Source organism: Carcharhinus amblyrhynchos, chromosome 14 (genome assembly GCF_965287045.1).
Source record: "Carcharhinus amblyrhynchos chromosome 14, sCarAmb.v2.hapA, whole genome shotgun sequence".
Classification (NCBI taxonomy): domain Eukaryota; kingdom Metazoa; phylum Chordata; class Chondrichthyes; order Carcharhiniformes; family Carcharhinidae; genus Carcharhinus; species Carcharhinus amblyrhynchos.
The window spans coordinates 74,607,645-74,718,506 of record NC_137337.1 but is presented as its reverse complement, the minus strand read 5'-3'; the positions used below and the strand labels follow the sequence as shown (position 1 = coordinate 74,718,506).

The following is a 110,862-nucleotide window of genomic DNA, read 5'->3' as shown; positions in this document are numbered from 1 at the left end:
TCAGGCAAAGGACACAAAATGAAAAATAGGCATAAAATAAATGTTGTACAGTGCAAGTCAGTTCCCCAAATCTTCCCGAGATGTCCTTACATGTCCACCAGAGGGTAGCATCCAGCTAGCGGTTCATTCTTCATTTTGTGTTGGGCAATGTATCAGGGTGACCTTCAGCTACTCTCAACAGAAGCACCAGAACTTCAGAGCGGGAAGTGTCTCGAGCACAAAATTGACTGAACACTTCAGCATCAAGTGGGGAAAGAATTGTTGAAACATCATACTGTTGCAAGTATATCTTATTACTTAACAAACACTTGTGTGAAACTGGAGTGCCACATTTTAGGTCCATCGTCAAACTCTAAATTAATGATTTGAAGACAGTCCTTGATGGATGGCAGAAATGTAGGCAAGTTCAAACAAAAATCAAATAGCGAGTGTTATTCGCATATAGGACTGCTGTCACATCGTATGTGTTCTTGTTTAGGAACATTATTAAGCTATTTCAAATGCAACAGAAAGTTTAAAGTTTATTTATTAGTCACAAGTAGGCTTACGTTAACACTGCAAATGAAATTACTATGAAAATTCCCTGTTTGCCAGATTCCTGTGCTTGTTGGGGTACACAGAGAATTTAGCACGGCCAATGCACTTAACCAGCACACCTTTTGGGCTGTGGGAGGAAACCGGAGCACCCGGAGGAAATTTATGCAGACATGGGGAGAACGTACAAACTCCGCAGAGAGTGTGACCCAAGCAGGGAATGAAACCCGGGTCGCTGGTGCTGTGAGACAGCAGTGCTAACCACTGTGCCACCTGCATTTGGTGCAATTGTAAAGTATTATGGTAATTAACAAAAGTAAAAACATGTATGAAGTACTGTTTTTAAAAGTCTAATAATATTAATGGGGTCTTGATTTGTGATGGATTTGAAGGACATGCAATGGATTTGTATCGTCACAATATGTTGTTTTCCTACTCTCACCTGCAGTCAGGTGGTCAGGTTGTGAATCAGAGAATTCCTACAGTACAGAGGAGGCCATTCAGCCCATCATATCTGCACCAACCACAATTCCACGCAGGCCTTATCCCCTGCATTTACCCCCTGACACTAAGGGGCAGTTTAGCAAAGGCCGAGCCACCTAACCTGCACATCAGTTGGAGTGTGGGAGGAAACTGAAGCAACATGAGGAAACCCACAGAGACATGGGGAGGATATGTAAACTCCACAATGATCCAAGGGCGGAATTGAACCTGGGTCCCTGACACCGTGAGGCAGCAGTGCTAACCATTGTGTCACCCTGAAAAATGATTCCCTGTAGCTCAAGTGAAGGCAAATGTTATTTATTTGCATTGTGCCATTAATGAGTCAATGTGTAATCCTTCAGTGTTGCCTCACTCTCCTAATTCAAAAATACACACAAAATCCTGGAAATGAATTAGTGATACTCCCCACAGGTTTAATGGGCCAGTTGGTTTTGTGTTCCCTCTTGCACGCGAGTAACAGAAGAAACTTAATATTCCCACAAGTAACATTTATATTAAGTTCGACTACAGACTCTTGGCCGCCCCTGCCTCCCTGACCCCAACCTCGCCTCTAGTCACTTTGTTAGGTTAACAGGACAGAGTGATCAAGAGGGCATTGCTGCTAACAGGAGTGCAAGTTTGCCTCTAGAATCTGCAGGAAGACACATCTTAGTCGCTAAAAACACTCCGACAAGTTAGAGAATGGAGAAGTCAATCAGGGATTTGCTGTGAAAAAAAATTGAGAAAGCCAGAATATTCTATTAATTTTCTTTACGTGGCTTTCATAGAGCCCTAGTCATCCATGCCGATCAGGTTTCCTAAATTGAACTAGTCCCATTTGCCTGTGTTTGGTCCGTATCCCTCTGAACCTTCCCTATCTATGTAGCTGTCTAAACATTATTTAAATGTTGTAATTGTACCCACCTCTACCACCACCTCTGACAGCTCATTCCATACACGCACCACCCTCTGTGTTAAAAAGTTGCCCCTAGAATCCCTTTTAAATCTTTTCCCTCTCACCTTCAACCTACATCCTCTAGTTTTGGATTCCCCTACCCTGGAGGAAAAGACCTCGGCTCTTCACCTTATCTCCACCCTTCATGCTTTTATAAACCTCTATAAGGTCATCAATCCTAAGCACCAGGGAAAAAAGCCCCAGCCTCTCCATATAATTCAAACTTTCAAAATTAAGTACACAGCATTGCAAAAATAAGTCAACACATGCAAACATTTTTTAAGTTCAGAGTTGAACTATTCTTGTCTCTTCAGTTGTTCTGGGTGATAGATGAACTGTGGCAAACCTGTTGCCGGATTTCTGGCAAACTAACAGGAGAGGTTTAGTTTTTTTAAAAGTTTATTAGAGCATAAGAACATAAGAAATAGGAGCAGGAGTAGGCCATCTAGCCCCTCGAGCCTGCCCCGCCATTCAATAAGATCATGGCTGATCTGTCGTGTCTCAGTTCCACATTCCCGCCCTCTCCCCATAACCCTTAATCCCCTCTCTTATCAAAAACCCATCAACCCGCGTCTTAAAAATATTTAGCGAGGCAGCCTCCACCACTTCAACAGGCAGAGAGTTCCAGAGATTCACCACCCTTTGAGTGAGGAGAAACTCCTTCAACTCCGTTCTAAACCACCCCCCCCCCCCCTTTATCTTGAGGCTGTGCCCTCTAGTCCTACTGTCCTTTCTGAGCGGGAAGAGCCTCTCCACCTCTATCCTATCCATCCCATTCATCATCTTATATGTCTCAATGAGATCTCCCCTCATTCTTCTAAACTCTAACGAGTACAAGCTTAGTTTATTCAGCCTTTCCTCATAGTTCAACCCCCTCAACTCCGGTATCAGCCTAGTAAACCTCCTCTGCACTCCCTCCAAGACCAAAATATCCTTGCGTAAGTGCGGCGACCAAAACTGCACATAGTACTCCAACTGCGGCCTCACCAATGCCCTATACAGCTGCAGCAAGACCTCCCTACTTTTATATTCAATCCCCCTCACTATGAAGGCCAGCATCCCATTAGCCTTCCTGACCATCTGCTGCACCTGCAGGCTGGGTTTTTTGCAACTCATGCACAAGGACCCCGAGGTCCCTCTGCGCCGTCGCATGCTGCAGTTTTTCACCATGTAAGTAATAGTCCTTCCTACCATTATTCCTACCAAAGTGGACAACTTCACACTTGCCAACATTAAATTCCATTTGCCAGTTCCTGGCCCATTCGCCCAGCCTATCTAGATCCTTCTGTAGGCTCTCCACACCCTCCGCACAATTTGCCATTCCACCAATCTTGGTGTCATCAGCAAATTTCAACACGATACACTCGGTTCCCTCTTCCAGATCATCTATATAAATGGTAAATAGCTGGGGCCCCAGCACCAACCCCTGGGGCACTCCACTAGTCACCAACCGCCAATCCGAATAGCACCCATTGACCCCCACTCTCTGCCTCCTATTTGACAGCCAATCCCCTATCCACGCTAACACCCTATCCCCAACTCCATGCCCCCTGACCTTCTGTAATAACCTCTTGTGAGCCACCTTATCAAACACCATCTGAAAATCAAGAAACACCACATCCACCAGCTCTCCTCTATCCACCGCCCTAGACACATCCTCATAGAACTCCAATAAATTCGTCAGACACGACTTCCCCTTAACAAAACCGTGCTGCGTCTGCTCTATCAAACAATTCTCCTCAAGATGCCTCGCTATTTTCTCCTTGATGACGCATTCTAACATTTTACCTACAACAGACGTTAAACTAACCGGCCTATAATTCCCTGCCTTTTGCCTGCCACCCTTCTTAAACAACGGCGTAACATTAGCCATTTTCCAATCTTCCGGCACTTCCCCAGAATCTAGCGACATTTGGAAAATAATCACCAAGGCATCCACTATCACCTTCGCCATTTCTTTCAGAACCCTTGGATGCATTCCATCCGGTCGTGGGGACTTGTCCACAATCAGTCCCTCCAGTCTGTCGAGCAATTAGTGTCAGAATTAGGCTTACATTAACACTGTGATGAAGTCACTGTGAAAATCCCATAGTTGCCACATTCCTGCACCTGTTCAGGTACACTAAGGGAGAATTTAGACGGCCAACGCACCTAACCAGCACATTTTTCAGACTGTGGAAGGAAACCCTCACAGACATGGTGGGGGTGAAGGGGTGGGGTAAGAGAAAAGGGGGGGAGGGGCGGTAAAAGGAAGAAAAAACATGCAAACTCTACACTGACAGTCTCCCAAGCTGGGAATCGAACCCTGGCACTATAAAGCACCAACCACTGTGCCACCAAGAGAGGCTCAGGGAAAGTGCACTTGCAACCTGAGGGAAAATGACTGATTCTCACTTGGTGACTCCAGTGAATAGAGAGGTGAGATGGTGGCAGAGAGAGGGTTGCTGGGGTTTTTGAACTGCGAAAAAAGCTCTGCGCAAAAGAAAGAAAAACAGAACCCATTGTGCATTGCAATATGTAACCTTCATCCAATAACTCATTTGTTTCCGCACGCTATCATTTTTATCAAAACACATTTAGAATTGACTTCCTCTTATTAACCATGCTGATAATTACAGCTTAATCAGTTTCCAAGTGCAATAACTTTCAAAGCACTGCCAGTCACAGCATGGGCAAACAGCTTAATTTTGACTCAAATAATTTGTTAAATTTGAAGCACTACAGGCTAATTGCGCACATTCTCAACTCCCCACATCCCGGACCAATTCCATTATCTATTGTACAAACTCATTCACAATGCTTGGATGCAATGAGATACGACCTCCCAATTCCTGCAAGCGACAATGCTTACTGATAAACGAGTGGCAACGGGCTCTTTGCACAAGACTCTGAAATAGGATTCCTTACACGAGTGCGCATTATTTTAATGATTAACTTGAAAATACTGACAGGATGGCAAAAGTGAAATGCCTTTCAGTCAGAAATCCAATCCCACTGTAATGACTTCAACGAGGCCCATGAGGTGGGCTGCTTGGAGTATGAGCTCCCTGATTGAATTAACGATTGCCTGCCCAATCGGGGAGCCTCACATGTACAAATATGGGAGTGTCAAATCTACAGGGATTGGGTGGGCTTGTTATCTGTGCAGACTCGATGGGCCGAATGGCCTCCTTCTGTATTGTAGTGTTTTGATGATCTACTTGGAACTGTTGATTCTCACAAATGGGCCTTTTTTTGGCAGAACACTGGTGAGCTCAAGAAGAATTACCAAACACAAACTACCAAATAAACCTGTTGGACTTTAACCTGGTGTTGTGAGACTTCTTACTGTGCTCCACCCCAGTCCAACACCAACATCTCCACATCAGAGCTCAGGAAGTGACAATGCAACCAGACGTCAGCCAGGGGTGATTTGTTTTATTGAAAATCTACAAATACAATTTTACAACATCGTGTGTGCAGTCAAGGCTTTGAAAATAGTTTTTCAACATGTGAATGCAGGTACATATGACAGGCTTAGACTGTACCCCTCATCGATGGATCTCTCGAGTTAAAATGGGCATCATTTACAGACACCACATCCCTGTCACATTAACTTGACTGAGGCCACAGAGGTTGCACATGCCTTTTAGCATGTCAACCCACCAATCTTTCTCCACCAATAATATCCCACTTGTCTCCCAAGTCTGCTTCACTTCAGCCTTTCATGGATGCCACTGTGCTTTAGTCCAAGCACAGAAGCAACAAAGGTGGAAAAGTTGCACCATTTGTCCAATGCCTCCGCACTGTTAGTTTAATACTGGGAAAATAAAGTGTACAAAATACAGTCTCGACAAAAATTAAAACATACATCATCCACTTGGAGACTGTTCAGCCAATTCCAGCTATGAACCGTCACAAAATTCCAGTGTTTAAAAAACTTTATTCTCCGGAAAAAAAGCACAAAAATATCATTACTAATCAAAATCGCTCGTGAAAACAGGACTTGTGCATTACCTTAAATTAAAACATTCACATTTGACGATCATTTTTTGAAAAAGGCAGCTGTTTGGGATGCCAGCTGTGCCAATTATTGCTTTACAGTAGTTATATTTAATAATTCTAGTCCAGTCTTTGATCAAACATTCTGATCGTAAGAGGCAATTTTATTAGTTTGCACAAATCAGGTCCTCACAAACGCATCTTTTAAAAATGTAAAACTATCATGCCTTCCAACTGAGCAAGCCTCTGAACTGCTCCGACGTAGTGTTTTTCCCGCTCGGAGGAATGCAAAATGTCTATTTTAATATAAAAATCTATATGGTGGAATTTGTGAATTCTATTTTCTTTCATAAAAATATACTCTGTCGTCTGCATACTTAATCCTCACGAAGCTCGAGAACAGTGCTCGTCATAAGCAGTCCTCCAGCAAGGCTGTAACCTAAAAAAAATATAAAAATTCCACACCTAAAAGTTTAAATCAGTACAACCTGGACCCAGGATTATGTACAGGGTGATTCAAAGATAGCTAATGTCAGAAGTATTTCTATATTTACATTATAAATAGTTAGCAGAATAGTAATTACATGAATATTTCTTCCGCCAAGTGCTGGTGTGAAATGGAATGTCAAATATTTTGTTAATTCTTCTCCCATTCTGTGACTTCCATCAATGATCACTTTCGGCCAAACTGCCAGCAAGCGGACTTTGCCACCCAATGGTTTATTTTTCACCGCAGCCATGTGGACGGAACCCACTGAGGCTCCGTGTCAAGTTTGTTGATCAGACGAATTAACTCCTGGTATGCCTTTTCCAAGTCCGTGTTAACCACAGCTGCGTCAAAGTAGTGGCCGTAATTTTGTTCCATTTCCCTGGCCTTTTCTATAATGTCCCGCAGATCTTCAGGCTGCAATACAAAAACGAAAATCATAAAACAGAATCCCTATAGTGCAGGAGGTGGCCATTTGGCTCATCGAGCTTGCACCAACAACAATCCCATTCAGGCCCTATACCCATAACCCCACATAAATTTCCCTGCTAATCCATCGAATTTATGCATCCTGGGACACTAAGGGGCAATTTAACATGGCCAATGTGCCTAACCTGCACACCTGTGGACTGTAGGAAGAAACCGGAGCACCCGGAGGAAATCCGCGTGGACACAGGCAGAATGTGCAAACTCCCAAACCGGGAATTGAAGCCAGGTCTCTCTAGATATGAGGCAGCAGTGCTAACCATTGTGCCACAGTGCTGTCCACTGTCCATCTACTTTCTCCATGGCTGCACAAACTGCAGACACAGTAAAAGGCCATTCTTGCTATAATAGTTTACTAAAGGGTAGGTCAGAAATTGCTAAGACACGCTTGATGGAAAATTAAATCTGTCTGCAACTACCTGAACTATCTTACACTCTCCCCCGCCAAACAGGGCTGCAAAATATCTTTCCTTTTATATACATCTTATAAACAAATGATGCATGATTTATTAAATGGACATCTTTACCAAGGAATCATTTTCTATTATCCATTTAATCTCTGCACTTACAATCGCGCTCTTGAATTTTTATTTTGCTACTTGTGGAAAATTTATGCAGAGGTACACGTACATGAGCTCTGATGAGAGTAAGTGTCATATTTAATCAGATTTGCTACAGCGGACTTTGCACGGCCATCTATTGGCAATAAGATTCCATCCCTGGCCAATACTCAAGGTTTATCACGCACAGTTTTCAGAGATGAGTCTGTTCCAATCAAATGCTCCAAACGTTACCATGCAAGACCATATTTTAAGCTCATCAGAGACCTCTGCCTTCAGAAATAAGTTTGAAGGGAAGCAGAGATCTATATTAATGACTTGGATACAGAGATAGAAGTTATTGTAGCCAAATTTGCAGATGACTCCAAAATAGTGGGATAGTAAGACAAAGGGCCTGTTCCTGTGCTGTACTGTTCTCTTTGATGTCCCAGAGGTGGACAAGGCACCATGAGATGGTGTAAAGCTTAGGTCAGAAGCTCATCTTGGGGACAAATGACACGAATTGCGGACAGTCTGGTTCAGCCTTAGATAGCCGCCAGACAGGGGGATGGGATTAGCCTAGGGAGTGAATTAGTGGCAGGAATCAAAGACTTGGTACTAACTAATATACGATCATTCAGTTTTGAACACTGAACATAGAATTTCTACAGTGCAGAAGGAAGCCATTCAGCCCACTGAGTCTGCACCAACAACAATCCCACCCAGGCCCTTTCCCATAACCCCAAAGATTTACCCTGCTAACCCCTCTAACCTACACATCCTGGGACATTAAGGGGCAATTCAACATTGTCAATCAACCCAGCCAACGCATCTTTGGAAACGCAGAGTGGAAGCTTCCAAAAGCAATGGAGGGGCTCAGCGTGATGGTGACGAGGCACAGCTGCATGCCATTGGGGAACGTGACGTCTTTGCAGAGGGTGTCGAGTTGCAGCAGGCAAATGAGAAACAGGGTGAGTTGCCTATGGCTGGATCCTTGCATAACTGCAATAATGAAGTGGATTTCCCATGGCACTCCACAGAAGGCAAAACCAAGTATGACCTTCAGTTGAAGTGTGGTGAGGGTACAAGCCTTGCTACTCCCAGTTTAAATCCTTGCAGTAGAACTATGGGCTAATGTGTGTAGTTACAGCTCGACAGAATTTAAGGTTTCCATTATAAAATATGGCTTAATTAAATTTTAAAAGTTGACAATGACAGACTCTGAAAAATTATACCTGCATATTAATTGTAGGTATTATCCCTGCCCTCAGATTTTAGTTACTGCTTGCTTGGTATCTTACTGCATCCTACCAAAGAGGGAGGGTGTGCGGAAAACAAGTACCAAGGAAGTTTTTGAACCGGAACATCAGCTGTCCTCCTGCCTGGCAAAGCGCCCAGTCTCTGCTCTGCACATTCCTCTGACAGAATAGTCAAGGACACAAATTCCAATGTGCGGAGTCAAGGTTTTATGAACTCATCAAAAGATACCCAAAGAAGTGGAGTGAAAAATAAAGCAGCATGAAAACACAGCTGTAATGCAAAGTCTAACAAGTCCCATCATCCTAAATCAAGTACTCTTAGTGTGTAACGAAACATAATAAAAATGCCAGTGTCTGAGACGTGACGATACTCCCCCTATCAAAGCAATTGCCAGATCAGCATGCACAGCATGTCTTGAGCTCCAACCTGAAGCTGATTAAAGCTTCCTCAACAGGAACAATATTAATTAATTCTCATTTTGAAGCGGTATGCAAAAAAAAGACAAATTCCTCATGGTCTACCTCAGCACTTAAACAATCTTAAGATGTTAGACATGCAGTGGAAGTTCTATAATCCACTAAAATGCTGCTGTTGGTAGTGGGGAGGGGGGGCTTCTCCTTGCTCCCAGCAATAATTCACAAATGTTTTCTTTGTCTCAGCATCCATTTCTCTCTCATTACTCTTCTAAGATCCTATTGGGCAGCATGATGGCACAGTGGTTAGCACTGCTACCTCACAGCGCCAGGGATCCAGGTTCAATTCCAGCCTCAGGTCACTGTCTATGTGGTGTTTTGCACTTACTCCCCATGTCTGCATGGGTTTCCTCCAGGTGCTTCAGTTTCACCCCACACTCCAAAGATGTGTGGGTTAGGTTAATTTGCCACTGTCAGGGGGATTAGTAAGGCAAATATGAGGGGTTACAGAAATAGGGCCTGGGTGGGATTGTGGTGGACGCAGACTTGATGGGCCAAATGGCCTCCTTCTGCACTGTAGGGATTGTATGATTCTATGAAAGGTCTTTGAATGCTCACTAGTTAAAGGTGATATTAATTGTAAGTTCTTGTCCAGGTAATGAAAGCTATTGCCAAGCTGTAAACTGATATAATCTTCACAACCTATTACTCGTAAGATAGATGTGGGCTTCAATGGGCGTTGGATTAATATATTTGACTGTTCTTCTTTGCCTTGCATGTCTCAATTTTTGTTATTGGCTTTGTAATTTTTATCGAGTGTGTTTAGAAATGGAGTATATGATTGCAGTTTGCCTATATTCACTCCTCCTGGATGTGCGGTGAATCCTCTAAATTATCTGTTCCAATTACCCACCTCCCGACTAGCTGGCAGAGCTCTTGTGGGACAACATATTTCATCGCACCGTCAATGTTACAGCCTGAGGTGGATTGAAATTCACTTCGTTAATGTTGTACCTCATTGCTGTGCAGAGGTACAGTGCTGTGCTGTGCTATTTGTCGATGTTCAAATTTGTGGATTGTTTATTATTGCTAGGGAGCAAGGAAATGCTTCCCCCATTTCAGTGGATTATAGAACTTCCACTGCACATAAGTGCTGAGATAGACCACGAGGAATCTGTCTTTTCTTTGTACATCACTGCAAGAGTGTGGAACAAAAGCAGTGAAGTGAAATGAAAACAAGGAACCAAAATACTCATTGAATGATAAAAAAAAAGGTCGAAGCGGTGAAAGATATCACTATGCAGATTAAGGTGAAAGCCTTTTGCCCAAATCTGCCAATTCCACCTGCCATGGATACATTTATTTATTAGGTTCACAAGTAGGCTTACATTAATGCTGCAGTAAAGTTACTGCAAAAATCCCCTCATCGCCGCACTCTAGCGCCTGTTCAATTATACTGAGGGAGAACTTAGCATGGCCAATGCACCTAACCAGCACATCATAGTCATGGAATCTACTGTGCAGGAGACGGCCATTTGGCCCATTCAGCCTGCACTGACAACAGTCCCACCCAGGTCCTATCCTTCTATCACCACACATTCACCCTCCTAGTCCCCCTGAAACCAAGCGGCAATTTATCACGGCCAATCAATCTAATCTGCACACCTTTGGAATGTGGGAGGAAACCGGACCACCCGGAGGAAAGCCACACAGACACAGGGAGAACATGCAGACTCCACAAAGACAGTGAACCAAGCCGGGAATCAAACTCTGGCGCCGTGAGGCAGCAGTGCTAACTGCTGTGACCCTACGTCACAGGTGGAACGGAGAATTTGACGAACAAAAGGTCTGCTGATCTTGGGTAGGAATTTTGGGATCTGGGGCAAGCAGGACAACAATATCCTGCCCTTTGTCTATGGCACGATACTGTCCTTTTTAGTAGAAAAATCAATTATACCAAACAATCTCCACCCATACATTTCTAATTCTGAATCTACGCAATTGTCTGGAAGCTCGAGATCTGTTTGAAATCACTTTTCATTATGTAGTTTTTACTGAATAATCTTCTCTAAGATCCAAAATCCAAAAAGGAATCGCTGCACGAGGAACAAGACAAAAAAAGTAATTTCTTCAGCCCTCGAATTCCAACTCACAGACCTTGAAACAACTTTTTCTGAATAATTGTACACCATGTTCTGTCTAAACTCACTTCTGTGACTTCTGAAGAGCACAAAGGTGGTACAAAAATATTACCTTAGGATTTTTCCCCTCTTTGGTCAGCATTGCACGCAGTCTCTCCTGCGAAGGCGGTGCAATGAAGATTATATAAGGCTTTAGATCTGAATTGCGCAAAATCCTCAATGACTAGAAGACAAAATAAGAGTATAAGATGAGAAAAAACATTATGAAAATCCCAAATCAGCCACTGATTTATGCTATTTCTTTCGGACAGAATAATTTAATGTGCTTTCGTATGATTTATTCCTTGATTGGCAGGAGTATGGTTCAGAGATTTTGCATTTCAATGGGACTCAAAAAATGCAAATGATGCAATAAAGCTTTGCCGTACAATCTTGTATTCAAGAGAGCTGACTGAAGGAGTGCGCTCTCCAGTTCCAAATGCATCACAGCAGTATTCCACAATAACAAGTGCTGTACTTAGCGATCATTTTATTTTTAAATACAGGAACCACAGCAGCAGCAGAGGAGCTCAAATTACTTTGGTCCAAGCTTGAGGGCTTGTGTTAATAATTGCAATCAGATTTCACTCGGAGTATAAATTTAGGTAGCGAACGGCAGATGGCTGTCTGGGGAATGCCAAGCTGCAACACATTTCAAGGCTACCCTGGAGCCATCGAAATATTCTATGTGCGTCACACAGTTGTGTCCGAGCGAATCAACGCATAGAAAAATGCAATACAAGCCATCAAATGAGAGGAACTCCCATGGGCAAACCACTCAAAGCCAATTTTCAAATCGACTGCTTAAATCTAGTGTTATTGCTTAAACTAAGTGCTCTGTTTCAGCGAGGGACTGAGCCATTGAGTCTTTGTGAGCTCCCAGGTTTAGAACCCTGTTTTAGTTGGTTACGAAGGATCTGGAATGCACTGCCTGAGTGTCTGGTGGAGGCAGATTCAATCCTGGCTTTCAACAAGATATATGAAAATTATCTGAAGAAAAGAAACTATGCAGGAAAAGTTGGGGGAATACAACTAGCTCTGTTGCCCTTGCAGGGAGCCAAACATGATGGGCCAAATGGTCTCCCTCCTGTACTGTCACCATTCTATCCCATTAACAAATATCAAACTCCTGTGTTTCAACCTTGAATAAGCGGAGGCAGTGACATAGTGAATTTATCACTGAGTGTGTTATCCAGAGACCCAGGGTAATGTTCTGTGGATCCAGGCTTGAATCCCACCACAGAAGATCGGAAAATTTGAATTTAATAGAAAAGCTGGAAATTAAAGTCTAAAGGTGACCAGGAAACCATCGTTGATTGTTGTAAAAACCCGACTAGTTCTTTACAGAAAGAAATCTGCCATCCATAGATGGTCTGGCCTACGTCTGACCCTAGACCCACAGCCAGATGCGTGGTTGACTCTTAAAAATGCCCTCTGTTATAGCCTAGCCAGCCACTCAGTTTAAGGGCAATTAGGGGTGGACAATAAATGCTGGCCTAGCCAGTGACACCCACATCCTCAGAATGAATAGAAAATAAACTGGCTACTTTGGTTGTTTTTGTAACATCCACGGTGATAGCAGAATGAGTGATAGCAGATTAATGACACTCAGTAATCTGCTATCACTCATTTTTCTCTATTATTGCCATCCAGTTTTGGTGTAAGCTTCATGAGCAGGAAGTTATATAAGAAACTGCAGCTTTATAGGCTTAGCTCGTAACAGGGATGTTTCTAAAAGCAGTAATTTTAAATAATTTCTTAAAAAGCAATTAAATTAGCATTTAATGACTCCAGGCCTCAACGTTCTAAAATAAAGTGCCTAATTTAATACAGCATCTTTTAGATGCCAAAATACATTAAAGCAAAATTAAACATTATACATCTGAAATAATTCATGTGAAACATTCCTATAAATCCATATGAAAGGTCTACAGATTCCATAAATATCAAAGTACCAAACATACAAATTACTTCCATGTTCAGCACTCACCATTAGTAACGATTATTTTTATATGGAATGCATTGTTTTAAGAGAACTTTACCAAAAACATGCATTCAATAATATGACGTGCAATGCAAGTTAACAAATGCAGGACAAAAACACATGGAGAATAATAGTAGGCTGTCACTTAGTTTCATTGTCTTTGTTAATACCCTCATTTTGTTTGGGCTTCAGATGATCACAAGGCACATGGATTTGAGGGAGGCAAATTCAGTCCATCTGGATGGATGTATTGAGAACAATCCAATACTCCCCACCACTACTGCATCTAATTGCTTCTTAAATGATTCAAGGATTCTTATCAGCAATCTTACTCAAGTAAATCCATTTGAAATGTTCATTAATCTCTACATGGAAGACCTCCTGCTATCCTAAAGTTACCCCTCGCAATTTTGACTTCCCTTTTGTCCCAATCCCCACCATTTAATTTGTATTCAGAATTTCCTCTTTTACACTCCACTTTAAAGTTTAAAAGTTTATTAATTAGTCTTCTATGTAGGCTTACATTAATGCTGCAATGAAGTTACTGTTAAAATTCCCTGGTTGCCACACTCTGACGTCTGTTCAGGTACACTGAGGGAGAATATAGCATGGCCAATGCACCTAACCAGCATGTTTTTCAGACTGTGGGAGGAAACTGGAGCACCCGGAGGAACACGGGGAGAACGTGCAGACTCCGCACAGACAGTAACCCAAGCCGGGAATTGAACCCGGCTCTCTAGTGTTGTGAAGCAGCAGTGCTGACCGCTGTATCACCGTGCTGCCCACTTACCAGCTTGCATAGCACAAGTGTTGCCTACCCTTCCCCAGTGACACAGACTCACACATGAAGGGTTAACTTTTGCTGAGCTTCTGCTTCCAGTTTGCTCCTAAAAGCAATTCCACTATTTCACAGAATTAAAGACACACTTCTGGGTCTATAGCTGTATCTATTTTGAATCCCCACTTTGGAAATTAAAATCTTATGACCTTGCTTGCAATGTCTGCTGTTTCCTACGATGATTATCTTCATTGCATCAATCTTCTCAGCAGCCTGGAAGCACTGGGAAATTTACCATGCAACTCTGATTTACGTCAGCTTGTCCTGGACAAATCAAAGTGTTGCCAGAAAGAACAAATAATTTGGCGATCAGCCAAATCTCAGTTCCCAGCAGCACGGTGGGAGAACCCCCAGCAGCAGGACTGGAGAATCCCAGCCACAGGCAAGGTTGGAAAATCCAGCCAATTGTTCAGAACATTTCTTAATTATATTCATCATCAGTTTCTTGCTCACTTCCATCTTTAAGATCTTGCCTCTCCTGAAATGAAGCTGCTGTCAAACTGAAAGTCTTCTTTTATTGTGACATGGTCTCTGCAGGTGCCATTTTCACTTGCTTTCTTTTAGACACTCCAATCATCTTTTCAAATATATTTAGGCCAGTGAACTCCTCCTCCTTTCTCTTGCATTTGTAGAGCTCATTTTTGCTTTATCATTTCACTTTGTTAATTCACGGTAGCAGTGGCAAGCGATGCCACTTCACAGCACATGGGGCCCAGATCTCATTCCTGGCTTGGGTGATATCTGTGTGGAATTGACATGTTCTCCCTGTGCGTGCGTGGGTTTCCTCCAGGTGCTCCGGTTTCCTCTTACATTCTAAAGGTGTGCAGATTTGATGGATTGGCCATGCTAAATAGCCCCGTAGTGTCCAAAGATGTGGATTTGCCATGTGTAGGATTACAGAGATAGGGTGGGGGAGAGGGCGTGGGTAAGATACTCTGTCAGAGCCAGTGCAGATGTAATAGGAACCTCCTTCTACATTGTAGGAATTGTATGATTTAGGTGGATAATTGTGCTGTGTTATGCCTAGCATTATACTTTTAAAGATATTCCATTTGTCCACTACTCAAATGATGACAAACTGTAGAATCACAGAATCATAGGAATCCCTACAGTACAGAAAGAGGCCATTCAGCCCATCAAGTCTACACCAACCACAATTCCACCCAGGCCCTATTCCTGTAACCCCACACATTTACCCTGCTAATCCCCCTGACACTAGGGTCAATTTAGCATGGCCAATCAACCTAACTCGCACATCTTTGAAGTGTGGGAGGCAACTGAAGCACCCGGAGGAGACTCACACAGACATGGGAAGAATGTGCAAATTCCAAACAGACAGTGATCTGAAGCCAGAGTTGAACCTGGGTCTGTGGCGCTGAGAGCCAGCAGTGCTAACCACCGTGCCACCGTTTCTTTCTCCAGTTAGCATTTCTAACTTTTCCCAGTTCTGACGAACGGTCACAGTCCTGGAACATTCAATCTCTCTCCACAAACGCTGCCCGCAGATGCTGCCAGACCTGTTAAGTATTTTCAGCCTTTTCTGTCCCCATTTTAGATTTTTGCCATAGATTAATTTTTCCTTAACTCACACTCGTAGGTGCTTACCTGGGTATGCAAATTTAAAAGGCATATCTTTCCCGAGTTGATCACCTGTCTCACTGAGTCGATACTGGTGCCATACAGATTCTTTTCATATTCGCCATGTTCAATAAACTTGTTAGTTGCCATGTCGGCTTCGAAAAATTGGCGTGATACAAAAAGGTAATCACGTCCATTCACTTCATTATCTCTCATGGACCGTGTTGTATCTACAAGTGAAAAGGTACAAGTTACATAGAAAATACACCACAACAATACAGATGAAACTAGATAGTCCAGCCTATAAAAGTCACCATAGTCCCAGATGACCAAAGGCTGCTCCTCCCTTGGGGAGGTGGGGGGGAAAGAGGGAGAGAGAGAGAGAGAGAGAGAGGGAGAGCACGCGAGCGAGTTGAATGGTGGTGATTTAACCTGAAGATCACCAACCTCAGGCAAGGGGCAAGAATCATTGAATCCCTATAGTGCCATTTGGCCCATTGAGTCTACACCAAACACAATCCCACCCAGAACTATTCCCATAATCCTTCATATTTACCCTGATAATCCTCCTGATACTAGGGTTAATTTAGCATGGCCAATCAACCTAACCCACACATCTTTGGAGTGTGGGAGGAAACCGGAGCACCCAGAGGAAACCCACGCAGACATGGGGAGAACGTGCAGACTCCACACAGACGGTGACCCAAAGCCAGAACTGAACCCTGGTCCTGTGAGGCATCAGTGCTAACCACTGTGCCAGTGTGCTGCCCCACAGTAAGGTTGTGCTGGCACACCTTCATGAATAATCTTAGCTGGTACGGGATTGAACTCTCGCTGTTGGTATCACTCTGCATCACGAGCCAGCCATCCAGCTAAAACTGAGCTAAAGTGACTCCCTGCAATCAGAGTGGAGATAGTCCAGACAACTTACGAGGCACCGCTGGGGCAAAACGATCAGCTTCTCTCTCCATCAGTTTCTGCCTCAGTTCATTCTGACCGCAGTTCGGCGGGCCGATTAGGACAATTGGCCGTTTTCTGCTTGCAGGTTGGTGATAGAGCGACATTTCTTCATAAGTCAAGATCTCATCATTGTCATAGTCTATTGGGGAAATGGCGAAAAAGTCATTTTGGATGTTAATCAGATGTGTTAGTCACACCTGCGCTAAACCAATCAATCCTCAATTTCCAGAGACAAGTCTAAAAAATAGAAAGCTAGACTTTTGCAAATTTCTAAAACAATGGTCATGTAGTTTTATTCATAAATTTACCAAAGATTTTGCTGCAGTACTCAATGACAGTTGCACTTACATAAGATAATTTTTTGGTTTGATTTATTGTCACATGTATTAGCATACAGTGAGTGTATGGTTTCTTGCACGCTATACAAACAGAGCATACCGTTCATAGAGAAAAGAGGCTGCAGAATGTAGTGTTACACTCCTAGCTAGGGTGTAGAGAAAGATCAACTTAGCGCAAGGTAGATCCATTCAAAAGTCTGATGGCAGCAGGGAAGAAGCTATTCTTGAGTTGTTTGGTACATGATCTCAGACATTTGTAATTTTTTCCCAATGGAATAAGGTGGAACAGAGAATGTCCGGGGAGCCTGGGGTCCTTAATTATGCTGGCTGCTTTGCCGAGGCAGCAGGAAGTGTAGACAGAGTCAATGGATGGGAGGCTGGTTTGCATGTCTCAGTATCTACCCTGGCAAGCTCCTTCATAATCTTGAATGCTTCAATGTGGTCACTTCTCATTCTTCTAAAGTCCAGAGAATACAGTCTCAATTTACTGAGCCTCGCGTCATAGGACAACCCCCTCCCCTCAGGGACCAAACAAATGAATCAATACAAGTTTATCGTTCCATAAATATGGAGATCAAAATTGTACAACATTTCAGGGTGTGATCTCACTAAAACTCCACACACCTGTTTGCAAGGCTCTGTATTCTTGCACTCCAATCCCTTGCAGTAATGGGTAATATGCCATTTGCTTTCCTAATTGCTTGCTGTGCCTAACATTTTACATTCCTTGTACAGGTGTACCCAAGTCTACCTGAACATCATGCCTTTTCTGCTTTTTGATTCTTACAACCCAGGTGAATAGCCTCACACTTCCCCACATTATATTCCATTCAAGTTAGAGACTTGATCTGTCTCTAACTCCGTGTGTCCTCTTCAAAGTTTGCATTCTCACCTGACCAATTGAGACCAAGCTACTAAGCAATCTATATACATCCGTAGAATTTCCATTTGCCTGATAGAATGCACACTCTGGAGGCAATCTTACCACTGCCAATGGGTCAGCGGGTGGGGTGAGCTGGTAAGAGTTTGAGAGAGCCGAGAAGTCAGGTTCGTTCCCGATTTCTCGCGATCTTATCGGTACCGGATGTCCAATTGTGATCAGCCACAGGGCCCCACAGTAGCTAGGTTTAAGTCACAGAGGTCAACTATACTTAGCAGAGGCTGTGTGACAAGTCTCTGCTGCTCTCAGAGCAGAGACCTGCACATGCACAATTGCGACCTCTGCTACTATCAGCTGGCCTTTGGACGATTTAAGTTCTGTTCCCTCCCACTACTAATGAGAAACGGAGCTCAAGATTTTTTTTTTAAAAAAACAGATCCGAAATTCTCCCGTTTTCACACTTGTTCTGGACTTAGAATATTTTTCATAAGATCACCTCCTCTGTCTCCTCACTGAATCCATCTCTATTATCCAACTTCATTCATTTCTCTGTTAAATTAAAGAACCTCAAAGGGATGTTTTCTATATCCACTTTTGTATCAACCGATAGGCGTAAAGGATCAATTTCTGATGAGAACAATATCTGATTACACTATCTAGTTCTTCTGCCCACACCTACTCCAGCAAATCAACATTAATCTCAATAATTACTCACCGTGCTGATTAAAGTATTAAAGATTAAATGATCCCAGTGATGGGTGGTGAAATATTTATCACTAACTTTGCTCCAATTGTTAACATGGATCAGATTATAAGCAGTTTGTTTTGTTCCCTGTGGCCCTGACAAATTCAGAATTGCTGTGCTTAATCCAAATTCCCATTCATAATTTGTTATTTTTTAAACTTATATCCAAGAAAAATGAAAGAATCCATACAATCCACTTCATTGTGCCAAGCTGGCATATCTACAGAGCCAACCATTTGCATCCAAAGGAAATTAGCAAAAACTGGTTAACAGACTCACAAGGTGAATCTCCAAAAAGCTGCCTTCACTATAAACATACAGCAAACAAAAAGCAGCAATGACATGGGCGTTATAATTTGGACGATATGCACATGGAGCTTCTTTCATAGGTGGGAGAAAGGTCAAACTGAAGAATAATAAAATCCCTACAGTGCATAAGGAGGTTGCTCTCTACAAGGCGATTCTGACCAATAACTTTGCAATTCAAAGTGAACAATGCTAACAGAGATATATCTCTCTGGAATATTAATGTGCTGCGGACAGATGATCTTTTCCGTGACCATTTGGACCCAGAAATAAACACCACGCATCAACTGCAGGTTACAAACAGAAACAGTGAACCCACAAAATTGTACCACTCAGTGCTGGATGATTAAATGAAGGAATACTCTCTGAGTCAATTCTTGGCAACATGGATAGCTCAGATAAAGTTGGGGAAGCAGACCATGGCCAACTGTGACAGCTCATAGCATCCGACAGTGCAGAAGGAGGCCATTCGGCCCACTGAGTCTGCACTGACCACAATCCCACCCAGGCCCTATCCCCTTAACCCCATGTATTTACTCTGCTACTCTCCTGACAGTAAGAGCAATTTAGCGTGGCCAATCCACCTAACCTGCACAGCTTTGAAGTGGGATTGGAAGTACAAGAAAGCCTCAAGGGGGTGAAGAGATACAGGAACACACTCCCTGGAATATTTTGAATTTTACATTAATGTGCTTTCTATCCTTCCGCCTTTTCATCAATTATTCGCTTCTTCCCTCTTTTTTGTTGCTGTTATGCTTTTTTGCCATTTCCCCTTTGCCACTGGTATCCCATCATTCATATCTACTGGCCCCTTCTCCTTAATTAGCCGCGCTGCCAAAAGATCGTACGGCAGCCTTCCTCCCCCAGCACTCATGAATAACTCTGGCCCTGGCATACACCAGGAAATTCCTGCCTATGGTATAGAGGTGCCAGAACCACAATCATTAGTGTGAGGAGTTGGTTGAGGGAAAAAAAAAGGGGCCTGATCTGTTCAATTAGAAGCTGTAATTAGGTAGCAGCAGGGTGCAGAGGGAGGTGAATCACACCCACTGAATTTAAATCAAACATCGGAATACTAAGCTGGTTAATTGTCATGTGAACAGAAGCTTGGCACATCCTGAGCATATTTCAGATGCAAAATCATCTAGCTTCAATTATTAAAATAATTAAACATTCAGATAAGATCTACAACACGTGGTGATTATAGTTTATTAAATCAAGACTCTTCCATTCAAACTGGCCATTTTATTTATACATACCATCATTTCTATTTGCGTTATATAACACTTTCTTTCGCTTCTTCTTATTTTTCTTAGCACACCAAAGTTTACCTGAAGTAGAAAAATGTTGGGGTGAGTGTTATTTTATGCCAAGTGCATAAACTGAAGCAAATTCCAAAGCCAACTTTTAACCAATGAGTGGCCACAGTCAGAGTCAAGAGTGGGCAAGGTTAGAATCAGAACAACCCTCTCAATGATGCTCTTTAAGAGAAGTGCCTGCATTGGTTTTCTCAAAGAGCCACCTACTCTCTGAAATGTTCCGTTGGGAGGCATTGACAAATATTTTGAACCCATCCTGGAAAGGCTGGTCTACGCCACCAATTATCCTGCGGTTACCGGTATCACTCACTTTGGCTATGGTGGACCATTGGCATGACCGCTTCTGCTTGTACTCAAGGCTGTGGGCACCAGCCAGTAGTTAGAGAGAAAGATACAATGCATTTAGCCTTCACATTTAAGAGCAAGTTACAACTGGAATCCACTTTCCGAGACATTCATAGAGTCAGAGAGGTTTACAGCATGGAAACAGGCCCTTTGGCCTAACTTGTCAATGTCACACTTTTCTTTTTACACCCCCTAAGCTAGTCCCAATTGCCTGTATTTGGTCCATATCCCTCTATACCCATCTTACCCATGTAACTGGGTAAATGCTTCTTAAAATACAAATTGTACCCGTCTCTATCATCATCTCTGGCAGCTTGTTCTAGAAATTCACCACCCTGTGTGAAAAAAACTGCCCTTCTGGACCCTTTTGTATCTTTCCCCTCTCGTTTTAGACTCCCCTACCTTTGGGAAAAGATATTGACTATCTAGCTGATCTGTGCCCCTCATTATTTTATAGATCTCTATACGATCATCCCTCAGCCTTCTGTGCTCCAGAGAAAAAAGTCCCAGTCTTTCCAGCCTCTCCTTATAACTCAAACCATCAAGTCCTGGTGGCATCCCAGTAAATCTTTTCTGCACTCTTTCTAGTTTAATAATATCCTTTCTATAATAGGGTGACCAGAACTGTACACAGTATTCCAAGTGTGGCCTTACCAATGTGGCCTTCACTACGAAAGTCCAACTGGCTACGGCTTGGAATTACTTGAGTTACATCATAATTATGCTTAGAATCATGGAAACCTACAGTGCAGGAGGCCACCATTCGGCCCATTGAGCCTGTATTGACCACAATTCCACCTAGGCGCTATCCCCATAATCTCATGCACTGGCCCTAGCTAATCCCCCTGACACTAAGGGACAATTTAGAATCATAGAATACTACCTCATCCTTATATCATTGCAAATGTTTCCCCTTCAGGTATTCATCCAATTCCCCTTTGAAAATATTTATTAAATCTACTTCCGCTACCCTCTTTAGCAGTGCATTCCAGATTATAACAATTGACTGCATTTTTAAAAAAAAAATCAGTTTGCCTCAGGTTCTTTTGCTAGTTGTCATAAATCTGTTTTCCCTTTACTGATAAAAGTATTTTTGATTGTTTGAGGATTCCCCTCTCCAACTGTCTGAAAAATCATGATCTCTCAAGCAGGATATTATGACTTCCCGAGGCTTTTGCTGCTGCCACTATCACTGCAGTCATTTTACAGATGAAAGCTCCAGGTTTGTTTGCTGCATGGATTACATTTTTATTAATCCATTCTTTGCTGATATTTGAACCTAACACGTCATCATCATACGGGCAAGGGTTGACTTTTTAAACTGAGTTACATTACAGGTCAATAATTTAACTGTTTTGTAACTAAACTGAGATACCGAATGCTGCACAATAATTAGGACATTACAATTCACTATCATGTGATGTAGCGGACACCAGTTGGGCAAATATTTCTTAGGATTTAGTGAAACAAAGACCCTATCATTTCAATACAACTCACTTGACACAACCTTGCAACTCAATGAGTTTTATGAATAAAAGTACATTTAACGACACAGTCACTTTAAGGTAGCAATAAATTGATTTTAACCAGCCTGTCAAGCTATCTTTCTGGAACTAGAAAAATGTTCTACATGCCTCACTGGTATCTACCCAATTAGTAGTCCAGGTGTACAAGATAACTTAAAAGAAAATCCACAAAGAGAAACAATTTCTAATCACTGCAGTAGCAGTTCAGTTTCACAGTCTCGTAAAATATTATACTGCATAATTCTTAATCATATAGATGGTGAGTGCTCAGAAGTTAGATTAATTCATCAAAACTGCTGAATGCCGAATGGACAAAATTCATCTGCTGCATAATGGGCAGCAGGGCAGTTTCTCAGTCATAAGTAAAGGATGAACAGTTTAATTGCGAGAAACATAAGATGGCACAATTAATCAACGACTAAATAATTGAGAGTTGCATTGGAGCATTTACCTTTCCTAAATACAGCCTAAAACTAAGGAAAATACAAATCAATTATTAAGTCTGTTACCCTGTTTCTGACACTAATTTGGATCAGAGGAACGTAGCCCTGATGAAGTTCTGAAACGTTCTGTTGGGAGGTATTGACAAATACTTTGAATCTGTCATGGAGAGGCTGATCTACTCCACCAATTATCCTGCCATTACCAGTATCACTCACTTTGGCTATGGCAGACTGTTGGCATGAATGCTTCTGCTTGTACTCAAGACTGTAGGCATCAGCCAGTAATCAGAGAAAAAGACACAACGCATTTAGCCTCTACTTTTAAGAGCAAGTTACAGCTGAAGTACACATTCTGATCTTCCCTATGAAAGTCCAACAGGCTACAGCGTGGAATTACTTGAGTTACATCAAAATTATGCTTAGAATCATGGAAACCTACAGTGCAGGAGGCCACACGGCCCATCAAGCCTGCACCAACCAAAATCCCACTTAGGCCCTATCCCCATACACTGACCCTAGCTCATCCCCTGACACTAGGGGGCAATTTAGAATCATAGAATCCTACAGTGCAGAAGGAGGCTATTCGACCCATCAAGTATGCACTGACCACAATCCCACCTAGATCCTTTCGCCGTAAACCCACATGAGCTAATCCCCCTAACACTGAAGGGCAATTGAGCAAACCAATCCACCTAACCTGTGCATCGTTGGAGGAAACCAGACCACCTGGAGAAAACTCTCAGACACAGGGAGAATGTGCAAACTCCACACAGACAGTGACCCAAGCCGGGAATCAAATCCGGGTCCCTGGCACTGTGAGGCAGCAGTGCTAACTGCTGTGCCACTCCAACGGGTGGCAAGCTTACAGAGGTGGAGATGAAAACAACCAGCTATGAACTGGACTTGTTCCAGGTACAGTATTATTGATTCTTGATCGTCTTAATTTATGGATAACGGTCCTACACAAGTCTCACAACACCAGATTAAAGTCCAACAGGTTTATTTGGTTTCATGAGCTTTGAGTGCAATTCCTTCCTTAGGTGAGTGATGATCAGATGAGGTGAGTGAGTGTCACTCACCTGATGAAGGAGCAGTGCTCCGAAAGCTCGTGATACCAAATAAACCTGTTGGACTTTAATCTGGTGTCGTGAGACTTCTTACTGTGCCTATCCCAGTCCAATGCTGGCATCTTCACCTCATATTTTATGATAATTCTATAATATTCCCAATTTATATTAAAAATTCAAAAAAATACAATGGGTTTGGTCAAGGGTTTCATGATCACCCGATGTTTCAAGGCACTCTGCAGTCAATTAAGTACTTTTTGAAATGTGGTATGGATTAGGAGACTCCTTTATTGTTATAATGTAGAAAACATGGCATCACTTTGCAGATGTTTTTGTAATATTCCCAATGTAAATTTAAATAGTTTACATTTCTAAATGTTTTAATGCTTCTGGTCCACCTAACCTGATTTCTCTGGCTCCTTGTCCTCCTCGATGGTTTGTTTCATGGCTTCTCTTTGTTGCTGGAAGCTTTTGCCTGGTTATATGTAAAGGAAAAGGGTTACTACAAAGAATAAAGTGCAAGACTGTAATATGGGTAAAAAAATTAGATTAACCATTTTTAAATGGTGTATTTGTAGAAAAAATCGTCTATGCTCTTCACCCCCTATGAAGATGTTGGAAGACTCGTACAATGCTAGTTATTTTTAATAAAGTTGTCACAATCAGAATGTGAATTTTTTGGGAGGGGTGACCTGAGCAAGTGAACAGGGGAGGGGAGGGGAGGGCCATCCCTTCCTTCTCACCCTCAATACATTTAAAAATCAGGCTTGCCGCTTTCAATTTGTTGCCCTTGCTAAACTTATTACATGGTGGTGCATTATTACTGGGTCAACTGGCTTGATAAGAAGCCTCAGTGACCCTTAACTAGTCATTTTTAATAAAGTGGGCTACCAATTTCAGTGCCACCTGCCGTCTGTACAATGGGAGGTGGGCTCTGGGCTGAACTGGACTGGAAGGTGGTGGAATAGGAACCTGGCCCACTTTGCTTGCCAAGGGCACACAGAATTTAACCCGAGACATGGCACAATCCGTTTCCAATCTGATTGCGTTAATACTGCTTAAAACAAAACCCTGGACTGCAGAACCCAGACTGTAATGTTAATATGATGTTCTATAGTTTAAAGTAGTCAGTGGGCTGATGATTTGCCTCATAAGCTAAGATGGCTTTCTGATTTCTGATTAAATTTCATATGTTGGTAGGAAATATTGTATATGTTCTGGACTGTTGGCAAGCTTTACATATGCCTACAGAAAGATATATAACCCAACAACTCATGGGAGCAGCAGAAATTAGTTTCATGGGGCATATCACTGAATAAAAAGACGTTTATTTTAAAGCTACATTATGCCATAACAATGCCAGCATTATGCAGATTTGAAGCCCCAACATTATACTGCAGAAAATGTCATGTGTCACCCTCAGACACTTAATTTTGCTTCTTGATTCACAGATGCTGAACAGGTGTGCTGAGTACTTTCAGCACTATCAGTTTTTATTTTGGATTCCTCACTCTTGAAGTTTGATTGGATTTGGAAGAGCCTACTGCAAATCAGTTCTGAAATTCAGAAGCAGCTTCAGATGTTGATCGTGGCTTGCCTAAGTATAAAAGCCACCAAACAGTTATGTTTTAGCAGCATTTCAACAAAAATAAAGAATAATGCAGAAACAAGAAAATTAATAATTTTGTACTTATTATTTTAAATCAGTCACTAATGGCAAAGTCCCAATTCACAACCAGCATACATAAGTGTACCATGCAATGAAAAATATCAACTGTATACGAACGTGGTATATTAATGCTATACCTGGAACGAGCCCAGCTAGTGGCTGGTTATCTTCATCCCCATCTCTGTAAGCTTGCCACCAGTTGGGGTCTTCTTGGCTTATTACATGCAGTACATCTCCTTTTTGGAAAGACAACCCCAGTTCGCGACAGGGGATATAAGGATCATCTGAGGGGTCGTAATCAAAATGGGCTTTCACGTGTACCTGCAGCGACAAATAGCTATACATCAAAACTCACTCCTTTTCCATTATGTTTTGGAATGTATCAGTATTCTCTGCTCCTTGCCTCATCTGTGCAGTCACAGATGAACAGGCAGAGATCTATAACCTTCTTGCATGACAATTTCTATAATTTAGTTTTTTCATTCAGGGAATTGGGGAGGTGATGGTCTCGTATTGTTGCTGGACTATTAGTCCAGAAACTCAGCTAATATTCTGGGGACACTGGTTCAAATTCTGCCATAACAGATGATGGAATTTGAATTCAATAAAAAAAATCTGGAATTCAGAATCGAATGATGACCATGAAACCACTGGTGATTGTCAGAAAATCCTATCTGGTTCACCTGTGTCCTTTAGGGAAGGAAATCTGCTGTCCTTCCCTTGTCTGGCTTGCATGAGACTCCAGAGCCACAGCAATATAGCTGATTCCCAAACTGCCCTCCAAGAGCAACTAGGGATGGGCAATAAATGCTGGCCAGCCAGCGATGCCCATATCCCACGAATGAATAGAATAAAAGAAACTTAGGGAGAAGGCCCTTGGCCTTCACACAACTATCCGTAGGGTATGATAGTATTTTGTGTGATTAACACGTCAGCACATACCAGAGTATAATTATGCCACAGGGTAGCTCACTGGTCCTTTAAAAAAGTGCAATTCTACCAATCTGCCCCTCCCTGACCCAGTGATTTTAATGCAGCAGCCATTTTCTTCCAGAAAGGAGACCACAGGCATAGCTCAGTCAGGTCCGCAAAGTTACTAAAGTGCAAGAGGCAAAACCATAAGAACATAAGAACATAAGAAATAGGAGCAGGAGTAGGCCATCCAGCCCTTCGAGCCTGCCCCGCCATTCAATAAGATCATGGCTGATCTGTCGCTGCTCAGTTCCACTTTCCCGCCCTCTCCCCATTACCCTTAATCCCCTCTCTTAGCACCAGATCCAAGATAGCTCGCTCCCTCGTCGGCTCCAACACACACTGTTTGAGGAAACTATCCCGGCAGCATTCCAAGAACTCTTCCTCGAGCCCCCCACGTCCAACATGGGTCGACCAATCAATATGCAGATTGAAATCCCCCATAACTACGGTCTTCCCTTCCTGCACGTTAATTCACTGTATGTTAATACATGTGACAATAATAAATCAAATCAAATCGTGTTACAAGGAGGCTTGTATTAAAACGGCAATGAAGTTATTGTGAAAATCTCCTAGTTGCCACATTCCAGCACCTGTTCAGGTATGCTGAGAGAGAACCAAAGCCAAGAGACACAGCTTTTCCTTATTGACTTGTTCAGTCCCACAGCTCTCCTTCCACTTAACCCTATTCCCTACTTACGTGCTCAAAAACAATAAATACCCATCACCTGCTTCGCTTAACTGCAACAACAAAATTGACATTAACAAACCTGAACAATATAGTGGACAAGGCAAGAACAAAGGCTTGACACTAGGATTCCTCTGTTTATCAACTTGCCGTGAGCACATTTACCACAGGTTAACGTTTACAATTCTAATACACTGGATACTGGATTACACTGAAGTCTAATCTATCAACTCAACTCAGACAAAACCACTCAATCACCACACTGCTTTGAAACTTTAGACTTTACCAGTCAGCCACTTAACATGGAAAAAGACAACCCATTCTCCCATTTTTCATTTAAAAAGAGCTTCAGCTTTCACATTTTACTAATTAAATGGCACAACAATCATAACCCTGAACTGTTTTTCCTCCCCAGGTTGGGAAGGAACTCAAATATGTCATGCGCACCTTCTAAGCAGTTGCTTGTAATTTAACTTACTTACCACCATCTCCTTGGCAGGAGGACTCTTGGTCTGCTGACTGGGTATCAGTACAAATGTCAGTGTACCATGCATATCAGCCTGTATTGCAAAACAAGGAGAAAAAAACAACACGCTGACCATATTTAAATATCAATGTAATTCAGATGACCCGAAACATGAAAAAAAAACCATACAATTACTTCAAACTGACATCAGAGACAAAAGACTGATTTAGAAGGACAAAAACAAATCACATACCAGCAAATCAAACACCTCATTGACATCCTTCCCACGAATCTCAATCCCATTTATTTCAAGGACTTCATCCCCTTCATGCAATACACCACTCTTCTCTGCAGCGCCGCCCTTCACAATACGACTGATAATGACAGACTCCATGTCGTTGCGTACCGTAGCTCCCTGTTTGGAAATGCAAAAAGAACTCGAGTTATTCAGGTTGTTGAATCAGCTGGTCAGTCAGGTTAAATGCCTGGATAGTCGATGAATCAGCTGGTCACAGTGAAAGCAGCACAATCAATGTTAGCGTGCTCAGGAGGGGTGGAATCACCTGAAAACACTGATCTTCGTTTCTCATGATCCTGTTGTAAAGGACACAAATGTCTGAACCTCCTCAGATGATAATAAGAATGCACTTGGCTATGACACCACTTACCCAACCATGTGGCTGTAATATCCATATGCTCCCAACGGCATTGTACTCATTAACCAGGTTCACACATGAATGACTACTTCAGCAAACGTCTGCAAAAATTTCAGTGTCTGTGGGAACTGAATTAGATTTTGAGGCATCAGTTTCACGGCGGCACAGTGGTTAGCACGGCTGCCTCACAGCACCAGGGACCTGGGTTCGATTCCCGGCTTGGGTCATTGTGCAGAGTCTGCACATTTTCCTAGTGTCTGCATGGGTTTCCTCCAAAGGATGTGCTGGTTAGGTGCATCGGCCATGCTAAATTCTCTCTCAGCATACCTGAACAGGTGCTGGAATGTGGCAACTAGGAGATTTTCACAATAACTTCATTGCCGTTTTAATACAAGCCTCCTTGTAACACGATTTGATTTATTATTGTCACATGTATTAACATAGTGAAAAGTATTGTTTCTTGCGCGCTATACAAAGCCTACCATTCATAGTGAACGAGAGAGTGCAGAATGTAATGTTACAGTCATAGCTAGGGTGTAGAGAAAGATCAACTTAATGTAAGGTGATAAATTTCAAAACTTTAAACTTCAGGCCTTCAGCACAGGCAATGGGCAGGGAGTGAGCAGGGAGAAACTAAAAGTTACCACACAAATTATACTGGAAATGTGAAACTTCTGAGGAAGGCCACTAGATGGAGTTAAAAGGCTGCATATGAATCATCACGTGAGGGATACAAGGAGGACAAAGGATAGAAGTGGCTTCCAAACAGCTTAAAATAAATTAACTTAGTCTAAACTGTTCGCAAAGACAAATTGGGAGCTTATTGGTGTTGCTGGGAACAATATTAAGTGAGGTTATGGCAAAAAGCAGATACCTTTTTAAGAAAGAAGGCACATGGCATAGAAAAAGGCAAAACTCTACAACATTTTAACATGTGAATAGCACGGACTAAATTCCCTCACCTATTAAGTATGTTGACCAAGTATTGTATAGTGATGCACCTTGCTGTTTAATAAGTTGCTGTTTGCTTAGCTACTTCCATCAACTTCACACACAGTAAACTGGAGAATGAATCAGAACGGAGATGGTTGCTAAATAAGCGATTGAAATCCAAACTGATGGACCCCAATTTCTAGTTCACCATCAAAATGCAAGCACTTTGACAGGAAAGTGTACCAGTTTAACTTAAACAATTTGATGTCTTCCTTGGGGAAGTAGATGTGTACATCCCAGAAAAGCTACACTTGAAAAACATACCAATCTTCATCATCTTCGCTGTGCCAGCTTAATTTTCTCAGAAGACGAAGGAAATTTGGCATGTCCATCACGACTTTCACCAACTTTTACAGATGCCATAGAAAGCATTCTTTCTGGTTCCATCACCGCTTGGTACAGCTCCTGCTCTGCCCAAGACCACAAAGAACTACAAAGGTCGTGAACACAGCCCAAGCCTTCACGCAAACCAGCCTCCCATCCACTGGCTCTGTCTACACTTCCCGCTGCCTTGGAAAAGCTGCCAGCATAATCGAGGACTCTACTCTACTCACCCTGGACGTTCTCTTTTCCACCTTCTTCCAACGGGAAAAGATATAAATTCTGAAGTCATGTACCAACCAACTCAAGAACAGCTTCTTCCTTGCTGCCATCAGATTTTTGAATGGACCTACGTCACAGTAAGTTGACTTTTTTCTACATCCTAGCTGTGACTAACACTACACTCTGCATTGTCTCCTTTCCTTCTTTATAAACAGTATGCGTTGTCTGTATAGCGCACAAGAAACAATACTTTCACTGTATGCTAACACATGACAATAATAAATCAAATCAAAAATCAAAACAAGGACATGCTGCTTGCAAAACTACTATTCTCTGATGTTAAAAGTTAAACGGCAAACATGAACAAAAGTATCAGTCAGCACCAACTTCAAAACGGTGGAACAATCTCCCGCACTTCAATGTTGGCTGATCATCTATCTCAATGCCATTTTCCCTATTCCTTAAATGTCATTTGTATTTAGAATTCTATTCGAACGTAGTCAATAACAGAGCTTCCACAGCCCTCCGAGATATTGAATCTTGCAGTTCTCTACCTTGCGAGTGAAGAAATTCCTCCAACTTCCAGTCTCAAATGGCTTGATCCTTATTCTAAGACCGTGTTCTCTGATTCTAGAGCCACTTCCCAAGCCAGAAGAAACATTTTTTCTGCATCCGCACGTTAAGAATTTTGTAAGCATCAATAAGAGCACATCTCATTATTCAAGACTCTGGAGAACACAGGCTCCTCAGTCTCTCCTCGTAGGAATGTCCCTCCAACCCAGGAATTAGTCTGGTGAACATCCACTGCACTCCCTCTATGGCAAGTATATCCTACCTTTAGTGAGGATCCTTATGAAGTTTTCCCCCTCCTAATGCATTAAAATCTGAGCTTGGAAACGTCAAGTGTTGCAAAGAAGTTTAACACAATCAGTAACAAAAACAAACAGCAACATCAAATTCGTAAAGAGAAATCTGATTTCATTAAATCATAGAATCCATACAGTTGGGGAGAAGGCTGTTTGGCTTGAGTCTGCACCAAACTCTGACAGAGCACCTTACCCAGGCCCACCCCACAGCCTATCCCTGTGCATCTTTGGAAACTAACAGGCAATTTAGCATGGCCAATCCTCCTAACCTACACATCTCTGGAGTGTGGGAGGAAACTGGAGCACCCGGAGGAAACCCACACAGACATGGGGAGAACGTGCAGACTCCACACAGACAGTGACTCAAGCAGCGGGCCCCTGGCACTGTGAAACAGCAGTGCTAATCACAGTGCCACCCTCTATGCGTCAAAGCTAGTACAAAATAAACATCCTCTGTACACACACACACAAAGAGAATCATAATTGTCAAAACATCAGAATAGAGAATCACAAAGTTATAACTGGCTTGGATTTTACACCCCCCGCAGTGTGTTTTCCAGCAGCAGAGGCACCCCACCATTGATCAACAACAGGATCTTCCAGTCTTGTCGCTGTCAACAGGATTTCCTGGAGTTTGCACCCTTTGTTGCTGGGAAACCAATGACAGAGGGATCATTAATGAGGTTGGAGGATCTCACTGGCAGGAATGGTCGGGAAATCCCCAGCCAATGACTTTCACAAGTGGCTAAATCAAATGAACTTCCTCATCTTAATTTTAAAACAAGCTCAAACTTCTGAATTCTTGACGCACCCATAATAAGTGGGCATAAACAAGCTATTAAAGGGTTTCTACTGAGTATCTGTGCAGTTTAACATTTACAAAAGGATTTGCAAACAATTTGTTTCAAATTCCTGCGCAATGAGATTAAACATCAATCAGTGGTTCACAGGCACAGGTCAGCCAAGTCCCTGTTCTGCACAGGTGAGGCTGAATGTAAATGCTGTCAAACTAGTTATGGTTCAAAGGCAAAAAAACTCAACAATCAATATTCTGCATCTTATCTTGGTGCACTGTTCAATCGAGGAGTTCTTCTGACAATTAACTTTAAGTAACATCTTGTACAAAAATTCACAAAGAGAACATTCAACACACGTACGCATTCACAATTGGAGACTGGGCCTGCAAGGCCTACTTTTGTACTTTAATATTCTATACTGCACAGATAAAAACTTTCACATTCCAATAACTGCAAAATTAATTGGGAACATTTACAGACAAATATATAAACCATACAGATAAGAGATGAAGGCTTTGAAATCGATGTTTAGTTTTTTTTTCCCATTGGACTATCCAGCTGGGCATACTTAGGTTATTATTGATGTTTTAGAAATATATTATGGGATGTGGGCAATTTGTTGTCCATCCCTATTTGTCCTTGAACTGAACGACTTGCTAGGCCATTTCAGAGAACAATTAAGAGTCAACCGCATTGGCTGTGGGTCTGGAGTCGCATGGTGAGAACGATGGTGGATTACAGCTGTGTTGCTGCTGTCCACTGATGTCACTTCTTTTGGTGATGTTGCTGAATAGCTGTATGCAGATGGGAAACAGGAAGAGACAAAGGACAGATCCTCCGGTTAACGGTGCAGTGTAGGAAGAGAAGCCAGTGCAGCCGATTCTTTGGCTACAAGTAGACAGGTAAAAGTGGACGAGAGCAAGAGCACTCCCACTCAACAGAGAAGAGGTATTGGTGGATAATTATCACAGTCTCACCAAAATAGTTTTAACTTTGTACAGAATCGTAGAATGACCCTGCACAGGAGAAGGCAGCCTAGGTCATCGTTTCTGTGTTGGCTCTTTGGTAGAAGTATCCAAATAGCCTCATTTCTCTGCCCTTTTCCTATAATTTGTTTGTTATCTTCAAGTATTCCTTTTTGGAAGTTACTATTAAATTCTACTTTTACCACCCATTAAGGAAGTGCTTTCCAAATCACACTACCTTGATGTGTGTAAAACAATGTTTTCCATGTCACCTGTGGCTCTTGACAATCAACGTAAATCACCTGGTTCGAACCCCATCTGCCACAGTTTTCTCCACCAAAATGGTTCATAACTGATTGTGTAACCTTTTTTTTATATTGCTGTTCCATGAAGAATAGTAAACATCTTACTGACAACACTGAACCACCAGGGGATCGTTTCAGCATACCTGCTATTTGGATTGGAATTAATTTGCAGCTGATAAGTTGTCATGGGTTTTCTTGCCTCGAACTCTATTCAGGGCAAGGAGGGGAGACCGGAGCAAACTTAGCTCCACAATACAAGCAAAGGAATACTAACTCTACGAAGGATACTTACAAAGGGAAACCCCCCCCCCACCAAAGGTCACCATAGCAATTAAGCACCATATAAATATGTTGAAATTGATACTTACTGACTACAAGGAGCTGCCACACAAATGAAAACTAATTCACTGATCCAAACAAAAATCAAAGGGCAGCTCAATGGAAAATTGATCTTAATTCTCTCCAACCTTTTACTCATTAACTTCTAAAATGTAAACTGGACTCAAAGTTCAGATTGTAAATACTCAAACCTTATGATGTATATGTTTTCAAACTAATTTTGTCAGCAAACAAAAGTGTAATTTAAGCAATGGTCCCACCTAGGAGAATCTCAGCAGGTCTGGCAGCATCTGTAAGCAGAGAAAAGAGCTGACGTTTCAAGTCCAGATGACCCTTTGTCAAAGCATTGACAAAGGGTTGTCTGGATTTGAAATATCAGCTCTTTTCTCTCCATACAGATGCTACTAGACCTGCTGAGATTTTCTCGCATTTTCTCTTTTGGTTTCAGATTCCAGCATCTGCAGTAATTTGCTTTAATTTTGGTTCCACCTAGGGAATGATTCAATGCTATAATTATCAAATGTCATTTGTATGTAGACTTCTAATCCTATAATTCAGATTCTGTGGTATTAGAAGGTTGAGTTGTGTTCTAAACCCTTGTCTACTTTTCACCCACTACTGTAAAAAAAAAATACACTCAAATGCTGCAGTTGTATAAGGCATCGGTGAGACATCTGGAATATTGTGCGCAGTCTTGGTGCCCTTATCTGAGGAAGGATGTCCTTGATATAGGAGGACAGTGAAGTTTACCAGGCTGATTCCTGGGATGGCAGGTCTTTATAGGACAGAGACTAAATCGGTTAGGATTATATTCACTGGAGTTTTGAAGAGTAAGGGGATCTCAAAGAAACTTATAAAATTCTAACAGGGTTAGACAGGGTAGATTCAGAAAGAATGTTCCCAATGATGGGGGAGTCCAGAATGAGGGGTCCTAGTTTGAGGATAAGGGGTAAACCTTTTAGAGCTGAGGTGAAGAGACATTTCTTTCATCCAAAGGGCGGTGAACGTGTGGAATTCACTACCACTGAATGTAGCTGAGGCCAAAACATTGTTTGATTTCAAGAAGAAATTAGATAAAGCTCTTGAGGCTAAAGGGATCAAGAGATATTGGGGGGAGGGAGAATTAGGATATTGAATTTGATGATCAGCCATGATCAAAATGAATGGTACAGCAGGCTCAAAGGGCCAAATGGCCTACTCCTGTTTCTATTTTCTATGTTAACTTGTACCAGTCAAATCTTGATTTAATATTCAAGTATTTCACATCACGATTGCCCTCTCATTTTTTAATGTAACTAAATGCAAAATTGCACAATATCAGTAGTAGCGATTCCATTTAAATGACACATCCTGTGTTCCTCTTCCCTCTCTGCAGAACCAATTGTCTCGATATAAACTTTTGACTGCTATGTAAAATTGTTGACAAGGAAAATAATCATAATTTAAGTTCTCTAACGTATCCCACTGCTGTTACTTAGTGCGACAAAGGGAAGTAACCTCAAAAATAGTACAATGTTCATTTTGTTTTAAGAGGAACCTTTAATCATCTTGTACATTCTCACTTAAGATATGGACTTCCAAAACTGAACACTGCCACCTTGTGCCACCAAGGAACATAAACCAAGTTCTAGTAGGTGCAAGTACATGTAACATTATGCCACCATTTTGCTGGGTCAGCAAATTTACTCACCTAGTACGTAGGCCAAACATAGCACAATAATCAGAGATCTGTGTTGAAGTAACTGATTATTGACTGGATATATACAACTATGGGTGGCACAGTGATTAGTACTAGTACCTCACAGTGCCAGGGGACCCAGGTTCAATTCCCACCTTGGATCACTGCCTGTGTAGAGTCTGCACATTCTCCTCGTGTCTGCGTGAATTTCCTCCGGGTGCTCCGGTATCCTCCCACAGTTCTAAAGATGCGTTGGCCGTGCTAAATTCTCCCCCAGTATACCTGAGCAAGTGCCGGGGTGTGGCAACCATGGGATTTTCACAATAACTTCATTGCAGTGTTAATGTAAGTCAATTTGTGACAATAACAAATGAACTTAAAACTGGCTTTAGCACCACAGAACCACTCAGGAGATGGAGAATATTGGGGAGGGAAAAAAATGATTAAAACTGCATGAAATTTGGAGGTTCTATACAGCTTGTTAGAAAATTACCCACAAGTTCTAGTACAGAGCCATTCAGGTGAACCTGGTCCAATTTCCTATCAGTTAAGTTGATTTAGCTGATCTCCCCCAGGGAGAGGAATGCTACACTTGGCAACAAAAATTTCAAACCTAGGGAGGAGAAAGACTTGACAGGATTCCAGTAACCTCTGATTCTCCAGTGACCTCTGCTGCAAATGTGGAAGTCCAAGTGAGAATCTCAAGTGAGAATATACACAGGATATCAGTCAGCTGATACTAAAGTAGATTAAACCACTACATTCACTATCCTACTGCACAAATTAAGGATGGTCCCTTGAATGAATTGTTTCAAAGTCATGGAAACTGGACAAATCACAAAAGTTTGGTTTTCAGATAAGGAACCTGATGAAGGAGCGGGGGCTCCAAAAGTTCGTGCAACCAAATAAGCCTGTTGGACTTTGATCTGGTGTTGTGAGACTCCTTACTGTTCAGATGTAGAAGACAGTACAATCTGAATAGTCAACACTGCTCTGAAGTCCAGCGCCAATCTAAAGCAACTAAATTAATTTTAGGGAGTAAGTTGGGAAATACAAGTAATTTGAATTGCTAAACATTGCAACCGAATACAGTGAGCATTCAAAGTCAGGTATTAAAGATTCATCGCTGTAATCCAATTAAAATCATTAACTGAAAGGGTTGAAATTCTACACAAAAATTGAAGGTACTCAATGGCTCTGATGGTTTCTAATTGGAATGTAGCATCAAAGTGAATGTACTCAAGTGTCATTCCCAGAGTGACTGTTTTAAAATAAACCTCATCGAAACAAAACTGTGTGGAGTTTTTTCTTAAAAAAAAGTGTTCAAATGATTTACTGATGTGAGATGTCAGTGCTTGTCTTAAGACAAATGATAAGAAACATCAAGCTTGATTCCCATTTCTAATGCATGGTAAAAATAGTTCTCCATAAACTAACAGATTTCTTTTTCCTATTCATTCATGGGGTGTGGGCATCGCTGGCTGAGTCAGCATTTATTGCCCATCCTTAATTGCCCTTGAACCGAATGGCTTGCTACGCCAATTCAGGGGGCAGTTGAGAGTCAACCGCATTGCTGTGGTTCTGGAGTCACATTAGACCAGACCAGGTAAGGATGGCAGATTTCCTTCCCTAAAACACATCAGTGAACCAGATAGGTTTTTCCCGACAATCAATAGTGGTTTCGTGCTCATTAGATTCTGAATTCCAGATATTTTCTATTGAATTCCACCATCTGCTGTGGTGGGATTCGAACACAGATTCCCAGAACATTTGCTGAGTTTCTGGATTAATAGTCCAGCAATAGCACCACTAGGCCACACCTCTCTGAATTAGTGAACCAGATAGGTTTTTATGATTACAATGATTTCATGGTCATCATGAAATTAATAAGACTGGGTTTTGCTTTTCCCTAAAGAAAGAAATCTGCCGTCCTTACCTGGTCTGGCCTACATGTGTCAACACAGTAAAAAGTCTGACAACACCAGGTTTTAGTCCAACCGATTTATTTGATAATAGACTCACAAGCTTTCGGGTTAGTCCCTTCGTCAGGTGCATATCAAATAAATCGGTTGGACTAAAACCTGGTGTTGTCAGACTTTTTACTGTGTTTACGCCAGTCCAACGCCGGCATACCCACATCATGACTACATGTGTCACCAGAGGCACAGTAACGTGGTTGACTCAACTGCCCTCCGGCAACAAGGGATGGGCAATAATTGCTGTACAGCCTGCAATGCCCACGTTCCATGAATGAATTAAAAAAAACATTCTTATGCCTCAAATGCTGTGATTTAGATGGCTGTTGTTTTTCGCATTCTGGGATCTGCAAAGGCTGCTGGAGAAGGTGAGATGTGATATTCAATTTGCTAACAAGATCAATTTGCTCCATGACAGAAGCAACTTCAGATCACTGTTTTAAAAATTACACTTCTTCCAAGATTGTTGAAATACGTATGTAAATTACAGAGAACACTGCCGTCACTGCATGATTTCCAAATTGCTATGAAATGATATGATTAACACATGCATTACTTTCTTGGATCTGTTTCTGTTTTTATCTGAGCAAGAAGTCCTGGTGACACCATTAAACAAAACTGGTGTAAAGAATTGAGAAAGTCTGACTTGAAGAAGCTGAATTAACACTTGCGAAAATAGTCAAGTTCAGGGATGATCCAACATCTGAAACACATTTTAATTCAATTGCTTCAGAATGGAAGGCTCAGACACTGCTCCAAGCCAAAACCCTTATGACAGAATTATATACGCTGCTTGAAATAAACTTTTGAGAAAAAAAGTATAATTATAGAAAGAACTAAATAATAGACATGAATCCGAATTTTTAATGATCTGGCTTTTAACATAGATCCTGACAGTAAAATTAAAATTGTAACATTGTGCTTCTTTAAACAAGTACTTTTTTAGAGCAAGGATTTCATTTTCTTTAAACTTTCATTGCTTGCAGCCATTGTTGAATTGTAAGGCAATGGCATAATGGTATTGTCACTGGACTAGCAATCCAGAGATGCAGGGGAAGGGGAGGAGATAGCCCAATGGTATTATCGCTAAACTAGTAATCTGGAACTCAGCTAATGTTCTGGGGACCCGGGTTCGAACCCTGCCACAGCAGATGGTGGAATTTGAATTCAATAAAAACTATCTGGAATTAAGAATTTACGGATGACCACGAAACCATAGTCAGAAAAACCCATCTGCTTCACTGTCATTTGGGGAAGGAAATCTGCCATCCTTACCTGGTCTGGCCTACATATGACTTCAGAGCCACAGCAACGTGGTCAACTTTAACTGTCCTCCACAGGCAACTAGGGATGGGCAATAAATGCTGGCCAGCTAGTGACACCCCATGTCCTATGAATGAATTAAAAAACAAACTTCTGGAGACCCAGGTTAAAATCCCATTGGCAGATAGTGAAATTTGAATTCAATAAAAACCTGGAATTAAAAATCTAATTATGACCATAAATCCATTGTCGACTGTCATAAAAACCATTACTGTCCTTTTAGGGATGGAAATCTGCTGTCCTACCTGGTCTGGCCTACATGTTTCTCCAGACCCACAGCAGCATGTGGCTGATTCTTAAATGCCCTCTCAAATGGCCTAAGCAAGCCACTTAGTTTAAGGGCAATTAGGGATGGGAAATAAATACTAGCCCAACAGTGACACCTGTGTCCCATGAACAAATCTGATATAAAATGACAACAAGTTACGGTGAAGCTGCAGCATTTATCTTGGAATATTCAGCTGTTTTGGCATCACATGTCAAGGTGAAATGTATATAAAAATGTGAGAGCGGAACTTGATACTCACTAGGGGGATATCACGGGCTTTTTCAATGCGAACAATTTTCACAGTCTCTCCTCCATACTCTGCTACTCTTTCATACACGTGATCTGTAGTTATTGGTTCTAGTAGCATTTCTTGCTGTGCCACTCCATCATGGGCTAGAAGCAGTGCCTGGAATAACCAGAGATCAAACAAGCCTAGGTTCATAATTCAAATTTGTCTTGGAGTTGTATTATAAACAGTTTTCCAAAATCTAACCACCACCACCACCATCCCCCCCCCCACACCATCACACACACACACACACATTACTGAGCATAAACAATATAGACAGATTCTTCATGCATCTGGCAGATTGTTGGCTAAGTATACTCGAGTGTAGAGCGTTTTCCTAACAATTACTGTTGCATATTAACTACGCTTTTCTCATCAAGAGTTAAAAATCAAATATTTCCATTAATGATTTAAAATAAAACAATTAAAAACTATATAAATTATGCACTAACTGCATAATCTTAATAACGGCTTTACAGAATAACCTCTAGATGGCTTGGCTTATTGGGAAGGAGGAAAAGACAAAATTTAATTCTTACTTACAAAAATAAGAGAACTACCGTGCAATTAAAAAAAGCAATGTTCAAATGGACCGCAAACCTGGACATCTCTGTATATCTGTACTCAAACTATCTGTATGAAGCAAGCATGGACAACATTTCTGCAGCCAACAATTCAGAATATTTTGAGGCCCATACCAAATATAGGCTGAGTATCCTTTATCCAAAACTCAGAGTCAACTGTGCTTTGGGTTTCAGATATTTTCAGATCTAGCTTGTATGGAACCACAGAAAGGCAGAAAGAAGCCATTTGGCCCACCAAGCCTGCACCGACAATAATCCAGCCCAGACTCTATCCCTGTAACCCCATGTATTTACCCTGCTAATCTCCCTGACAATAGAACATAACACAGTGCAGGCCCTTTGGTCCTCAATGTTGCACCAACCTGTGAAACCAATCTAAAGCCCATCTAATCTACACTACTCCAATATCATCCATATGTTTATCCAATGACCATTTAAATGCCCTTGGCGAGTCCATTACTGTTGCAGGCAGGGCATTCCCTGCCCTTACTACTCTGAGTAAAGAACCAGCTCTGATATCTGTCCAATATCTATCACCCCTCAATTTAAAGCGATGTCCCCTCGTGATAGCCATCTCCATCCGAGGAAAAAGGCTCTCACTATCCACCCTACCTAATTCTCTGATCACCTTAGATGCTTCTATTAAGTCACTTTTTAGCCTTCTTCTCTCTAACAAAAACCACCTCAAGTCCCTCAGCCTTTCCTCATAAGACCTTCCCACCACACCAGGCAACATCCTGGTAAACTTCCTTGGCACCCTTTCCAATGCTTCCACATCCTTCCTATAATGCGGCGACCAGAACTGTACACAATACTCCAAGTGCGGCCGCACCAGAGTTTTGTATAGCTGCAACATGACAATTTATTATGGCCAATTAACCTAACTTGTACATCTTTGGACTGTGGGAGGAAACCGGAGGGAACCCATGCAGACATGGGGAGAATATGCCAACTCCACACAGTGACCTGAGGCCAGAATTTAACCTGTGTCCCTGGTGCTGTAATGCAACAATGCTAACCACTGTGCCACCCTGTATGGTAGACCCAGGCTTACTGACATTACAATAGCATCAGCCTAGTTTACAAATATCAGGTTGTTTCTTCATTTGCCAACTCTCTCACACTCTGCTTCTTACTTGTCAACACTTATTACATCTGTATTATAAATGTTGCTTTATTTACAAATTAACTTCAAAAGACATTCTGTTTTTGGATGCTTACAGTTTTCAGCTGTATGGAAAAAGGATATTCATTATATTATACATTATATTCCCGAGGATAGATCTATGTGTGAGCAATTCAGAGCCTTGGGTGCACTTTTTATAGTGCCCATTCATAATAAAATAAAATGTCACAATACGCTAGCTTCTTGGAGTAGAAACACAGCAATGTCTGGCTTCCTCTCCAGCATAAACATCCACATTTCAAATCATTACAGAACAATTTGCTGAGTAAATCTGATAAATTAATCTCCTCTCTGCAACATCTGTTCCTGTACAATTAAGTGAAATTAGCTGCATTTTAAACATGAAGAAAAACAGAAACATATAAAGGACATTAACTCCTGAAAAGGATTTGTCCTATGTACTTGACCCAGAAAATATCTCAAGATCTCCAATTAAGCGTGCAACTTGATCACTTGTGGAAGCCTGGTCTGTCAAGCAAATAATAGTTAAATTGGTGATACTAAAAAATATACATGCTTGTTACAAAAAATCCATTTAGTCGTGCAAATTAAATGTCTCTATTTCAGTTTAACTGTTTAACAATTTATTTTTTTAAACAAAGCAGAAGTTAACAGAAGTAACTGAAGTGCATACTTCAAAGTGCGGTGAAGCAAGAAGAGCACTGAGTTCCTGCCCATCCTTCTGGTGACTAATGGTCAAAATCTTCTGTACCTTAGAAGAGAAAGGATAGTAATGAACAGCAATTATATATGAATGCAACAGGTCACAATTGCAACACAGGCTATAACAAAGCTTGGCCTCTTTCTACACGCTGGCATTATGACAGCTGGATTCTGCAGAAGGTTCGGAACTTTTCCCATCTAGCTGCCAGAGTGTGGGAGGGCGTGCAGTTAGAAAATGTGATTCAGAGCACCAAGGGAGAGCATGGTAGCATAGTGGTTAGCACTGCTGCCTCTCAGCGTCAGGGACCTGGGTTCAATTCCAGCCTTGGGTGACTGTGTGGAGTTTGCAGATTCACTCCATGGCTGCATAGGTTTCCTTCAGATGCTCCAGCTTCGTCCCACACTCCAAAGATGTGCAGGTTAGGTGGATTGGCTGTACTAAATTGCCCCTTATTGTCTTAAGATGTGTAGGTTAGACGGATTAGCCACAGTAATTGTGTATTGGGTTATGGGCATAAAGCCTGGATAAGAAACTATGTCTGAGAGTTGATTCAGATTTGATAGCCTGAATGGTCTCCTGCACTGTAGGATTCTATGATATAATTCAACTACCAATCACTGTTCCTCTTCACTTCCCCTCTTAACCTATTGTATCTAGCCTGGCTCTTGATTGAAAAATTCACCTTGCACACTATTTTATTTCATCATATTTTCTAGTTCCTCATCATCCCAGGGTTCCCTGGCTTTGGTTCCCCTGACTTTCCCTTTTGTTGGAAAATATCTAGCCTGTGACTGAATCATCTCCAAGATCTCCCATAGTTCCATTACAGTCTTCCCTGTCAACTTTAGTTCCATTTTACCTTTGGCAAGATCCCTTGTCAACCCATTGGAAGTTTCCCTGTTGCAATTTCGAAATTCTGTTTTACATAGCTCTCTGCTTTTCTCCATCACTAACTGATCCTTACGATATGATCACCCTTAATCGTTTTCCTGCATTCATTTGGGTCTGCTTCATTCCCCACCAACGGATCCAGAAACGCCTCCTTCTTACTGAGGACATAACGGTCAAGGAAGTTTTCCTGAATACATTTTGGAAAATTCTTCTTGCTCACCCTCTAGTCTAACATCATTCTAATCCTTATTTGGTAACTAAAGATCCCCATTATTACTATTTTATAGTGTGTGCATATCTGCGATTTCCCTGCAGTTTTATGGGTGTTGTCTTTGTCCTCTGAAGGGCAACTTCTCTTTCCAGCACTACAAACCCTTCTTTAACCTGTACCACCATCCCATCCCTCTTTTCTCTTTCCTTATCTTTCTGAACATTGTGTATTCGTAAATATTAAGCTTCTAGTCCTCACCATTTTTAAGCCACATCATATCCCCACTGAGTTATTTATGCTTTACCTTACCAATCTCATTTTGTGTTAACATGCATGCACTCAAACCTATCTTTCCTCAGTGTTTTTTGATTTTTTTATTCTTTCAAGAGATGTGAAATTTGCTGGCAAGGCCAATATTTCTTGTCCATTACGAATTACCCATCTGAAGTTTGTTCCCACCTAATATAGTACTATTACTACTTTCGTTATCCAACGCACTGACTACATTATGTACTTTTTCCTCTTTCCGACTTCTACATGCTGGTACTGGCACAATACTGACATACAAACAGACATAAAATCCAGCCAGTCCCATATAATTACCAGATTCAGTATATGGCAGTATGCACACTCCCTTTGTCCTACTGCCATCTACTCCAACCGCCACTCATGGCAAATATACAAAATAAGTGACCCCCAAAGATCTTGACAGTGGGAGTCTTGTTGCTGGCAGTATCAGCGAGTGTCACGGGGAGATTATTGGGCTTCTTCTTGATCAAGGTCATAACAATTTGGTTTCTAAGTGATGCCATTTGTCAATGACAATCTGGTTGTTGACCTTAAGAACATAAGAAATATGAGCAGGAGTAGGCCATCTAGCCCTTCAAGCCTGCCCTGCCATTCAATAAGATCATGGCTGATCTGAAGTGGATCAGTTCCACTTACCCGCCTGCTCCCCATAACCCTTAATTCCCTTATCGATCAAAAATCTATCTACCCGTGATTGAAACATATTCAACAAGGTAGCCTCCACCACTTCGATGGGCAGAGAATTTCAGAGATTCACCACCCTCAGAGAAGAAGTTCCTCCTCAACTCTGTTCTAAACTGCAGCCCCCCCCCCCCCCCCCCCCCATTATTTTGAGGCTGTGCCCTCTAGTTCTGGTTTCCTTTCTAAGTGGAAAGCATCTCTCTACCTCTACCCTATCTGGCCCCTTCATTATCTTATATGTCTCTATAAGATCCCCCCTCAGCCTTCTAAACTCAAACGAGTACAGGCCCATGACCTTCATGATTGGAGAGAAGTCAGACTTACAGATGTTACAATTCAGAAACATACCTATGAATTACTCATGGTCAATTGGCCAACATTTGATGTACCTTAGTTCAGAGATATTAGTCATGGAGATTTACAGCATGGAAACAGGCCCTTTGGCCCAACTTGTCCATGCCACCCTTGTTTTTAAAAACCACTAAGCTAGTCCCAACTGCCTGCATTTGGCCCATATCCCTCTATACTCATCCTACTCATTAACTACCTAAATGCTTTAAAAATGAAGAATTGTATCTGCCTCTACTGCGTGAGGCAGCTTGTTCTAGGCACTCACCACCCTATGTGTGAAAAAATTGCCCCTCTGAACACTTTTGTATCTCTCCTCTCTCACCATAAACCTATGCCCTGCCTTTGGGAAAAGATGTTGACTATTTAGATGATCTATGCCCCTCATTATTTTATAGACCTCTATAAGATCATCCCTCATTCTCCTTCCCTTAAGGGAAAAGATTCCCAGTCTATCCAGTCTCCTCAGAACTCACAGCATCAAGTCTTGGTAGCATCCTAGTAAATCTTTTGTGCACTCTTTCTAGTTTAATAATAAGACCCAAGACCAGATACATTGAAATACGTGCTGGCAATTTCCTCAGGGTTTCTTCTACTCCATTGCCATACCACTAGTGATAACTCCAAATACTAATTTAAACAGGGATTTTATCAAAGCTGGAGAAGCCTCAAGGTGCACGTCACCCAGTGCCCCCTCTCTTTCCCAAACAACAATGTACAAAAAGATGGATCATCTGAAGTGGTTTATGTTGGCCGAAATGGTATTACACTGCAGGGATGTTTTTTAGAAACATCAGTAGAAATAAGCATTAAATATCATATTGCTTTTCAAGCCCTCAGCCCTGTCTAACAATAGTAACGCTTTCCACATTGATTACTCACATTAAAAGACCCTAAGTGTCAATTGTAACTGAACAGTTCATTAATTGCTGAATGTGGTCCCTCTGATCACTATTTCCAAAGGTTTATGGTTTTTCTTTGAGCATTTTAAGTAGTACGATGTCCAACTTAACCGCACAGCAAAAGCAAGTAGTCCTTTTCTTGGGAGAGACTAAAAATGTGTGACTGGCTAATTGACAAAAAAAAACACAAGAATCCAAAGAAATAACTACAAGAGTGTTCTGATTTCCTCTAGCATGCTCTGATCGCATTGTGTACCAACCAATCATAAAATTCAGCAAAGTTACAAATGTATTTACATAACAATAGATTTTCATTCTGCAGTGCTCGACATACTAAATGCTTCATAAAAAGTAGTGTTAGCGCAGTTGCTGAATCTAAGCAGGGGATGCAATGACTGAACCTTATCACGAGTGATACAAATCCTGTAATTTTAACATTTTGCAAAAACAAATAAAGGACAAGTATTCTGGTAATGGTTCCTCAAGATTGACTGGTGTCTATGTTAATCACATGATGCACCTGCTGCAAATCAGACCTTATTGCTCCCCAAATATCAATGTTTCTCTTAAAACGGTGGCACAATGGTTAGCACAGTTGCCTCACAGCACTGGGGACCCGGGTTTGATCCCCAGCCTTGGGTCACTGTCTGAGTCGAGTTTGCATGTTCTCCCCGTGTCTGTGTGGGTTTCCTCCGGCTGCTCCAGTTTCCTCCCACACTCCAAAGATGTGCGGGTTAGGTGGATAGACCATGCTAAATTGACCCTAGTCTCAGGAGGATTGTCAGGGTAAATAAGTAGGGTTGTGGGAATAGGGCCTGGGTGGTATTAAGACTCGATGGGCCGTACGGCCTCCTTGTGCACTGCAGAAATTCTCTGGTTAAAAGGTGGATTTTTACAGTATGCTTTTCACAAAATAGTGATGTGTGAGAGAAACAAGAGAAAACAATTTGTACCTTGTCAGCTTTGGCTGACAAGGCTCCACCTCATCCTTGGCCTCTTTCCAGCTCTGAAATGCTCCACATAGCCATGTGGCAGGACAAACACAGAGTTCTGAGCTGCTTTCAGGATTGGAGAGGGTCTCTGAAATAATGGCGGCGAAGTGGTCAACACTGCTATCTCACAATGCCAGGGACCTGGGTTTGATTCCTGGCTTGGGTCACTTTTTGTACGGAGTCTGCACATTCTCCCCGTGTCTGTGTGGGTTTCCTCCCACAGTCCAAAGATGTGCAGGTTAGGTTGATTGGCCATGCTCAGTTGCTGCTTAGTATTCCAGGATGTGTGGGTTAGTGGGCTAAAAATCTGGGGTTATATGGGTAGGATGCCAGAGTGTTTGTGCAAACTGGATGGGCTGAATGGCCTCCTTCTGCACTATTGGGATTCTATGATAATAAAGATGGAGTCATGAAAGGACTTGAACAAGGAAGCTGTGGGCATCAGGAGCCAGCCTTGATATAGGTGATGAGTTATAGAGTCATAAAATTTACAGCATGGAAACAAGTCCTTCGGCCCAACTTGCCAATGCCATCCAGTTTTTAGCGCTAAGCTAGTCCCAACTGCCTGGGTTTGGCCCATATCCCTCTATACAAAACTTACTAATGTAACTGTCTAAATACTTCTCAAAAGACAAAACTGTACCCGCCTTTACTACCACCTCTGGCAGCTCGTTCCAGACACACACCACCGTGTGTGAAAAAATTGCACCTCTGAACACTTTAGTACCTCTCCTCTCTCACCTTAAACCTATGTCCTCTAATTTTAGACTCCTCTACCTTTGGGAAAAGATGATGACTATTTACCTCATCTATACCCCTCATTATTTTATAGACTTTTATGAGATCACCCCCCTAAGCCTCCTACTCTCCAGCCTTTCTTTAAAATTCAAACTATCAAGTCCTAGTAGCATCCTGGTAAATCTATTCTTTCTAGCTTAACAATATCATTACTATAATAGGGTGACCAGATCTGTACACAGCTTTCCAAGTGCGGCTTTACCAATGTCTTGTACAACTTCAACAAAATGTCCCAACTCCTATATTCAATGTTCTGACCAATGAAACCAAGCATGCCAAATGCCTTCTTCACCACCCTCTCCATCTGTGACTCCACTTTCAAGAAGTTATGAACCTGTCCCCTAGATCGTTTTGTTCTATAACTCTCCCCAACACCCTACCATTAACTGAGTAAGCCCTGTCCTGGTTCAGTCTACCAAAATGCATCACCTCACATTGATCTAAATTAAACTCCATCTGCCATTCATCAGAGTTAGTAGAACTTGATGAGGATTAGAATATGGGGAATAGAGTTCAGATATTTTTACCAATACTAGCCCAAGACTTTTCCAAAAGTATACATAACAGAATTATAATGCTGGAGCAATGGCAAAAACGAATGAAAATATGTTTTCAGATCCAACTTGCCCATTAATCTAACTCTGCACACAGAAACCGAAAATTCTATTTGCTATAAATAAAATTCAACTCCCACGATGGGAAGTTAAAGTCCAATATTTGTGTATATTTTGTGCTGGGTAGGTATGGGTTTCATCAAATTCTTGGAGGCACATGTGCTGCAGTAATTTATAACGATAGTGTTTTGTGTATTAGAAAACCTCTGGTGTACCTAACCCAACTATTCCAAAACAACTTCCTCTGGCATTAATAGCAGTTTCTTCTTTTAGAGAGGAAGTTCATCCAGTCTAAAATCATAGAATCCCCATAGTGCAGAAGACAGCTATTTGGCCTATCAAGACTACACCAACTGTCCAACAACAATCCCAATCAGCCCCAATCCCTGTAACCCTGAGTATTTACCCCACTAATACCCCAACCCACACACCTTGGGATAATAAGGGGCCATTTTAGGACAGCCAATCAACTTAACTTCACATGTGGGAGGAAACCAGAGCATCTGGAGGAAACCCACGCAGACACAGGGAGAACGTGCAGATTCCAGAGTCACCCAGGTCTGTGCTGAGAGGCAATAGTGCTGACTACTGTACTTCACTGCCACTCCAGTCTTTCAATAAAATATTAAAACATCTCCTTTCGCCTGCCCCTGCTGACAATATGCTCCATAATATTCCACAAGAGATCCTGAAATCCATTTTCCCTTGATAGCCTTAAAAAGTGTCCTCCTAATTATTGCTATCTATTGTAGTGTTCTTCATTAATAAAGGCACCATGCTTTGTCAATGAAGAAAACAGCCATTTTCCTCCACTTGGACTGATTGAGAAAAGCTTATAAATCTCTAATTTTCCTCAGATAGAGTCATAGAGGTTTACAGCATAGAAACAGGCACTTTGGTCTAACTTAGCCATGCCACCCTTTTTGTTAAACTCCTAAGCTATTCCCAATTGCCCGCATTTGACCCATATCCTTCTATACCCATCTTACCCATGCAACTGTCTAAATGCTTTTTAAAATACAAAATTGTACCCAGCTCTATTACCAGCTCTGGCAGCTTGTTCTCGACACTCACCACCTTGTGAAAAAATTGCCCCTCTGGACACTTCTGTACCTCTCCCCTCTCACCTTAAACCTATGTCCTCTAGTTTTAGACTCCCTTACCTTTGGGAAAAGATATTGACTATCTAGCTGATTTATGCCCCTCATTATTTTATGGGCCTCTAAGATCACTCCTCAGCCTTCTATGCGCCAGAGAAAAAAGTCCCAGTCTATCCAGCCTCTCCTTATAACTCAAGGCATCGAGTTCCAGTGGCAACCTAGTAAATCTTTTGTGCACTCTTTCTAGTTTAATAATATCCTTTCTATAATAGGGTGACCAGAACTGTACACAGTACCCCAAGCGTGGTTTTACCAACTTCAACAAGATGTCCCAACTCCTGTATTCAATGTTCTGAACAAGAAACCAAGCATGCTGAAAGCCTTCTTCACCAGTCTATCCACCTGTGACTCCACTTTCAAGGAGTATGAACATGTACCCCTATCTCTTTGTTCTGTAGCTCTCCCCAATGCCCTACCATTAACTAAGTTCTGCCCTAGTTCAATCTACCAAAACACATCACCTCACATTTGTCTAAATTAAACTCCATCTGCCATTCGTCAGTCCACTGGCCCAATTGATCAAGATCCCACTGCAACTGGAGATAACTTTCTTCACTATCCACCAATCTTGGTGTCAATTGCAAACTTACTAACCATACCTCCAATATTCTCATCCAAATCATTAATATAAATGACAAATAACAGTGGACCTAGCACTGATCCCTGAGGCACACTGCTGATCACAGGCCTCCAGTTTGGAAAACTCTACAACTACCCTCTGGCAAGAAGCCAATTTTGTATCCATTTAGATACCTCAGCCTGGATACTGAGAGATTTAATCTTATGCAACAACAGTCCGTGTAGACAACATCAACTGCACTATCCACATCTATCTTCTTGGCTACCCCTTCAAAAAACTCAAATTTGAGAGACATGATTTTCCACTCACAAAGCCATGCTGACTGTCCCTAATCAGTCCTTGCATCTCGAAATGCCTGTAGATCCTGTCTCTCAAATTACCTACCACAGATGTATAGCTCACTGGCCTGTAGTTCCCAGGTTTTTCCCTGCAGCCCTGAGATGAATATCTCACGGAGGAAATTAAAGACTTGTTGGAGGAGAGAAAACTAAGACATGGTCTAAACGACGGGTTTTTGAGGAAAATATTAAAAGCAGTGAGATAGTTAACACAGCAGATAGCTGCTGCAGTATTGCAGGAACATCATGGTTAAAAGACTGGGTGCCTACGAGGGAAACCAGGAGGTGGTGTGATAAATCATATTTACAGAAGCAAAGAGGAGTGAGTGAAATATGGAAAAACCAGGTGGCTGACGTATATCAGGTAGTGGTAGTGGAAGTGGATCTTAAAACAACTTTGAGGAACAGGGACATGTTGCAACTCAAAGTTCAGGATACTGGATATGCAAAGCACAACATGTACAAAGTTTTTGATTATAATTGTTACCTTGACCCTTGTTTCAAAAAGATACAAATGGGGAGAATTAGATGGTCAAAGTGCTTAGTAGAGGGGAAAAGATTAGTAATACTGGGGTGGGGGGGAGGTGGGGGAGAGGAGGAGGAGGATGCACAAGCTAGTGCTCTTAGAAAAGTATTGGATGTAAATTGGGTGGCACGGTGGTGAGCACTGTTGCCTCACAGCTCCACGGACCTGGGTTCGATTCCCAGCTTGTGGAGTTTACAAGTTTTCCTCATGTATGCGTGGGCTTCCTCTGGGTGCTCTAGTTTCTTCCCACAGTGCAAATATGTTTGGGTTGGATGCATTGACCATGCTGAATTGTCCCTTAGTGTCCCAAGATGCGCAGGTTAGAGGGATTAGCGGGGTAAATATGTGGGGCTATGGGGATATGACCTGGGTGGGATTGTTATCGGTGGAGACTCAATGGGCCAAGTGGCCTCCTTCTGCACTGTAGGGTTTCTATGATTCTATGAAATTGAAACTTCAACACCTGCAACAACAAAACACAAAGGATGTGCACTGCTGGATTCTTCAATCCGAACAGGCAGCCAAGAACCAGAACTAGAAGCACATAAATGATAATAAATTCTATACAGGATAGCTGCAGTCTGAGTAATGAGCTGAAGAAAATGACAGCTCATGCAGGACTTGGATGTCATATTAAAGCTGAAAGCTTTCAGTGGAAGACAATCCCACGCATTTGTTTGACACTACAAAAAGAGTCACATTCATATAATGAATAGGGAGGGAGGGGACCTGGGAACTTTGGCTAGACAGAAGATGATTGAGAGAACAGAAAACACTGGAGATGTTATCATTGCAATAAGCTCATGTTCCAGAGGAACACATTGCTCAGGTGACACCGGATTAACATCACATCACAACTTTAATCACCAAAGTAACCTCCAAATGCTGCAGTTGACATCTCAAAAGCAAAGTTTTACAAAATGAAGCTTCATTACATATCATTCTTTAGTTTAGTATAACAATAACCTACCTCCTGGGATAGCTCCTGTGCACTGGCATTCACAGGGTATGGTGGACTCATCTTGTGCATATGAATGGCAATGGTGTTGTGAATGCTGAAAGCATTTTGGAAATCCCGGTTCTGAACCAGCTGCAAAATGAGTGCCACATCCTCCTGACTCTGACTGTCAACCAGGCTGTGCTGTATGTGCTTTAGAGAAGACAGCAGCTCATCTACTTCTAGGGTTAAGAAAATAAAAGCCTGGTCAGTAGAATTATCCAAAAAAATCACGTCACAACTCTTACTGCAACACAGGTCAAATTCATGGCCAACTGCAAGTGAATGACTAACCCATACAGATTAGGAATGTCTCAACTTTAATCCGGAGTTAATAAATGAATTGATTTCAGGTGTGTGAGCACTCTACATGGAAACCCAACTGGCCTCAGCAACCCTGTATGAGGTGGCCTGATTGAAAGGAGCAACTGAAGAAAATCAGTTAGGATTGCAATCCTAGCTGAAAAACAACCAACTGAGGTAACATTGGGCTCAGGTGAAAACTTTTTAAAAAGTTTTAAAGTTTATTTATTAGTATCACAAGTAGGCTTACATTAACATTGCAATGAAGTTACTATGAAAGTCCCCTAGTTGCCACATTCTGGCACCTGTTTGGGTACACTGAGGAAGAATTTAGCATGGGCAATGCATCTAACCAGCACGTCGTTCTGACTGTGGGAGGAAGCCAGAGCGCCCAGAGGAAACCCACACAGACACAGGGAGAACGTGCAGACTCCACATAGACAGTGACTTGAGCCGGGAATTGAACCCAGTTTCCTGGCGCTATGAGGCAGTAGTGCTGACCACTGTGCCGCCCAATACTCCCTCATGGCTAGATATCAACTGAAACTCACAATCAAGGCCTTTCACTGTCAACTGAGAGAAATACTGGAGCTGGCAGCATGGAAACTTACCTGGTCGGAGAAGTCAATGATTAGGTAGCAGAAGAACCTAGCCCATTACACTTGGGGTGTGCTGTCGTCTGCTATCGTGGCTTGCTTAGCTAGGGTTTGATTTGATTTATTGGAACATCTATTGGTATACAGTGAAAAGTATTGTTTCTCACACCAAACAAAGCATACCGTTCATAAAGTACGTAGGGGAAAAGGAAAGGAGAGAATATAGTGTTACTGTCATAGCTAGGGTGTAGAGAAAGATCAACTTAATATAAGGTAGGTCCATTCAAAAGTCTGATGGAAGCAGGGAAGAAGCTGTTTTTGAGTCGATTAGTACATGATCCCAGACTTCTGTATTTTTTTCCTGACGGAAGAAGGTGAAAGGATTAGGGCAGCAAATGAGGTTAAACCAAGGTTTTACCTGATGCAATCTTTTAAGTCATTTCAGCCTTTTGGCTGAGATGAAGCATTAGATCAAGCCTGGGAGGGGGTGTAATGCCTCATCCTGTCAACTTGGATCCTGTTTAATCAAACCCAAGATGGGATGCAATGTCTTGTCAGCTTGGATTTTATTTGTCCCTCATGTTTGGAATTAATTCCAATTGCTTTCTTCAGTAGAATTAAAGTGCCGAAAAACTGCACTCCCAACAGGAGGAGAATGTTTAAAAAAAAGTGCCAAGATGTCTGTGCTGCTTACACCATGCTGAACAATACATCATGTATTGGCTTTATCAACTGTTATTCATATTAATTGCTAACTCGGGAAAAAAAAAATCATTTGTGTCTAATCATTTATAGGGTCTGAAAAGGGCAGTTCCGGGGATTGAGCCATCCAATTCTGCAATTGTTGCATCCAGGCTGGATCAGCATGCTTCTCTCTTTGGAGTGATGGATTTTGGGCTCAGAATAGCTGAATCCCAGTGATCAGAAATGGAAGGTTCTTCTGCTTCACCCAGTCAACTTCAAGCATTACCAACACATGCTTAACAATGTTCACAAGGCAGTGTGAAGTCCTCTTTGCTCTGCTTCAGTAAGACATCTTTGCCGGAAGTTTTAAAAAAAAACCCCAGGTGCAATTTTTCCAATTTCCACACCAGTCATTGATCATGCCGCAGTTGACAGAGATGCTTAATGACATCCTGATTCATTTTTAGTTATGGGAATTTTTTAACTGAGGGGCTACATCCAATTAAGCCGCAGTTCAATTTCAAATCAATTTCACACAACGGACTGTATGCTCGTAGACAGGGCCTTTCATTCAGCAAGATGGGCTGCATTTGAACTCAGGCCCACAATTTGCGGCTTACGTAGCACTGGGGTTACAGAAAGATAGTGCCAGGATGAACAAGGACGACAAAAATTGAAACAAAAAGATTAAAAGGGGTGACCAGAAGTTTGGTAGAAGGAGGTTGTCTTAAAATTTTATTTATTAATCACAAATAAGCTTACATTCGCACTGTAATGAAGTTATTATGAAAATCCCCCAGTCGCCACACTGGCCGCCTATTTGGGTACACTGAGGGAGAATTTAGCACGGCCAATGCACCTAACCAGCACTTCTTTCAGACTGTGGGAGGAAACTGGAGCACTCAGACGAAACCCATCCAGACACGGGGAGAGTGTGCAAACTCCGCACAGTGACCCAAGCCGGGAATCGAATCCACATCTCTGGCGCTGTGAGGCAGCAGTGCTAACTACTATGCCACCTCCCCCATTTATAGCAGAAGAGGTTGGCGCAAAGGATGAAGTAGTAGAGGGGTTTCAAGAAAACTCCAGAGCATGGGGTGTAAATAACCTAAGGCAGTGTTGGGAGGAGAGGTGGTGTATAGGAGACTAAAGTCAGAGCAATGGAGAATATAGGAATGTTGAGAGGATGTGACAGAGATGGATTTACAGACTAGGACAAAAATTGTAAATTCAGGATGTGGGAAGCTAGGAGCTGAGACAGGTCAGTAAAATTAGGAGAGTAGGTGAGCGGAACTTAATGCAGGCAAAGATACAGGCACAGCCCTGGGTAAGTTAGTGTTTCATGCAGGTAAAGTATGGGAGGCTGTCCAGAAGAGTGGTTAAGTAAATGAGTTTGCAAGTGCTGAAGCATGTACAAGGATATTGGATATAATGCAATGGGGACGGAGGAAGGTCATGTCATAGAGGTGGAAGTACTGGAGAGAGGACATATATAGAAATTGAGCTCAGAGTCAAATTTGCCAAGATTGCGTACGGTCTGGTACAGCCTATGATGGTGAGCTGAGAAGGAAGTGGACTCTGCCCCCCCTGCCACCCCCCCCCCCGCCGGTTGATGCTTTTGCTCTCTCAAAAGAGGATTGACACACAAGCCTTTTAACAACAGAACAGATCCAGGTATGGTGATGGGAAAGGTGGAGCGACCTGCCATCAGTATATCTGCAGAATGAACCCTAAGGTTTCAGGATGAATGAGGACCTATGTAAGGTTCATTGGAGGATTCAGATAGTGACAGTGCAGAGGTGGGGAGAGAAAGTATTGATAGAAATACCGTGATGACAATCAAATAGAGAAGGACAGAGCCAAGCAAAGAATCTCCTGGAGCTGGAAGAGAATGGATGATGTGGTAGGTCATGTCAAAAACTACATAGAGACAAGGAGGGAATCACCAAAGTCACAGTTAGAGTGTTAAAGCGTAAGGTGCAACAATGCCAGTCTGTTGAAATGTATATTTTACTTGTCCATTTTTGCTAATTCTTGTGAAGAACGTGATTGTTGTGTAGTACGTTACTATTCCACCTCTGACATTCTCAAGTCGGACTGAAGCAAATTCAAATTGAGCTACAGGAGGAAGGGGCAACGTGTTCAAGGATTTTGGAGATAAATGGAGGTTGGAGATGAGACATTGTTTTATGGGAACAGAGGGAATGAGGGTATTTCTTTTTTGAGGATGATGTCAGGGTGATACAGGAATGTACACAATAATCAGCATAAAGAAAAGTAACATATACATCGGTATACAGTATACATATTGACATTGCAAGGAACAACGTTCCCACATTTTAACAGTGCAAACACATATCTGTCACTAAACCTTTGCTATCTTTCCAAAAATTGCCTTTGCAAATTTTAAAGGAAAAAAACTCTTGTTCCTGTTTAATTATAATCTTTAACATTATTTAAAAATGTTATTTTATTACTTTTAATCTTGAAAAGGTCTAGTTGCAGGCAACTATTTCAAACAGTGCCGGTGAAATGAGAACGCTGTTAAAAAATATGGTTGAAACTTTGTTCATCAGTGGTCACAAATCAAATGGCATGAAAGGAATTTCAAAATCAAACAAGACATATCATTTCAACTGTTCATGGCAGACATTGATATGGGGAAAATATGTTCAGAATTTTTTAAAAACTTGTCTGATGGAGAGGTCACCTGTAGAGGTCAGCAACAAAGGGATCTGGATTCAAAAGTAGCTGGTAAGGCATTGTGAGCAACGTTCAGAAGAGACAAAAAAAGTTGCTAGCACATGCAGTGTTTTGCCAAAAATGCTTGTTGAAGCTGAGGGCAACACAGTGGCTAGCTCTGTTGCCTCAGGGGCTTGGGTTCAATTCCCAGCTTGGGTGACTGTCTGTATGGTGTTTGCATGTTCCCCGTGTCTGGATGCGTTTCCTCCATGTGCTCTGGTTTCCTCCCACACTCCAAAGATGTGCGGGATAGGTTGATTGGCCACGCTAAATTGCCCCTTAATGTCCAAGGGATTAGAGAGTAAATACATGGAGTTATGAGTATTGAGCCTGGGTGGGATTGTTGTCAAATCGCTTCCTTCTGCGCTGTAGGAATTCTATGATATTTAAGAGGGAATATGATAAACATTCAAGAAACATTACAGGAGAAATAGGAAAACAGAATGAGAATGGTTAGGTGTCATGCAGGTGCTTGTATTAGCACAATCATGGTGAGGCAAAGTACCTTTTGTTGCGGTTTTACGATGGCTGTTAGCAATTTCACAGTTTTGTATTAAAAAGGAAAATTCAGCACTTGTCAAAATTGCATTTCTTCCCTGTAAATTGTGTGTCTTAACTATTGCTTCTTGGCCTTTTGGCTAAGATCAGGTATGGTACTGACATACCGTGCTTGGCTGAAGTCATTCGGTTACATTTTAGCTTCATTTGAAGCAATTTTTAAAAGCAACATCTCGGCCTTTTGGCTGAGATGCAAACGAGATCAAGCCTTGGAGGAGGAGCTATGCCTATTCCAATCAGTTTGGATCACGTAGATCAAGCCCAAGATGGAGGTGAGAGCCCTGTCTTGTCAGCTTGGATCTGAACTGTCTCACCTTGTTGAGACTCTGAACAGGACTTGATTTGATTGAATTGGAACAGAAACAAAAAAATTTTGTACCTGATTACCTTTGACCTTTGCTCTGGCATGTGATGTGAAAGACACAATGGGCTAATTTTCAGATCAAGATGCAGAACAAATCTGGAAACATTTCCAGTACTTTACTGCAACGCAGTGACTCCAAACATTACAAGATGTTGCTTCAATCATTCAGATTTGTCACTAACTTTTAGCCACACAAAGTTCAATAAATCAAGAAAGTAGCAAGAATTAGAATGCCAAGCAAGTACGCAATGTCGAGGCAAACATTCTTCTTTACCAAAATAATATTTAATTATAAATACTGCTCATTTTATTCAGCAACAAAAGACATGACTTCTTCGTATATGTTCACATACTTACCGAGAACTTTAACTATATTGCTGGGTCCTTCTAAAATGTCTTCAAAAGTAGGGTTGTCTATGCCCTCTTTTGGCTGAACCTGCGCTAGCTTCTTCAGTCGAATGGAAGAATTAAGGTCAAACTCCTGCTTCTTTCCCTCTTCTTCTCGTCTACGACGCATATCGTCCTGCTGCTGGCGGATTCTCTCCAACTGAGCGCTTCGACGAATTGGCATGGTTCGTGAACCCAAGTCATCAGGACAATCCACTGCCATTTCTCTGTGTCTTGGTAGCTCGTCATGAGATAAAAGGTCTATGTTCTTAGCCTCAGTATCTGATCCCTCTGCAACATGCCCATTCATGTGTGAGGTAGTCATGATTCCAACTGAAACCTTTCCACTTATTTTACTGATATATAGAACTGTTAGGTAAAAGTTGGTTTGGTTTCAGAAAATCCATGTTAATGATGGAGGTACTTCTTGCTGTAAAATTCACATGGCCGTGCATTAAGTTCACTTCAACTTGAGATGTACCTGGGAAAAAAGAGAGAGTTGTTCATTCGAGAGAGAAAAAACAGAGCTTCAACCGCGGAAAACTAATCCTTGAAATCCAAATACGCCACAATTTATTCTTCACATTTATTTTCCCATCTCTGGTTTTCCCACCATGGTTAGGTTGTGCAACCACGAAACCATAATCTGCAGCGCTGCACTACTGAACATGAATGTAAACTCGTCAGTATACTGAGATGGGGGCACAATGGTTAGCACTGCCAACTCACTGACCCAGGGACCCAGATTCAATTCTGGCCTTGGGTCACTGTCTGTGCAGAGTTTGCATGTTCTCCCCGTGTCTGCACGGGTTTCCTCCAGGTGCTCCAGTCTCCTCCCACATTGTCACAAGATGTGCAGGTTAGGTGAACTGGCCAAGATTGGTGGAACGGCAAATTGCGCGGAGGGTGTGGAGAGTCTGCAGAAGGATCTAGATAGGCTGGGCGAATGGGCCAGGAAATGGCAAATGGAATTTAATGTTGGCAAGTGCGAGGTGGTCCACTTTGGTAGGAATAATGGTAGGAGGGATTATTACTTATGGGGCGAAAAACTGCAGCAGGCGATGGTGCAGAGGGACCTCGGAGTCCTTGTGCACGAGTCGCAAAAACCCAGCCTGCAGGTGCAGCAGGTGGTCAGGAAGGCTAATGGGATGCTGGCCTTCATAGTGAGGGGAATTGAATATAAAAGTAGGGAGGTCTTGCTGCGGCTGTATAGGGCATTGGTGAGGCCGCAGCTGGAGTACTGTGTGCAGTTTTGGTCGCCATACTTACGCAAGGATATTTTGGCCTTGGAGGGAGTGCAGAGGAGGTTTACTAGGCTGATGTCGGAGTTAAGCTATGAGGAGAGGCTGAATAAACTGGGCTTGTACTCGTTAGAGTTTAGAAGAATGAGGGGAGATCTCATTGAGACATATAAGATGATGAATGGGATGGATAGGATAGAGGTGGAAAGGCTCTTCCCACTCAGAAAGGACAGTAGGACTAGGGGGCACAGCCTCAAGATAAAGGGGGGGCGGTTTAGAACGGAGTTGAGGAGGAACTTCTTCACTCAAGGGGTGGTGAATCTCTGGAATTCTCTGCCCATTGAGGTGGTGGAGGCTGCCTCGCTAAATATTTTTAAGACGCAGGTTGATGGGTTTTTGATAAGCGAGGGGATTAAGGGTTATGGGGAGAGGGCGGGAATGTGGAACTGAGCCACGACAGATCAGCCATGATCTTATTGAATGGCGGGGCAGGCTCGAAGGGCTGGATGGCCTACTCCTGCTCCTATTTCTTATGTTATGTTCTTATGCTAAATTGCCCCTTATTGTCTCAAGATGTGTAGGTTGGATGGATTAGCTATGAGAAATGCGTGAGATTACAGGGATAGGGCGGGGTAGAGTGCCTGGGTGAGATGCTCTGTGAAGATCAGTGCAGAGCCAATGGGCTGAATGGCCTCTTCTGCACTGTAGGAATTCTATAATTCAATTTAATTCTTCGTTTTTGTGCCTTTGGTTTCTCTACGTCTTCTGACACGTGCAGGAAATTAACCAATTCACCAATTTCATCATGGCCACTTTGAACCAACCATCTAGGTACAATCAAGCTTGAGAAAATACATTTCCTACACAGATCGGAAAATTGAGGGTTCTGAAAAATACATGGACCATCTTACAATTTTGTAGTTCGTACACAGAGCTCGAAATGATCTGGTTTTACATGAAAGACCTATTTAAGGTGCTTACAAGTGGACACTACTGCCTCTGGCATTGAGTGCCTCATGGGAATTCTGTGCAAAAGATATATCCACTCTCAGATCACTGAATATCATGATCAGGATTCTACAATCTCGTTCACCCCACCACTAACGAGGACGAAGAATTTGGCACTCAGCCAAAACTCCATCTACTGCAGAGAGACTGGAGGGTCCTAACGATGGGCGAGGTCGGAGAGTCCTGGCCCATGTGCTGAGGCAGAAAGCAAGCAAACGAAAGCAAGTGGGAGTGATCTTACAGAGAGATGGTCCACATCCAAAAACAATTTGCTCCCAGTACGCAAACGCAAAGTAATTGAGGGTGGAGAATCGCAAGGGAAGGAAGCAGAAAACAGTTCAAAGACGACAAATAGGTGGTTGAAAAATCATTAGATCCCCATGGAAAAAAATACTGCGAGTAAAAACTGAGAAATTGAAACTTTTGAAGGAGCAATAAAGAAATGAAGAAATAAAACGAGAGACAAACATTCTTCAGACATAAAATAAAACATATTTGCAAACAACTTGACTTTTCAACATGAACCAATCAATTCATAACTTTTAATGTGGACCAGTGCATTTGTCGCATCAGATTTCAGCTGCACGGTGGCTACTTTTTCCAACCACTGACATGTTCATTTCCAACTCAACCCATCTTATCTCAATAGACAACAGTCATGAGGAATAAAGCTGTCAGCTCACACCTGCCACGTTACCAGAGTGGCAGGCTGAGTGCTGCTAAGACATAGCAATGATCTACCAGCAGTGCAAAGGTGAAAGTTAAAGCTGGAAGAAAATAATCTGGATTTCCAGCTAAGTAGGACAACTCGAAGTATCACTGATTTCCACAGCAAAAGGAGCAGGCCATTCAGCTCTTCAACCTGTTATCACATTTGCTTTTGGTCTCTGCCAATCTTATCTTGATTAGCAGTTGCCAAGTTTGAGGGATCTGCTCTCCCACTGTATCACATGTTCCTTAGAAAGCCAAGTCAAATCAAATGCATGGTTCTGTCTTTCATATAGTGGTCTTTACAAGAGCAAAGGTCTCATGATCACCACAAACTAATGAGAGTCTGAAACTGACGTGAAATGGTCAGAAACCATATCCACCAAACCTCATAGAATCCCCACAGCTCAGGAAGAGGTCATTTGCCCATCAAGTCTGCACCAACAACAATCCCACCTAGGCCCTATCCCGATGACCCCACATATTTACCCCACTAATCCCTCTAGCCTACGCATCCCAGGTCACTGTGGGGCAATTTAGCAGGCCAATGCACCTTACCTGCATATCTTTAGACTGTGCGAAGAAACCAGAGCACCCGGAGGGAACCCACACAGACATGGGAAAAATGTGCAGACTCTGCACAGACAGTGACCCAAGCCAGGAATCGAGCCCAGGTTCCTGGAACTGAGGCAGCAATGCTAACCACTGTGCCACCATGCCGCTCATCCTAAGAAACATTCTGAATCTGAGTCTTGGCTTTTCATAAACTGTACTAATTCAACTCTGTGTTCAAGTAGTCTAAACTTCTCATTTCCTTTATTGTGATCAATTATGCAACTTTGCCCAAATAACTATTAAAAGATTTCTTTTGAAATACAAGTTGACAACAATATTTCAGGTGCATCAAATTTACACTGGAATCCGTTAGTCTGGTTAGTGAGTTAGTATCAACCATCAGATGCAGCAATCGAGCAAATAACAGCAATGATAGCAGGAGATGGGAAGCAGCCATAGAATAGACCTTGTCGTATTTCCAAATAAAAAAACACATCAAAACTTCAGTGTATCAATTCATGACGATGATGTGGAGTTGCCAGCATTGGACTGAGGTAGGCACAGTAAGAGCTTTCGGACCAACTCTCCATCAGGTGAGTGCCTGACAAAGGAGAAGCACTCCGAAAGTTTGTGCTACCAAATAAACCTGTTGGACTTTAACTGGTTTTGAGAGACTACTTAGTGACAAATCATAACAAGGCAGCAAACAGCTTCAAAGCAAACTTCCTCCTTTGATTATTCTGAGGTTAGTCACTTAAGCTCAAATCCAGCCAAAATACTGGAATCGATGTTTTTAAAGCTGTAGCCTAGACTGGCAGGATAGCAACAATTTGATATCAATTAAGTGACACATATTTCAATGGGTCCTCCGACGTTTTCTGTTTGAACTCAGCAACTGTCCCCTCCTGCCTTAGAGTAGCAGCAATGAATTGAGAATACAAGCTGAGACAACCACTTGGCAACTCAGGAGGTGATAAACATTGCAAGCAAGTGCTGATTTGTACAATGAATATAACAAAGATCAAATCTTCCCATTTTGAGGAACATTTAAATGCTAACCTTTTAAAAAATTCATTCATGGGACATGAATGTCACTGGCAATATATGGCACAGCATGTATTGCCCAAGGGCAGTTGAGAGTCAACAACATTGCTGTGGCTCTAGAGTCACATATAGGCCAGACTGGGTAAGGATGACAGATTTCCTTCCCTAAAGCACATTAGTGAACCAAATGGGTTTTTCTGACAATTGGCAATGGCTTCATGGTCATCAGTGGATTCTTAATTCCAGATTTTTAAAATTGAATTCAAATTCCACCATCTGATGTGGCAGGATTTCAACCCGGGTCCCCAGAACATTAGCTGAGTTTCTAAATTAATAGTCTAGCGATAATACCACAAGGCCATCGCCTCCCCCTAATCTTTGGTTAAATAACATAACACAAAATGAGGATGATGATGAGGGTGAAGGTAAAATGTAAAGTTTAAGTGTACAAAACGAATAGTGACATTTTCAAGTGCTGTGCTGGTCGAGAGGCAGAGAGAAATAGAAAGCCTAGATATTTCCAATTTCATACTTAAAGGAAGAAATGAGTCACCTTCAGCTTGACATTTAATATCACAAGCTACTTGGATTAGTTAGCTTTTCTAATATTAAAAAAATGCATTTCATTATGCCATGGGCCCAACTTTTGAATTCTGCATCCAAACCCCTTCCTCCAAACCTCTTAAAACCCTTGGCTAGCAAAAATTAAACAACCTCTGATTTAAAAGTAACTGAACCAGCATGTACAACTTTTTGTGGGAGAGTCTTACACATTTCAACCACCCTCTCCAAGAAGTTTTTTTTAACCATTTTTCTGAAAAGGCCTAGTTCTGATTTTAACATTTGTCCCCTTGTCCTCAACTCTGTACCCCACAAAAAAGCTCTGGCCACGGTGGTTAGCACTGCTGCCTCACAGCTCCATGGTCCTGAATTCAATTCCAGCCTTGGGTGTGGCGTTTGCACATTCTCCTCGTCTGCATGGGTTTCCTCCCACAGTTCAAAGATGTGCAGGTTAGGTTGATTGGCATGCTAAAGAATTGCCCCTTAGTGTCCCGAGATGCTTAGGTTAGAGGGATTAGTGGGTAAAATATGTAGGGATTTGGGGATAGGGCTGGGTGGGATTGTGGTTGGTGCAGACTCGATGGGCCGAATGGCCTCTTTCTGTACTGTAGGGTTTCTATGACTATGACTTTCTATATTCCAGGGTTAAAAAAAGCCTCATACTTTAATGTCACCGCATCATTTAATTCTTGGAGTCCTGGTTACATTCCAGTGAACCTGTGCTATACTTCTTCCAAGACCAATACATCTTTTCTACATAGTGTATGTATAGAGACAGAAAACAGGAGTAGAGATAGGCCATTTGGCCCTTTGAGCCTGCTCTGCCAAGAAATATGATCCTGGTTGATCCTTTGTCTCAACGCCATTCTCCTGTGTTCTTGGCACCTTTAGAGTCTAGATATCTATTGATTTCCTTTCTATAACATATTCAGTGATCTAGCCTCCGCAGCCTTCTGTGGTAGAGAATTCCACAGGTTGATCACCCTCTGAGTGAAGAAACTTCTTCTTAACTCAATATTACCCCATATCCTAAGACTGTGACCCCTTGTTCTAGATATTCTACCCACCTTCCCAAGCCACAGAAAACAACATCCCTGCATCCAGTCCCGTCAGAATGTTGTATGTTTCAATGAGATACCTTTTTTAAAAAATTCCAGTGGATATGGGCCATTTTAACCCAATCTCTCTTCATACAACAATCCTGCCATCCTGGAAATCAGTTGAGTAGTCGTAGCAAAACTTCCTCCGATTATATTCTAGATCTCTTGATAAAATGATCATGATTCTTATTTTGAAGGGCTGTGGTGAACGGGCAGATACGTGGAGTTGAGGCACAGATGAGATCAGCCATGGTCGTATTAAAGGGCACAGCAGGCTCGAGGGGCTGAATTGCCCACTCGTGCTCCTAGTTCTTACGATTTGGCACGATGGCAGAGTGGTTAGCATTGTTGCCTCTCAGCACCAGGGACCCGGGTTCAATTCCAGCCTCGGGTGACTGTCTGTGTGGATTTCTTCCCGCAGTCCAAAGATATGCAGGTTAGATGGATTGGCCATGCTAATTGCCCCTTAGTGTCTGGGAGATTAGCCAGGTAATTATGTAGGTTACAGGGATAGGGCTTGGGTGGATCGTGGGTGCAGTCTTGATGGGCAGAATGGCCTCTTTCTGTACCATAGGGGTTCTATGATTCTTATGAAGGCCTTTTGATTATTTTTCTGTATATGGCATTTTTGTGATCGGAGCAAGTTGCCCCTAAACTGCTCTGGGCTCCACTGTTTCAGGCATTTTCTCAGTCAAAAATATTCAGACAGAACATAAGCTGCAATTTGCTTGAAAAGATTAATATGTAGGATTTTTCCACTCAGTCCAAAACACTTCTCTTACACCATCCAACTTGACAGAAAAACTCTCCAATGCAGTTTTACAAAGTCCAATGTTTTCTCTGCAGTACGGCTAGTGATGGACGTTCATACAATGACCAGAGAATTTATCAATTATTAAATCGCACACCAGAAGTTCAGTTGGCATAAGGATTCCTCCTGCTCAACAACTTCAGCACTGTGCCACGCACAGTTTGCTTTAAGGAATAAAAAGGAATCCATGGGTAGCAGTAACCTCTGGCGTAAATTAAAGTTACAAAACATATGAAGTTAATAAAATAGAAACATCATTTCAATTCCATAGCCTGAAGCTGAATAGATTCCCTGGGCTCAACAGAAAAGCAAACTTAATTTTTTTTTTACAAGAGTTTTTGGACCAAACAGATCTCTGACCCCTGAAGCTGGTAAGTACTAATTACTTGGAAATAGCAGACCCCCTCAACCTCCTGGAGTTTAGATTCATAAAGTCTCTACTGTGCAGGAGGCCATTTGGCCCATCAAGTCTGCCGTGCCAACATTCCCACTGAGGCCCTATCCCCATAACCACTTATCCTGCTAATCACCCTGACACTAAGGGATAATTTAGCATGGCCAATCCACCTAACCTGCACATCTGTGGAACATGGAGGAAACTGGAGCACCCCGAAGAAACCCACGCAGACATGGGGAGAATGTGCAAACGCCACACAGATAATCACCCAAGGCCAGAAGTGAACCCAGGTTCCTGGCTTTGTGAGGCAGCAATGCTAACCACTATGCCATTCCTGTATCAAATCGAATTGACAATCTAATTAACCTGTATTTCTAGCTATTTCTAGGAAGCATCAGGGCCAAATAAAGCTTTAATAATCAATCCCAAACTTAATATCTGAAAAAAAAATCTGAATTTAGGAATTAGTGTCATTGTACCCTTGCTTCCGAGACAGAAAGTTCCAGGTTTAAGTCCCAATTCTGGACTTGAGCACAAAAATACAAACATACGAACTAGGAGCACGAGTAGGCCATTCAGCCCTTTGAACCTGCTCTCCCATTCAATAAAATCAGGGCTGATCTGATTTTAACCTTCACTTCACATTCCTGTCTACCCTGATAACCTTTCACCCCCTTGCTTATCAAAAATCGATCCATCTTTGCCTCAACCATCTTTTGAGGAACAGAATTGCTGATACTCCTGGGCAGTAATAAAGGAGTGCTGTAATACCACTTTTCGGATAAGACTGAGGCTCCTTCTGCATTCTTAGATGGACACAAAGCATTCCAAGAGGAGCAGCCCAAGACTTTCCCCCAAGTACTGGTCAATACGTATCTTTTAATCAACATGACTAAATAGATTTAGTCATCATCACAAAATGGTTCCTGCGTTTCCTACATTAACACAATGACTGCACTTAAAAACATATTTCACTGGTTGTAAAACACTTGACAAAATGCACATTCTGACAGGAATGGATGCAGCGATGTTGTTTCCTCTGGTTTGGAGAGGGGGGTTGAAATGTCTACAACAAGGGGTCACAGTCTCAGGATATGGGGTAGGTCACTTAGAATCATGTTGTCCAGTGGTCACGAAAGGTGCCATATAAATGCAGGTCTCTTATCCCATCGAGATATATGCAAAAAGATAGGTGGCTAACAAGGATACACAATTCAAAAGGATCAGTAATTTATCACAAGTAAAATTATGGGTTGCCATTCTACTTCTTTTCAATACATGCCTTTGGACAGAGAAGTCAGCACATATTTGTGAAGACACTGACATCAAACAACAGGTTATTTTTAAACTCATTACTGCAGCACAGTTATCACTGTTGTTCAAACAAATTGTATTCTGCACACAGAGGATATGAATTTAACACAAATTCTCTCTCTCCATCAATGGCAATTACTTACCTCTCCCTTAATAGTTTTTGTCCTTCTTATACAAACTTTTTCTACTCCTTCAGCCTTCCAATGCAGCTGAAAATCCTCATTCAGTCAAGATTAGCATTCCTGCAGCATTCTGAAGAACGAGGCTCCTGTTTCTATAGTAATAGTTTTGTCAGCCATCAGGATGCCCTGGCATAACACCAGAAAGACTTGGATCACACAGGGAGAGTTTCAACCTTTCTGCTTCTTTATTCGGGTTTTTGAGTCCCACGTTGGTTTAGGTTTTGTTTTCCTCTCTGCCACAATATAGAGAATGCTGGCTTTATAAAAAAAAATCTAAGTGCACCACCACAACTTCAAGTTATTTCAGACGGCATAAGAAACCGCACTGAATAATGTCAAAAAAGCCTGTAAAGAATGGCGTTCAAAGCACTCTATTTATGTCAGTCACTTCAGGGGAGGGATTTATACCTGATTAGCGATTGGGTGACATGAACAGGCTGCTTCAGTTGTTTTTGTGATTAATCACATGCTGCCATTGCTTTGCAGACCAGGAATCAAAACTATTTGTCTTCACATTACATCTAGCTGTCAATCATATCAGCATCTAAGTAGGTTTTAAACACGGCCTAGAACATATTTTCAGTGCATTTTCAGGTAAATTGCTGTTTCACAAAGGCACTGAATTTTTGCAGTAGAATCTCGCTTTTAAAATCTATCTTAAAGACTTTCTTACAATTAAAGGAGGAAAATAAAACTTAGCACTTGGTTCTCCCTGCACAGGTTCGGGCCCAGATTTATTTTAAATCACAACTCAGATATCTGCTTAAGTAATTTCACTTAGTTTAACATCAGCTATATTTAACACAGCAGTATCTTCCTCCACCATTAAGATGAGCATGATCAGAAACATTATACCAAAAGGAAGGAAAAAAAGCTTCTTCATGCAACAGTTATCAATTGGTTTTTCTCCAAAGAAACTGGCAAAATCATTATCTTCTCTAACCTTTCTCCTTACTTTCCCTATTAAAATAACTTTAAAACTGAAAGAAAAAATTATTAGTGTCACATGTAGGCTTACACTAACACTGCAATGAAGTTACTGTAAAAATCCCCTAGTCAACACACTCCAGCACTGTTCGAGTACACCGAAGGAGAATTTAGCACGGTTAGAGCACCTAACCAGCATGTCTTTGGGAGTGGGAAGGGGAACAGGAGCACCTGGAGGAAACCCACAAAGACACAGGGAGGACGTGCAAACCGTGCACAGACAATGACCCAGTGAGAATCAAACCTGGGTCTCTGGCTCTGTGAGGTATCAGTGCTAACCACTGTGCCATCGTTTCCATATGGTTCAAATGGGCTTCCCATAATGACAGGCTAAAGAAGAGATTTAAAAAAAATCAGAGTGGACATCATCGAGGGTGTGGAGAGTCTGCAGAAGGATCTAGATAGGCTGGGCGAATGGGCCAGGAAATGGCAAATGGAATTTAATGTTGGCAAGTGTGAGGTGGTCCACTTTGGTAGGAAGAATGGTAGGAAGGACTATTACTTACGGGGCGAAAAACTGCAGCAGGCGACGGTGCAGAGGGACCTCGGGGTCCTTGTGCATGAATCGCAAAAACCCAGCTTGCAGGTGCAGCAGGTGGTCAGGAAGGCGAATGGGATGCTGGCCTTCATAGCGAGGGGGATTGAATATAAAAGTAGGAAGGTCTTGCTGCAGCTGTATAGGGCATTGGTGAGGCCGCAGCTGGAGTACTGTGTGCAGTTTTGGGCGCCGCACCTGCGCAAGGATATTTTGGCCCTGGAGGGAGTGCAGAGGAGGTTTACTAGGCTGATACCGGAGTTGAGGGGATTGAGCTATGAGGAGAGGCTGAATAAACTAGGCTTGTACTCGTTAGAGTTTAGAAGAATGAGGGGAGATCTCATTGAGACGTATAAGATGATGAATGGGATGGATAGGATAGAGGTGGAGAGACTCTTCCCGCTCAAAAAAGACAGTAGGACTAGGGGGCACAGCCTCAAGATAAAGGGGAGGCGGTTTAGAACGGAGTTGAGGAGGAACTTCTTCACTCAAAGGGTGGTGAATCTCTGGAATTCTCTGCCCGTTGAAGTGGTGGAGGCTGCCTCGCTAAATATTTTTAAGAAGCGGGTTGATGGGTTTTTGATAAGAGAAGGGATTAAGGGTTATGGGGAGAGGGCGGGAAAGTGGAACTGAGCCACGACAGATCAGCCATGATCTTATTGAATGGCGGGGCAGGCTCGAAGGGCTAGATGGCCTACTCCTGCTCCTATTTCTTATGTTCTTATGTTCTTAAGTATGCCAAAACAAATTCCTTGAATTGTTGGTGAACTCTTGCGAAGTGTCCACCTGGCTGCTCTCGCTTCTTTGAGTCAGCAGGTTATGGGTTCCCCACTCCAAAGAACTGAGTGACAGCTCAATGCTGACATTCCAGTGGTGTAGTGAGGGACTGCTGCATTGATCAGAGTTGGCATTGCTCATCTTTTGGAAGACCAGTTAACCAGAAGTCCTAAGACTCAGATGGACGTAATAGAGTCCATGGCAACATTTCTAAGCAAGGTAGGTAAATTTTTCCTTGTTGTTTATCATTAAAACAAAAGATGTGGCTGTCATAATCAAGAGCTACCCTAACTGGCTTAGGTTATTCTACACACGCGTGGACATTACTGTCGCAATACATTAGGATCTAGGTTGATACTTTGGTGCAGGAACATTGCATTTTTGGACGAGATGTCCTGAATGGAAGGGCGTTGCAGGCGGGCGGGAGGCGTGTCACTAAACAATCCCTTGGCTGGTTTCCCTCTCCTAACTCAGGTTGAAGTAGCCATTGAACCTGAAGCTTCCTGGTTCGGTGGTTGACTTTACAAACTCAGCCATCCAAAGAACTTGGTCAGTAACTTAACTGGCAACCAAGAAGTATTTCAAACAAACACTCAATTAGAAAATTATACTTAAACACTAATGGAAACAGTTGATGCCTGTCAATAAAGTCCATTGCGTCCAACCAGCTTAAACAAAGTGTTCATTCAGAATGTACAGAAAAACAGAATAGTGAATAATTTCCCATTGTCACAATCAAAAATGTCAACTTTATTTGACATGGATGAAACGACAGGACATTCAATATCATCTTTGTTGCAGGAATAAATGCAGTTAAATATGATGCTTCATAGAGCTTTATTGTTTTGTAAATAACACGATTTGTGTGTACTATGGAAAAACAAATCGCTTGCATGCCTTTCTTTTACTCCTTTTCTTTTCAAAAGGATACCAGCTCTGGGAAATGCAACACTTCCGCATTGAAAAACTCAGCTTTAGCACCAAGCACTTGGGTTGCATGCAATATCCCTGTAGCTTAGCTTAACAATGAGCTTCTGGCTGCAATCATATTGACCCAAGGAGGTAAAACCAGTACTCCCTGTCTGCAAGAGCTGATATGTTGACCCAAGACTAATTGATGCCCAAGTAAAGAAACAATGGAGCATTGTATGTGCATGCCATAGCAGGAGCAACATTAACATTCTAAATTGTAATCTTAGGAAACTCACTTGGCTCAGCTTTCAAGTCAGTGTAAGCCTGAGGTATCTAATAACTGATGCTCCAAGTAGCAATATATTTGCATACTTAGTTCAAACTCAGGAAAACACAATTATCATATCAGCATGACATCTCCCTTTCCCACTCCAGTAATCGCTACAGATTAAGTTAGACTCCTCTCCCAATTTGGTGTTCAATTAGGGAAAATTTTGCACTAAGGTCCACTCCATCACACACATACAGAATCACAAAATCTTTACAGTGCACGAAAGGGCCATTCGGCCCATCAAGTCTGCGCAATTTAAAGTTTATTAGTGTCACATTAGGCTTTCATTAACACTGCAATGAAGTTATTGTGAAAATCCCCTAGATGCCACACTCCAGCACCTGTTTGGGTACAGGGAGAGAAAATTTTAGCACGGTCAATGCATCTAACTAGCAAGTCTTTAAGACGGTGGGAGGAAACCGGAGCACCTGGTGGAAATCCACGCATACACGTGGAGAACGTACAAGCTCCGCACACTTAGTGCCCCAAGCTGGGAATCAAACGTGGGTTCCTGGCACTGTTTTTGACTTAATTTATCATTGTCACGTGTATTAGCGCACAGTGAAAAGTATTGTTTATTGTGCGCTATACAGACACAGCATATCGTTCATAGAGGAGGAGAGAGTGCAGAATGTAGTGTTACAGTCATAGCTAGGATATAGAGAAAGATCAACTTAATATAAGGTAGGTCTATTCAAAAGTCTGACAGCAGCAGAGAAGCAGCTGTTGAGTCGGTTGGTACGTGACCTCAGAATTTTGTATCTTTTCCCCGATGGAACAGGGTGGAAGAGAGAATGTCCAGTGTATGCTAACCACTGTGCCACTGTGCTAATCTAACCTCATGGTTACAGTTCTATATCCCTGAAATCATTCTTGTGAATATGCTCTGCACTCTCTCCAATATCTTCACATCCTTTCTCAAGAATGGCATCCACAACTGGATGCAGTACTCTAGATGTGACCTAACTAGTATCTTACACAAGTTCAACATAATCTCCTTCCTTTTGTTCTCAATGCCCTTATTAATAAAGCTTAAGATACTATATCGTTTTATTAACTACTCTCTCAATATGCGCTGCAATCTTCAATGACTTATGTAGATGAACAGAGGGACCTCAGTGTACCTGTACCATCTTTAGAGTTTCTCCCTTTATTACAAACCGTCTCACCATGTTCTTCCTGCCAAAACAGGTCACCTCACACTTCTCTGCATTGAACGTCATCTGCCACCTGTTTGCCCAATCCACCAAACATGTTTATGTAATTTAAAAATGATCATTTTTCCCTGCTCTCTGTTGCCTGTTACTCAGCCAATTTCTTATCTAAGTGTTGACTTTCTCGCTTATTCCATGAGTTGGCATCTTGCTCCCAGGTGTGTAGTGTGACACTGTATTAAATGCCTTTTGGAAATTCATATACCCCCATGTACTGCCCTCTTCAATCTTCTCTGTCGCCTTTTCAAGGAACTCCAGCAATCTCATTGAACACAATGTTCCCTTAATTAATCCATGCTGCTGTTCCTTACTTAACTTGCATTTGTGTAAGTGCCAGCTGATTTTGTCCCAAATTATAGAAGGTTCCCAACCACTGAAGTCAAACTGACAGTCTGCAGTTCCCAGCTTTACCGTTGCAAACCTTTTTAAACAAGGATGTAACATTCCCAATTCTTCAGCCCTCTGGCCGTGACTAACGAAGACTGTAAGATTGTCATTGGTGCCTCTGCAATTTCCATTCCCTTTCCTCAGCACATTTTGAAGCATCTCACCTGGTCCTGATAGCCTAACATCTCCTCCTTCTCAACTGTAAATTCTTTCAGCATGCTAGTTTCCTCCTCTCTCACCTTGGCTAGGGTAGCATCTTCTTCCTTCGTAAAGAAAGATGCAGAGTATTTGCTTAATACCGCCACTATTTCTTCTGTCTGTGCGGGTTCCCTTTCTTGTCCCTAAAAGGCCACTCTTTCTTTTACCGCCCTTTTATTATTTATATGAATCCTAGAATCCTACAATGCAGAAAGAGGCCATTAGCCCATCAGCCCATCAAGTCTGCACCGACCACAAGCCCACCCAGGCCCCATAACCCCAGCTAGTGCCCTGCTAGTCCCCCTAAAACTCAGGGGCAATTTTGCAAGGCCAATCAACCTAACCTGCACATCTTTGGACTGTGGGAGGAAACTGGAGCACCCGGAGGAAACCTGTGCAGATACGAGGAGAATGCGCAAACTCCACACAGACAGTGACCCAAGGCCAGAACTGAACCCGCTGTGAGGCAGCAGTGCTAACCACTGTGCCACCATGCTGCCCTATATGCTTATAGAAGATCTTGGGATTCCCTTTTATGTTTTCTGCCAGTCTCTTTACATACTCTTGCCTTGTTTTTCACTTCCCCTGTGCCCCTCCTATATTCAGCCTGATTCTCCATTGTATTTTCTGCCTGACATCTGTCAGACACGCACTTCTTCCTTTTCATCTTCAACTCTTTCATCATCCAGAACTCTCTGGGTTTATTTGTCTTACCTTTCCCTTTCAAGGGAATATACCTTTTCATTGCCTGCAATATATTTTCTTTGAAGGTGGCCCATTGTTCAGTCACTGTCTTTTCTGCTAACATTTGATTCCAACTTAATTGATTCTGATATGTTGTCATCCAATCGAAGTTGGTTTTCCCCTGCTAACTATCCCTGCTCTGTACTGTTCCCTTTCCTTTCCATGGCCAACCTAAACTTTATGATACAATGGTCACAGTCCCCTAAATGTTTTTCCACTGATATCTGATCCACTTGGGCCAACTCATTCCCTAGAACCAGGGGCAGTGGTGTCTGCCCTCTTGTTGGACTGGAAACATACAGCTACAGAAAATTATCTTTAATACATTTCAGGAAATCATATCCCTTCACTACTTCACAGTGCCAAGGACAAGGACCTGAATTCAATTTCCAGCTCAAGTCACTGTCTGCATGGAGTTTGCACATTCTTCACGCGTGTGCGCGGGTTTACTTCGGATGATCCAGTTTCCTCCCACAGTCCAAAAGACATGCTGGTTAGGTGCATTGGCCATGCTAAATTCTCACTGTACCTGCACAAGCGCCGGAGTGAGATGACTGAGGGATTTTCAGTGACTTCATTGCAGTGTTAATGTACGCCTACTTGTAACTAGTAAATAAACTTTATTTTTACCTTAACTTTGCAATATTCTTATCCCAGTCTATATTTGGATAATTGATTTATTATTGTCACATCTATTGGGGTACAGTGAAAAGTATTGTTTCTTGCACACAATACAGGCAAAACAAACCATTCATAGAGTACATAGGGGAGAAGGAAAGGAGAGGATGCAGAATATACTGTTACAGTCATAGCTAGGGTGTGGAGAAAGATTAACTTAATATAAGGCAGGTCCGTTCAAAAATCTGATGGTAGCAAAGTTCTTGAGTCCAGAATTATAATTACTCCATAACTCTTGCACCTCTCCAATTTCTTTGCAAGTGTGTTTCTCTACATCCTTTCCACTAGTTAGACCGTGAGAAATTGGGAACAGGAGTAGGCAATTCAGCCATTTGAGCCTGACCCACCATTTAATAAGATCATGGCTGATCTAACATTCGTTAAGTTAGTGATCTATATACTATATCGATCAGTGTTATTACACCTGTTACATTCTTTGTACCATCTTTGCTCTCCAATACAGTAATGGCATCTGTATTCAACCACCACTCCCATTCTCTTCCTACCCTGTCTCTCCTAACATTGTCAGTCCATGGATTATTTAATGCCAGTCATGCCCTTCTTTGAGCCAGGTCTCTATTACGGCAAATCAAAATTCCATTTGGCAACCTGCTAATTATGAAATCCCTTATCACTATAGCACCTCCCTTCTTGTACAGCTGAGCCACCCATGGTGCTTGAACTTGATTCTTGCTTCAGTGCCCCCAGGAACCATCTCGCACACCAGTTTTGAAAATGGAAAAGCGATTAGAGAGTGAGATAGGCTGAGGGGATTCCTGCAGTACCTACCCATTTCTCTGGGATACTCTGACAAGCACCCATTCCTTCTCTGCCTGTGTACTTCTTAGCTGCAGTGTGATCGCTGCTCTGAAGGTGCTAGCCACATGATCCTCAGCCTTGCCTTTTTTATATAGGATAAAGTATACAATGAGCAGTCAGCTTTCAGAATTTTACCTCATCATACTGGGCTGCATTTAAATTTTGCATTACTTAGTCAAATATTAATTTACTCCGGTTAAATTTACCAATAAATTCTCTTTTACAAATAGGCTTTTTCAAAATGTGAGTGAAGACTGAGTGAGTGACAGAAAGAAATCAAGCATGTGTTTAATGCTTCACCCAGCATTTCTGTTGCAATTGAAAACTGGGTTGGTGATGGCAATAGTTTTGGCAACACATCTCTTTTGTTTCTAATCTAACATTTTTTGCAGTTTTCTCTGATTTAACTCACAGAAGATTAACAGCTCAATTTAAGAAATTCTACGCAAATGAGCTAAATTTCTTATATTTTACAAGCAAAGGCATGGTAACCACTGCTGTTCGCAGCACCAGGGATCCAGATTCGATTCCTGGCTGGGATTACTGTTTGTGTGGAGTTTGCACATTCTCCCTGTGTCTGCGTGAGTTTCCTCCGGGTGCTCCAGTTTCCCTCCTCAGTCTGAAAGACATGCTGGTTAGGTGCATTGACCCGAATAGGCGCCGGAGTGTGGCGACTAGGGAAGTTTCACTAACTTCACTGCAGTGTTAACATGAGCCTTACTTGTGACTAATAAATAAACTTTAGCTTTAATTTAAATGGTAAATTGGTATGCAATTTCAGAGGACTTAATCATGCAGGAGTATAACAAACTTTGAGATTGTTTTTAAATTTATTGAAACAGTAATATGACAGTACTGACATTAAATCATGATTTCAATGTTTGTACATAACATATTCCCAGTATTTAAGTTTTTTTTCAAAGGCAGCTACTACTCCCACCCAATGGTGGGTGGTTAACTGTCATACTAAATCTATAAAGATCATACATAACTGTTTGACCCGTGCTCTAAACTGATGCATCTGAAAGAGTATGACAATGCCCCTCGGGAAGATAAGGCAGGGCAGAGGGAAAATGATTTCTAGCTTGTGTGCAATTGTTAAGGCAACAACTAGATTCTGTTCAAATGTAATGCTGAACACAAATGAATAGTTTGTGCTCGTTTATCAGACAACTGAGCATAGATTTAAAACATACAGAAAATCATTTTTGTATTTCCAACAAATGCTTGCAACCGTGGCTTAATTTATTTCTTGAAGATTTTTTATTGTGAATCACAGAATTGTTATGGTACAGAAAGAGGCCAATTGGCCCACTGTGAGCACACCAGCTCTCCTAACAAACATCATGACCTAAAAGCCAAATATCGTGGACGCTGGAATCCGAAAGAAAAACTCTATGGCTCTATTCTCTCTCCACAGATGCGGTCTGACCTGCTGAGATTTTCTAATTTTAATTTCCAGCATTTTCTAATTTTGTGTTAAACATCATGCCATTCCCCTGCCTTTTCCCTATATCCCTGCAATTGTTTCTATTCAAATAATCAAATGCCCTCTTGAATGTCTCGATTGAACCTGTCTCTATTTCCAGGTAGTACGTTCCAGACCTGAAGGACACACTGTGAAAAAGCTGTTTCTCATATCAAACTTGTGCTGATTAAAAAAGTGTGTAGCGCTCATAAATGTCCTTTCATTGCAAACATGCAAATTACTTAACATATTTAATCCAATAACAAGCATCAGATCCTCATTCCTATTTAAAATGCCTGAATCAAAAACAAATTGAAATACATTTATGACTTGGAAGCTGTATTCTAGTGACATGAAACTGAACACTTATTTCATACGTCCAACTACTCGCATAACACTGGACAGAATTAAACTGGAATACTCACAGGCTGTGATAAACACTTCCCCAAAACAGTGTGATTGATGTTGTGAGGAACCTTTTATTTAAGCTTTGCTAAGTAACATTCTTGCCCTTAAGACTGAATTGTAGTGAAGAATGAAAACAAGCGAGAGACCCGGACTTGATTATGCAAATATATAGGGATGGCACAGTGGTTAGCACTGCTGCCTCACAGCACCAGGGTTCGATTCCCGGCTTGGATCACTGTGCAGGGTCTGCACCTTCTCCCCTTGTCTGCATGGGTTTCCTCCAGTGCTCCAGTTTCCTCCCACAGTCCAATGGAAGTGCTGGTTAAGTGCATTGGCCATGCTAAATTCGCCCTCAGTGTAACCGAACAGGCGCTGGAGTGTGCCGACTAGGAGATTTTCACAGTGGCTTTGTTGCAGTGTTAATGTAAGCCTACCCATGACAGGAATAAACAAACTTCTGGCTTACTTGACTCAACCATATGACTCTGATATCTATTTTTCGCCATTTATACTAATCGGTTCAAAAGAGACGAGTGGAGGAGTAGGCAATCCTGGGAATGGATCCAAATGAAAATTCATACTTACTTTACAGAAATCATTCATATACAAAAAAAACGAAGGTTAAAATAACAATTTTCATATTTAAGTTTTGTGACTAGCCCAAGCATAATCTACAGATCCAATGTGCTGTATATAACACTCAAGTCTGAGTTCATTAAAAATCCTATTGCCCAAACTTTCATCCTATCGCCTTGAAGCTTTCTTTGCAATTTCAACAATTTATGGTAACTCCACCCTTAGGAAAGCATGTTTTCCTGATCGCCCTCAAGGGAATTGGTGGATGAGTACACGTGTAAAATCATCAAGAGTTTCATCCAGTTAGTCCAGACAGGATTGAAATTTATATGCATATATATAGTGAAAGTGTACTCTTGTAAGTCCCACTCTACTACACTCATGCAAGTAGTTTTACTTGCATCTTCAGGGTAACACCAGCACATGCCAAATGCTCAGGATTTTTTGCCAAGTCGCAAAGTAAAACTATTTTGGGTTTTAATAAAAGGAGGTTTTTGAACAATTTGAACGTGGTGCTTATGCATTTGAGTGAACTATTTATCTCCAAAAACAAGGATCATATAGCAACTCTGGAAATGATTAGAAAATTTGAAGCGCATATCAAAATGTAGAACCAAGAATACTGATATTGCATTTTGTGTTTTGTATTTTTCTGAGTAAAGACATGCATAAAAATTTCAAAACTAATCTTTGAAATAATGTGCATAACTTCCCCACAAAGTACTATGATTTAATACTGAACTGGCACTGTGTATTTTTTTTTTGTTTTTGTACTACAGGTCAGAAATATGTCCAACAGAAACGTTTCCTGAAATAATGCCTTCTCCAGAAGCATGGCAAAAATGAAATAGTTTTCCTTCTGTGTCACAGTAGATCCAATAACACCTTGAACTTAAATGAACCCATCTGCCTCCTCGACTTAGTTCGACAAGCAGAAACCTTTGAAAATGAGCTGACATATTGTGCAGTAACAATCGTGAACTGTGAATCCAATTTCACTAAAAAAGAGTCAGAAATTTTGCTATGCCATTAGAGGTGTGTATTTCCCCAATCCAAAATTAAACTTTGATTAATACTTTCCCAGGAATAGATGGTTGTTTTTAATGGGAGAAAGTGTGTCTGGTGTAGCCCATGGCTAAATGAAAATACTTCATAAATGTTTCTTAATGTAAAATGCAGACACCACTTCTGCACAAACCGTTCAAAAATTACAAAGAAAGTATAATGGCTTTATATTACTCTTCAAAACCAACCAAAGGGAAAATCTGCAGACTCTAAATATTCTTAAAGAACAGTTAGTTCAATGAATAATTTCAATACATCAACTGCCCATTGAAAAAAATGGCACTATATTACAAGGCATATACAGACATGTTGCTCAAGTCTGAGCATTTACACTACAAATTTACAGTCTAAAATAATTTTGACTGCACATTGACACTAAACCAGTGTCATATAAAGTTTATTAGTCACAAGTAGGTTTAGATTAAAACTAATGAAGTTACTGTGAAAATCCCCTAGTAGCCACCCGCTGTGCCACTATGCCACCCCATGTTAGGTATTCAAGTTTTAACTGACTCAAAGTTGAGACCTCAATCCAGGGAACACTGATGCCATCAATACTGATATGAATATACTCATTGTCTGAACTAAGTGTCTTCACTTTGCTCTTCCTAATGCTTTAAACAGAACTTGCAAAATAAAAACAAATTGGTGAGGAGAAAGAAGGGGAAACAAATATGGAATAAGTATAAAAGATAACTAATCTGCCACAATTCCATGTTGGACATCTTGCAGGCACTGTTCAAAGATCGGCAGCTTGGGGAGTGTCAATTCTAATTAGGCAGCATCTCAATTTAAGTGCCTTCATCGGAACTGTTCCCCTGATACTCATGTGCAATCCTCCCTTCCCAATAATTAAAATTTCCATCAGGCATATCAACAGAGTTTATTAAGTTGAAGAAAACACAAGAATTCCTTAAGCACACTTTAAAATCAGGCCTCACAATGCAGTGCCAACCACTGCACACTACACAATGTTAAACTGAATTTGAGAGCAACTACCTCCTCTCTGGAACCTCACTCTTTATTATCTTTCAGTCAACTTGAGCCCTGACCGGAAGTGGAAACCATTTTGCAGCGAGTCTGATTTGCAAGATACGGGCATCTTGGGCATTAGCTTCAGCTTAATTTACTCAAATTTAGATTGAACATGACAACATTTAAAAGATGTTTGGACAGATACATGGATAGGAAAGGTTTAGCGGGATATGGGCCAAAAGCAGGCAAATGGGGTTAGCATAGATTGGCATTTTGGTTGGGACGGACCAGTTTGGGCCAAAGGGCCTGTCTCCATGCCATTGATTCTATCATTCACTTCAGTTGGTGTTTACTGACAGGAGCAAGTTTAACTAAAATCAAAGCCACAAATTCCCCATTTTCAAATGCTTGTTTCAGCCCCTTCCCCCAACTTCAGTAATAAACCACAAGTTACACTTGTGGAGGGAGAGATTTTTAGCTGCACTTCAGAAACTTTACACATCGCGCCAAAAATGTATATTCATCAGTAATTTAATATCCAGAAAAAATAGACTTACAAAAAAAGTGCACCTATTTCAATACCCACCCCAATATGGTACTGTTTAAATTAAGCTCACAAGTAAATCAACAACATAAGATGAAGCTAAAAGCCTGCCCACTCCTGAAGTGTGACCACTTCAATAGAGAGATTACAGACTCACAGTCCATCCACATCACTCAGGACACTAAGTAGGCACTGTAATGCCCTAACTATGGAGAGCACTCCATTACGATTGAATTTTGAATAGTGCGAGTAGCAAGTGGAAACACAATTACTCAAGCTTTCCATGTTATACACCATCCTGACCTACACATTGACTTGATAAAGGGCAGCAGTCAGAGTATAAATCCTAACATGGCCATAGGTGGATCATTAGTTCAAAGAAAAGGCCCACTACCAGATTATCTGAGAAATGAATGCAGGTTTGTCAGTGTTACCCACATCAAGATTTTTAATGTAAAAACTAGGGTTTATGAAATTGAAAGTAGACTTGTGACATGTTGGTAGGTAGCAGGCAGAGTAGGAATAAGTGGGTTCATTCTGAGTTGTCATCAGACTGACAAAGGATGCAAAGTTGTAAGAGCAAAATTTGGTGATAGTGTTAATGTTTGATACAACCCTGTTCTTGGATCATCTGCTCTGCAATTTGTTTCCATAACCACATCCTTTTTGTAAAAAAATTGTATGTAGTTTCAAAAGTTTTATGCTTATTTATTAGTGCCACAAATAGGCTCACAATTACACTGCAGTGAAGTTATTCTGAGAATGCCCTAGCTGCCACACTCCAATGCCTATTTGGGTACACTGAGGGAGAATTTAACATGGCCAACTGAAATAACTAGCACATCTTTCGGACTGTGGGTGAAAACTGGAGCACCCAGACGAAACCCATGCAGCCACAGGGAGAACGTGCAGACTCCACACAGACAGTGACCCAACCTGGGAATTGAACCAGGGTCCCTGGCGCTGTGAGGCAGCAGTACTAACCACTGCGCCACCATGCTGTCCACAAGAGGAAATCACTGAGTCTTGGAGAAAAAGGATGGCGTACGTTTGGAAAAAGATTCAACGCCTGATCGTCTAATGATTTTATTTTAACTGTATTCAGCAAATGCACTCAACTATCAAAATCATGACTTTCAAAATGGTTCAAATATCTTCCATAACCATTGTAAAAACCAGGAGTACTCTGAGTTACAGGGAAATTCCCCAAGAGTAATGTTGGTAGCACCACAATGAAGTAAATTAATTGCTGTTATTGACAATACCCCTGCACACCACCTGTTTGATTTGATTTGTCATGTATTAATATACAGTGAAAAAAATTATTTCTTGCATGCTGTACGGAGAAAGCATACTGTTCACGGAGAAGGAAATGAAAGAGTGCAGAATGCAGTGTTACAATCACAGCTAGGGTGCAGAACAAGATCACCTTCATGCGAGGTGGGTCCATTCAAAAGTCTGATAGGAGCAGGCAAGAAACTGTTCTCGAGTTGGTTGATACGTGATTTCAAACTTTGGCATCTTTTTCCCAATGGAAGGAGGTGGGAGAGAGAATGTCAGGGATACATGGGGTCCTTGATTATGCTGGCTGCTTTTCTGAGGCAGCAAGAAGTGCAGACAGGGTCAGTGGATGGGAGACTGGTTTGGATGATGGATTAGGCTACATTCATGAACTTTTGCAGTTTCTTGCAGTCTTGGGCACAGCAGGTGCCATACCAAGCTGTGATATAACCAAAAAGAATGCTTACTACAGTGCATCTGTAAAAGTTGTCAAAAAGTCATAGCTGACATGCCTTAGTCTTCTGAGAAAGTAGAAGCATTGGTGGGCTTTCTTAACTATAGTGTCAGCATGGGGGGACCAGGACAGGTTGTTGGTGATCTGGACACCTAAAAATTTGAAGCTCTTGACCTTTTCTACTTCATCCCCATTGATGTAGACAGGGGCATGTTCTCCACTACTCTTTCTGAAGTCGATGACAATCTCCTTCGTTTTGTTGACATTGAGGGAGAGATTATTCTCTACGCACCAGTTCATCAGATTCTCTCTCTCATTCCTGTACTCTGTCTCGTCGTTCTTTGAGATCCGACCCACTACGGTGGTGTCACTGGCAAACTTGAAACTTGTTGGTTTACTTAGCATGACTGGAGGCATTCCAAAGTGAAACTTCCGTATTTTCAACTAAGCAGTTCATTCACGTGTACAGACCTGCCATCATAGTTTAAGTTTATTTTTTATTATTGCCACAAGTAACCTTACATCCCAAACTGCAATGTTTTCCATTTAGCCCTAACTGTTGCACAATCCTGTCTATGATATAAACAGGCAGACGGTTGAATACAGAATCCTAGCAAGAATTGCATAATCCCTTTGTAGCAATGAAAAGCCAAATGCAAAACTTTGGTTTTTCACCATACATCCTATTTTATTCGGGTCCAAAAATATTTTCCTCAACAAGGGATGGAATCATTATAATCCCAATTTCTATTGTTGAAAAGCCTGCAAATAACAGCTTCAAAACTGGATTGAAGTACATAAGGTATTCTTCAGCAAGCAGAAGCTGATGCCTGAAGTGCTGACTTGCCGTGTACAGTTCAATTTTGTCCTTTATAAAAGTTACTTTTTATCTCTATACTTGACAAAAGAGCTGAGTTCCTTTAAACTCAATCACAAAACTTTGTACTAATCTGGTGCATGACCTATGAGAAATAGTCCTGTCACAATGGCACATTTCCTATTACTATCTTGAAACAGAAATATCACTAATCTGGACCTGTAGCAAAAACTATTTTTGGTCTTTCAGCATTCCAACATGTATCAACAGAGCGACCCAAGTTCTGGGTGCCTGGACATTTGAAGCTAAGATGAACAGGATTAAAGCTAGAAGAGAGACTCAGGGGCTTCTGCCTGCGTCACCAAGCCCCATTTTCCCATGACCCTTGTGCTCGCTGATCTACACTAGCTCCCAATCAAGGAATTCTGGGTCACCACACTACCAGAAGGATGCGGATGCTTTGGAGAGGAGACAGAAGAGGTTTACCAGGATGTTGCCTAGTCTGCAGGAAATTAGTTATGAGGAGAGGTTGGAAAACTTGGTTTGTTCTCACTGGAACGACAGAGGTTGAGGGGGTGACCTGATAGAGGTTTACAAGATTCTGAGTGGCATAGACAGACTGGATAGTCAGATGCTCTTTCCTAGGGTAGAAAAGTCAAGTGCTAGGGGACGTAGGTTTAAGGTGCGTGGAGAAGTTTAGTGGAGATGTGCAAGGCAAGTTTTTTTTTAAACACAGAGGGTGGTGAATGTCTAGAACTTGCTGCCCCAGGAGGAGATGGGAGCAGGTACAACAACGGCGTTTAAGGGCAACTAGACAAATACATGAATAGAATGGTACTGGAAGGATACAGACTCCATAAGTGCATACAGTTTTCATTTAGGCAGGCAGCATGATTGGTGCAGGCTTCAAGGGCCAAAGGGCCTGTTCCTGTGCTGTAGAATATAGAACATAGGACAGTGCAGGCCCTTCGACCCTTGAGGTTGTGCCGAGCTTTGCCCAAAACCAAGATCAAGCTATCCCACTCCCCATCGTTCTGATGTGCTCCATGTGCCTATTCAATAACTGCTTGAAAGTTCCTGAAGTGTTCAGCTCCACAATCATAGCAGGCAGCTCATTCCGCACCCCAACCACTCTGAGTAAAGAACCTACTTCAGGCATCTCTCCTATATCTCCCACCATGAATCTTATAGTTACGCCCCCTAATAACAGCTACGTCCACCTGAGGAAATAGAGTGGACGTTCAGAGACTATCTATCCCCTTCATCAACTTATAAACCTCTATTAAATCATCACTCATCCTCCTCTGCTCTAAAGAGAAAAGCTCTAGCTCCCTCAACCTTTCCTCATAAGACCTACCCTCCAAACCAGGCAGCATCCTGGTAAATCTCCTCTGCACTCTCTCCAATGCTTCCACATCCTTCTTATAGTGAGGTGACCTGAACGATACACAATTTTCCAAATATGGTCTCACCAAGATCCTGTACAGTTGCAGCATAACCCCACGGCTCTATTCACTTGAGTGGCAACCTTTAGAGATCTGTGGATGTGAACCCCAAGATCTTTCTGTTCCTCGACATTCCTTAGAACCTTGCCGTTGACCCTGTAATCAGCACTCAAATTTGTCCTACCAAAACGAATGACCTCGCAATTATCAGGGTTAAAAGTTGTACTTTTCTTTGTTCCTTAACACTGATTTGAAAGGCTCATCTAGCTTTTCAAATTTCTCAATGGCCTTGCTCTTTCCTATCACTGTAACCTCCTCCAGTACCACAACTCTTGAGATATCTATGCTAACCTAATTCTGGCATCTTGAACATTTTCAATTTTAATCGCCCCACCACTGAAGGCCTTCAGCTGCCTGGATCCTTATTTCTGGAATTCTATCCCTGCACTATTGTTTCTCTCACTCTTCCTTTAAGACACTTCTGATCAAGTATCAAAGTTCTGCCACAATCGAACTCAAAGGATATATTTACATTATTGCCATTATATTCTGGGAAAAAAAATCATTTAAAAAAAAATGATTTTGCAGGCAGTTGAAACCCCTCATCATGAAAGGCAAGTTATAATCAATTAAACAGATCTTGAATTCTGGCTAAGATTTAATTCATCATTATCTCATTGATATTGAAATAGTAAGTCTTGGATTAGGTTTTAATATGAAATGATAATCCAACTGAAATTTTAACCATGAAATCACAGTGCAGTAACCATATGGTGCTCTATTCAAGTAATTAGACTAACCGTTAAGACACATTTGCTAACTGTTTCCATGAAAACACACAGAATGATAGCTAGGATTAAACAAAACAAGGAAATGAACCTTTTCACAAAACACCGGTTCTAAAGCATTATCAATGCAGTGATTCACACCTTCTTTTGCATTATTAAAATTTTGAATTGTTTACATGTCTGACATGTTTGTGGAGAAGTAAAATAACAAATATTGCAAATGCAGCATGATGGAGTTTTACATTTACTTTCCTTTCCCTCAAGCTCATTCCTTTTACTAAAATCCCCTCTATGCAGCGCTGACAAAAGCACCCATTCAGAAATAGATAAAAAGCTTCAACCCATTACGTTATTTTGTTTTAAATACAATTAACATGAAGAATGCATGCTTCGACCATATTACAATGTTCTTCTGTAAGGGGGAAACTAATTAGACTAGCAGCAGTTCAACAAGACAAAGTTACCTTTTACAAAAAGATACTTGCCAAGTAACTTAATTGCAGCTTGCTGAAGAGTTGGCCAAGATTTATAACAAATTAATTCTGGAGCATTCCAACTCCGTCCTGACCAATAAATAGTGGAATAGGCTGACTCTGGATTGAAATTCAAATTTCATTTAGTTGGTTGCTACTAATGGTTAGAAAAACATTTTATTGGCTTCAATTCTCCCACTCACTGTGCCAAAAAAGATGCAATGCCTGTGCTTGGAGATGTATAAAATAATCAACATTTAAAACTGTTTAGCTTCAGGTTCTCATGTTGGTTCAGAAGACTTATTCAGCAAGAGGTGAAGAGCTACAAAAATCAGAGTCCCTAGGTTTGTTGTTCCATCAATGCTGAGCGAGTTGATCTCAATTAAAGCAGTAGAGGTTGAAGCAGTGATGGATAGCCTAGGCTAGTATGTGGACTGCGTGAATGGCCCTCCATCTCAGTGTGCTGCAAGGATGAAATCAGCAATGTGCACTAACCATGACCCCATGGATAAGACTAATACAAATACACACTGAAAATGCTGAATCATTCATATATTAACAGAACTGTCATTAACTTCAAATGCAAAAATATTTTGGCTTACTTTACAAACATAATTTACCATGCTTAGCGAAGCTAGTACCACCTATAACCAAATGTTAAGTATTTCTTAATTATACATAATTGTGCTTTAGGTATTTATATTTATTCATTTGTATTTACCTTTATTTATTTTTATTGATAAACCCTACTGCTTTCGATAACTATGAAGAAAACTTTACATTTACCAATGAATTGCAAAAGTATTTAAAGATAAATGAGGACTTGGAAATGGTCAAGAGCTTCAGGTATCTAAGTGTTCAGATCACCAATCTATCTTGGTGCTTCCATGCCGATGCTTATAGTTAAGAAAGCCCACCAAAGGTAGAGGCGAAGGGAGACTATGACCCTCACCAATTTTTACACTTGCACTATAGAAAGCATCCTTTCTGGTTGTATTACAGCTTGGTATGGCTCCTATGCTGACCAAGACCACAAGAAACAACAAAGGGTTGTGAACGTAGCCCAGTCCATCACTCAAACCAGCCTCTCATCCATTGACTACATCTACACTTCCTGCGGCCTCAGAAAAGCAGCTACCGTAATTAAGGACCCTATGCACCCTGGACATTCTCTCTTCCACCTTCTTCCATTGGGAAAAAGATACAGAAGTCTGAGAACACATACCAACCGACTCAAGAGCAGCTTCTTCCCTGCTCTTTTCAATCGCTGTATCATATATTAAGCTGATCTTTCTCAACATCCTATCTGTAACTGCAACACTATATTCTGCACCCTCTCCTTTCTTTCTCCCGTATGTACTCTATGAATGGTATGTTTTGTGTATAGTGCACAAGAAACAATACTTTTCACTGTATCCCAATACATGTGACAACAGTAAATCAAATCAAATCATTCCTTCCTCTGTCTGACTCTATCTCATGCTTTTTTTCCATCTTCAGGCTTTGCTTTCGGCCTCGCTCTTTCCCACACCCTGTTATCTCCAGGCTTTGCTCTCATTCTTTTGTCCTCTTGGCTCCACTCCTTTTCTTGCTCTTTCTCGGGCTCCCTATTCTCCCCGCTCTGCTCTCACTCTCTACACTCGCCCTCTCAAAATGCCTCGCAGGCCGCAGTCAGAATCTTGGACTGGCGGGGTTATCCATTCCAGATTGCCCATTGGAAGAATGTACTTACAACATGACATGCTTATTTAGGTCACTGCCAACATAAATGTAGACATAGGAATTTATAGTAGAAATATTAAGAGACAGAACATACATCTTTGATGTGGAAAAGTGAATTACATCTGCATACTTTGGTTCAATTATTCTTCATCCTTTAAAGCTGCTTCTAAAAATTACATTTGGTCTTGACCCCAAACACCGTGGGAAATTGACTTGTAGTGGTGATAATATTACAGATCACTTGGAATCACTGAGCTGCTTTGGCAACATGCACTTCTACACGCACATTGCAGTCTGGAGTTATGAATAGTGAGGACAGAGGCAGGGAAGCCACCCCCTGCACTGGAAAATCTCCCAATTGACTTGCAAATCGTGTTATTTCTGTAGGAATGCAAATGGTCCCAGGGATGTAATCACCAATGCGGAAGGAAATAGAAACAAATGTACTACTGACATATCTGACCTGTCCAGGCTAACTCTTGCTTCAACCTCATTGGCCTAGGGTTGCAGTGAATCCTTGCAAAGGAGTTTGAGCTATCAACCTCACTTCAGTTGCCCCCTCAACTCTGCAACAGGTGTCTTTCACATCAGGGCTGCAACTCATGTCTCAATCTCCAACCTGGGACTTTAACCAGCTCCTCATATCAACAATTCCAAATCCCAGTCTTTAGCTCTTTCAGTTGAGGCTGGTTTGTTCCCCACTGCTACAGATCCATCATTACCTTAAAGAGCTTGTTGTAGCAATGCAGTGGAGGGGGTACTGAGAACCACTAAGGATTGATGGACAGTATTGCGATAGACCAACTTGCACCCTTAGAAGTAGACTTCTGCCACTGCGCAAGTGATAGCCTCTGTCCTGCTTAATCTCAGTCTGTAGGACACTAGAAAGTTTACTAACATGTTTTTTACTGCACACTGCAAACCATGCAAACACTATGGTATGAATATTTTAGTATCGATACAGATGGCAAAAGATAAAAAAAGGGAGAGGTACCAACAATGCAGTGACGGTATGTGAAGTACGAGCAGACTGTGTATTGCGATGAATAAAATGTAGATTCAATAGCTTTCTACTGAAATACCGATCTCAGCAGCGTCACTCATTCAATACGTACAGCACGTACATTCCACATTGTGCAAATATACCAGTCAGTCGGGAACATACTGTGCGTTATTCTCCGCCACTATTTAAAACACAAAAACAGCCCTCACATTGCATACAGCCTCAGAGAGAGAGAGAAAAAAATCACTGTCTCTTCAATGCAAAGAAAACAGCCCTTAATGAATTGGCAGCAATAAATAAACAAAGCTTTGTTTGTATGAATTAGCAAGGCACGGACTGTATTGGGCTATATATATGGAACAAAGTTGAAAAACATTCCTGAGAAAGTTAAGTCAACTATCACCGGCTGATGATTTATGCCTCACTTCAAATCAATCATTCAAAACAATCAGGATAATTTTATTTCTCCCTGACAAACAGAAAAGGAGTTAAAATGGACCAGTCCTATTTCCATTCCTGTCTCTTATTTTAATGCTGCCGGGTTAAGATTCGTAACAGATTCCATCTGAAGCCTCACTCATAAACGTAAATCAAACTCCCGTGACGTACGGAGACCCTGATGGAATTTTGATCATTCCCGAGTTGTGCATGCTACCTTGCACAGTGTTAGTCAAAGTTAGAGTTAGTCAGCGAGACCAGTTTTAAAAATGCCTTAGTGGGGCCAAGAGGAGCAGTCAAAGTCTGCGCTGCCAACGCCACATGCTAAACTGCCCTCGCCAACTCCCCAGCTGCAAGCCCCTCACAAATAGGGTGGCAGAGTGGTTAGCACGGCTGCCTCACAGCACGAAGGACCTGGGTTCGATTCATGGCTGTCTGTGTGGACTTGGCACCTTATTCCCATGTCTGCTTGGGTTTCCTCTGGGTACTCCGGTTTCCTCCCACAGTTTAAAAGACCTGTTAATAAGGTGCATTGGCCATGCTAAATTCTCCCTCAGTGTACTTGGAACAGGTGCCAGACTGGCAACGAGGGGAATTTCACAGTAACTTCATTACAGTTTTAACGTAAACCTTCGTATGACACAATAAATAGACTTAAAAAATTAACTTTAATTTCCCCATCCTCCCAATCTTATTTTACTAACAGCCTTTTTCTCTGCAGCCTCTAAGCTGCACAACCTTCATGTTTTCCCTGCTGGCCAGCTGTTTCTCTGACTGGGAACAGCCAAGCAAGCAGCAGGCGGTTGGCATTCATGAGACATGGCATTTAAAATCCACAGTGCCTCAGACTCAAAACTTCTAGACACGCTCCCACCAGGAGATGAAATGGGCCCACAGGAATTTATCATTGAAACAAGTGCAAAACCAACTTTTGAGCTTGTACCCTCAATGATCCTAACTGCCAAAACTGTGTGCTTTTATCAATTCAGATAAGAATTTTTAAAATTGGCCTGTTTTATTGATTAACATCTTGCTATGTTAATATAAGTAATGGTCATTTCATATTACAGATAAATGGACATTTAATGTAGTGAAATTTAATTTTTCAACTCCATCCACCCACAGTATACCTGAAGTAACTTTTATGAAAAACTCTGTAGACTAAGTGATTAGAAATTTTGGAATTCCTGACACTGTGAAGTTATTTGGGAGTTAACATTTTTTCTCTAACAAACATACTCCTTCAGGTCAGCAAGGCACATAATTCTTGGAGGCATTTGTAAAGTTACATTTTTTGAGCAAGGTTAATAAAAAGGTTTTTATAAAAAGGAAAACATTCAATGAAAATTTATGCAGAACTTTTATTCTGTCCCCCCTGACAACAACAGCATTGTGTTGTTACGCAAAACCACACCAATTATTCACGGCCTGGTGAAGAGCAGTGCAAGTACACACTCTGCTGTCAGCATTTTATTTCTTTTACATATGTTCTACAATTATTTATACAAGGTTCCCTCCATATATATCAGTGGACTAATAGGGATACTCTCAGCATTGCCATGTTTGCACAAATATTGTTTAACACAGTTTTTCAGAGCATATCAGACTAAGGGAACGTAAACTTCCTGACAGTTTTAATTGCTAGTATCATCAAATCCCTGCAGTGTAGAAAAGGCCATTCAGCCCATCAAGTCTGCACAGACTCTGAGAGCATCTTACCCATGCCCTCTTTCCCTACACCCCCCTCCCTGTAACCCCACACAATTACCATATCTAATCCCAAGTAACATTCACATTTTGCAATTTAGCATGGCCAATCCAGTCTGGAGTGTGGGAGAAAACCGGAGAACCTGGAGGAAGCCCACAAAGACACAGAACGTGCAAACTCCACGCAGTCAGTCTTCCGAGGCTGGAATTGAACCTGGATCCCTGGAGCTGAGAGGCAGCAGTGCTAACCACTGTGCCGCCCAACAGTACAGTGTTTAATACACTCTTCATTTCTACCTCTATTTAAAATACTCAGAACCAAAGCTGGGCTTGGTGATTGATAGTTGAGGTTAAATCTGTGACGCTAGCTTAGATGGATTAGCTATGCTAAACGTCCCCTTAGTGGCCAAAGATGTGTAGGTTGGATGGATTGGCCATGCTAAATTGCCCCTTAGTGTCCAAAGATGAATAGATTAGGGGGATTAGCAGGAAAAAATGTGTGGGGTTAGAGGGAAAGGACAGTGGATGGGCCTGGGTTAGACACTGTTGGAGAGTTGGTACAGATTTGATGGACCGAGTGGCCTCCTTTTGCACTGTAGAGATTCTATGTAAGAACATTGATAAAAGTAATACTCTAGAAGCATTCATGCTACCTCCAGTGGAATTCTGCAGACAAAAGATGTGGATTAAAAGTAACAAAATGAAATTCAAAAGAATAATTTTGGCGTTTGCATGTTGAGATAATATTTAGCATAATACAGGAATCAGGTACGGTAATAACACAGTAGCAGTCGAGATTTTCAATTCAAATCCCACGTCAAGTTGTGAAAAAAAATTCAATTATGCTGTTAACCTTTGGGCTGACAGCAGAAAAAATTACCATGAAAATGGTCATAAAACTCAAACCACTATATTTCAGGAAAGGGAACCTACCACTCTCAGCCTATCTTATTCTGCATGTGGTTAGAGCTCAATACACTCTGGAATGGCCCAACAAACCATTCAATTGTTGAAATAATTGCCTCTACTTGGGATGAGCAATATATGAGATCATTAACACTAGACAACAAAAAAAATTAAACTACAAATATATTAATGAAATTGCAAAGTGCAAGCTTGATGTGAAAAGTGCAAAACTGAAGAAAAATTGCCTGCCCAAATACTTGGAACTAAAACATATTTGAAGTGTTGTCATGCAAATAGTTATCATAAAATTTAATAGACATTGCAATCAGTTATCACACTTCAAACCATTTAGTGAAAAGGTCCAACGCCAGAGCTCCACAAACTTTAACTAATAGTACTGCACAAACTTCAAGTCTTTGTGAAGTACAGGTCTTTTAGATCTTTGATGGGATGAAGCTTCCCCAGTAGACACGTAGGTAACAAGTCACAAAAACAAAGAGGTTCCAATTACAATCCCTAATCTCTAACCAAAAGGGACAATCCTATTAGTCCTCAGTCAATTTCAGCAATGGGCAGCACAATTTAGGATAGAGAGGATGTAACACAAACAGATCTTCAAATAAAGACACATTTGCATTTATATAAACACCTTTTACATCCTCAAGGTTTCACAAAGTATTCAAAAATGTGATTGCTAATACTTTGCATTAAAAAATGTAACAAACAATTTGAACATAATTAGCCATGGGGTTAATGGACAATTAGTCTGTTTTGTAATGCTGGTTAAAGGGACGAAAGTTGCTCAGGATACCAGATGGGCGACTTGCCCTTCTTCAGAGAAGTACCCCGAAATCTTTTATTCACCCGAGCAAGCAGATACCTTTGGTTATTATCTTGTGCAGTGGAATTTTCTTTCGACAATGAAGTACCCGTCAGTACTGAACTGAATGCCTAGGTTACATGCTCAACTCTTTCACAGAGGCCCAAACCCATCTGCTTCTGCCTCAGAAAAAAGACCGCTACTACTACTGGTTCAAAACTGTTTAATTCAAATTATTGTTCTAACTTTTTGAGCCTAAAAAGCCTCCTGTTCTGTTTATTTAAATTATTTAATTCAGTTTATTGCAGTCTTTAAGTGAAAATATGGCTAAATAATTCCATTAGTTAAGTGGAGAGAGGACAATAAGGGGATTACTGATCAGTTAGTCTAATGGCTGTTGTTGGGAAATTGCTAGAACATTTAACTAAGGACAGGGTGACTGAACACCTTTTAGCTGATCAGAAAACGTCAGCATGGGTTTTGTAAAGGATACGTCATGTCTGACAAGTCTGATTGAATTTTTGGAAGAGGTGACTAAAGTAATGAACAAGGCATTGGTCTGATCTACATATGACTCCACAGCCACAGCAACTGGTTGACTCTTAAATGCCCTCTGAGATGATGTGGCTAAGGGCAATTGAAGGGCAATAAATGTTAGCCCAACCAGTATGCCCACATCCTGTGAATTAATTTTTGTGACTTTTAAGGGCCATCTTGACAAATACATGAATAGGATGGGAATAGAGGGATATGGTCCCTGGAAAGGTAGGGGGTTTTAATTAAGTCAGGAGCTTTGTTCTTGAAATTGTTTAAGGATGTCATTTATACAGAATCCCAGAAACCATTTACAGCGTTAGCTGTGACTAAGGTAGCACCCTCTCCTCTGAATCACAATGTTCCGGGTTCCAGTCCTACTGCAAGGCTTGAGCACAGAAATCTGAGCCAACACTCCAGTGCAGTACCAAGGGAGCACCGTATTGTCAGAGGTGCAGTCTTTCAAATGAGGCCCATCTGCCTGCTCAGTGGATTTAAAAACCCAGGAATACTATGTTGATGAAGAACAGGCAGTTGGCTGTTCCAGGTGTCCTGGCCATTGATTATCCCTCAAGCAACATCACAGAAAAGATTATCTGATCATTATCACACTGCTGTTCATGGGAGCTTGCTGAGGGCAAACTGGCAGCTCTGTTTCTTGTGTTCTTATGCAGGTCTTTCTTTATAGAAACTAGAAGCAGGAGTAGGCCATTCGGCCCTTCAAGTCTGCTCCACCATTCATTATAATCATGGCTGATTATCAAATTCAATATCCTGATTCCCCCCTTCCCCTCATATCCCTTGATCCCTTTAGCCCCAAGAGCCATATCTAATTTCTTCTTGAAATCAGACATTTTGACTTCAATTACTTTGTGGTAGTAAATTCTTTCACTTGGTAAAGTCCATCTTGAGAAACTACTTACTTAATTGCCAAAGAAAGCTTGCGTACAACAAAAGTTCAAGTCTAGTTTGTCCACACATCTTATGGACCCATTTATAAGGTTGGGTTAAGAAATTTGACAGTTGGGAATTGCAGGTTGGAAGACCAACAGTAATCCAAAGACAACAGATGGGCACAGTCTTAATACAGCTCCAATATAAATCCTCCTACTACTTTTGCACATTCGCAACAAGGTGGTGAGAGCAGAAGGAGATTGAAGCAGAACTAATCCTTTTAATTTTTCTTTTAACAGCTGGAGGATTTTTAATCTTATAAAAAGGAACCATGTGCAGGTTTTATCCTCACAATGAGTTTTTCTTCTCTACATGCCACTGTGCAGCACGCTTCACATCACAATCAAATTTTGAGACTTCAAAAGGAGTGAACCAAGTATAACAACCTCAGTTTAAGTTTCTAATATCAAGCATGAGACCACGTCAAATAGAACTGCATTAAAAACAATTGAAAATTCAAGTTCCCATACTGCTGCATCACCACTAAGATTTTGTTAACATTCCCATACAGGTTAGCATGCATTTTAAGTGCCATATTATTTCGACAAAATATGATTCATCGGGTTGGACTGTGTGGATTCATTTGTGAAAGACTCCACCCAATCTGATATTTAAATCAGGTGAGATCAGGAATCTCCGATTATCTTGCACAATCAAATCTCTGATCACGACGACTTATTTCACAGCATTGTGTCAAAAAAAAGGATCGTCCTGGCAATGATGTTGATAACCAATTGTCATGCTCCAAAATTTAATAAAGCAGCCCCAATTGTACTTGGTGAATGGAACAGTGAGATAACAAAGACAGCTATGTCAGATTCCTATTTATTGACTACAGCTCAGCCTTCAACACCATTATTCCTACAAAACTCATTGCCAAACTCCATGACCTGGGACTTGGCTCCTCCCTCTGTGGCTGGATCCGGAACTTCCTAACTCACAGACCACAACTAGTAAGGATAGGCAACAACAACACCTCCTGCACCATAATCCTCAACACCAGTGCCCCACAAGACTGTGTTCTCAGCCTCTTGGTATACTCCTTATACACCAATGACTGTGGGGCCAAATTCCCCATCAACTTGATTTTCAAGTTTGTTAATGATGACGCCATCATAGTGAATTGGATCTCAAACAACAACGAGACAGAGTACAGAAATGAGATAGAGAATCTGCTGAATTGGTGCAACAACAATAATCTCTCCTTCAATATTAGTAAAACGAAGGAGAGATAATTGTTATTGAGGAAAATGAATCTGGTGTGCCAATAATAATCAACATATAATAATAATCAATGTCAACAAAACAAAGGAAATTGTCATCGACTTCAGGAAGCGTAAAGGAGAACATGCCCGTCTACATCAATGGGACAAAGTAGAAGGGTCGAAAGCTTCAGGTTTTTAGTTGTCCAGATCACTAACAATCTGTCCGGGAACCCCCATACCAACACTGATGTTAAGAAAGCCCACCAACGCCTCTACTTTCTCAGAAGACTAAGGAAATTTGGCACGTCAGCTACGACTCTCAACTTTTACAGATGCACCATAGGAAGCATTCTTTCTGGCCGTATCACAGCGTGATATGGCTCCTGCTCTGCCCAAGGCCACAAGAAATTGCGGAAGTGGTAAATGCAGCCCAATCCATCATGCAAACCAGCCTCCCATCCATTTACTCTGTCTGCACTTCCTGCTGCCTCAAAAAAGTAACCAGCATAATCAAGGACCCCATACATTCTCTATTCCACCCTCTTCTGTTGGGAAAAAGATACAAAAATCTGAGGTCACGTACCAATCAACTCAGGAACAGCTTCTTCCCCGCTGCCATCAGATTTCTGAACGGAGCTACCTCACATTAAGTTGATCTTTCTCTGCATCCCAGCTATGACTGTAACACTACATTCTGCGCTCTCTACTTTCCTTCTCTATGAATGGTATGCTTTGTCTGTAAGGCACGTAAGAAACAATATTTTGTGACAATAAATCAAATCAAAAGAAAGGAAGATGTTGACATTCTAGGGTATGTTGAATAAAAAGGGAGAAGATATCGGAGATTTTGAAAAACATTAAGGTGGCCATGTCTTCAGGGCCAGATAGGGTCGATCCCAGGATACTGAGGGAGGCCTTGGCCAAAATCTTTGTATCCTCTTTAGCCAAGGGTGAGGTATCAGGGGACTGGAGAGTAGCTAATATTGTTTCTCTATTTAAGAAGAGCAGAAGAGACAATCTGGGAAATTACAAGCCTGTGAGCCTTACATCGGGGTGAAGAAATTATTGGAGAAAATTCTCAGGGACAGGACATACTCACAGCTGGAAGAGAATAGGCTTATTAGCAATAGGCAGCATGGTTTTGTGAAGGGAGAGGTCATGCCTCACGAGCTTGGGTTATTTGAGGAAGTGACAAGAAAAACTGACCAGGGAGGGCAATGGATGTTGTATACATCGACTTGCGATAAGGTTCCTCATGGCAGGCTGATACAGAAGGTGAAGTCATATGGGAGCCGAGATGAGCTATTAAGATGGATACAAAACTGGCTTGGGCATAGAAAGCACAGTGGCACAGTGGTTAGTACTGCTGTCTCACATCACCAGAGATCCAGGTTCAATTCCAGCCTTGGATGTCTTATCTGTATGGAATCTGCACATTCTGTGTCTGCGTGGGTTTCCTTCCACAGTCCGAAAGATGTGCTGGTTAGGTGCATTACCCATGCTAAATTCTCCCCGTGTACCCAGAGCATGTCCACTAGGTGCCAGAGTGTGACCACTGGGGGATTTTCACTGCATTGCTAATGTAAGTCTACTTGTGACAATAACAAAAATTCTGCTTTAGAAATGAACTTAGTCATGCTTTTGATGTTTGATGCAGACCTTATTTTACAATCTTGGTAATTAAGCACAGCATCAACTTGCAGATGATACAAACATTCACATCTGTACGTAATTTAAAAAGATTGAGAGGCTGTGTGCCACAAGGCATACCTGGTGACACATATTTATAAGAACAGTGATAACATTTTGATGCTTCCTCCCTTCACTCATTGTGCTTTTTAAGCAAGAATGCAGAAAGAAAATTTTGAAGTTTATTGGATGTGCATCTTGAGATGACTGAAAATTTGAGAATTTGTTATTTGCAGATCTCAATGATAATTTCCCATTCTTCAACACACATCCAAAGATACTAAGGAATGAAACCACTGAGTATGTTAGAAATCTGCGATAAAACCAGAAAATACAAGAAATACTCATCAGGACAGGCAATATCTGGAGACAGAGAAACAGAAATAGTCTGTATTTTGCAGTCAGCAGCAATGAATGATATTAGCCATTCATTATACTCACTGGAACTGGTGGCTAATGAAAAGCCAAATGAGGAAAAGAAAGATGTGATGAGACAGATGAGATACAAACAGAAAAAAATAAATAAACCTTGGTTTTAATCTTTTTAAATCTAACTAGCCTCCCATCCATTGTCTCTGTCTACACTTCCCTCTGCCTTGGCAAAGCAGCCAGCATAATTAAGGACCCCACGCACCCTGGACATTCTCTCAGGTCAGGAAAAAATACAAAAGCCTGAGGTCACGTTCCAAACGATTCAAGAGCAGCTTCTTCTCTGCTGCTGTCAGACTTTTGAACGAACTTACCTTGCATTCAGTTGGTCTTTCTCTACATCCTAACTATGATTGTAACACTACATTCTGCACTCTCTCTCCTTTCCTTCTCTATGAACGGTATGTTGTGTGTATAGCACACAAGAAACAATACTTTTCACTATGTTAATACATGTGACAATAATAAATCAAATCAAACAATAATTACAATCTGAAGGATAAGTTGCTTTCTTAAATGACAACGGAAAGTGTTGATAAAAAATTCAAGCCACATTTACGGTGATAGAAAGAGTTTCAAGTTCAATATGACTCTTCCTTGGAACATTTTTACTCTTTTCTCTGTTGGCAGACCTGTTGAAAATTTAGCAAAGGGTTGTGAACGAAGCCCAGTCCATCATGCAAACCAGCCTCCCATATACTGACTCTGTCTACACTTCCCGCTGCCTTGGAAAAGCAGCCAGTATAATCAAAGATCCCATGCATACCAGACATTCCCTCTTCCACCTTCTTCCGTCAGGAAAAAGATACAGAAGTCTGAGGTCACGTACCAACCAACTCAAGCTTCTTCCCTGCTGCCATCAGACCTTTGAATAAACCTACCATAAGTTGATCTTTCTCTAAACTGTAACACCACATTCTGCACTCTCTCATTCCCTTCTCAATGCATGCTATGCTTTGTATCATGCACAAGAAACAATACTTTTCACTGTATACCAATACACATGACAATAATAAATCAAATCAAATGTTCCTAGTTACATTATGGTCAGAGATTACCTCTGAATATGCCTATAACCTTCATCTTAGGACAATTTGGGCAGGAGTAACTTTATAACAAAAAAAATCAAATAAATTTAGGACTATCAGTTTGGAACAAGAATACATACAGTGCAAACTCAAACTCCTTCCCAGCATGGGTTTTGCAGCATTATTTTAGGATATTTTGGTGCTCGATTAGGACTGAACTTCTAAATTCTACTGCCCCTTTTAGATCAATGTGCACCAGAAACATGCGTGCGGATCAGAATGTAGCAAATGTACCTCACAATAGATCTAGTAAGCAACTTCCAAAAAGGTATTCATTTCATGTCATAAAAGACCTTTCAATTTATTATGGAAATACACTCTTGATAATGGGAAAAACATAGAAAATTAATTTTACGACTATCCAAAGTTAGGCACTGATTTTCCTGGGAACTTGCCAATTGCAACCAGGCATCTATATCATAGGGACCACTGAATAATGCAAAGAGTGTATCACTTACCCCATTAATTACATCTTCCCATGTTTTTTCTGGGGCTATTGCCCAGTTCTCACTGCCGATAATCAATAGAAGGCAATTATCCCAGCTCCAACAGCTCAAGGATCAATAGTGCTTGCCACTTTCATACGTTTAAACCACTTTGCAACACCATATGCTGCACCCTCTCTTTTCCTTCTTCCCTATGTACTCTGAACGGTATGTTTCGTCTGTATAGTGTACAAGTAGCAATACTTTTCACTGTATTCCATTACACGTGACAATAATAAATCAAAAATCAAATCCCTGCTACTTGCACTCAACAATGTGAGCCTAACCACAACCTAATCCATAACTCCCAAGACTGGAGCTGAACGCGCCATTGTTAAAAACATTTTATTGCTGCAAAGATTACCCAGGCTCTGAAAACTCACTCCCTGCTCCTGGAATTTCTAATTTAATACTGCTGAAGCCCTTCACTTTGCAAGATCATTTTCAGGATTTAAATCAACCTTCTCATTTTTCTCCCCCCTCAGTGCCTGACCTCATTAAAGCCACTAACATAACAAACCAACCGAGAGAGAGAGAGACACATACTGGTACAGGAGGCCAGGCAGGCTCTGAGTAGAGCAATCAGGGCAACTCTATTCCTTCAGTTTATCCCATTGTTCTGCGAGTTTATATCCTTCATTTTTTCCCAGTAACTCTCATTTGTTTAACTGTTTTTGTTTCAACCAGTCATGGTGGCACAGTGGTTAGCACTGCTACCTCACAGCACCGGAGACCTGAGTTCAATTCCTGGCTTGGCTCACTGTGTGTGGAGTTTGGACATTCTTCCCATGTCTGCATGGGTTTCCTTCGTGTGCTCCGATTTCCTCCCACAGTCTGAAAGATGTGCTGGTTAGGTGCATTGATCCGAACGGGCACAATATGTGGCGACCAGGGGAATTTCACTGTAACTTCATTGCAATGTTAATGCAAGCCTTACTTGTGATTAATAAATAAACTTTAAAAATTGACGTACATATACTTCAAGAACATTTCAACCTGACTTATTCAGACAAAAGTTATCATTGTATAAATTTTTGCTGTCTGCAAAGATATGTAATCTTCAATTTCATTTAAACCCAGAAATGTTCAATAAGTTGACATTTAAAGTTAACTTATTTACCTCATCTTATACCCTCATTATGCACAACTGTAAAAATCAAATGATTTTATTCGTCAATTAATGACTTTGCAAGGTTTAAAGTTTATTTATTAGTGCCACAAGCAGGCTTACATTAACACTGCAATGAAGTTACTGTGAAACTCCCCTGCTGCCACATTCCTATGCCTGTTTGGGTACATTGAAGGAGAATTTAGCAGGGCCAATGCACCTAACCAGCACGCCTTTGGACTGTGGGAGAGACAGTGACCCAAGCTGGGAATCGAACCCAGGTCCATGTCACTGAGAGGCAGCAGTGCTAACCACTATGCTGCCATGTCATCCTTGGAATGCCATGTACAGCTGTCAACTACACGATGTTCTCCTTTCTCAGGAGGCTAAGGAAATTTGGCATATTTGCCTACACTCTCATCAACTCTTACAGATACGTCCAGAAATGCTTTTTATGGTGGCTCGCAGCTTGGTTTAGCTCCTGCTCTGTCCAAGATTGCAAGAAACTACAAAGGGTCGTGAATGAAACCCAGTGCATCATACAAACCAGCCTCCCATCCACTGACTCAGCTTACATTCTCCGCTGCCTAGGAAATATAGCCAGAAAAACAAGGACCCCATGCATCCAGGACAACTTGAAATAGACTTGAATTCATACATCGCACAGCAGTGAAACAAACAGAAAATCTGGAAACTCAAGAAGCGATACAATTCAACCTAATCAATGATTAAGGTTTAATGAAGATGTCACACTTCCCATCATTGGAACCCTCATCTAGGTCTGGATGGTGAGTGTGCAGTCAATTTACAATATCAGACCCATGGCTTACACTCAATACAGCATTTCCTGATTAGAAAGTCACCAAACTTCGTTTCACCAGATGGTATAATTTATAGCAAATCTGCACTAGATCATCAAGACATTCGCTCTTACTACTTATCAATGTTCTCATTAAGGTGATAGGACAGTAACAACATTCATTTCTCTCTTAACACTTAAGTACTATTTAAGTGAGTTCTAATGTAATTTGAGTTGAGGATTATAATGCAGACTCATCTCGTTCATCATTTGCCCTTTGTTCCTGAACACTGATCATCAAGACGTAATTTCAATAGTACGGTATGTGAGGCAATAAACAGCTTAATACTGTACAATCAACATTATTAGACTTCCCGCATAAACAAATCACCAACTAGTATTAGGATCAGCAAAGCATCTTATACAAAAATTCAAGTTAAAGGATTAAATAAATAACCAATAGTTATTGTTCTGCCTCCATTTCTAATCTCACTGTTCAGGAATCAGATGCTATAGCACAAGATTAGAAATGAGGTGGAGATGCCGGTGTTGGACTGGGGTGGACGCAGTAAGAAGTCTCACAACACCAGGTTAAAATCACCTGAGGAAGGAGCAGCGCTCCGGAAGTTTGTGATTCCAAATAAGCCTGTTGGGCTTTAACCTGGAGTTGTGAGACTTCTTAACTGTGCTAAGATTAGAAAAGTTGAGAATTTCACACAATATATCCCGCTCTAGTTAAGAAGTGTTTAATACCATTTATGAAGTATTATTGCACTCCTGAAGTACTAACTTATGCAAGGAATTCCTCGTGATGTTATCTGAAGTGAAATGGTTTCCCTATAAATATTTCAAAAGCTGAACTTTATACAAACGGTTATACAAATGTCAGTCCAATCACATTTTACCACCTTCTTCCCCACCATTTACAATCTTAGTGTTGCTTAATCACAACTTTCCAAATCACCCAGACTGTAATGCAAATTACAAATAAAAAAACTTTGAGGCCTGGTCTATGATTTCTCAATTTAAAAACAAACTATTAATCTTACGTACAGTATGTGAATTATCTGTCACACATCTTTATTTCAAGAGGATCTATTGTACTTGCTTTGTAATTTAGCCTCAAATGCTCTCATCCCTATGACATCATGTGAACTTCACAATTATTTCATTAGCCCTGATCTACTAAAGGCAGATGTAATATTATAAATTACTCAATTAGTGCCCAAAGGACAAGTTCTGGTCTGAAATTCTCATGGCAAAGATGTGGGTCAATTTATTTTTAAAAATGCATTTATTCTTGTGATAATAGGCAACATTGTGGCACTGCTGCCTCAGCGTCAGGGACCCAGGTCTGCGTAGGTTTCCTCTGGGCCGACAACTGCTGGCAGCCGGGATGGGTGACAGGGTGGGTTGTGAGGTTTCCTCCTACAGTCCAAGAGGCATGCTGGTTAGGTGCACTGGCCATGCTAAACTCTCCCTCAGTGTACCCAAAAAGCACAGGAATGTGGCAACTAAAGGATTTTCAAAGTAACTTCATTACAGTATTAATGCAAGCCTACTTGTGACACTAATAAACAAACTATAAATATTGGCAAGTCCACCTATATTGACCATTCCTATTTATCCTAAGAAATTGACAATGAGCCACTTCAAGCAAGTCTTATACTTGCATCACACGTATAGTGGAGAAAAGGTGATAAATTCTCTTTCGTGAAGTACAGTTCAGTATTTATGACAAGAAGGTGGGTTTCATGACTATTTTATTTTCCAGGTACTTGGTCCACAAACTACCAGATAAATTCAATTTTCATAACTTGCCACTGTGGAATTTAAGTTACTTGTCCAGTAAGCACCCACTTTAGTAGTATGCTCCATGCAGTCAGAAATTAAAGCATTGTGGCAAGCAGCTGGATGCCTTATCTTAAAATTCAAATACACTCCAGAGATGGTGTCACATACTTGGTGCAATGGAATTTCAACAATGCAACAACCCACTTTCCAGCAGCATTTTATACCTGCAAACTGCACTGCATATTAATTCAGGTTGCATTTATATTACAGTGCATTGCATTCCTTTACAGCGCTTCACTGGCAATAGTTATGTAACATAAATAGTTACCTCTGGGACAGCGACCTCAAGTTGGTTCTGCTCCCTAAAACAGACCAAAGCCAAAAAGCAACACAGGTCGTGGTCATGAGCAAGCCCAGTAGTTTTTGAATTGTCGCCCACAGCATAAATGGAGAATTCACAGTATTATCAGCCACGGATATTATTTGATTTTGATTTGATATATTATTGTCACGTATATTTGTGTACAGTGAAAAGTATTGTTTCTTGCATGCTATATAAAGCAATACATTCATGGAAAAGGAAAGGAGAGGGTGCAGAATGTAGTGTTACAGTTCTAGCTAGGGTGTAAGAGATTGAATTAAAGCATTGTTTGAAAGTTTATAAGAGTTGGAATGAAGTTTTAGAAGCACAGAACAAGAGTAAAAGATAGAATTAAAAGATATGCTTGGCTTCAGCACCTCCTTGGAATTCTCATTTTGAAATATTACAGAAATGTGGATGTTAGTAAAGCAAGTGTCAGTTTTATTTCCCATTTTTAACTTGTACTTTACAACCTCTGGCACGTCAGAGGCAAGGACAAATAATAAACTGTGTCTCAGAGTGAATACAGCAAAGCTCAAACATGTAAGTCAACCACGAAGATCAAATGAAGATACTTGTCACATATTCCTTGATCCCTTTAGTCCAGATAGTCTGAGGGGCACACTTGTTGGTGCTTGATACCTGGACCATGGGGCTGACAACAGCGATGGGTGAGAGGTGGGTTGTGAGGAACAAAACCAGTGGAGGATAAAGGGAGTTAAAAATTAAAGCTGCCCTGGTGAAATGGGTTGGTCTAGTGGGAGGGACAAGAGTGGGATGTGGATGATATGGAATGGATGGCATGAGAGATGCGGCAGAGATGATGAAATTGGTTAAGTGTGGCAAAATGGCACTGACAATTAATCAATATAACTTATTATTCAAAAACGATTCTTGGTGATAAAAATGAAGGTTTGATAGATTTGAATGAAAAAATTTTAGAAAGACCATCAGATGAATTAAAAGAATACATGAGTATTAATTCTATGCAAGAAGTAAAAATCTACACCTGACAGTTTCTGAACAGTTTAACATCAACGGACGCACCTCCACAGAAACTTAGTCAAGGAAGGAGCAGCCATGATATTATGAAATTTAAATCCTGAACAAGAACTTTGTCATGTAACAGGACTATAGTTAGGAAACTGTTTTCTTCAATGATAGCTATTGAAGTTTTAAGAGATTTCAAAGAAACAACATTATTCCTTGAAAAATATCGCAGCTATCAGATGTAAATCGACTTTGAGAGAACAGTTCCTAATTAAACTTTCCTATTCTAGGACTATAAGCAAGTCACAAGGCTGGACTCGTGACAAAATACTATTTAGATTCCCAGGCTGGTTTTCACATGGGGAGCTTTATGTAGCTTTTTCCAGAGTGTGAAGTTTTGATTCTGTCACCATCTTTGCTGGAAATAAAACTACTGATAGAGATGCTGCATTTAAAGAAATACTGTTGCTATAAAGATATTAAACTGACCTCAAATATTTCATGAACCCAAAGAGAGAAAATGCTGGAAAATATCAGCAGGTCTGGCAGCATCTGTAAGGCAAAAAAAAGCTGATGTTTCGAGTCAGCAAAGCTTTGACAAAGGGTCATCTGGACTCAAAATGTCAGCTCTTTTTTCTCTCTTTACAGATGCTGACAGACCGGCTGAGATTGTCCAGCATTTTCTCTTTTGGTTTCAGATTCCAGCAGCCACAGTAATTTGCTTTTAATCAAACATTTCATGGATCTCCGTTTGTTGACAATGAAACACTTCATGTGAGGGTATGTGATTCACCTTGGACAATTAAACAAAATCCAAACTTCTTATAAAAACACATTATCAAGTCTTCTCAATTATATTCAGTATAATTCTGCACTGTACTGTAGGGAGAAGCGGGGAGTAAGTAATACCTAGAAACATGGACACCCAAATGCAGTTGAATACCAGACAAACTAGCTTAAATGGAAAAAGAAAAAATATTTCCATACTGAGAGTCTATACACTGGGAAATGAGATACCCCTTGACTTATCCAAATCTGACACAATACGCATTTCAACTTAGAAAGGAGCTTGTGATGGAAATACTGTCAAGATAGAATGGAATTTATAGATTCCTCCTTCTCTGGCCTAGACATTAATTCCAAACAGGAATGACACTGCATTAAACTCTACGTGAACCCGAATCAGGTTTTCTTGCAGGTATAATATCAAAAGCACAATTTTACCATCAATGATTACTTTGGATTATTCCTTCAAATTTACCTACAATAACGATTCACTCACATTAGATGGAAATGCATTTGAAATGTTCTTTTGATTAATCTACCAGAAATATCTAAATCTGAAGTTTTCTCTTTTTTTAAGTTTCAAGCTTATTTATTAGGGTCACAAGTAGGTTGACATTAACACTGCAAAGAAGTTATTGTGAAAATCCCCTAGTCGCCACACTCTGACACCTGCCGAGACAAAATGAGGGCAAATTTTTTATGACCAATGCACCTAACCAACACATCTTTCAGATTGTGGGATGAAATCCCACCCGGAGGAAACCCACGTAGAACCAATTCATTTGCTAGATTCTGCTGAGAACAACTCCAACATCAGTGTAAATGTTGAAGAAATCTGTACATTCTGTATCTATATAATCTATATAAATTATACTATAAGCTTTTCACTTAAAGAAAACTGAAATCAGTTGTTAGCCTTGGTTCAGTGATATTTAGAGTGGCATGTTGGCACAGTGGTTAGCACTGCCAGGGACCCGGGTTTGATTCCCTGCTTGGGTCACTGTCCGTGCAGTGTCTGCATGTTCTCCCTGTATCTGCACGTGTTTCCTCCAGATGCTCTGGCTTCCTCCCACACTCCAAAGATTGTGTGGGTTAGGTGGATAGGCCGTGCTAAATTGCCCCTTAGTGTCAAGGAGGCTAGCTAAGATAAATACATGGGGTTATGGGGATAGGGCCTGGGTAGGATTGTGGTCGGTGCAGACTGGATCAGCTGAATGGCCTCCTTCTGCACTGTAGGATTCTATGATACACTATATTTCTGAGAAAGTGCTTTACTGTTGAGGTGTTATCATTCAGATGCAATGCCAGATTGATGGCCCGTCTGCCCTGTCATGTGTTTATTAAAATCCCACAACATGATGGAAGGAAAGTGGGGAGTTCTTGATCAAAACAGTTCATCTGACTTTACTGCTACTAGTGGAACCTCACACATCAATTGTTTTGTTTCCCACACATTACAATGACAACTCTTCAAAAGTACTTCATTACATCTAAGGCACTTTGTTAGATCTTGGGTGTGAAAGGCATTATATATATATAAAGTCATTTTATTTACTTTGAAATGTTAACATTACTAAAAGTACAAAGAAACATCAAGTACCATATACTTGTATATAATAAAAGTTTTGAGAGTTTAACAGAAAACTTACTTTCTGCAATTTGAAATTGCAGCATTATTTATAAGAGATTAAATTTGATGTGCGTTTGGGCATTACCAATCCGATGCCCTGAGGTAATCACTGGATAGGATTTTCACATTATAAAGCTATCTATTGCATAGTCACACCTCTAGTTGCACACATTCTACCACCAAATGAGGCTTCAGATTCCCATACCTAGGTAACAGGTAACAAAAGGACCACAGACATCTCTCTCCATTCGACAGAGACAATTGGCTTTCTGTAGCTTGAGGACCACCGCTCCCAAGTGTGGGACAAGGCAAGGAGGCAGGTCTCTGGAAAATACCACAACTGGTGAGGGAATTGAATTTGCATTATTGGCATGGTTCTGCTCCAGATTCCAGCCACCTCAGCTAACCAATCTACAACACAGTGAAGACACTGAGGAAAATCATTATCACAATGTTGACGTCACAGCAGAATTAACCAGCACCAGATTCCAGCCACCTCAGCTAACCAATCTACAACACTGTGAAGACACTGAGGAAAATCATCATAATGTTGACGTCACAGCAGAATTAACCAGCAACTTTTAACATTTCTCAATTTATTCTTGTAATAATCAAGCAATCAGGTAAATGACTAACCACCTCTGTTAAAGACATTTTCCCCACATTTCTTATACAGATTCTCAGTCACTCCATTATTGTTTCTCTGAAGAAGCAAATACCCACCAATTAATCTCGTCAACTGGGGGGAACCCGCAATGCTTTCATGATTATGAACATGAATTGCAATTCTGTGTAATTTTAAATGCTTTCATGCTCAAAGCAGAATTGTAGAATTACTGGGGCTCAATAACATGAGATATTTCACAAGTAATGAAGTTTGTAACAATGCTTTCTAACATTTTGACTCTCTCTCTCAAAACTCCCCATCGTAACTCACAACTTGATAATCCTACATTCAAGCTCTGGATCACCCACACATCAAACAGAGCAGTACTACCACAACTACCAATCAGTATTCTGTAAACTTTTATACGCTCTGTTTGAGACCAGAACTCTCCACTCACTTAACAAAGGGGCAAACCCCAAAAGCTTGTGGGTTAACTGTCAAATAAATTGGTTGGACTTTAACCTGGTGTTGTGTGACTTACTGTGTTCACCCACACATCAAACAGAGCAGTACTACCACAACAGTTCCAATGGCAAAAATACTGGCAGCTCAAATAGCTTATCAAGCAAAACACATGGCCCAAAAATCCAAAAGCTCCAATTAACTGTGGCTATATAACTTTAGCTGAAATTCTATAATCAGCTTTCCTGCTCTGAGCAATGCCAGCTCATCACCATGTCTGTTACATTGTTTACTGCCAGCTCATGGTGCTTGTATTGCAACGTCAAACACAACAATAACATTGTTAGGACAAATACCATAAAATGAATCTTATCATCGATCACAGAATCCCTACAGTGCAGGTGGTGGCCATTTGGCCTATCAAGTCTGCACCGACCACAATCCCTCCCAGGTGCAATAATCCCATAATTCAACACATTTACCCTCGCTAGCTCCCCGACACTAAGGAACAATTTAGCATAGCCAATCCACTTAACCTGCACATTTTTAGACTGTGGGAGGAAACCCACGCAGACACGGGGAGAATGTGCAAACTCTACACAGACAGTGACCTAAGCCGGGATTCGAACCTGGGTCCCCGGCGCTGAGGGGCATCAGTGCTAATCACTGTACCTCTGTGTTGTCACTCACGATAAAGTAAAAGTAATTATCAACTTCAGAGATGTCCTTATCTCCAGAATGTAAAATTTAGAATTAAATGTCAAGTACTCGGCTCTTCAAAACTAAAATTTTTGTCATTAAAGTTTCAATTGATAGAATCCAAGAATCGCTACAGAGAACAGGCCATTTGACCCATCGAGACTTTCCGACAGAACATTTTACCCAGACCCTATCCCTTAAACCCCACACATTTCCTATGGCTAATCCACTCAGCTATGCATCTCCGGACACTGAGGGGTAAATGACCACAGCCAATCCACCTAACTCACAAATCTTTGGAGTGTGGGAGGAAACTGCAGCACCCGGAGGAAACCCACACAAATATGGGGAGAACATGCAAACTCTGCGCAGTCACCCAAGGTCAGAATTGAACCCAGGTCCCTGGAGCTGTGAGGCAGCAGTGCCATGTGCCACCATGGTACCCATTGAAGACAGTATGAGAGAAAAATGAAAAACAAACTCACATTCTACGCTTTGAAAAGCTCAATTACAAAGTTTTTCAAAATATCTCTTTCGAGAAGATACCAACATCATGCAGAGGAAACTCCGTAATTTATATATTTAAGCATGGGATTGTTATACTTAATAAAAAATTCCCAATTCAAGCTCAAATTCTAATGACAGACCCAAAAGTTATCGAATCATAGAACGATACAACACAGGAAGCCTATTGTGTCCATACCAGCTTGTCGGTACAGCTATCCAATCAACCCCGCTTCCCTGCTTTTTACCCTATCATCTTGTAATCACTCTTCTTTCAAGTATTTAGGTACTCCTCTTTTGAATGCCACGAATGTCTCTGCTTCCATTACCTTTTCACACAGCATTCCAGATTACAACTTGGTGTATATTAATAAAGTCAAAGATCCAGTCAGATTTTATGTACAAGTCGAAAAGTTGTACGCAGTTGTCTTACCACCTTTGTGCACGTACAGCTCCAGGTCTCTCTGCTCCTGCACCCTCTTTAAACTTGCATCATTTAGTTGATATTACCTCATCTCACTCTTCTTACTAAAACACTTCCCTGCATTAGTAAAGTTTATTTATTAGTCACAAGTAAAGCTTAAATTAACACTGCAATGAAGTTATGATGAAATTCCCCTAGTTGCCACAATCCAGCGACTATTCAGGTGAATGCACCCAACCAGCATGTCTTTCAGAATGAGGGAGGAAACCAGAGCACCTGGAGGAAATGCTGTCTGTTACCGTCCTCGTAGTCTTACCACATTTTCAAGCACAGGGTAATGTGCAAACCTTGAAATTATGATTTTAGTACAAAATCGAAGTCATTAATACTGAAAATACCAATATCTAGGGAGCATCCCTGTACACCTCCCAACAGTCTAAAAAGCTGTTCACCATTACTGATAAAAGGTCACTGACCCAAAACACTAACTCTGTTTTTCCTCTGATATTTCTAGCATTGTTGTTACTTCATTCATTACTTTCTGCTCCTAACCAATGTTGTATCAATACTGAAAATCCCATGGTCTTAAATTTCACTAGCAAGATGCGTTGTCAAATACCTTTCAAAAGTCCACATACCCATTAAATACATTTGCCCTCAGTGCTCTCTGTTCCTTTAAAGAACTTGACAAAACAAGTCAACGGTAATGTACCTTTCAACAAATCCATCAAACTTACATTCATTATCTTATATTTATCCAAATGTCAATGAAATTGGTCAAAATCACTCATGAAAAACTTCTTCACCATTGATATTGTGAGGACAGTGTGGATATCAAGATACCAACTGGATACCACCCACAAGACTCACTGCAGAAACACACAAAAGCTCTTCCAACAGCACATTCCAAACCCATGACCTCTACCAACTAGAAGGACAAGGGCAGCAGACACATGGGAACACCACCCCATCTGCAAGTTCCCCTCCTAGCCATACACCATCCTGACTTGGAACTATATTACAGTTCCTTCATTGTGGCTGGGTCAAAATCCTGGAACTCCCTAACAGCACTGTGGGTGTACCTATACCACAGGGACTGCAGAAGACAGATTATCACCACCTTCAAGGGCAATTGGGGATGGATAACAAATGCTGCTCACATCCCAGTCTCGTCCTATACTGCTACTCCTCTTTAAAGAACAAGAATGCAAAGTACACATTTAGTACCTCAACCATTCCCTCTGCCTCCACAAGTTGATTTTCCTGGTGCCATAAAAGATATTTTAAGTTGACTGTAAATCTCTCTCTTTCTTCTTATCTCTTTTATTTTGCTTTTTGGATTAGCTCTGCACTGTTTATATTCAGTTTAGTTCTCTACAGTATTATCATAAAACTCCTTTCTGAATGTCTGAACCTTGACAGCTTTAGTTATTTCAGGAACTTTTTTCTTGGATGATGTCATGGTGATACGTGGTCAGCACTGCTGTCTCACAGTGGCAGGGTCCTGGGTTCAATTCCAGCCTTGGGTCACTGTCTGTGCGGAGTCTGCACGTTCTCCCCGTGCCTGTGTGGGATTCCTCCCACAGTCCGAAAGACGTGCTGGTTAGATGCATCGGCCATGCTAAATTCTCCCTCAGTACACCCAAACAGGCCCTGGAGTGAGGCAACTAGGAGATTTTCGCAGTAACTTAATTGCAGTGTTAATGCAAGCCTACTTGTGAAACTAATAAATAAACTTTAATGTTCTTTTCCCCGTTACATGAATATCTTTATATACAAACTACATTCTGTTTGAAAGAGTCATTCCACACACTGCTGCCAGCTTTAATCAGTATTTCTAAGATTCAAATGCTTTTAATTCCTAGTGAAATCAAGCAACATTGACACTGCTGCAAAATCATTGCGAGTTTCACCACCATAAACATTCAGAAGCAAAACTCCACCAGTAAGTTAAGAAAAACAACAAATCATATCTCTTTTGCAAGAGCAAATTCCCCAGTATTGTCATTGTGTGCCCCAGTCTGGTACAAAACAACAGAGCTGAGGGCCAGGCTGAGCTTTACACATGGGATTTTTGAAATGTGCCCCCCCCCCCGCCACCATCCCATAAAACAAGATCCTACAGATTTCACAAGCATAGAGTGTACCTGATACACGTGTAAGAGAAATAATTTGGGAGCAGCTGTATACACAGGCTAGAAAAGTTGGGAAGACAAGGGAAAGAACATGAAAAGTAAAATGGGAACATTACTCAAGTGACTGACAAACAAGGGAGAAATTCAACACACCCAAACCCCACTAGCAACAGTGAGCAACAACAGGGTCAGTATCGGTGGGGAGAGTAACAACAACGTCAGTCACGGTGGGGGAGGGGGGGAGCAACAACAGGTTCAGTACCGTGGGGAGAGTAACAGCAAGGTGAGTAACGGGGGTGGGGGGGGCGGTTGGTGGGAGGTCAGTCACGGAGGGGGGGGCGGTGTGGTGGTGGTGGTGGTGGGAGGTCAGTCATGGGGGTGGGGTTGGTGGTGGGGGCGGCTGGTTGGGGGGGGTCAGTCACGGGGGGGGGGGGGGGGGGGAGAGGTCAGTCTCCCCTGTCCTGGCTGCGGGTTGGGGTGGGCTGTTAGTTGAGCTGGGCGGCCGGGTGGGCAGAGGCCCCTTTCCCACACACCATCCTCCCCCGGGCCCCAGTACTGCCCGGCGGGCTGAGGGAAGGTGAGGGTCCGGGAGGGAGGCTCAGGCCCCGGGGTGGGGGTGGGGGGGGGTCTGTGTGCCGGGACCCCGGGGGGGGGGGGGGGTTTCAGTGCCAGAGCCCGGGGTCGGGCTCTCGGTGCCGGGCCGGTCTCTCTCTCTCTCACTAACCTGTTGCTGGCGGCTGGGCGGCGGCTCTGGAGAGGCTGAGGGCGGGTTGGGGCGGACTCTCTCTCCCTCCCGGGGGAGGGGGGGTTTTCCAGCTGCCCGCCGGCTCTCAGACCCCCACCTGCGGCTCCGGACTCGCGCTCTGACTCTCCCCGTGCGGGAGCGCGCTCCCCCCGTGCCCGGCCGCGCGCCCCACCCACGTCACTCGCCGACCCCCCCCATTGGCTGATCCCGCCGCCTCCCGGCTCCCCATTGGAGGAAGTTCACGGCGCGCGCGCTCCCGGTGACCACCCCCCTCAGTGCGCGACCCCGCCGCCCCGGGACAAAGGTGAAGCTCGGAGCCGCCGGCAGCGGGACCGGAGACGCTCTCCCTGCAGCGGGACTGGAGACTCTCACCGCGGCGTGGCCGGAGTCAGTCTCCCCTCAGCGGGATCGGAGACACTCTCCCCGTGGTGGGACCGGAGACTGTTCCCCCCCCCCCCACCTGCAGCGCAACCGGAGACACTCTCCCAGCGACGGGACCGGAGTCAGTCCCCCCGCAATGGGATCAGAGACACTCTCCCCGCTAGCGGGACCGGAGACACTCTCCCCGCGCCGGGAATGGAGTCATTCCCCCCGCAGCGGGACGAAGGCGCTGTATCCAAGCGGGGATCGGAGCTACTCCCCCCGTGCCGGGGCTGGAGACGCTTCCGCCCCCCACCCGCAACGGGACCGGAGTCAGTCCCCACACTTGCTGAAACTATCCACCCTGATGACCCTGACCTGTTGCTTGGCTGAGTTCTGCTTCTCTTTTCATTTGTAACTCGTTATGTTCATTACATTGTGCAAACCCCCCCCCCCCCAGAAATCGTAGAATATAATTCTTACAATGTAGAAGGAGGCCGTTCAGCCCATTGAGTCTGTACTGACTCTCCAATAGAGCATCCTACCCAGGTCCTATCCCTGTAACTCCACACATTTACCAAGGCTTATCTTGGGACGCTCAGGGGCAATGTAGCAGATCTCAAATACTAAAGGCAAATAGTACTGCAAACAAATCTCTGAGGAAACTCAGCTCTGAAGCAGATTCATACAAACCCCAAACATTAACTCTTGTTTCTCTCTCCACAGTTGCTGCCGGGACCTTTCATACATTTTTTCTTTTGATTTTGGTGAACTGCACGGGCTTTGAGGAAATGTCAGGCTTCCTTCCATTCACGTCCAACCATACGCACTCCCTTCTTCCTCTTCAGTTTCGTACGGAGCTCCCAGCTTCTGTCTTGCACACAAGTCACTTCACCCCTTCTGGTTCCTGTAATTGTCTGACTGCACATTTTGCAGCAATCATTAACTGTGTTTCAAATAAAGAAAGCAGGTGCTGTAGTCCAAAATGCATTTCTATTCAATTTTCCCCTGCATGTTTTATTTTGTTTATTATTAGTCTCACAAATGGGCTTACATTAACACCGCAATGAAGTTACTGTGAAAATCTGCTGTTGCCACACTCCAGCGCTTGTTCTGGTATACTGAGAGAGAGTTTAGCACTGACCAATGCACTTAATCAGCATGTTTTGATTTGATTTATTATTGTCACATATATTAGTATACAATGAAAAATATTTTCTTGCATGCTACACAAACAAAAGATACCTTTCACAGAGTACATAGGGAAGAAGGAAAGGAGAGAGAGCGTGCAGAATGTAATGTTACAGTCGTAGTTAGGGAGTAGAGAAAAATCAACTTAATATGAGATAGGTCTATTCAAAAGACTGACAGCAGCAGGGAAGAAGCTATTCTTGAGTCAGTTGGTACATGATCTCAGACTTTCAGAGGAAACCAGGGCACCCAGAGGAAACCCATGCAGACAGTGTGCAGATTCTGTACAGGCAGTGACCCAAGCCTGGAATTAGAACCCGGGTCCCTGACACTGTGAGGCTGCAGTGTTAACCACTGTGCCATGCATACACAACTGACAGCATGTATTTCAACATCAGGTCTCTAATCGTTTATGGATTTTTAAAAAATGGAACAATTGCAGATCACACAGTGCAGAAGAAGAACCATAATGAACCTGAAACTTTGGCTCTATTCACTCTCCACAGCTGCTGCCAGACCTGCCAAGATTTTGCAACATTGCATTATTTGATTGCCAGTGATTTATGGCTATAATTTCTTCATCTCTTGCCGATTATCACTGACTTAGTGAATTGTGTCTAGAACTGTAGCGACCA

The 110,862-nt window shown here is 41.7% G+C and overlaps 1 protein-coding gene across 2 annotated transcripts; it reads right to left on the bottom strand.

Annotated features, from left to right (window-relative positions):
- Nucleotides 1-5,374: 5,374 nt before the first annotated feature.
- pals1a (protein associated with LIN7 1, MAGUK p55 family member a) lies at nucleotides 5,375-108,710 on the bottom strand. Of its 2 annotated transcripts, none has more exons than XM_080203126.1 (14): nucleotides 108,656-108,710; nucleotides 55,826-56,336; nucleotides 50,195-50,403; nucleotides 40,845-40,922; nucleotides 38,411-38,557; nucleotides 27,696-27,857; nucleotides 27,459-27,536; nucleotides 25,454-25,637; nucleotides 24,051-24,122; nucleotides 20,207-20,278; nucleotides 16,650-16,817; nucleotides 15,746-15,948; nucleotides 11,392-11,502; nucleotides 5,375-6,857 (listed from the first exon to the last, which is right to left on the bottom strand). In XM_080203126.1, the coding sequence occupies exons 2-14, from the start codon at nucleotides 56,178-56,180 to the stop codon at nucleotides 6,681-6,683; spliced, it is 2,016 nt and encodes a 671-aa protein (XP_080059252.1). In that variant the 5' UTR covers nucleotides 56,181-56,336; nucleotides 108,656-108,710; the 3' UTR covers nucleotides 5,375-6,680. The 2 variants fall into 2 exon arrangements, with proteins under 2 accessions (XP_080059252.1, XP_080059253.1); XM_080203127.1 differs by lacking the exon at nucleotides 108,656-108,710 and adding an exon at nucleotides 64,738-65,005.
- Between the last annotated feature and the right edge of the window lie 2,152 nt (nucleotides 108,711-110,862).

Bases quoted from the DNA above. Each gene is read 5' to 3' on its own strand.
- pals1a (XM_080203126.1), bottom strand. From the start codon at position 56,180: ATGACTACCTCACACATGAATGGGCATGTTGCAGAGGGATCAGATACT. The intron at 16,818-20,206 runs GTATGTATAAAT...TTTCCCCAATAG, and splicing joins TAACGCAAATAGAAATGATG to ACTATGACAATGATGAGATC. The intron at 6,858-11,391 runs GTAATATTTTTG...TTTGTATTGCAG, and splicing joins AAGAGGGGAAAAATCCTAAG to CCTGAAGATCTGCGGGACAT.